The sequence below is a fragment of the Hylobates moloch genome, unplaced genomic scaffold (assembly GCF_009828535.3).
Source record: "Hylobates moloch isolate HMO894 unplaced genomic scaffold, HMol_V3 SCAFFOLD_2, whole genome shotgun sequence".
In the NCBI taxonomy this organism is placed as follows: domain Eukaryota; kingdom Metazoa; phylum Chordata; class Mammalia; order Primates; family Hylobatidae; genus Hylobates; species Hylobates moloch.
In genome coordinates this window covers 100,257,101-100,401,279 of record NW_026652277.1, presented here as the reverse complement: position 1 = coordinate 100,401,279, position 144,179 = coordinate 100,257,101, and the positions used below count along the sequence as shown (strand labels likewise).

The 144,179-nt window shown below is 40.3% G+C and overlaps 2 protein-coding genes and 2 pseudogenes across 3 annotated transcripts; 3 read left to right on the top strand and 1 right to left on the bottom strand.

Moving 5' to 3' along the window:
- Window positions 1-22,629: 22,629 nt before the first annotated feature.
- On the top strand, window positions 22,630-24,346 carry LOC116476687 (elongation factor 1-beta-like; annotated as a pseudogene).
- A 70,086-nt stretch (window positions 24,347-94,432) lies between these two features.
- LOC116476677 (large ribosomal subunit protein eL8-like) lies at window positions 94,433-96,603 on the bottom strand (annotated as a pseudogene).
- Window positions 96,604-118,334: 21,731 nt separating this feature from the next.
- Window positions 118,335-122,583, top strand: LOC131382838 (uncharacterized). The gene is made up of 2 exons (XM_058435361.1): window positions 118,335-118,750; window positions 122,439-122,583. The coding sequence occupies exons 1-2, from the start codon at window positions 118,712-118,714 to the stop codon at window positions 122,532-122,534; spliced, it is 135 nt and encodes a 44-aa protein (XP_058291344.1). The 5' UTR covers window positions 118,335-118,711; the 3' UTR covers window positions 122,535-122,583.
- A 262-nt stretch (window positions 122,584-122,845) lies between these two features.
- Window positions 122,846-129,810, top strand: PTP4A1 (protein tyrosine phosphatase 4A1). 2 transcript variants are annotated; one of them, XM_058435360.1, is made up of 5 exons: window positions 122,846-122,988; window positions 124,870-124,962; window positions 125,331-125,461; window positions 125,695-125,769; window positions 126,495-129,810. In XM_058435360.1, exons 1-5 carry the CDS (start codon window positions 122,884-122,886, stop codon window positions 126,643-126,645), a joined length of 555 nt encoding a protein of 184 aa, XP_058291343.1. In that variant the 5' UTR covers window positions 122,846-122,883; the 3' UTR covers window positions 126,646-129,810. The 2 variants fall into 2 exon arrangements, with proteins under 2 accessions (XP_058291343.1, XP_032010306.1); XM_032154415.2 differs by having other exon boundaries at window positions 126,491-129,810.
- The last annotated feature ends 14,369 nt before the right edge of the window (window positions 129,811-144,179 follow it).

The window sequence follows — 144,179 nt, the reverse complement described above, 5'->3', positions numbered from 1 at the left end:
GAACTTTGGAAGGCTGAGGCAGGCAGATTAGTTGAAGTCAGGAGTCCAAGACCAGCCTGGCCAACGTGGTGAAATCCCATCTCTCCTAAAAATACAAAAAATTAGCCAGGCATGGTAGTGGGTACCTGTAATCCCAGTTACTGAGGAGGCTGAGGCAGGAGAATCGCTTGAAGCCAGGAGGCACAGGTTGCAGTGAGCTAAGACTGCACCACTGCACTCCAGCCTAGGCGACAAAGCGCGACTGCATTTCAAATAAATTAATTAATTAATTAATTAAATTCAAATCAGATTTAACTAATACTTTCACATATTTACCATCTACAAGGCACTAGGTTGGCAACCTTTATTTAATGTCATAGTAGCACAAGGTCAAGCTATTATTTTCACAATTCTTTCTCCAATGATTATCATTTCATTTATTTTTATTTTTATTTATTTATTTATTTATTTATTTATTTATTTATTTATTGAGACAGAATTTCCCTCTTGTTACCCTGGCTGGAGTGCAATGGCACGATCTCAGCTCACTGCAACCTCCACCTCTGGGGTTCAAGCGATTCTCCTGCCTCAGCCTCCCAAGTAGCTGAGATTACAGGCATGTGTCCCCACGCCCGGCTAATTTTGTATTTTTAGTAGAGACGGGGTTTCTCCATGTTAGTCAGGCTGGTCTCGAATTCCCGACCTCAGGTGATCCACCCACCTCGGCCTCCCAAAGTGCTGGAATTGCGGGCATAAGCCACCGCGCCCGGCTATCCTTTCATTTTATAAAGTGACCATATATATTAGCGTTGGAAACATGCTGTGCCTATAATTTTCTAGATTTTTTTCACTTCGGTTTCTACAACTATGACATTTGTTACTGTGTTTATATATACCTTCCTTCAGAACAAAGGGTAAACAGTAATTCTCCACTGTATGTTAAAAAAAGAACTGAGTTGAAAGCCTGAAGATCTCCGTCCTAGGACCCAGCTAAGGTTGGAGGACTGTGTGAAAGTTACCCAGACATTCTTGGTCTTGGTTTCATTGCCTATGACATTAAAAGATTAGACTGGGTTCTCGCTAGGGACCTCTCTAATTCTAGGAGTCTAAAAAGCCTTCAGAGAGAGAATGTACTTTGGAAACCACTAACCAGGTATATGTTTTTCGAAGTGTTAATGATTGCTAGGTTGTGACACAGAAATCAGTAAAACACGAATCAAATATTTACACATACCTTCCATGCAGTGTATTTTCCATCATGGGAAGGTATTGGGCAATGGAAAATTTCTCAAATACTTTTACTGGAAGAGACTAATTAGGCTCAGTTTTTTGTTACCATTATGTAAAGTTTGTAATAATGCTATGTGAAACCCTCTGTTTATTCATAGATGAAAATACCACGTCGAGAATTATTCGGCAAGTTGCTCTCAGACTAAGATGCTTATGACTTGCTTTAGAGCGTTTTCCTTTACATAAGATTTTACCTGAAAGGCCAAGTCCATTGTTGTATTATTAACAATTGTAATTCAAAATGTGAACAATATTTCCATTAATTATAGGCATTGTTCCTTAAAGCTGGCCTAAAATGGAAGTCAGAAATCAGGGCTCATATTCTTAACTCAGACACTAACTTATAAGACAGTAAAATGTCAAACCATTTTGGTTCTTTAACTGAATACCCCAATTGTGTCTATGAACTAGGAGAGACCATATTAATTGTTTTCCATGCATTAATACAAAAAGCTTTGGAAAATACGTCACATGTTTACATGTTTACTGAAGTATATTATAAATTAATTATTGTACTTTTTTGAATTTTAAATTTTCTATTTAAATTTTCAATCTATTCATTATAGGATCTCACTATGTTGACTAAGTTGGTCTTGAACTCCTGCCCTCAAGCAATCCTCCCACCTCGGCCTCCCAAAATGCTAGAATTAAAGGTGTGAGCCACCATACACCCCGCCGCCCCCCACAAATCTATTCATTCTTTCAGGATGAAGTCTATATGTATATTGCCCTTGTTTTGAAGTAGATCTTCCTTTCACTTATTCAGTAATAATCTTTTTGAAGCTTTACTGGAGGCCTTGGTAGGCAGATCACTGGAGGTCAGGAGTTCGAGAACAGCCTGGCCAACATGATGAAACCCTGTCTCTACTAAAAATACAAAAATTAGCCAGGTGCGGTTGTGGGTTCCTGTAATCCCAGCTACTCAGGAGACTGAGGCAGGAGAATCGCTTGAACCCAGGAGGTGCATCGTGCCATTACACTCCAGCCTGGGTGACAAGAGCAAAACTCCATCTCAAAAAATAAAAATAAATTTAAGCTAAATCTAATTTAGAATTTGATGACCAATTCATGGTCCATGTCCACACTTCATGGGCAACAATTTGGTTCATACCCTTCTGGCCTTTTGTATTTTTAGTAGAGACGGGGTTTCAACATGCTGGCCAGCCTGGTCTCAAACTCCTGACCTCGTGATTCATCTGCCTCAGCCTCCCAAAGTCCTGGGATTACAGGCATGAGCCACCACACCCGGCCCCATTCCCTAGCTTTTATTACCCTTCTACTTCTGACCTTCATTCACTTATTTTTAGCTTTATTGTCTTCCTTGAGTGTGATGCCCAAAAACACACCATAGTTTTCTGAGTGAAAGAAACTATGCTTTCTTTCATGAGTCTAATAACTTTCCTAACAGTAGCCAATATTTCAGTTGTCTTGTACTAAATTAATACATTGAAAAAATAACAGAAAATTTCTATCTTTGAATTTAAATTGATATCCTTTACTCCTTTACCTTGAAATCATACTTTCTATCATTCATAACTGGATGCTGACCACTGCATTTGCCCGTGCTGAATATTATTTGCCACTTCCTTGTTCATTTCTATTATTAGGAGGAATTTTCTTAGTTCCTTCCCTCCTACTATTACTTAAGTGAAAACTGTGTTTCCCAGAACAAACTAGCCCAAGGGGAAAAAAATAATAATCACAATGACAATCAGGCTTGCAGATTTTTCCTGTTCTGCCCCAGCATGCCCGGTGGAAAACAGAACCTCCCAAAAATTAGGAGTGTGTTCTTCTGAATATTCTTTTGGCTGTTCTCTTCTGTTCTAGTTCACTAAGGTGATGACTCCTGTTGCCCTTGACACCCAACGCAGTAGCCAACAGACAACATCTACTGAGGAAGTCTCCCACATATCAAAATGTGTACAGTACCACAGGCATCAAAGTCTACACTGAATATCTGGCATGAGGGTGCCAAGCGTCCGTCAGGAGGGCTTCGATCTTCTGTAGCTACTGGGGCCACTGCCATGCCATCCTGTATCGTAAATGTCTCTGCTGCTGGGTTGTTTTTTCTTCCCCCCAAGATGGAGTCTCACTCTGTCACCCGGGCTGGAGTACAGTGGTACAGTGGCGCAAGCTCGGCTCACTGCAACCTCCACCTCCCGGGTTCAAGCCTCCCGAGTAGCTGGGATTACAAGCGTGCATTACCATACTGGGCTAATTTTTGTATTATTAGGAGAGATGGGGGTTTCACCATGTTGGCCATGCTGGTCTCGAACTCCTGATCTCAAGTGATCCACCCACCTCAGCCTTCCACAGTGCTGGGATTACAGGCATGAGCCATCGTGCCCAGCCTTGTCTATGCTCTTTTGGTTTCCTTTTGCTCTCCATTTATACTCCCTCATCCTGAGATTTAGTCCTGAATCCAAGGAGCCTGAGCTAAAGGATAATTTCTCCCTCAAACACTGGCTGACTGTCTTCAGACCAAGCCCTTGCACATCAACATTGTGAACTTTTTCTTCCCACATGACAAGTTATTTCCTGTGAAGTTTCTTGTTTCCAGAGTGTGTTCTACATTTACATGATCTAATTTAATTCTGATGACCACCCCCAGAAGAGATATGCTGCAATTTTACAGATGAAAAAACAAAGGCATCAAGAAATTACATTAACTACTCTACATTGGACAGTTGGCAAAGGACAGATCCCAAATCAATCTGGTCTTCAGACCCCACGGCCCTGAATTATAGCTTCTCTACTTTCTATTAATTTGTATTCCAAATGTGTTGCTTCCTGAACATCGTATTATACTGCATCAATGTCAGGAAACTAGAAGCTTGCTCTAAAAGACATGCCCAGACCTTTTTGAATTCTAGTATAAACACAGTTCTGGCTCCAACTCTAATTCTTATCATCTAAGAATGAACATAGATTCCGCACATACTAGTAGTCTCCTGAGCTTCATTTTTTTTTCTCCTGTATGCAATTGGCTAATAATTATTTTCTAGGGTGGAAAATAATCTGGTACTACTAGGATTTTTCCTTCCTTTCTTCTGCAAGCTTTGGAATTCTTTCTCTTCCAGGTCTTTTCCAAAAGTCATAAATAAGCGTTCTCTGATTCTCTGAGGCGAAGCCTGAACTCTCTTACTCTATAAACTTATCATCTTATAAAAACTTCTCTCAACCCACATATCACACTGCTTTAGAATATTATAGGCCTGTCCTGCCCAGTGGGCTGTGACGTACTTGAGAACAAGGATTGTATCTGATTCAGGTCATATACCTAGTGTCAGGAAATAATAAGAACAGCTAGGAAAACCCATGACTAATACTCACTGTTTACAAGCATATGGCTGGGTGTGGTGGCTCACACCTGTAATCCCAGCACTTTGGGAGGCCGAGGCAGGTGTATCACCGGAAGTCAGGAGTTCGAGACCAGCCTGGGCAACATGGTGAAACCCCATCTCTACTAAAAATACAAAAAAAGTCAGTTGGGCATGGTGATGCATGCCTATAGTCCCAGCTACTTGGGAGGCTGAGGCAGGAGAATCACTTGAAACTGAGACGGAGGTTGCAGTGAGCTGAGATCGCGCCACTGCACAAAACAAATATATTCCTAGATTTTGGTTTTTGTTCTCTAAGCCTTATTACCTAAGAAGTTTATTTCAAACTTTTCATTCACATGTCTCTAACAACCAAGGAGTGTTTCCAGAGTGTCACAAAGCCTACCTCTACACATACTTGCCATAAGTTCAAATTTGATATCTTAATTATTTATCTCAATTTTGCTTCTGTCTACATAATCCAATGTGTCCAAGATCATGGTAGATAGGATAAACTGGAAAAGAATGCTGATAAATACATTTCTTGTTTTAGTAAATATGGATTTATGTTCAGGTGTGTCTTAGGAGAAAATATGACCAGTTGACCAAACTATTGATTTCTTGGATATTTTTTCACAAATAAGAATTATAAGGGGAAAACTTGAATAGCTAGATATTTGGAAAACATTACTGTAATGATTTCTTTCTCTTCTGATAGGAGAGACAGCATGAGTGGTAGAAGCACAGACTGAAGCTAGACACTTGAGTTTAAATTATGGATCCTCCACTGCTAGTTGTGTAACATTGGCAAATATCTTAACCTCTCTGTATCTCTGTTTTCCCATCTTTCAGAGGGACATAACAATTGTGCCTACCTCATAGAGTTGTTGTGAGGATTAAATGAGTGAATATATGTTAAACATCTAGGATAGTACCTGACACGTATAAAGAACTATCTAAGTATAAGCTGATATTATCTTTATTTATTATTATTATTTAAAAGAATGTTTTATATTTATGGCAGAATATAACTGAGGCTCCAGTAAGGTCATCTCATTTTGTCTCATCTGTCACTCTTGTACATTGCTACATATATCTAAGAATGCTAAGATACTCATATTTGAGAAGCAAATTCCTCTAGATTGTTATAAATACATATGATGTTCAAGTTCCTCTTTACTACAACATAAAAGGGATACTTTATTTGTTTACTTTTAATACTTTATGGTCTTGCAAGGCCTTGTATGTTATGTGTGACTGCTGACTCTCTGCAAGAACTCTGGCATATTTATAAGGCATGATATCATTTGGGAAACCACGATGCTGGGAAAAAGCAGGTCGTGCTTGTAGGTACTCAACCAAACTAGGCTTTGATGTAGAGTCTTTAATTGTGTAAATAGCACAATTTAGGTAATGACATATATGTTGAAAACCTGAACTTTAATAGTGCTTTGTAGTATAACAAAGTGTTTTGAATATATCATCTAATTTAATACTTGAACAAACCTAATATATCAATTTTGCAGATGAAAAAACTTTGTCTCAGAACTATTAGTAAGGGACCAACAAACACTAAGCCAAAAATGGACAGTACCAAATTTCCAATAAGAGTGTGCCCTTATCTTATCTTTTACAGATAAATGATCATTTGAATTTCCTTCAAAATAATCTAGTTAGGGAAGGGAGCATAGATGAAAAAAAAAATTGACAATGAACTGATCATTACTGAAGGTGGATTATGGATATTTGTGTTCCATTTTTCTATTCTGTCTACTTTAGTCCATTTTTGAAACTTTCCCTAATTAAAAAAAAAATAAGTTTAAAGAAAAAATGTGAGACTATGAATCTTGGCTGTGTTCTTTATCATGTGTCATTGGGCAGGCCTGTGCCCAGTTTTCTCATCTATAAAATGGTAATAACAATCCCTCCCTCATAGGGAAGTTGTGAGAATTAGATGACCTATTGCACGTAACTGTTGCATGCAGCAATTGCATGGAGTATTTTTCTGATTCCCAATTGTTTGCTTTTTCTATTACAGGCTAATAACTATTTTGAACAAAATATTAATCAACTCATTCATTCCTTCAATAAATAATGTGCAAGTCATGTTCTAAGCATTGACAGTACAGAGATAAACAAAATAAGTAAAATACCTAGCCTCACTTAGCTTAAAATCTAGTATGGAAAAATATATATATATGTATATAATATATTAAATATTAATGGAGAAAATATATCAGGATAGAAGGAATGAAGAGAAATTAAAAGAGGACATTTAATTTATATAGGATTATCAGAGAAGTGGCCAATGGTATGCACACAATCATCACTAAAATTTAAATTACATAAACTTTAAATTTTATAAAAAGAAACATACAAATATTTAAAAGTCCCTGGGCAGGTGCAGTGGCTCATGCCTGTAATCCCAGTACTATGGGAGGCCGACGCGGGTGGATCACTTGAGGTCAGGAGTTTGAGACCAGCCTGGCCAAAATGGTGAAACCCCATCTATTGAAACAACAAAAAAGCAGCTAGGCATGGTGGTGGGTGCCTCTAATCCCAGCTACTGGAGAAGCTGAGGCAGGAGAATTGCTTGAACCTGGGATGCGGAGGTTGCAGTGAGCTAAGATCACACCATTGCATTATAGCCTGGGTGACAAGAGCGAGATTCTGTCTCAAAAAAAAAAAACTTCCTAATTATTTTACTACCTTTTACTGTTACCCACCCCATGCTCTTGTGGTTATTCAAGTCCTATCTATCTGTATGGTGGAAATACTATGTAATGGTGTGCTACTACTGCACATCTATTTCCTTTTTGTAGTTGTTCTTTGTTTGTCTTGAGACGGAGTTTCGCTCTTGTTGCCCAAGCCAGAGTGCAGAGTGCAATGGCTCCATCTCAGCTCGCTGCAACCTCTGCCTCCCACGTTCAAGCAATTCTCCTGCCTCAGCCTCCTGAGTAGCTGGGATTACAAGCGCTTTTTTGTATTTTTATTAGAAACGGGGTTTCACCATGTTAGCCAGGCTGGTCTCGAACTCCTGACCTCAGATGATCCACCTGCCTTGGCCTCCCAAAGTGTTTTGAGTTGGAGTCTTGCTCTGTCACCCAGGCTAGAGTGCAGTGGTATGATCTCCACTCACTGCAACCTCCACCTCCTGGGTTCAAGTGGTTCTCCTGCCTCAGCCTCCTGAGTAGCTGGGATTACAGGCACCCACCACCACACCCAGCTAAATCTTTGTATTTTTAGTAGAGATGGAGTTTCACCATGTTGGCCAGGCTGGTCTCGAACTCCTGACTTCAGGTGATCCACCCAGCCTGGCCTCCCAAAGTGCTGGGATTACAGGCATGAGCCACCATGCTCGGCCTGCACATCTATTTCCAACTCCACCTTCAGTGACATCATTTTAGTAGCTTGAAGGTGGCCATGGTGAGAGTATTTTCTACTAGGAAATTCAGTGAATACAAAAATCAGGCCTTAGTTTATTGTTTACTGATGGTCAGTTTGAACTTAAGGAACTGATGAATAAAATGCCAACAATGGAGATTAAATTTAAGTTTGTGTTACAATGTATATACTAGCATATTTTTTTCAGAGAACCAATTATTAAACTTTCACCAGCATACCACAGGATAAACCTCTTTCATAAAGTTATATTGATTAGTAAACTGAAAAAGAGACTCAAAGGTGAGCGTGAGCTTTGCAGATATTCTGGAGAAGAAGAGATTCTGTTCCACCCAGAAGAAACAGCAAGCAGCAAGCACTCTGGCCAATGTGGCTGGAAACAAGTGAAAAATGAGAAACGATTTGGGTCACAAGCTAGATCATATTGTGCCTATGAATCGTTATCAGGATTGCCTTGTTTGTTTGTTTGTGACAGTGTCTCATTTTGTTGCCCAGACTGGAGTGCCATAGCACCATCATAGTTTACTGCCAACTCAAATTCCTGGGCTTAAGCAATTCTCCCACCTCTGCCTCCCTTGCTAGATTGCCCAGGCTAGTCTTGAACTCCCGGCTGCAAGAGATCCTTCTGCCTTGGCCTCCCAAAGCACTGGAATTACAGGCATTAGCCACCGTGCCCAGCCAAGACTGCCTCTTAATCATCTGAGAGAGATGAGGAAACCCCTAGAGAGTTTGTATTTTTATTTTTACTTTTATTTGTAGAGACAGGGTCTCACTTTGTCACCCAAGCTGGAATGCAGTGGTGCAATCATAACTCACTGTAACTTCCAACACCTGGGTTCAAGTCATCCTCCTGCCTCAGCCTCCCAAGTAGCTAGGACTACAGGTGTATGCCACCATACCTGGGGATTTTGAACAGAAAAGTAATCTGAGTGACTTACATTTTAACGGATGCTCTGGCTACTGTGGACAATAGGCTGCAGGAGAGAAACACAGCACCAGAAAAACCAATTCGTCAGCAATAATCCAAGAGTTGTGATGATAGTGGCTTCCACCTTTGTGGTAAGGAAAATGTTTAAAATTGTCAACTTTTAAGTATATTTTGATGGAAGAGCCAGCAGGGCCTGTTGACAGAGTGGAAATTGGAGATAAGAGAAAGTCAAGTCAAGTATGACTCCAAAGTTTTGGACCCAAGCAACTGGAAGGATAGAGTTAGTATCTACTAAGCTGGAAAAGACCAAGATGGCATTTACCAAGACTATGGGAACAGTAGAATAGGAGAGAAGAATTTGGAGTTCAGACATGAAAAGTATGAGATGTCTATTTGACATCCAATGAGGATATTGAATTGACAGTTGGATATTGGTATGAGGAGTTCAGGGGAAAGGTTTGGGTTTTATATATACATATAAAACTTAAGAACTTAAGAAACTGATGAATAAAATAAAATATAAATCAGCATATATACAACCCGTGCTTAAAGCCATGAGACCGGCTGAGTCTCACTGAGGAGTAAGTTGACATAGAAAAAAATTCAGGTCCGAGGACTGAGCCCTGCAGCACTCCACCATTAAAGGGTCTAGGAAATGAAAGAGACCAGCAAAAACGAGACTGAGGAGATGTGCCTATAAAAGATAAGAATTTGTTAAGTATCAGGAATTCATTTGAATTGTTCTTTATTTCTTTGTAAACTGTTTCTTCCCTACGAAGACTTTGAGGCCGTAAACAATTAAAAAAAAAAAAAAGTAAGTTAATAAAAGTGAAATCCAAAAAAAACTCTGAGTCACAGAAGACTAAAAACATGGGAACTACAAGATCAACATGGTTACTGTAAACTTCATGTTTGCCTCTGGGTTTCCTAGAACTCAGAGCAAAACTAAAACACAACCAATGTATTTGCTAGTGCTACAATAACAAAATACCATGGTCTGGGTGGCTTAAAAAACAAATATATTTTCTCACAGTTCTGGGGGCCAGAATTTCAAGATCAAGGTGTCAGCAGGTTGGGTTTCTCCTAAGGCCTGACCTGTCTCCTTGGCTTACCAATGGGGCACCTTCTCCCTGTGACTGCAAATGGACGTTTCTCTGTGTGAAGAAGCCGGGTGTCTCTTCCTCTTCTTATAAGGACAGCAGGATACTAGTCCTATTGTATTAGGACTCTAACCTTATGGTCTCATTTAATCTTTCTGTTTGTTTGTTTTTGAGATGGAGTCTCGCTCTTGTTGCCCAGGCTGCAGTGCAGTGGCGTGATCTCGGCTCACTGTAACCTCAGCCTCCTGGGTTCAAGTGATCCTCCTGCCTCAGACCCCTGAGTAGCTGGGATTACAGGAACGCACCACCACACCTGGCTAATTTTTGTACTTTTAGTAGAAACGGGGTCTCACCATGTTGGCCAAGCTGGTTTCAGACTCCTGACCTCAAATGATCCACCCACCTCATCCTCACTGAGTGCTGGAATTACAGGCGTGAGGCACCAGGCCCGGTCTTAATTATCTCTTTAATTATCTCTTAATTATCTCCAAGTATATTCACATTGGAGGTTAAGAATTCAATACGTGACTTTTTTGAGAGGACAAAATTCAGTCTGTAACAATCAGTGATACTGTTATTTACTTATTTTTAAATTTTTATTTCTTAATTTATTTGAGACAGAGTTTCACTCTTGTCACCCAGGCTGGAGTGGAATGGTGCATTCTTGGCTTACTGCAACATCCCTCCTTGGTTCAAGCGATTCCCCTGCCTCAGCCTCCTGAGTAGCTGGGATTACAGGCCCCCACCACCACACCCAGCTAATTTTTGTATTTTTAGTGGAGACGGGGTTTCACCATGTTGGCCAGGCTGGTCTCAAACTCCTGACCTCAAGTGATACACCCGCCTTGGCTTCCCATAGTGCTGGGATTACAGGCATGAGCCACTGCGCCCAGCCTATTTATGTATTTATTTTGAGACAGAATCTTGCTCTGTTGCCCAAGCTGGAATGCAGTGGCAAGCTCTCAGTTCACTGCAGCCTCTGCCTCCTGGGTACAAGTGATTCTGTTGCCTCAGCCTCCCAAGTAGCTGGGATTACAGGTGCGTGCCACCACACCTGGCTAATTTTTGTATTTTTAGTAGAGACAGGGTTTCATTATGTTGGTCAGGCTGGTCTCGAACTCCTGACCTCAGGTGATCTACCCACCTCAGCCTCCCAAAGTGCTAGGATTACAGGCATGAGTCACTGCACCCGCCATGTTTTTAGTTAGTTAGTTAGTTAGTTAGTTAGTTAGTTAGTTAGTTAGTTAGTTTTGGGGGGTTTTTTTTAGATGGAATCTCGCTCTATTGCCCAGGCTGGAGTGCAATGGCACGGTCTCGGCTCACTGCAACCTCTGCCTCCTAGGTTCAAGCAATTCTCCTGCCTCAGCCTCCCAAGTAGCTGGGATTACAGGCTTGCGTCACCATGCCTGGCTAATTTTTGTATTTTTAGTAGAGATGGGGTTTCAACATTTGGACAGGCTGGTCTTGAACTCCTGACCTCAAGTGATCCACCCACCTCAGCCTTCCAAAGTGCTGGAATTACAGGGGTGAGCCACTGCACCTGTCATTCATTTTTTAATTCTAAAAAATATCCTCAAGTAAGGCCATATTTTATAAATGGTATATTTACCCTCTTTAAGTCACTGCTATTATAGGGTGTTTGCTTTCCCCCAATATGACTTTTAATGAATTTATTACATGTACATATGGGTCCAGAAGGAATGTTGCTCAGCTGAGCCCAGGAGCCAGAAACTTGGTATGCCTCAATCTGCTATCTTCAGAAGTGCAAATATTCTCTGTAAGAAATAAAGGCTGCTGTTTTTCTATTTTGATTGCTTCTTTATGCTTTGATGCTGAGGAGTAATCAGGCAGGAAATGTTCTGCATAATCCTTTCTAAAAGCCAAGTCAGATATTGGAAGGCAATGCTGTAAGCATCACCATTAAAAATAAAAGTAAAGATTAAAGGCCTAGAAAAATGTCAGTGGACCAGGACCACCGATATTCAAGACATGGTGGGGTGGGGAGTTAAAAGATATTTTAAGAAGATTGCCTATTGAAAATATGACTTAATTATAGTGATAAAAATTTTTGTAAGATCAAATAGAATTACCGCTTTTGTTGGAATTTGTCATACTGGAAAATGTAAAAGTTAACTTAGGGCTCTGATTACACAGTATTTCCTTATATTTGATTTCCAAGCATAAAACAATACTGAAAAAAAAAGTTAAGTTGCATTTTTTTTTTTTTTTTTTTTTATTTGAAACAGAATTTTGATCTTATTGCCCAGGCTGGAGTACAATGGCACAATTTTGGCCTCCGCCTCCCAGGTTCAAGCAATTCTCCTGCCTCAGCCTCCCAAGGAGCTGAGATTACAGGCATGCACCACCACACCTGGCTAATTCTGTATTTTTAGTAGAGGCGGGGTTTCTCCATGTTGGTCAGGCTGGTCTTGAACTCCCAACCTCAGGTGATCCGCCCACCTTCGCCTCCCAAAGTGCTGGGATTACAGGCGTGAGCCACTGCGCCTGGCCACATTTATTGTTTTAAATTATAATTAGTATTTGTAATTTCATCTAATAAAGCATTTGTGGTGAAAGAAAGGAAAGAGAGACAGAGGGAGGGAGAGAGGGAGGAGACAGAGAAAGAGAAGGAAAGAAGGAAGGAAGGAAGGAAGGAAGGAAGGAAGGAAGGCAGGAAGGAAGGCAGGCAGGCCGACTTATGGTCAGGCACGGTGACTCACACCTGTAATCCCAGCATTTTCGGAGGCCAAGGTGGGCAGATCACCTGAGGTCAGGAATTCAAGACCAGCCTGACTAACATGGCGAAACCCCATCTCTACTAAAAAAAAAAAAAAAAAAATACAAAAATTAGCCTGGCATGGTGATGTGCACCTGTAGTCTCAGCTACTCAGGAGGCTGAGGCAGGAGAATTGCTTGAACCCAGGTGGCAGAGGTTGCAGTGAGCAGAGATTGCACTACTGCACTCCAGCCTGGGTGACAGAGCAAGACTCTGCCTCAATTCAAAAAAAAAAAAAAAAAGAAAGAAAGAAAAGAAAATACGACTTATTTATATTCTCTGGGAGATACATAAATATATATATTTTTATTTTAACCTGAAAAAATAAATGTGTAATGATTCTAGAGGCATGTGACTCTTCATGTTTACTAGGGCATTTTTATCCCCACCCATTTCCTTGCTCTGATAAGGAATACACCTTAAAAATTGAAAAGGGGCTTGTTTGTTCTTGGTTGGCGAGCTGCCAGAGATGGATATATAATATAGTCTATGTCTGCTTTGAGGTCATCCTAGTAGGGGCACAAGAAGAACACCAAAGAACATTCCTAAGGGATCTTGTAACTGGTAGCACTTCAAGACAGAAATAACAACAGTGAAGAGAAAATTCTATGGGAAGGGTACTCATCTGAAGTTACTGACTCTGAATACCAAAACCTTAAATGCAGCTCAAATTCAACCTTTCTTCTTTTTTTTTTTTTTTTTTTTTTGAGACAGAGTTTTGCTCCTGTTGCCCAGGCTGCAGTGCAATGGCACAATCTCAGCTCACTGCAACCTCTGCCTCCCGGGTTCAAGTGATTCTCCTACCTCAGCCTCCCAAGTAGCTGCGATTACATGGGATTACAGGCATGTGCCATCATACCCAGCTAATTTTTTTTTTTTGGTTGTTTTTTTTTTTGGTTTTGTTTTGTTTTAGTAGAGACAGGGTTTTGCCATGTTAGTCAAGCTGGTCTCAAACTCCTGACCTCAGGTTATCCACCCACCTCAGTCTCCCAAAGTGCTGAGATTACAAGCATGAGCCACCGTGCCTGGCCCAGATTCAGCCTTTTCAATCCAGGTGGCAATGTACAATAATGGGAAGAGATCTCTACTTAGGAACTGTTGAAGATTACACAATAGTTAGCTAAACATCAGTAAACCAGGCCGGGAGCAGTGGCTCTTGCCTGTAATCTCAGCATTTTGGGAGGCCAAGATGGGTGGATCACTTGAGGTCAGCAGTTCGAGACCAGCCTGGCCAACATGGTGAAACCCTGTGTCTACTAAAAATACAAAAATTAGCCAGGTATGGTGGCAGGTGCCTGTAATCCCAGCTACTTGGGACGCTAGGCAGGAGAATCGATTGAACTGGGGAGGTGGAGGTTGCAGTGAGCTGAGATCACCGCCACTGCACTCCAGCCTGGGTGACAAGAATAAGACTCTGTCAAAAAAAAAAAAATCAGTAAACCAATATAATGGAATGAGGAGTTACATTCATTTTACTACCTGCTATAGATTGAATTATGGCCTCCCAAAATTCATATGTTGAAGCCCTAACCCCCAGTGCAATGGTATTTGGAGTTGGGCATCTGGGGGGTAATTAAGGTGAGATGAGGTCATGAGGGTGGGGACCCTCATGATGGGATTAGCGCCCTTCAAATAAGACAAAAAGAGATCGAAATCACATTCTCTGTCTACCATGTGAGGACTCAGCAAGAAGGTGGCTTTCTACAAGCAGGAAGAGAGCCCTCACCAGAAATCTCACTTCTGTTTTAACCAGGATTACTTTCTTTTTTTCTCTCTAATCCTCACCCTAACTTTATTTCTTGCCTCTGCAGCTACAGATTTAGCAATCTTTCTGATTTGCCTCCTTGTATTTTGTATCTTTAAATTCCTTTGTGTTTTCTGATAGTGCACACACTTGCTGATTCTTGTGTCTAATGAGAAGGCTTATTTTATTTCCCTGCCCAAAGCATCCCCATCCCAAACTCTGGCCCTTCGGCCTACATTTTGTTGAATCGGGACTGGTCCTGTCTTGGTTGAAAGTTTATTCAAAATTAGAAATGGGGTTAAAAGTGGGTGAAGAAATGTTATCAAGATTCCAAATTTCCTTTAAAGGTGGAGAAATAACAAGATAAATAAATAAAGATTCTGAGGTTCTTCAAGACAAAGTGGACTGGATTTTAGTGATTCTTGAAGTGCTTCAACACTGAGTGCCTAGGAAAAGCACTCAAAAGCCACTCTCATGTATGAACAGAATCTACTATCTCTATGAGCTCCCCAGAGACAGTCAATCTCTGGAATAGCTGGGCTTTCTGATACTAGTGCAAGACTACATAGATATCTACAACCACTGTTTTGGGACAATCCTCTTATTCCACCAAACACTGAAGGCAGAAAGACAGCTCCCTCCTTAAAAATTATGCCAAATTTGGGCCGGGCGTGGTGGCTCATGCCTGTAATCCCAGCACTTTGGGAGGCCAAGTTGGGCAGATCACGAGGTCAGGAGATCGAGATCATCCTGGCTAACAGTGAAACCCCGTCTCTACTAAAAATACAAAAAAATTAGCCAGGCGTGGTGGCGGACGCTTGTAGTCCCAGCTACTCAGGAGGCTGAGGCAGGAGAATGGCGTGAACCCGGGAGGCAGAGCTTGCAGTGAGCCGAGATCGCGCCACTGCACTCCAGCCTGGGTGACAGAGCGAGACTCCGTCTCAAAAAAATAAATAAATAAATAAAATAAAATAAAATAAAATTTATGCCCAATTCAAGGCCATATTTTAAAAGTTTTGGCAATTTCTGCAAATTAGGATGGAGTGAAAAATAAGCTCTCCCAGTTCAGCCTGGGCAGAAGTCCACCAATTAGCTGAGCTCAAGGAAAGGAAGTGGTTTGACATACTGTCCTGGACTCAATTCGGGGAAGATCCCAGGAGACAGCTTCATTAAAAAATCTTTCAGTAGGCCAGGCGCAGTGGCTCACACCTGTAATCCCAGCACTTTGGGAGACTGAGGTGGGCTGATTGCCTGAGCTCAGGGGTTCCAGACCAGCCTGGGCAACATGGCAAAATGCCGTATCTACTAAAAACACAAAAAATTAGCCGGGCATGGTGGTGCATGCCTATAATCCCAGCTATTAGGGATGCTGAGGCACTAGAATAGCCTGAACCCAGGAGGCAGAGGTTGCAGTGAGCTGAGATCATGCCACTGCACTCCAGTCTGGGTAACAGAGCGACACTCTGTCTAAAAAAAAAAAAAATCTAGCTCGTGTTTAAATTCAGTTTTTAACCAACGTCTCAGCCACACCAGTCCTGCTCTCCCACCCCTAGTCCACAACCTACACATAAATAATTGTCTGGAGGAAGTATATTTTAATAGATTCTATATCAATTTTTTCTCCTTCATTGTTGCGAAACAGATGAATAACCCTTGGCAGATATACTTGAGAGAAGACTCTGCTCTCTTCCTGACTGGGGTCCAAGTAGTCCTAATCACATTTATCTGCATCTGTATATTCCACACTGGATTTGTCTCACACATGTCCTTCTTGAGATGTTACTTCTGTGTTTGAGCCAAATTCTCTCTCTAGAAAATTGTCCTTGGTTATACCTGCTCAATGTTTGCTATTAATAATGATATACATCATAATCATGTAAAAAGCCCAAAACTATAACAACCCTTTAGATTAAAGATACATGCTCCATTGGCAGCCCTCAAGCCATTTATTGTCACAATGTGCTGAGTTTAACTCACTCATTCATTTATAAATTGACTTGGTTGCCAATATTTGGAATCAGAAGATGTTTATCCCAAATCCAGCTTTCCATGGGAAATCAGATAATGTGGGAGAACTTGGCCCGTATTATGACATTCACACATAGGTAGAACTGGGTGACAATGTCCTTTTTAGAAGCTGCCTGTACTCTTCAGTTCAACCCAGTAACTACCACTTTGTGTTTTTCTCTAACATGCAAACCAAGTATGAATTGCCATTTATCACTATATGTGGACAGCTGACTTTCTTAGAACACAGAAATATTTCTTTGTATTCATGTTTGTGTAGAAAGTGGGAAAATGGGACGGGCGCAGTGGTTCACGCCTGTAATCCCAACACTTTGGGAGGCCAAGGTGGGCAGATCAAGAGGTCAGGAGATCGAGACCATCCTGGCTAACATGGTGAAACCTCGTCTCTACTAAAAATACAAAAAAAATTAGCCAGGTGTGGTGGCAGGTGCCTGTAGTCCCAGCTACTCGGGAGGCTGAGGCAGGAGAATGGCATGAACCTGGGAGATGGAGCTTGCAGTGAGACAAGATCACGCCACTGCGCTCCAGCCTGGGCCACAGAGCAAGACTCCATCTCAAAAAAAAAAAAAGAAAGTGGGAAATTGGGTGGCTCACGCCTGTAATCCCAGCACTTTGGGAGGCTGAGGCAGGAGAATCACCTGAGGTCAGGAGATTGAAACCAACCTGGCCAACATGTGAAATCACGTCTCTACTAAAGATAAAAAAATTAGCTGGGCATGGAGGCGGATGCCTGTAATCCCAGCTACTTGAGAGGTGGAGGCAGGAGAATCGCTTGAACCTGGGAGGCGGAGGTTGCAATGATTTGAGATTGCACTCCAGCCTGGGCGACAGAGTAAGACTCTGTCTCAAAAAAAAAAAAGAAAAGAAAATGAGAAAATGAAAGGTTGACTTCCCCACAGATTTTGTGCAAAATGAGACAATGAATATTTATTTGTGGAAATAATAATTATTCCTACAAGTTTAATATGCAAATGAAGTGTGTCTCCATTGTAGACGTTCAACTAAAAGCATCGTTATAAAACAAACCACTGTAAGAACAATGACCTCTATAAGGACAAAACAAGTGTAAGAGCTGAGGTATCAAAAAGGATTTGTTTTGGGATGCAGAAATGCTGCTATAAAATGCATTTACAAGCTTACTGTCTTCATTCATATACCTCGTCATATACCTGATAGTCCCCACACCCTAACACCCCATGCCAACCCCACTGGCGTGCTGCTGCAGTGACTTTTGAGTTTGCAACTTCTGCTTTAAATCAATAGATCTGCCAAAAAAAAAAAAAGACACCCAATTGCCCTCTATTACCACCCATAGAGACCCAACATACTTGACATCCAAAGATATCATACCAACCCAACATGGTATGTTTCTGGTTAATAGTTATTACAAATCATGGGAAAGTGATATCTGTGTACTTTGAAATGATTAATAAAATTCAGTGACCTAATGGTGAAACAAAGAATGAGGCATTTATACAATTGAATATTTCAAACAGGTTGATATAAATTTTGTCTCTTATCCTAGGCCAGTAAAGAGGTATTCGAAATAAGGCCTGAAATATGCTTCAAACTTCATATAGAGTATACCAGATAGTGGGCAGGGACTCACTGATATACCAAAAACACATTTCTAACATTTGGGCTAATAGTAGTTAACAACTCCAAGCACTAAGTTTAAAAAAGAAGCAGCAGCACATCAACAACAACTGTTGTTGCTAAAGTAAGAAAATGTTTTGGGCAGATCAGAATTTAGTCACACACCAGTTTTGATGCCAGCAGGTCATGCTCAGAACAGTCTGCCCTGGAACCTACTGGGACTGCCGAAATTCTGGCAGGCCCAAGGAGTGCTAAAATCAAAGGCAGCCCTTCAGAGGAAGAGGGAAAAGGCAGGGTGTCTAGTGGCAAAGTTCAAGCAGGCAGAGTACTGACCCCTTCTATCTAACGTCATTCAGATCAAAAGCCGAGTGGAGATAATGGACATTATTATGTAGGTTTTTTGTTTTATTTTGGTTTGGTTTTTGATTTGTTTTGTTTTTCATTTTTTGGTTTTTTTTTACTGACAGATGTAATGAAGCCATAAGAGAGAGGCTTAAGCGGATTCTTCACTAAGCAACAAAATTATCAAAAGTTCACCTTGGTGGGATAGTGCTACCTCATAATTACATGACTTGTTTATTGCAAGTTTTCATATTGTGTTCTCCTATCCTTGCAAATCTAACAGCCTCAGCATACAAAGCTTGATGTGATAGAAGTTGTTAGAGCAGTTGAAAAAAACCAGGACTGTTCGATTAACTCTTGCGGCATAACAAATTACCCCAAATTTTAATAGCTTAAAACAACCATTTCATTTTCCTTACAATGTGAGGTGTTAGTAGTTCAGGAAGAGCTCAATTGAGCAATTCTCCTTAAAGTCCCCCCTACAGTTGCAGTCAGATATTGGCTGGAGCTGCGATTATTTGAAGGCTCAGCTGGACTGGATGTCAAAGATACATGGCAGTCGGTGCTGGCTTTCAGCTGGGAGCTCAACTGGAGCTATTAACTCAAGCACCTACATGCTGTTTCTCCATGTGGCTGGGTCTTCTCACCAAGTAGCTGCTAGACTCCAGAACGTAGTATCTCAAGAGGGGAGAGTCTAAAGAGCACAGGAAGCAAACATTCTAAGAGACCAAGAATAAGCTGCAAGGAGACCCAGCCTTGGAAGTCACTCAGTGATATTGGCACTGAACTTTATTTATCAAGGAAATCGCTATGACTAGCCCAGATTCAATGAAGAGAAATTAGACCCTACTGTCTAGGAAAGAAGTCTTATAAAATTTGCCATTTTTTTTAATTCATCATAAACAATTTTTCATCATTCTTCTGTTAATCCTCTATAACTGCTTCTTCTACCTTTCTTATGTTACTCTTCCCATCTACATTTGGAAATAAGCATCCTTTACTCTGAAGCTATGGCTTTTAATTGAAACCCTTCCTACTAGTCAAGCCTAGACAGATGGAAAATAAGTTCTCTTTTTAAATTTGTTTCTAACATTTGCTCTACTGTTTTTCTGATACCAAAACTGTTGGAAGCAGCATTTCTCATCTACAGTTTGTGATAGGAATGCTATTTTAGAGTTAAAATTTAATATACAGAATTTCAGTTAATCTTCCTTGAAGAAATAATACAAAACAAAGTTTCATAAGCTTACAAGTCAGAAAAGACAGACAATAGACTTTGCTTGTTACATGCTGTTCTAGAACAGTTAGTTTTATGTCATCCATTCTTAGTTAATTATAAATTACCTTTATAAAATAAAACTCATATCACATTTAATCATTCTTACTTTGTTCTGTTTAAAAACATGTATCTGATCTCTTAAACTTTACAAAGTAAAAGGATATTCTTGTATCTCCCAAAATGATGAAATTGCTATATCTTCTTTTCTCGTGGCTAATAAAGCATTTAAAATTCACATATCCAAATCAGATCGTTTATTGAAAGGAAATAGGGTTTAACATAGAAATGGAGAGTTTCTTTGAAATATGCCATGGGGGCCTCGTCCTAGTCTACGAAGCTTCAAAAGTGTTTTTCATCACAGAAATCATGTAAGATCCAGTTTTGGTTTTCATCCTTTTTTTTTTTTTCTTTTTCTTCTTCTTTTTTTTTTTTTTTTTTGTAGAGATGGGGTCTCACTCTGTTGGTCAGACTAGTCTCAAACTCCTGGCCTCAAGAAATCCTCCTTCCTTGGCCTTTCAAAGTGCTGGGATTACAGATTACAGGTGTGAGTCATCACACCCAGCCTTCATCCCTTTTTGTTTGCAGAGGAGGAGAGTAATGTTTCCTAGAATCCAACAGTGGCTGTTTCTTTGGTTTCATCAATAAAATTTTCCTTTCTCTGTGATACTGTCATATTCCTCCTCCTCCCCCTACTCATCTTCTTCTTTTTTCTCCTCATCCTCCTCCTACTTCTCATATTCTTTTTCCTTCTTTAGTATTCTGTATTCTTGAACTGAACTTATATCAAAGGAAAAAACAAAATAAAAGAGGAATAACTGAACATAAAGTTTTATATATCTTATACTGTAAAGATTTATGGAATCAAATACATAGCTATTCACTGAACCTATCTAAATTTGAAGAGTTCCAGTTTAGTTGACAGGCTAAGTTAAACCAAAAAGGCTATTAGAGCAAAGAGGGAGGATTTTAAGAGGCTAGTAAATTATTAAGCCAAAAAATGTTTAAAATATATAAATTGGTAATAGACAAATCCATAGTGACATAAAGTACCTTAGTGGTTGCCAAGGACTGGGGGAAGCACAGTGGGGAGTGACTGCTAATGGACACATGGTTTCTTTTTGGGGGTGATGAAAATATTCTGGTAACTAAGTACAACTCTTCATGTATTGCTTTCCCTAATACTCCTGTGGGCCCTAGGACGTTCTGAAAAAAATTCTAAATTTCCATCATCCACCCTAAATAAGTTGAGTTACATCACCCAGGTGGGGTTGTGAGAGGTAAGCTGGAAAGAAGTATTCTGAGGAACAAAGAGCCAAAAATAATCCCGAGCTGAAAATGCTGCCTCACCACCCCCATGTACGGCTCATTCTAATCATATAGACGATCATCAGTTCTTCCTACTCTAAAGATTCAAGAATTTAAACTTACTTCCTCAAAGAAAACTGCAAAAATCAAAGACAAGCTTGAGTAAACAATTAAGGTGTTTATTGGTTTATGAACTAGAAATTCAAAAGGTAGGGTGTGCTTTAAGGTTGGTTTGATGCAAGAGTTCAGTGATTTTATCAAAGACAATTTTTCCTCTCTCAGCTTTTCCTTCTACAGTGTCAGCTTATTCCAAGGTTTACAACCTTCATGATACCACAGTGGTTACAATGGTTCCAAGCTTACAGAAACATATAAAAGTATACAGACAAGAGAGAACGTGTCTTTCAGTTGTACTGTCAGAAGAGCCAAGAAACGCTTTTCCCAAAAGTCCCTTTATCCATAACTCACTGGTCTGTCTGGAGACAGGAGTCCATTTCTGACAGAGAAATGCTAACTTAACTGGTTAGATGAGGCAACCCAGGCCTCAACCAATCACTGCATCAAGGGAGATGGGCTTGCTGAGATTGGCTTTGGTCAATCACAGTCCATTTCTGGTGATCAACTGCTTTCAAAGCGCATCAGCAAGGGAGACCCAGATGAAAATTTAAGTACTCTTAGGCAGGGGAAAGGAAGTAATAGATGCTGGAAAGACAAACAACATTCACTATAATTTTTCTGGCCTATCAATGAAAATATATCTAGTAAAGTAGATAAAGTGAAGTAGGCGGTACAGAAAAAACTTCTTTTTTTTTTTTTTTTTCTTTTCAGCAATGGAATGTTAGAGCTAAATGAAATCCTAAAATGTACCCAAGGCCGGGTTCAGTGGCTCATGCCTATAATCCCAGCATTTTCAGAGGCCAAGGCTGGCGGATCACGAGGTCAGGAAATCGAGACCATCCTGGCCAATATGGTGAAACCCTGTCTCTACTAAAAATACAAAAAATTAGCTGAGCATGGTGGCAGGTGCCTGTAGTCCCAGCTACTCGGGAGGCTGAGGCGAGAGAATGGCATGAACCCGGGAGATGGAGATTGCAGTGAGTCGAGATCGTGCCACTGTACTCCAGCTTGGGTGACAGAGTGAGACTCCATCTCAAACAAACAAACAAAAAAAGTGCCCAATTTGAACTCCTCATTTTATAGATGAAGAATCCGAGACTCTGGTTAATTGATTTGGCCATATTTACAAAGTCTAAATCACCTATTTCCTAATCATTCAGTCATTTATCAGCAATTGTTTATCAAGCACTTACTATTTGCCAGGTACCTCTCTAGTCACTGGAAATAAAGGAGGGAATAAAACAAAGCAAAACTGTGCCTTCATGAAGTTCAGATTTTAGTGGGGGCCTTTTCCCTAAGGTCATTACTCCCACTCATTCTTTACAACAACCCCAGGCACCCTGTTTCCTCTCTTAGTGCTAGGCATCCACAACCTGTGCTCCTTCCTTTTGCTGCTACCCAGCTCTCAGATGCAGCTGATACCATGGGTTTCAGAGACCTGAAAAGCCCCACTGGCCTCCAGGTGCACAACGGTTACCTGGCTGACCAGAGCTGCAACAAGGGGTATGTGCCATCACAAGCAGATGTGGCAGTAATTGAAGCAGTCTCCAGTCCATTGTCTGGTGATTTGTGTCATGCTCTACATTGGTATAATTACATCAAGTCTTACGAAAAGGAAAAAGCCAGCCTAGCAGGAATGAAGAAAGCTTTGGGCAAGTATGGTCCTGCTAATGTGGAAGATAGTAGAGGAAGTGGAGCTACAGATAGTGAAGATGACAATGACATTTATCTATTTGGATTTGATAAGGGGGAGGAAAGTAAAGAATCAAAGAGGCAAAGGGAAGAACACCCTGCATAGTATGAATCAAAGAAAGCCAAAAAAAAAAACCTGCCCCTGTTGCCATCTTTCATCTCACTAGATGTGAAACCTTGTGATAATGAGACAGATATGGCAAAATTAGAAGAGTGTCATTAAAAAGTCAAAAAGCCATAGATTTTGGCATGGATGTGATGAAAAGGAAACACACATTGCTGGTGGGAATGCAAATAAGTACAACCTCTATGGAAAACAGTACAGAGATTCTTTAAAGAACTGAAAGTAAATTTACCATTTGGTCCAGCAATTCCACCTCTTGGTATCTACCCAAAGGAAAAGAAGTCATTATATGAAAAAAAAAAAAAAAAAAAAAAACTTGCACACATATTTTTATAGCAACACAATTACAATTCACAACTGCAAAGATGTGGAACCAACCTAAGTACCCACTAACTGAGTGGATAAAGAAAATGTGATTTATATATATACACCATGGAATACTACTCCACCATAAAAAGGAATGGATGTCTTTAGCAGCAACTTGGATGAAGCTGGTGGCCATTATTCTAAGTGAAGTAACTCAGGAGTGAAAAACCGAAAAACCATATGTTCTCACTTACAAGTGGAAGCTAAGCTATGAGTATGTGAAAGCATACAAAGTGATATAATGGACTTTGAGACTCAGAAGGGGCGGCGCTAGGAATAAAACTACATGTTAAGTACAATATATGCTACTTGAGTGATGGGTACACTAAAATCTCAGAATTCACAACTATATAATTCATGCATGCAACAAAAAACCACTTGTACCCCAAAAGCTATTTTTTTTTTTTTTTGAGACAGGGTCTCACTCTGTTGCCCAGGCTGGAGTGCAGTGGTGCAGTCTCGGCTCACTGCAACCTCCACCTCCCAGGTTCAAGCGATTCTCCCGCCTCAGCCTCCCGAGTAGCTGGGCTACAGGCGCATGCCACCACGCCCGGCTAATTTTTTGTATTTTTTTAGTAGAGACGGGGTTTCACTGTGTTAGCCAGGATGGTCTCGATCTCCTGACCTCATGATCCGCCCGCCTCAGCCTCCCAAAGTGCTGGGATTACAGACGTGAGCCACCGCACCCGGCCCCAAAAGCGATTAAAATAAAATTTTTTTAAAAAAATTAGAGGAATGAGTCAGAAGAATTCAAGCAGACCGCTTAGTCTGGGGCTCCTCTCAACTAGTTACAGTGGGATATGGAATTTTAAAACTTCAAAGATCATGTTGAAGATGATAAAGTTGGAACAGATATGCGGGAGGAGCAGACCACTGCTTTGAGAACTATATGCAATCCATGGATGTGGCTGCGTTCAACAAGATCTCAAATCCATCCTGGATCGTTGCACTTAAATAAAAGCTTGAAAGATTAATTAGTTAATTTAGTAAAAAAACAACCTCAGGCAAAGAAAGTGAAAGTTTTCATTATCTTCTATTTCTGATTATCTACGAAATCTTTGTCTTCTGGCATGTTTATTCTGAATAATGGTCATTTATTTCCTATAAGATATAGTAATTCAACAGAACTCCATCCTTTAAATTCTCAGCCTTCTTTTCCCCTCACTTTGCCTGTTTACACTTGACATATTATTTCTTTTTTTTAATTAAGTGTATATTTTCTCTCTCTCTCCCACACATACATATACACGTGTCGAATGTAAGCTTCATGAGAACCTGAACTTTTAATTCAAATTTCTATCTTCCCAACACCTAGATCATAGAACAATTCCTAGCACATGGCAGGCAGCCAAAAAATATTTATTGATTAAGTAAATCAAGTCTTCCTTCCACCTTCATTAGAAAAAAATACTCACTGAGTTTAATCTAATAATCTTGTTGCCTAAGGTTGAGGAACTTTAGGTACCATCCAAAAAGGTTTGTGGGCCAGGCACAGTAGCTCACGCCTATAATCCCAAAATTTTGGGAGGCCAAGGCAGGTGGATTGCTTCAGTCCAGGAGTTTGGGATCAGGCTGGGCAGCATAGCAAGACTCCATCTCTACTAAAAATACAAAAATTAACCAGGCATGGTGGTGCACGCCTGTGGTCCCTGCTTCTCAGGAGAAGGCACAAGAATCGCTTGAACCCAGGAGGCAGAGGTTGCAGTGAACCGAAATCACACCACTGCGCTCTAGCCTGGGTGACAGAGAGAGACCCTGTCTCAAAAAATAATAATAATAACTAATAAATATTTTTGAAGAACAAAACAAAAAGATTAATGGACTAGAGTAAAACAAGAATGATAAGTTGTTATTACCTAAGGTATGACCCCTAAACATGACTTACAACACTGGCGGAAGGAACATAAGCAAAGTTATTCTAATCTATGTGGAACCTGCCCTGAGAGCCCCCCAAAGAAAACAAAACATGTCAGTTTTCCAGGGCTGTTGCAACCAGGTACCATAGACTAGGTGGCTTAAACAACAGAAATTGATTTTCTCACAGTTCTGAAGGTATGATCCTTAGTGTCTGATCTAAAATCCATTCACTCTATTCTTTCTCTTTTTTTGGAGACAGGATCTCACTCTGTCGCCCAGGCTGCAGTGCAGTGGCATGATCTTGGCTCACTGCAACTTCCACCTTCCAGGTTCAAGCGACTCTCCTGCCTCAGCCTTCCGAGTAGCTGGGACTATAGGTGCGCACCACTATGCCCTGCTAACTTTTGTATTTTTAGTAGAGACAGGGTTTCGCCATGTTGGCCAGGCTGGTCTCGAACTCCTGGCCTCAAGTGATCTGCCCATGTTGGCCTCCCAAAGTGCCGGGATTACAGGCATGAGCCACCATGCCCGACCTATTCTTTCAACAAATAATCTTTGATCACTTACTGCATGTCAGGCACTGTTCTCAGTACAAAGACTAGAGAGTTAAACAAGCCAGATATGTATCTGTATTGGGAATGCTTTCAGCAGCCGCTAATAGAATAGGCAATTGAAAGTAGCTAAACCATAGAGACATTCAGTGTTTACCTAGCAGAAATTTAGAGAGAGGCAACCCCTAGTTCAGCTTCTCTAAAATGTAACCAAAGGTCCAGATTCTGTCTTCTCTGTGTCCTTAGCATGCTGGCTTGTGTCTTTATTCTTTTCATCTCATTGTTCCATGGCTGTCACAGCTCTAAATACCTCATGGATTTCAAACCAGGGAGAAGTGGAAAGGAAGCTCTTTTTTTTTTTTTTAGACAGAGTCTCACTTTGTCATCCAGGCTGGAGTGCAGTGGCCTGATCTGGGCTCACTGCAACCTCTGCTGCACGGGTTCAAGCAATTCTCCTGCCTCAGCCTCCCGAGTAGCTGGGATTACAGGCGCCCGCCACCACGCCCGGCTAATTTGTGTGTGTGTTTTTAGTAGAGATAGGGTTTCACCATGTGCTGGGATTACAGGCATGAGCCACTGTGCCTGGCCAGAAGCTCTTTTCTTATTGTTTTCTGAATTAATCTTCCAGAGCTGCCATGACAAAATGCCACAGACTGGGTGGCATTCAGCAGGGTTGGTTTATTCCAATGGCTTTCCCATGGCTTATAGATGGCCATCTTCTCCCTATGTCTTCACATGGTCTTCCTTCTGTATCTCTGTCCAAATTTTCTCTTCTTTTTTTCCTTTTTTTCTTTTCTTTTTTTTTTTTCGAGACACAGTTTCACTCTTTTTGCCCAGGCTGGAGTGAAATGGCACGATCTTGGCTCACTGCAACCTCCGCCTCCCGGGTTCAAGCAATTCTCCTGCCTCAGCCTCCCAAGTAGCTGGGATTACAGGCGCCTGCTACCATGCCCAGCTTTTTTTGTATTTTTAGTAGAGATGGGGTTTCACCATGTTGGCCAGGGTGATCTCAATCTCTCGACCTCGTGATCCGCCCACCTTGGCCTCCCAAAGTGCTGGGATTACAGGCGTGAGCCACCGACCCCGGCCTTTTTTTTTTTTTTTTTTTTTAAAGACAGGGTCTCACTCTGTCATCTACTCTGAGAATCTTTAAAGAAGTATCTCCGGTAGTCACATTCTGAGGTACTAGGGGTTAGCACTAATGAATTTGAGGGAGTACAATTCAGCCCATAACACACAATCAACTAGGTTTCCGAGTTAAAAAATGAAACAAAAAATTAGCCAGGCATGTGGGCAGCGCCTGTAGTCCTAGCTACTCAGGAGGCTGAGGTGGGAAGATTGCTCGAGCCCAGGAGTTTGAGGTTACAGTGAGCTATGATGGCACCACTGCATTCCAGCCTAGGCAACAGAGCAAGACCTTGTCTCAAAACAAAACAGAAAAATAATTCACGCACCACCAACCCATCCTAAAATAAATGAGCATCAAAAATCTGGGCAGGCACAATGGCTCAAGCCTGTAGTCCCAGCACTTTGGGATGCCAAAAAGGGCAAATCACCTGAGGTCAGGAGTTCAAGACCAGCCTGACCAACAAGGCAAAACCTGTCAAAACCCTGTCTCTACTAAAAATAAAAAATAATTTAAAAATAGCCGAGTGTGGTGCCACACACATCTATAGTCCCAGCTACTCAGGAGACTGAGGCAGGAGAATCACTTGAACCCGGGAGGTGGAGGTTGCAGTGAGCCAAGATAGCGCCACTACACTCCAGCCTAAGCAACAGAGCCAGACTCCGCCTCAAAAAAAAAAGAAAATAAAAATCCCAGAAGACTACCCAGATGTAAAGACCAATTGACAGCATTTAAGAAAAGATGTAGCAGACAAAAAAACACTAGAGAGCTTTACAAGAGTGCTTTGTCTTTTGCCAGTGGACAGGTTCAATCTAGTTTCAGATTGGCACTGTAGTTCTGCATTCTAGACCAAGGTACATATTAAAAGATGATTTACTGTGCAAGAGAATATACCCAAAGCATTATACTGGCTCTGAGGTAAATAACTTCTGGACCAGTTGTGTCAGTATTACCTACTATTATTGTGAGGAATCAAAGTAGCAAGGTCCTTAGTAAGGAAGCCCTAAATTTGTTTCAGTATGTTAGAACCGAAGCACTAAGTTAATATGTCAGAATGTGGACACCCTGTATCTCCCCATCTTTCTCCCCAGTGAAACCTGCAAGTTTTGAAAGAAAGATTTAGATTTATTCTATGCATTTTATCCACTTTGTCTTGTTACTTAAAGACACTATTCGTTTTTTGTAATTGTGTTTCTTTTTTTTAACTTTTAAGTTCAGGAGTACATGCAGGTTTGTTACATAGGTAAACTTGTGTCATGGGGGGTTGTACAGATTATTTCATCACCCAGGAATTAAGCCTAGTACCCATTAGTTATTTTTCCTGATCCTCTCCCTCCTCCCAACCTCTACCCTCCAATAGGCCCCAGTGTGTGTTGTTCCCCTCTGTGTTCATGCCTTCCTATCATTTAGCTCCCACTTACAAGTGAGAGCATGTGGCATTTGGTTTTCTGTTTCTGCATTAGTTTGCTAAGGATAACGGCCTCTAGCTCCATCCATTTCCCTGCAAAGGACATGATCTCATTCTTTTATATGGCTGCATAGTGTTCCATGGTGATATGTACCACATTATCCAGTCTATCTTTGATGGGCATTTAGATTGATTTCATGTCTTTGCTCTTGTGAATAGCGTTGCAATGAATATATGCGTACATGTGTCTTTATAATACAGCGATTTATATTCCTTTGAGCATATAGTCAGTAGTGGGATTGCTGGGCCAAATGGTATTTCTGGTTCTAGATTCTTGATGAATAGCCTCACTGTCTTCCACAATAGTTGAACTAATTTACACTCCCACAAACAGTATATAAGAATTCCTTTTTCTCCATGACCTCTCAAGTATCTGTTATTTTCAGAATGTGGACAGATTAAAATTGTGTTTCTTTTTCTTTTTTTGAGATGGTGTCTCACTCTGTCACCTAGGCTGGAGTGCAGTGGCATGATCTCGGCTCACTGCAACCTCTGCCTCCCGGGTTCAAGTGATTCTCCTGCCTCAGCCTCCCGAGTAGCTGGGACTACAGGCATGCACCACCACGCCCAGCTAATTTTTTGTATTTTTAGTAGAGATGGGGTTTCACCATGTTGGCCCTGCTGCTCTCAAACTCCTAACCTCAGGTGATCCACCTGTTTCAGCCTCCCAGAGTGCTGGGATTACAGGTGTGAGCCACCACACCCAGCTGAACATTGTTTGTAGAAGTTGATCAGGATCTCCTAATCAAAATAGTAACTTTGGTGATGGGTGGGTGAGAGGGAAGTGCTCCTTAAGATAGCAGGAAGGCAATTGTTGACAAAACTAATAAATTTGTACCTAAGACATTTATGAGTTTTAAAGTACTCATACACACATTAACCTAAATATCATTAATACTTTTACTAATATCTCTCACATGACTATGGACTCTCCCACAAAGTTGAAAGCATAGGTAAGAATGGGAATTTGCCTTTCAGGTAAGGAACTCGTGATCAACATTTTGTTGGAGGTGAACATCCTACCTGTCAAGCAGCCAAACAGATCCTGAACAGCAGTCACACGACAGCTGCTAGGTCAGTTTGCCAAACTTCCACAGATTCAGTCAGTAGGGAGACAACGGGCCCAAATGGATTTGTTCAGTTGATTACACATATTACACATGGCACAGCCAACAGCATGAGCTTCACGTGCACATCGATTCCCTCTTGCCCCCAGGTCCCAGGGCAAAGATGCAGAGGTAGGCCCAGGCAGATGCTGCACACACAGTGGGTTTGTGTAACAGCTAACCCGATCTTTCAGGAGAGCTGCAGTAATATCCACTCATCCACCTCTATAGCTAGAGACATTGGCTTTATTTTCTTTTTCTTCTTCTTCTTTTTTTTTTTTGAGATGGAGTCTCACTCCATTGCCATGGCTGCAGTGCAGTGGTGTGTTTATGGCTCACTGCAGCCTCAACCTCCCCAGGCTCCAGTGATCCTCCCACCTCAGTTTTTGTATGTTTATTTTATTATTATTATTATTATTATTTGAGAAATAATCTTGCTCTGTTACCCAGGCTGGAGTGCAGTGGTGCAATCTTAGCTCACTGTAACCTCCACCTCCCGGGTTCCAGCGATTCTCCTACCTCAGCCTCCTGAGTAGCTGGGACTACAGGCATGAGCCACCACACCTGACTAATTTTTGTGTTTTTAGTAGAGATGGGGTTTCACCATGTTGGCCAGCTGGTCTCAAACTCCTGACTTCAAGTGATCCACCTGTCTCGGCCTCCCATAGTGCTGGGATTACAGGTGTAAGCCACCATGCCTGGCCTGTTTTTGTATTTTTAATAGAGATGGGGTTTTCACCATATAGCCCAGATTGGTCTCAAACTCCTCGGCTCAAGCAGTCCATTTGCCTTGGCCTCCCAAAGTTCTGGGATTACAGGCGTGAGCTACCACACCCGGCCTGTCTTTATTATCTTGATCAGGAAACAAATCTGCCTTCTGACATAGAATGAGATATTATCTTTATCACCTGGACTATCTCCAAGGAGGGAGGGAAACTAGCTTTATTAACCTGGAGTGTAAGTCAGTCTGCTCCCTGCCCTACAGCAGACTTTGCAAATATTCTCTAACAAAGTTGTCAATGCTTTTGCTTGGAAGACATCTAAAAATGCCAAAATTATCTTTCAACACTACTCTTTAATATTTTTGGTTTGATAACTCAGAAGCTAACCTGAATGTTAAGAGAACTCAAACTTGTCTTCTTGCATGGGCTGCAGGAGACAGATCCTTCTATCCAATCCTATGCAATAATGAACACAGATGTCAGAGTTTTTCAGTGGTTAAATCCTCAAAATCCTGCATGGAGCCTCCCAATAAATAAAACAGGGCTGAGCGTGGTTGTGCACGCCTGTAATCCCAACACTTTGGGAGGCCGAGGTGGGTGGATCACCTGAGGCCAGGAGTTTGGGACCAGCCTGGCCAACATGGTGAAACTCCATCTCTACTAAAAATACAAATATTAGCCCGGCGTGGTAGTAGGCACCTGTAATTCCAGCTACTCGGGAGGCTGAGGCAGGAGTATTGCTTGAGCTGAAGAGGTGGAGGTTGCAGTGAGCCGAAACCATGCCACTACACTCCAGCCTGGGCAACAGAGCAAGACTCCATCTCAAAAAAAAAAATCTACTAGCTTTGAAGGCATTTAATTTTATAAACTCTAAACATTTTCATGATCCTAAAATTGTGTGATCAGCTAACCAATACTGCACATCAGAGAAGCTTTTCAATATTAATAATATCCAGCTGCTTTTCTGACAAGATAAACTCACAATCACAGATACCCCAAGCAGAGACTAATTTCTCCTTAGGGAAGGGTCTGGGAGCTTGATGTTGAGAATATACACCTTTTATCACAAATGATACTACCTACTACTGTGTTAAGTGCTCTAGATATATTATGTCATTTAGCTTAATTCTTATAACTGCTTTGTTAGTTAAGTACAATTCTCCCTTTGCAAGTGAGAAAAGAGAAGGTCAGGCTGCTAGGTAATTTGCCCAGCATCCCACAGGTAGTAAGAGGCAGAGCTCAGGTTGATCGATTCCCATTCCTGGACTCCTCAAAACTCTGCTCCATACCTTGATGAGCAGGAAGCCATTGTCATCACCTTTTCCTGACTTCCTTTCAGCTTTTTTCATGAAGGGAAATTCATCTCTTCATTTTCTTTGACCAATAAGCCCCCTACAGCTTTCTTTTCCCAATAATTGTCCGGAAGAATATGAGAATATATGGAATTAGAGGTGTGAATTTTCATTGTTATTACTCAAAAACAGTGTCTTCTGCAATTAAAAAAAGCAACTGATAGCTGGGCGTGGTGGCAGGTGCCTGTAATCCCAGCTACTTGGGAGGCTGAGGCACAAGAATCACTTAAACTGAGGAGGCAGAGGTTGCAGTGAGCCAAGATCATGCCACTGCACTGCAGCCTGGGCGACAAAGCAAGACTCCATCTCAAAGAAAAATAAAATAAAGTTTACCAAAAAAAAAAAAGCAAGTGAATTAATAGAAGAAATTCCAAGAGTATTAAATCTTAACAAAATTTTGTACATACCAAATAATGTTTATCTTAAATTGATCACAGAATCTTTTCAGAAAGTCACTTGAAAATGAATTCTGTCCTCCAATTTTAAACTGGCAATCCATAACAAATAAATATAGCAGACACCAAAGTAGGTAAAATAATATTGAATTTTTGCTAAGGATCATGAAAAAAATTGATATACTACTGAGCAAAAATGCTTAATTTTGTATTCTTTTTAAAATGTAACCATTTTAGATATGGGAAATGGGCCGTAAAAATCGTAGAACACTTTAACTAAGCTAAATGAGTATTTTTGCTGTACAAAATTAGTTTTTCATATAATTTATCCAATAAATACACAATGCTAAAGAGATAAGAGTAGTATTTATTATACAATTTAAATTTCTGCTGGAAGTATATCTAAATAGCCTGGAATAAGATTTCCTTTTAATTCAAAAGCTACTTAAGTCTGTATTTTATTTTATTTATTTATTTATTCTTTGGAGACAGGGTCTCACTCTGTTACCCAGGCTGGAGTGCAGTGGCGCAATCTCAGCTCACCACGACCTTCACCTCCCAGGCTCAAGCAATTCTCATGCCTCAGCCTCCCAAGTAGCTGAAATTACAGGTATGCACCACCACTACCTGGCTGATTTTTGTATTTTTAGAAGAGATGGGTTTTTACCTTGTTGGCCAGGCTGGTCTCAAACTCCTGACCTCAAATGATCCACTCGCCTTGGCCTCTCAAAGTGCTGGGATGGTAGGAGTGAGCCGCCACACCCGGCCTGGATTTTATTTATTCATTTATTTACTTATTTATTTCTTTTTTTATTATTTTAAGATGGAGTCTCACTCTGTCACCCAGGCTGGAGTGCAATGGCACAATCGTGGCTCACTGCAACCTCTGTCTCCTGGGTTCAAGTGATTCTCTTGGCTCTGCCTCCTGAGGAGTAACTGAGATTACAGACGCATGCCACCATGACCAGCTAATTTATGTATTTTTAGTAGACACAGGGTTTTACCATGTTGGCCAGGCTGGTCTCGAACTCCTGACCTCAGGTGATTCACTTGCCTCAGCCTCCCAAAGTGCTGATTACAGATGTGAGCTACTGCACCTGGCGCCTGTATTTTATTTTTAAAATATAGAAATAATTGAGAATATGCTATCTATTTTAAATAAAATAACATTTCATTGAATTTACTCTATTACATAGGAAAAGAAAATAAACGCATATGCAAAAGATTCAATTAAAAGTAAACTATTTGGTTTGAATTCTTTACACTGCTGCCAGAAGGGTACACTGCCTCTGTCGTTCTTCCAGTTGGATAACAATTGTATCTCTTCCTGCCTGTTTTCAGGTCATCTGTGTAAGGTTGAGAATAGATGGGTAACAGCAGAAACATTAAGAGGATTCGTTTCTAAATAAGAATGTATGATACCTACCTCCATAAGTGAGTGGATCCTCTCTTGGAGAGATTGCCAACAGATGATGCCAACCTTAAGATGACCAATCAAGCAAAAAACACAAGGAAATAAATTTCTTCCCTCCAGTCATTGAGCCTAAACTTAACCTTACCCTAACCAGAGTTAGGAACTTTGCCACACGACATGGAGTGCATTAGCCAGAGTTCTCCAAAGAAACAGATCCAAAAGGTATCTATTTTATTTTATTTATTATTTATTATTATTTATTATTGTTTTTAAGACAGAGTCTCATTCTGTGTCCCAGGCTGGAGTGCAGTGGCGCAATTTCAGCTCACTGCAACCTCTGTCTCCCAGGCTGTAGCGATTCTCCTGCTGCCTCAGTCTCCCAAGTAGCTGGGATTACAGGCATGTGCCACCACGCCCGGCTACCAAAAGGGTATCATGCTTATGGAGGCTGAGAAGTCTCATGATCTGTCTGCAAGCTGGATGCACAGGAAAGCTGGTGCTTAAGTCCCATTCCAAGCCCAAAGGCCTGGGACCAACAGGAGCCAATGGTATAAGTCCCAGTTCAAGTATGAAAAAGTGCAGATATCCAAGGGCAGGAAAAGATAGACATCCCACTCAAGAAGAAACAGTGAATTCATCCTTCCTCAACCTGTTTTGTTTTGTTTTGTTTTTTTGATTAGGGCCCTCAATGGGTTGGATGATGCCTGCCCACAGTGGTGAGGATGGATCTTCTTTTTTTTTTTTTTTGAGACAGAGTCTCGCTCTGTCGCCCAGGCTGGAGTGCAGTGGCGTAATCTCGGCTCACTGCAAGCTCCGCCTCCCGGGTTCACGCCATTCTCCTGCCTCAGCCTCCGGAGTAGCTGGGACTACAGGCGCCCGCCACCACGCCCGGCTAATTTTTTTGTATTTTTAGTAGAGACGGGGTTTCACCGTGTTCTCGATCTCCTGACTTCGTGATCCGCCCGCCTCGGCCTCCCAAAGTGCTGGGATTACAAGCGTGAGCTACCGCGCCCGGCCGGATCTTCTTTACTCAGTCTACCGATTCCAGTGCTAAGCTCTTCTGAAACTACCCTCATAGACACATTAAGAAATAATGTTTTACCAACTATCTGGCCCAGGGTAGGGTTAACCAGCACCTTTCTCTTCTCTATGGTGACCATGCTGATGGGGTGTCCCTGATTGAAAGCTGAGAGGTCACCAAGACCCCAGATCTTCCAGCACTTTAACCTGGAGTGTAAGTCAGTCTGCTCCCTGCCCTGCAGCAATGCTTTTTGCTTGGAAGACATCCAAAAATGCCAAAATTGGCATTAATCACCACTTCAGGGCTGGGCACTTATGAGGTCAGCCATCCACTTCTAGCAATTCCTGCGTAAGCTGGGAGACCCTAGGTCTTTTCCTCAAAACACACCAAAGCCGAATTCTAAAGGAGATCCAAAGGTCATCAGTAAAATCCTTGAGAATCCTCCCAAGCTCTCCATGGAAAAACAAACTGGAGAACTATTTCTCTTTTTCAATGAAATTTAGGCCAGTTATAATGAAATATGAATGGGCAGAAGACACAAAAGAAGATTAAAGAGTCTTTTAACATATAATAAATAATCAATAACTTCCTGGGTATGGTACAGGGATGTCTTTCTAATTGCAGTAGATGAGTTTCTGATAAATTGCCTATAAACTGAATTTCTGCAAGTGCCATGTGCTAGTGTGGATTCACTATAAATTCACATATGTGGCCAGGCATGGTGGCTCATGCCTGTAATCCCAGCACTCTGGGAGGCCGAGGCGGGCGGATCACCTGAGGTCAGAAGTTCAAGACCAGCCTGGCCCTGGTGAAACCCCGTCTCTACTAAAAATACAAAAAATTAGCTGGGCGTGGTGGTGCATGCCTGTAATCCCAGCTACTCAGGAGGCTGAGGCAGGAGAATCACCTGAACCCAGGAGGCAGAGGTTGCAGTGAGCCAAGATTACGCCATTGCACTCCAGCCTGGGCAACAAGAGTGAAACTCCGTCTCAAAAAAAAAATTAACGTATATTTTACTGTCATTCTAATTCTACTTCAAATTATACGAGCATCATTTTCACAACTTTTTCCTTCTTCTTCATTCTACTTTATGTTCTTTCTCCTAACCAAGTATGTTCAAACTTCCTAAAACATCTATTTTGTAAATGCAGACATGTGCATAATTCCTTAAATCAGGACACACCTCTCTATGCACTGAGTAGAAAGAGGCTAGTAAGTTCAAAGTGATCTCAATAAATGTGTTGCCAGCCATCCTGTCCTTCCTGCAGCTGTTATATGAGCTTATACTACCTTTAATTTATTAGTCTAGGACAAGTTAATTGCATGGTTTCCACAAAATAGGACATGTTGTTCATAGTAACTATATGCTAATTCCTTTGAAAACATCCGTAATTATACAGTGACTTTGCAACACTTGTGCACCTAACTGTTGTTACATGTTTAAAGCTATGAGTGAATTAAACATCAAGGCAGAGTTCTGACTGGGTTCATGCATAAAAGGACACTTTTCTATCTTAACTGTTTCCTAAGACCTTACCTCTTTATTAAGGCTAGTGGGTGTGCACACGGCCCTGCTGAGTTAGGAGGGATTGCAGCAGCAGCCTTGACATTTAAGGCAACCACACAAAGACAGCAAACCTTTTCCAGGCACAGAACAGCATGTACTCAAGGAAGACAATATCAATGGTTGCCCAGTAAACACACATCTATATAAAGTTCGGTAAACACACAGGTGTAGGTGTAATGGCTTAACTTTTACATCTAAATCCAACTTTAAAATCACACTTCAGGCTGAGTACTTTTGAGAAGTGATTGCACTTTTAAAGATATTCGAAGTTATATGGCTTACAGGATTCTGCCTCATAAAGCTGAGAAGGAAATGTCATTTTTGCCTGAAGTGCTGATTTGGCTTTGAACTTCACATTTTACAAACTATTCTGCTTTGGGTTATGTTTGTAGATGTGAACACCATTGGTACTGTTTATTAACATTTCTCCAATGTCTTATTGCCCCCTCTTTCCTCTCCGCAAACCTCTTCCTCAACCCTTCCAGTTCTGATAAGACAAAATATATTTTGTCATCACATTATTTTTTCCAGAATGTCTGCTTTGGTTAGCTGCTTCAACATGAAGGACTCTATCTGTTAGGAGAATTAGGTCACAAAGACCCCAGGTGGGTTTAAAACAAAATGAAAAGTGCTTTCATTGTAAAACTACAAGGAAGTCAAGGAAATGCAAATGTGTAAAAAGCAATGAATTTGCAGAGCACAAATTTCTTAACAAAATTTAACGAAATGTAATCAGCCATCTGACTCAGCTTATAGGTGACAAAAGTCCATTTTCTTTCCCTTTTCCCAAACTCTTCAGGTCAGATGGAAGAAATGTTCCTTAGATTTCAACTCCAACAGTTTGAGGTTGGCATCTCAGCAGGACTGTCCAGATGTTCAGTTTAAAGAATTTAATTTTCTAGAATTTAATTCAGGTGTGGAAACTTTTAGGCTGTCCTAGGAAACACTGAGTTGTTGTGTCCATCGGATCTTGGGTCTCTCTTGTTGACAAAAGCAAAACCTGCGTGGAAAGGAGATATTCCTCCATTGACCTTCCCAGTACCATGACTATAGACTCCCCAGCCATCTCTTCCTGGCCTGCTTATGTAAAGCCAAATCATGAGCCTATTTGTCTGACACTTCTAAGCCCCATGAATGATCACTCTCTGATTCAGGTATCAGTTCTTTGATGATTCATCCTCAAGCATTCCCTGGGAATGACTTCTGAAGCCTTATAAACTATGACTTTATAAAACCAAAATTGCTTTTCAAAAGTCGATTCAATTTTCAACAATCAAGGAGGTGAATCATTGTATCTCAGGTGCCCTTGGAACAGAAAGAAAGAAGAAATCATTTCTTTTTTTTTTTTTTTTGAGACGGAGTCTTGCTCTGTCACCCAGGCTGGAGTGCAGTGGCTCAATCTTGGCTCACTGCAACCTCTGCCTCCCAGGTTCAAGTGATTCTCCTGCCTCAGCCTCCCAAGTAGCACAGGCATGTGCCACCGCGTCCGGCTAATTTTTGTATTTTTAGGAGAGATGAGTTTTCACCATGTTGGCCAAGCTGGTCTCGAATTCCTGACCTCAGGTGATCCTCCCGCCTCAGCCTCCTAAAGTGCTGAGATTACAGGCATGAGCCACCGCACCCTGCCAGAAGAAATCATTTCTATGGCTCCTTGGATCTCCATATTTACTCCAAAGTAGCAGCCTATAGCAGCTTATCATTATAAGTCTTATGTGTTCACTCTTAATATAAAATATGTAAGCAGAATAGACACATATTATACTTAACGTGTAATATGTATATATACACATATGCAATAGAGGAGTAAGAGTGTCAAAGAAATAAAGATAAATAATGAAACATGAGAAGAATATGTGTCTCTATAATTTTGTGGCTCAAATTTCTGATTTTAATTACAGATTCATATTTGAAGGTCTTTGAGAATTGGCATTGTACCAATTACTGAAATGCACATTATCTAATTTCTAAAGAAGAATAGCATTTGAAAATTTTAAAGCACTCTATTCTACTTCTTTTTATTCTTTTAGACACAAGGACTTGCTCTGTTGCCCAAGCTGGATTCAAACTCTTGAGCTCACACAATCATCCTCCCCCATGAACCAATCCTCCCCCATGAACCCAGCTGTTCTGTTTCTAAAGAAACGATGTGCCATAGGCAAAACTTTTACCTTGCTATATCTCTATTGTATTTTTACAGTCTGTAGATTCTAAGTTTTATTATTTCATTTAGAGTGTGATGACAAATACTTGACGTTCCACTAAATTAGATAATATCAGTAGAACAATATTCTGAAGCAAGATACTTACTGGAAAGACATTGGCTAATATTTTCAGTGTTAATTCCTATATTTATAAGTTTAAATCTCTTGCTTTAGTAAATATTAAAATACCATGCATTTTATGCCTTTGAGGGTGAGGGTAGAAAGTTTTCATTTCTATTAACCTATATAATAACATATTTAATTCACTGTCCACTATTTACACAGCACTGTACTAGATACTCTATAAATTATAGATTTTATAGACTATTATAGATTTTTCACATACCAGAAGTTCTATAAAACACAGTTATTTTTATAATTTATGTTTATTGAGCACTTACAAATGCCAGATTTTGCATAAAGGTTCACATGAATTGTATCATTCAATCCCACATTAACCCAAAAAAGTATTATTTTATCCTCATTTTCTTTTTTTTTTTTATTATACTTTAGGTTTTAGGGTACATGTGCACAATGTGCAGGTTTGTTACATATGTATCCATGTGCCATGTTGATTTCCTGCACCCATTAGCTCATCATTTAGCATTAGGTATATCTCCTAATGCTGTCCCCGCCCCCCCCACCCCCCACCCCACAACAGTACCCGGAATGTGATGTTCCCCTTCCTGTGTCCATGAGTTCTCATTGTTCAGTTCCCACCTATGAGTGAGAACATGCGGTGTTTGGTTTTTTGTCCTTGCGATAGTTTACTGAGAATGATGTTTTCCAGTTTCATCCATGTCCCTACAAAGGACACGAACTCATCATTTTTTATGGCTGCATAGTATTCCATGGTGTATATGTGCCACATTTTCTTAATCCAGTCTATTGTTGTTGGACATTTGGGTTGGTTCCAAGTCTTTGCTATTGTGAATAGTGCCGCAATAAACATACGTGTGCATGTGTCTTTATAGCAGCATGATTTATAGTAGTCCTTTGGGTATATACCCAGTAATGGGATGGCTGGGTCAAATGGTATTTCTAGTTCGAGATCCCTGAGGAATCGCCACACTGACTTCCACAATGGTTGAACTAGTTTACAGTCCCACCAACAGTGTAAAAGTGTTCCTATTTCTCCACATCCTCTCCAGCACCTGTTGTTTCCTGATTTTTTAATGATGGCCATTCTAACTGGTGTGAGATGGTATCTCACTGTGGTTTTGATTTGCATTTCTCTGATGGCGAGTGATGATGAGCATTTCTTCATGTGTTTTCTGGCTGCATAAATGTCTTCTTTTGAGAAGTGTCTGTTCATGTCCTTTGCCCACTTTTTGATGGGGTTGTTTGTTTTTTTCTTGTAAATTTGTTTGAGTTCATTGTAGATTCTGGATATTAGCCCTTTGTCAGATGAGTAGGTTGCAAAAATTTTCTCCCATTCTGTAGGTTGCCTGTTCACTCTGATGGTAGTTTCTTTTGCTGTGCACAAGCTCTTTAGTTTAATGAGATCCCATTTGTCAATTTTGGCTTTTGTTGCCATTGCTTTTGGTGTTTTACACATGAAGTCCTTGCCCACGCCTATGGCCTGAATGGTATTGCCTAGGATTTTAATGGTTTTAGGTCTAACATTTAAGTCTTTAATCCATCTTGAATTAATTTTTGTATAAGGTGTAAGGAAGGGATCCAGTTTCAGCTTTCTACATATGGCTAGCCAGTTTTCCCAGCACCATTTATTAAATAGGGAATCCTTTCCCCATTTCTTGTTTTTGTCAGGTTTGTCAAAGATCAAATAGTTGTAGATATGTGGCATCATTTCTGAGGGCTCTGTTCTGTTCCATTGATCTATATCTCTGTTGTGGTACCAGTACCATGCTGTTTTGGTTACTGTAGCCTTGTAGTATAGTTTGAAGTCAGGTAGCGTGATGCCTCCAGCTTTGTTCTTTTGGCTTAGGATTGACTTGGCAATGCGGGCTCTCTTTTGGTTCCATATGAACTTTAAAGTAGTTTTTTCCAATTCTGTGAAGAAAGTCATTGGTAGCTTGATGGGGATGGCATTGAATCTATAAATTACTTTGGGCAGTATGGCCATTTTCACGGTATTGATTCTTCCAACCCATGAGCATGGAATGTTCTTCCATTTGTTTGTATCCTCTTTGATTTCATTGAGCAGTGGTTTGTAGTTCTCCTTGAAGAGGTCCTTCACATCCCTTGTAAGTTGGATTCCTAGGTATTTTATTCTCTTTGAAGCAATTGTGAATGGGAGTTCACTCATGATTTGGCTCTCTGTTTGTCTGTGATTGGTGTACAAGAATGCTTGTGATTTTTGTACATTGATTTTGTATCCTGAGACTTTGCTGAAGTTGCTAATCAGCTTAAGGAGATTTTGGGCTGAGACAATGGGATTTTCTAGATATACAATCATGTCATCTGCAAACAGGGACAGTTTGACTTCCTATTTTATCCTCATTTTCTAGATGAGGAAATGAGGCTGAGAGAAGCTGAGCAACTTTTCCTCTCACAGTTAGCAAGTAGCAGAGAAGAGCTCCTTCTGCCCCCAGAGCCTATGCATTAACATTCTGCTGTAGATCTAGTCCCTCTTCTCAAAGATACTTAAATCTTTTTTTTTTTTTTTTGAGATGGAGTCTCAGTCTGTAGCACAGGCTGGAGTGCAGTGGTGAGATCTCAGCGCTCCGCCTCCCTGGTTCAAGCAATTCTCCTGCCTCAGCCTCCCTAGTAACTGAGATTACAGGCATGCACCACCATGCCTTGCTAATTTTTGTATTTTTAGTGGAGACGGGATTTTACCATGTTGACCAGGCTGGTCTTGAACTCCTGGCCTCAAGTGATCTGCCCGTCTTGGCCTACCAAAGTGCTGGGATTATAGGCGTGAGCCACCATGCCTGATCTCAAAGATACTTAAATCTAATGAGGGGATTAGTATAAGGATCAAGAGAAAATTTAATAAACACTGCATAAGCCTGGAAAAATGCATACTAATTCTTATAGCAATAAAGGATGACATGCATGTTTGTAAATGGAACACTGACATGTAATGTCTTAGACTCCTTTTGTATTAATTAATTAATTTTTTTTTTTTTTTTAAAAAGACAGTCTCGCTCTATCACTCAGGCTGGAGTGCAGTGGTATGATCTTGGCTTACAGCAACCTCCGCCTCCCGGGTTCAAGCGATTCTCCTCCCTCAGCCTCCCTAGTAGCTGAGATGACAGGTGACTGTCACCACACCCGGCTAATTTTGTATTTTTAGTAAAGATGGGATTTCACATATTGGCCAGGCTGGTCTCGAACTCCTGACCTCAGGTGATCCGCCGCCTGTGTCAGCCTCCCAAAGTGCTGGGATTACAAACGTGAGCCACAGTGTCCAGTCCTCTTGTGTTAATTTATAAGGCTATTTAACTCATATTGTTATGTAGCATTTTCCATGTATATTAGTCCCTTCCTCAGCTAGAGTTTGACCTTACTGATGGCAGACTATATTTTCTATTTTAAGAATTTGCCATAGCCACTAGTACAATGACACATACATAATAAGTGCTTTATAAATATTTGTGGAGTGCATGAATGATGGAGTTACAGGCAATTAAGACAAGGTTGCATATAGCTGTGTGGCATCACTATACACAAGGGAGTGGCAATAACAAGTGAGATAGCAAAGGCCTGGATAAGATAAAAAAACAAATAGATTCAGGAAGTGGGTTATAAAATAGGCAACAGTTATAAAGTGTTTATTATTTGAAGTAACTTTAGAGGTATTAAACCATTTGCTCCTTTTTTTTTTTTGAGACAGTGCAGTGGTGCAATTATAGTTTCCTATAACCTTGAACTTCTGAGCTCAGCCATCCTCCCATCTCAGCCTCCCAAAGTGCTGAGATTACAAGCGTGAGTCACCATGCCCAGACTACTCTTTACAACAGCAATCCTATGAGGTAGGTACTACTATCATCCCTACTTCTTAGATGAAATGCAAATAGATCAACAATTTAACATCACCCAGCCAGGAGGTGGTTGTGTCAAGAGCTCGTGCAGTTTTGTTCTGCCCTTGCCTGTAGAGGATCCAAAGATAGTCTGAGCAACCACATGGATGTTAAGAGTACAAGAGAACAAAGATTTGAAGGTTACAACAGAAATCCTTGATTGAAATACTAGTTTTTATTTTTTAGTGATAGGGTCTCACTCCAGTGTCCTCCCTATTTAATCTCAAACTCCTGGGCTCAAGCAATCCTCCTGCCTCAGCCTCCCAAGTAGCTGGGACTACAGGCACACATCACCACACCTGGTTAATTTTTTTAAAACTTTTTTTGTAGAATGGGGTATTGTTATGTTGCACAGGCTGGTCTCAAACTCCTGGCCTCAAGCGAGGCCTCAGCCTCCCAAAGTGGTGGGATTACAGGTATGATTAAAATATTAGAAAGGGCTGGGTGCAGTAGCTAACGCCTGTAATCCCAGCACTTTGGGAGGCCAAGGCGGGTGGATCACCTGAGGCCAGGAGTTCGAGACCAGCCTGACCAACACGGTGAAACCCCATCTCTACTAAAAATACAAAAATTAGCCAGGCTTGGTGGCAGGCGCCTGTAATCCCAGCTACTCAGGAGGCTGAGGTGGGAGAATCACTTGAACCCACGAGGTGGAGGTTGCAGTGAGCCGAGATCACGCCACTACACTCCAGCCTGGGTGACAGAGTGAGACTCCATCTCACATAAAATAAAAGAAAATAATATTAGAAAGTTATAACATTGCCCAACACTAAGAGAAGGTTGGCATAGGAAAGGCATAGAGGGAAAATAAGTAGTTGCGCTATTTTTTCCACATTCAGCTTGAGTGGCCACGGGAGTCATTTTAGGAAAGCAGGACTACAGAAAACTGACCTGGGGAGAGTTGAATGACAACAATGATCCTTTTATAGCCCTTTATATTTTATGGGAATTATGATTAGTGAGATAGTTGACATAAATTCTATGTTCAATGGCTGACCTAGCATAGTTAATTCTCTTCCCACATACGAAGTTATCTGAGAAATTATTTCCTTGTTCTTCACAGTTCTATAGATTTGTCATGTTTCTTTTTTTTTTTTTTGAGACAGAGTTTTGCTCTTGTTGCCAAGGCCGGAGTGCAATGGCACAACCTCAGCTCACTGCAATCTCCGCCTCCTGGGCTCAAGCAATTCTCTTGCCTCAGTCTCCCAAGTAGCTGGGATTACAGGCATGCGCCACTACACCCGGCTAATTTTGTATTTTTAGTAGAGACGGGTTTCTCCATGCTGTCCAGGCTGATCTCGAACTCCTGACCTCAGGTGGTCCACCCATCTCAGCCTCCCAAAGTGCTGGGATTACAGACGTGAGCCACCGTGCCCCGCCTTGTCATGTTTCTTATTTGAAGAGGAAAACAGAGACTGAAAGTTTTAATGACTTGCCAAAAGTATCTCACCTGATCAGATGTTCAAACAGGTCAAAGCCTGATTTTCTGGCTCCTTGTGAGGCAGATTTCAGTTTTAAAAAAACCTGGTCAGAGCAACCTTGCCTGCCCCAACCCCATTATTCCCTATCTCATCTCTACTGTCATTTGTAACAGAGCACTCATGCCAGGAGCTTCTGTCTACCTTCCATTTTCTATTGGCTCCCATTGGAACATAAGCTTTATGAAAGCAGCATCTGGGATCAGTCTTGTTCTCCGATCTTCACCTACACAATGTCTGGCAAGTAGTAGGCAGTCAGTCAAGGTTTGCTGTAGTCAAGACAGGAACCCAAAACCCAAAGCTTGTCATGTTATCAAAGACAGTGGACACAATGCTTGAACAAGGACAGGACAGTGAAGCAGTGTTTTCAAGTGGTTTCTCCCTGTTACATTGTTCTGTCGGTGAGACAACTGCTCATTTACAGGAGTTCATGTGGGCAGGGAATGAAAGAGAACAGGAATTAATTGAGGAACTTCATGGGAAATTCTTCCCAACAATGAAAAGTGGTATTGGGTTGATTAACGCAGGGAAGACTATAGGGTAACCAAAGAGATGTAGAAGGCAAACCCGATGGTGGAAGTATACCAAAAGGCAATGGCTACCATTTGGGATACCAAGCAAAGTATACCAAAAGCTCAGGTACTTACCTGAGCTTACGTGGAATTTATTAATGTATTATTAGCATCCACCTAAAGCACGTGCTTTTTAAAACTCTACATTAAATTATCATATTGATGGTTTCCCAAATCCTACATTCTTTAGGAATTTAGAAAAATGTCTAAAAGTCAAGTGAATCTGCTTGGTGTATACATTGTTTATGTGATGATTTTTACCAATTCCAAAGTAAATGAGTTCTGGTTTGCTTGCTTGGTTAGTGACCTGTGTAAGCCTTGTATAGCATCTACAATATACAGATTTTTTCATTAAACACTCAAACCTAATCATTTTTACATTAATGTGTGGACATACATGGCCTCCCATTGGAAGAGAACCTTGGAAATTTTGATAAAAGCTGAACAGAGTGCAAGAAAAAGTATAGTACAGTCCATGGTTTCTGTGCCAGCTCTCCTAGTTCTACTACTGAGCAGCTGTGTTACCTCAAATAAGCAACACTGTGCTCAACTCTGTAAAATGGAAAGAGTAATCCCTAGTTCATAGATTGTTATATATTAGATTCCTGAAAAGTTGTCCGGTTGCTATGGGTGGGGCTTTAAGAGTTTTTCAATCCCTTTTATTTCCTTATAGTAGGTTCTTTGGATAATTGAGAAAACCTCTCTTTTTGTAGCATTTGAATAAGAGATAGTTCTTACCTGCTTCAGGTGCATAAAAATCTTCATAACTGCAGCAGCAATTTCCAGTTCAGCACAATCTCCAAATATGGGTTTTTCTCTGTACATCACCTATGGAACACCTGATAATGTCTTTTATGTCGTTAAAAGCCTTCTGCTGTAGGACTCCTTTAGGCTCTATGCGGCCTGACAAATGCAACCCCTCTTGAGCTCAAGAGATGAACAGAGTAGAGTGCAAGGTTGTATTTGGAATTAGCAGCAAGGTGGGATTTGGTTAGGTCTATATGTCCAATTTACATTAAGTCTAGGAGTAGGAACCAAATATCAGAGACTCATGCAACCATATGTCAAATTCCCCAGCCTTCTGAGCTCCTTATTTAACAATCCAGGTAATGATAACTCAAGTTTCCACAATTCCATACATTTCTGAGGGTGCTTCAAGTTCTTAGACATCTCTCTCTCTGAAAGAGGCACATTCCTCAAGCTCACACTGCTGTTATCATCCCCTCAGGTAGCCATCCTGCTCCAATCCCCGCAGCTCACTTTGATAAGCTTCTCCTGGCCAGTATTGTCTGCCTAAATTTTTCTCCTAAGTGTTAACAGAGGCCCCTCCCTTAACTCACAAAGCAGAGCTAAAGCCAAGCTACAGCATTTAACAGAACTTACTGAAAACTTAAGGTTATGAAGGAGAATTATAACGAAAAAAAAAAAAGATTGTAATCTCATAGAGATCACTGCTCCAAAGACGGCAATGGTCAAGAGCACTGGCTTAAGAAGTGGACAGCCGGGGTGAGAATCCTTGCTTCTCTGCTTCATGTCTGAGTGACTTCTGACAGGTTATTTTATTTTTATTTTTAATTAATTTTTTTTTTTTTTTGAGACAGAGTTTCACTCTTGTTGCCCAGGCTGGAGTGCAATGGTGTGATCTCAGCTCACTGCAACCTCCACCTCCTGGGTTCAGGTGATTCTCCTGCCTCAGCCTCCCAAGTAGCTGGGATTACAGGCATGCACCACCATGCCTGGCTAATTTTGTATTTTTAGTAGAGATAGGGTTGCTCCATGTTGGTCAGGCTGGTTTCAAACTCCCGACCTCAGGTGATCCACCTGCCTCGGCCACCCAAAATGCTGGGATTACAGGCATGAGCCATCACACCTGGCAATTATTTTTTTCTTCTTTTTTGAGACAGAGTCTCACTCTGTCACCCAGGCTGGAGTGCAGCGATACAATCTCCACTCACTGCAACCTCTGCTTCCTGGGCTCAAGTGATTCTCCTGCCTTAGCCTATTGAGTAACTGGGATTAGAGGCACATGCCACTAGGCCTGGCTAATTTTCGTATTTTTAGTAGAGACGGGATTTTGCCATGTTGGCCAGGCTGGTCTCAAACTCCTGACCCCAAGTGATCTGGCATACCTCAGCCTCCCAAAGTGTTGGGATTACAGGCATGAGTCACTGTGCATGGCTGACAGGTTATTTCAAATCTGTGAGGGCTTTGCTTTTTTAAAAAAGGAAAAAATGAGAGGAAGACCGGGCCTGGTGGCTCATGCCTATAATCCCAGCACTTTGGGAGGCTGAGGCGGGTGGATCACCTGAGATCAGGAGTTCTAGACTACCCTGGCCAAAATGGTGAAACCCCGTCTCTATTAAAAATACAAAAATTAGCCAGGCGTAGGGTAGTCCCAGCTACTGGGGAGGCTGAGGCAGGGGAATTGCTTGAACCCAGGAGGCAGAGGTTGCAGAGAGCCGAGATTTTGTACCATTGCACTCCAGCCTGGGCGACAAGAACAAAACTTCGTCTCAAAAAAAAAAAAAAAAATTAGAGGAGAAGCCATTGTCACTACCTCTTGCCTTTTCTTGTCTTCACTATAGAAGTGATGCATAGAGCTATGGCATCTATTTTCAGACTATAAAGCAACAAATAAATATGCTATGTATGGCTGAATATAAAAATAAAAACAAACTGCATCCTTGATGAACTTAGAGTCATTAGACAACAGCCCTGAAACCAGCTGCTAATGTGAAAAAAAAAGTGCTTGTTGTTTAAGTAACTGTTGGATTTTTCCATTATTTGCAGCTAAAAGCACTCCTAACAAATATAACAAAGTAGTGACATGACCATATTTTTCAAGGAAATGCTTCTTAAGGGAGATCCTACTGTTCTTGGATCTTTTAAGAAGATCCTAGGGCTATATATAGAATTAGATCAATAACAGAACATTACTGTAAATGTTCTTTCCTTTATAGAGATGGGGTCTCATTCTGCTGCCCAGGCTAGAGTGCAGTGGCATGATCACAGGTAACTGCATCCTCAACCTCCCAGTTTAAGCAATCCTCCCACCTCAGCCTCCCAAGTCGCTGGGACTATAGGCACACACCACCACACCCAGCTATTTTCTTTTTAATTTTATATAGAAGACAGGGTCTTGCTGTGTTGCCCAGGCTGGTCTTGAACTCCTAGGCTCAAGTGATTTTCCCACTTTGGCCTCCCAAAGTGTTGAGGTATGAGTCCCTGTGCCTGGCCCAGTGTAAGTTTTCTATGATGAGTACAGTTTGGGTTGCAAATTCATAATCACACAGATATCAGATTCAGAGGGAGCTTTAACCACCTCAAGATAAGAGGAAATACTTTGGAAATACTTCAGAACCTTTTCTCCTTAGATTGAGTTAACTATATTAGAGAAGTGTTGGCTCTTCTGAGAAAAAGCAGAGGGTGAAGTCTAGGATAATCACATCATAATCCATTCAGTCTTTTCCTTATGCCAACTGCTTACCTGCTAGGGCAAAAATTCTCAAAGTGCTTCTGTAATAAAGGTTATGATACCTGATATACTATGACTCATTCTATTTTACATAATTTCTGTGAGAATGAACAGGGAAAAAATGAGCCTTCATTTTCACCACCAAAAAAACGCATTAAAAAGAAAGTTAATATAATATATTAAGTCTGTTGATAGAGGATTATACCTGATGATCGTTCAGGATAATGATACAGATGGAATGTGACAAGCAATTAGGTCTTCACTTTTTCTTTAATATGATTTATCAAGATATTCTTCCCACATAAAAGTCATCAATGTTGCTGAACCTTCTAAAAGAGAAAAACGAGTAAATCCTGAAATTTGGATCCTATTAAATCTCATCTGACTAAGCTCTCTATACAATTCTCACTTCTGGGAGGATTCGAGTCAAATCAAGTTTCGTAGCTTTGAAATTTCATCCGTCTGCATGCAATACTACAGACTTAGCCAGAAAAGTTCTGTGAGATCTGAATAATAAGGAGCAAGTAGTAATTAGAAAATAATTCCAGCTAGAAGACGATCTATGCTCTACTCTCCTGGGTAAGAATCCATGAATTAATTAATCAATCAATGTCAGATATTTTTTTAATACCTATCACCTAATTTATATTTTTTGCCATAAGAAAATTCTCAAAAATATATTTTCTAATTTTTTTGTTCAATGTTATCTTCTTTTTTTCCAGTTTCCATTTTTCTTCTCTATAAAACTGTTGTATTTATCATGAGTAAATTTTTTTCTGCAGGCTTTAAAAAAATGTTTAAATAATCAACTATGACATTACTTCTACTATGGTCTCATACTGTTTACCTTGTAGCTATGAAGTCCATTTTTCTTCAAACTGCCTAATTTGTAAGATACAACTTATGAATGAGTCAGAGTTCTATAGATACAGACAACAGGAAGAGGCTCTAGTTCATTTATGGAAAGGAAACTTACTGAAATATATCAGACTTCATCGCCTGGAAGTAAGGCTAGAGAACCAGACTTTGAAATGTGCTGATTCAAGGTATTCGCAGTCGTCCAGGATCTGGAGATCACAAGAACGGCTTCACTCTGGCAAAATCCAGGACTCGCCCCTGGAATAGATTACTCCTCTCTTTAATCCTCTACCCAAGATTTAAATTCCAGAGAGTAGGTGTCTCATTGGCCTGGTTTCAACCATATATTCAAACTTTGGCTAAGAAAGTATAGGGTCTGCTGAGTAAAAGTCCACCAGGCTGAATCCAAAATGTAACAAGGCCAGGCACAGCGGCTCATGCCTGTAATCCCAGCACTCTGGGAGGGCAAGGCTGGTGGATTGCTTGAGCCCAGGAGTTTGAGACCAGCCTGGGCAATATGGTGAAACCCCGCCTCTAGTAAAAATACAAAAAATCAGCTGGGGACAGTGGCACCTGCCTCTAGTCTCAGCTACTCAGGAGGGTGAGGTGGGAGAATCACCAGAGCCTGAGGGGTCAAGGCTACAGTGAGCCGAGATCACCCCATTGCACTCCAGCCTGGACAACCAGAGTGAGACCCTGTCTCAAAAAAACCAAAACAACAACAACAGTGACAAATATATAAAAATATATATGCAAATAGTAACAACAATAATAATAAAATTATAATTCCCTCTAAAAGAAATGTAGTGTTATTAGGAAAGAGAAATGAATGCTGAATAGTCACACATTAAAGATGCTCAATACACCATCCTTAACCATCTTTTTATAAATACCTCACCTATTTTCAACCCATGATTTAATAAAAATAAAAATCTTTTTTTTGTGTGTGTGTGAAACAGAGTTTTGCTGTTGTCGCTCAGGCTAGAATGCAGTGGCGATCTCGCCTCACTGAAGCCTCTTCCTCCCTGGTTCAAGCGATTCTTTTGTTTGTTTGTTTTTTGCGACAGAGTCTCGCTCTGTTGCCCAGGCTGGAGTGCAGTGGTGCGATCTCGGCTCACTGCAAGCTCTGCCTCCCAGGTTCACGCCATTCTCCTGCCTCAGCCTCCCGAGTAACTGGGACTACAGGTGCCCACCACCATGCCCAGCTAATTTTTTGTATTTTTAGTAGAGATGGGATTTCACTGTGTTAGCCAGGCTGGTCTCAAACTCCTGACCTCGTGATTCACCAGCCTTGGCCTCCCAAAGTTCTGGGATTACAGGCATGAGCCACCACACCCGGCCTCAAGTGATTCTTGTGCCTCAGCCTCCCGAGTAGCTGGGGTTGCAGGCATGCACCACCATGCCCATCTAATTTTTTGAATTTTTAGTAGAGACAGGGTTTCGCCACGTTGCTGAGGCTGACCTCAAATTCCTGGCCTCAAGTGATCCACCCACCTCGGTGTCCCAAAGTGCTGGGATTACAGGTGTGAGCCACCACACTCAGCTGAAAATCATTTTTTACGACCATTCTGAAAACCCAAGAAGCTCCTTATCAATGCTTGATAATTGCAGTCACTGAAATACAGAAAGGACTAAGTGGATTTTATTCAAGCTCAGAGTTCAGAGTAGTGAAAAGAAAAAGTAGTGGTTCTTTAAGAATTTTCTCCCCACTTCTGAGTGGCAACACCATCAGCTGGTCTGATGAGAAAGTGGTTTGTCACATGTTCTTTTGAGTCATAGTGAAAGGCATGGATGGTGTCACCTAAAATTATTAGATCAGCTATGCTTCATTTCTCATCTACATCAGGAACTGGTAAGGTTATCACCATGACCATGGCATTCCTTTTCTTCTTTATTGTCCTATATTGGCTAGAAAGCCCACCTCATCCTACATTTTGACCTTCCCGCTGCTTCCTCATTCCTCTAAGTAACTTGCTTTTTTTTTTTATCGTTATTGTTATCTCCTCATCCACCTCCATTTTCTATCAAGCATTATAAAGTGAGGCCGAGGAATTATATGCTTTTCCTCATCTCTTTAGTTAAGAAATTCTAAAGTAAAGCCGGGTGTAGTGTCTCACACCTGTAATCCCAGCACTTTGGGAGGCTGAGGTGGGTGGATCACCTTGAGGTCAGGAGTTCAAGACCAGCCTGGTCAACATAGTGAAACCCCGTCTCTACTAAAAATACAAAAATCAGCCAGGTGTGGTGGCACATACCTGTTGTCCCAGCTATTCGGGAGGCTGAGGCAGGAAAATTGCTTGAACCCAGGAGGTGGAGGTTGCAGTGAGCCGAGAGCAGGACAGAGCAAGACTCTGTCTCAAAAAAAAAAAGAGAGAGAGAGAGAGAAAGAAAGAAAGAAGAAAGAAAGAAAGAAAGAAAGAAAGAAAGAAAGAAAGAAAGAAAGAAGAAAGAAAGAAAGAAAGAAAGAAAGAAAGAAAGAAAGAAAGAAAGAGAAAGAAAGAAGAAAGAAAGAAAGAAGGAAAGAAAAAGAAAATTCTGGCATTCTTTTTTGTTTTGTTTTGTTTTGTTTTTTGTTTCGCTCTGTCGCCCAGGCCAAAGTGCAATGGCACAGTCTCAGCTCACTGCAACCTCCGCCTTCCGGGTTCAAGCAATTCTTCTGTCTCAGCCTCCCAAGTAGCTGGGACTACAGGTGTGCACCACTATGCCCAGCTAATTTTTGTATTTTTAGTCGAGACGGGGTTTCACCATATTGGCCAGGCTGTTCTCAAACTCCTGACCTAGTGATCGGTCCACCTCAGCCTCCCAAAGTGCTGGGATTACAGGCATGAGCCACCGTGCCCAGCCGTCATATTTTATTTGTAGTGGGACACAGGGTATCTTCAAAGTCCTTAAAAAGAGAGGTGCCAAATGTTAAACTGAGGGTGGCAGTTTTCAGTTTAACTTTAGACTCATCAGGAGTAGAGTGGAAGAAATATTTTGAAAGTTATTTACATTCTTTGCTTAGGTTTTTGACATAGTGAATGGTATCTAGAAAAAGTCAAATTCAACCTTTTGGGTAGTTTTAAATAAAATAAAAATTTTGATTACATATTGATTTTTCTCATGGAAAGGAGATAAGTTCTTGTTGTTGTTGTTGTTGTTGTTGTTGTTGTCGTCGTCGTCATTGTTGTTTGAGACAAAGTCTCACACTGTCACCCACGCTGGAGTGCAATGGTGGGATCTCGGCTCTCTGAAACCTCCACCTCCCAGGTTCAAGCGATTCTCCTGCCTCAGCCTCCCAAGTAGCTGGGATTACAGGTGCCTGCCACCACGCCTGGCTAATTTTTTGTGTTTTTAGTAGAGATGAGGTTTCACTGTGTTGGCCAGGCTGGTCTCGAACTCCTGACCTTGTGATCCGCCCTCCTTGGCCTCCCAAAGTGCTGGGATTAGAGGCATAAGCCACCGCGCCCAGCTCTTCCTGTTTTGTTGATGACACAATTTCCTTACTCATGCTGTTCACAAACAGGTTTCTATCTCTGATTGCTAACCCAGTTATTTTATAAATGGTTAACCTAGTAGAAAGATTTTAAGAGACAGGGCGTACTTGAAAGTTATCAAAAATAATTTGAACAAGCTTCTCTTCATTTTCTTCCCAAAATAAGAAAAATGGTCATAAAAACAGCTTGAGCTACCACTGAACATACATCGTTGCTCTGGTAAAGCATGTGTAATTTGGTCAGGGAGTCTGGTTTGCCCACAAATACCTCACTGAACATCTCAGAGAAGTTGATTTCCCTCAAAACAGAGCCTGAGACAATAGTTCACGTGACACTATCTTACTAGTATCCCTGCAATCCCAGGGAAGCAGGAGCGAGGGAGTAGAAGAATGAGGAAGGGAAGACGGGAGAGCAAATACGAGGATGCCTTACCCCTGACAAACCAGCCAAGACATTCCCACCTTCCCCAGGGTCCCCATGTATCTATACAAAGTACATTTCTCTCTCCATACCAAGTGAATGACCATTCACACTACTCATAACATTGCCTGCCTGGATAGAGTATTTCTTTTCACAACTGTCCCTCCGTCCTTGAGTGGAGCTATAATGTGGTGGCAATTTACTTTCCACTATCACTAATGTACTGTGAGAATTCATGTGTAAACTGGGCCAAGTTATTTCTTATTCCATCTCTTAGTCAGAAGGGGGCACTTACTCCCCTCCCTTCATGAGGCCCAAGTGTGAGTTAAGGGAGGGTTATTGGTGCAACAGAGACAGATGACCTGAAAGTTTGAGATACATGTGCATATAATTCATTGATGCCTTTTGAATATGGTCAAGCTGGATGCATATGTTTCATTTATATCATAAGTCTAATGGTACACCCATCCAAACTTATCACTTACTGTATCTGATAATATCCTGATGAGTAGATCTAGTTGCATAGTCACCTGGTGTTCCACAATCAGGAACAGTTTCTATTAGAATCTAGTAAAATATCCAAAGCCAGTATTCATATGAGACCATTCTTGTTATCAGCAGTTCCTGGACCTCATAAGTTGTATTGGCTCTGTTCATTTCAAAGCCTGATTCTTCATCCTTTCTGCCAAACAATGAGTACCTGAATTCTCCCAGTAAATTCCCTTTATTTAGGTTAAGCAGAGCCTGTTTTTGTTTCTTACAGCCAAAGAACCCTGCTTCATAAAAATGGTATACTGTTCAGACAGGTTAATGGTAGTTCTGTCATTAATGCAAACTGAATTATGCATTTTTGTATAACATGTTATCTTCATGACATTATTGATCTACTAGAGCAAAAACATAAGAAACTGTTGAGTTTTCCATCATGCCCAAGAGACAAAAAAAAGTAACTTGGGTCTCTCAGCTCCATAGTTAAGCAAAGTAAAATACCACCGCACTATCTATACCTAATTGGATCCTAATTTTCCTTCTTTGGTTATTTCACAACCAATTCATGGTAACTGTTTAATGTTACACATTTAACTAGTTCAAGAGTAAAATCACATATCTTACTCCAGAAATTATGCCAACTTCATATAAAAGAAAAATCAACGTTTTGAATGCTTTTCTAAGAATTATATTTTTGTATCTACTTAGGAGGTTAGTTTAGGACATTAAATTTGAACAAATATCAATACCATTCTTGCCGGGCGCGGTGGCTCACGCCTGTAATCCCAGCACTTTGGGAGGCCGAGGCGGGTGGATCACGACGTCAGGAGATCGAGACCATCCTGGCTAACATGGTGAAACCCCGTCTCTACTAAAAATACAAAAAAAAATTAGTCGGGCGTGGTGGCGGGCGCCTGTAGTCCCAGCTACTCGGGAGGCTGAGGCAGGAGAATGGCGTGAACCCGGGAGGCGGAGCTTGCAGTGAGCCGAGATCGCGCCACTGCACTCCAGCCTGGGCGGCAGCGATACTCCGTCTCAAAAAAAAAAAAAAAAAAAAAATACCATTCTTAGGCTCATTTTCCTCAAAAACAACTTCCTAAAAACTGGTTATAGAGATAGCCAGATGGTTGGAGGACAAAGTAGTAGTAAGACTTTTGATTGCCTTCCCTTTTGAACATTTAAAATTTTGCATTATGTAAACAGATACCTAGTCAAAAAATAAAATTTTTAAAAACCACCAAAAAAATCTAAAAAGTTGTAGTTGTATGAATTCATGTATCTTTATATAGTAGAATAATAAACATACATTAAAAATTATACTCTTAGGAAACACTAAATGATAATGTATGGGGATGCACACAGCATAGCAAAACTAGAAAGAAAAATAAATGATTAAAAGTCATTAGGGCAACTCACTTCAGTAGGGAGGGAGATGGTTATGTTATAAGAGTATTTCTGGCCGGGCACAGTGGCTCACGCCTGTAATCCCAGCACTTTGGGAGGCCGAGGCAGGTGGATCACGTGAGGTCAGGAGTTCGAGACCAGCCTGACCAACATGGCGAAATCTTGCCTCTATTGAAAAAACAAAAAAATTAGACAGGTGTGGTGGTGCATGCCTGTAATCCCAGCTATTCGGGAGGCTGAGGCAGGAGAATCGCTTGAACCCAGGAGATGGAGGTTGCAGTGAGCCAAGATTGGGCCATTGCACTCCAGCCTGGGCAACAAGAGCAAAACTCTGTCTCAAAAAAAAAAGAGTATTTCTGGGGTGACTGAGTGAGGTGATAGTTACAAGTGTTCACCTTATAATAATTATTTATATAGTTTATTCGTATTCATACTATATTTAACAATATAAAATTTTGTAATAAAGGAAAAAAATTCTCTTTTTTTTTTTTTTTGAGGCAGTCTCACTCTGTTGCCCAGGCTGGAGTACACTGGCACGATCTCAGCTCAATGCAACCTCCACCGCCTAGGTTCAAGTGATTCTTGAGGTTCAGCCTCCTGAGTAGCTGGGATTACAGGCGCACACCACCACTTCTGGCTAATTTTTGCAGTTTTAGTAGAGACAGGATTTCACCATGTTGGCCAGGCTGGTCTCGAACTCCTGACCTCAGGTGATCCGCCTGCCTTGGCCTCTCAAAGTGCTAGGATTACAGGCATGAGCCACCACGCCTAGCCAAAAATACTATTTTTTAAGGATTTTTTTAATAAAATGGGAAAATGTTCACAATACAAAATTCAATGAAATCAAGGATACAAAGCTCTCTATGCAGTATAATCCCAATTAGGTGTATGCATGTTGTATATTTGTAGAAATCAACATTACAATAAATATATCAAATATTAATTATGCCTTTTAGTTTTTGTAGTATTTTATATAGCTGTCATAGTTTCTTAAATGTATGATATAATAATGTGTAAGATGAAAATTTTGTTATAAAGGATGAAGTGATAAACCTAGCTTATAGAGTAAATATTAACTCTTAACCAGTTTCAGTTCCTATAAACATAGGCATTTAATATGTTATAAGAGTAAAATTTTAGAGCTAGGGGAAATCATAAGAGATTGTCTTCACACACGCCTCTGTTTTACAAATGCAGAACTAAACAGTAGATAGGCTGACCTGGCCAAGGCCCCGGGTTAGTTGCAGACCTGGGATGGGGCCAGGTTTAGCACAGTGTTTTGCCCTTCCTCCCACGCTGATAGTGCCTTGTATGGAGGTAGAACAGAAAGCCCTGCTCTTTAGGGAAAGTTTCACTAACGTTTCAAAACATGAGTATGTGATAATTATAATTAAAGACCATCACAAATGAAGTGTAAATTTGGAAATGTAACCATCTAATAAAGCTTCGGTTAAAATTAATATTGGGGCAAGTTTATTTTTGAATTTTTTAAAGAGAGAAAGAAACAACAAACCTTGAGTTTCCAGAAGAACTGCCTGTATTCATTCATTTAACATACTAAAAGCAGCTTGTGACTGCCATAAAGTATGTCATTGCCGCCTTCAGTACTAAAAAAGTGGTCCAGTATATGAGGCAACTGCTCTAAATCACGCTTGTTTGGACAGGCTGTTTCTTAGTTCCACCTCATCTGCACTTTGGCCCCACTCTGTGCTGTGTAGACCCAAGTGATTTGCACAAACACCACATGATCCCAAAGGTACTTTCCCAGGGAGAAGGAAAAAAAACATAAAAGTTAAACTAACCCTTGTAAGTTGTAGTTACCACTTAATCTTTCTATGGTTTGACTACCTTTCTTTTTTTTTTTTTTTTTTTTTGTTTTTTAAACACTTCAAGTCATAACTCCTCAGTATTTAATATTTAGATTTTTTTCCCCCTATTCTACTCCCCCAAAGATAATCTCTTCTCCCCACTTTCATTCAATATCTATTATGTGCCAGGCACCATCTTAGGCAAAACATTTCTTCTTTCATGAAGGATTTTTTTTTTTTAGTCTCACTCTGTCACCCAGGCTGGAGGGCAGTGACACAATCTCGGCTCACTGTAACCTCTGCCTCCTGGGTTCAAGTGATTCTCCTGCCTCAGCCTCCTGAGTAGCTGGGACTACAGGCACATGTCACCATACCTGGCTAATTTTTGTATTTTAGTAGAGACAGGATTTCACTATGTTGGCCAGGGCTGGTCTTAAACTCTCGACCTCAGGTGATCATCCTGCCTCGGCCTCTCAAAGTGCTGGGATTACAGGCATGAGCCACCGCTCCCAGTCCAGATGCAAATTATTTAGAGGAACAGCTAGACAGATAAGCTAATGATGGCAATAAAATGTGCTTGGTAGAATAAGGAGATCAATGGTGCTGTGCTCATGGCACCTATTACTCTAGGAGTAACAATCAGGGGCACTTAACACAAGTGCCTGGTTCTACATTCCCACCTCTTCCTGCAACACGCTATATCTATAAGATGATAAGATGAGCCCAATAGAAGCCCTACAAATCCTGATCCCTACTCCAGGTCAAGCTTATACAAGCAAATAGTTTTTTTTTTTTTTTTTTTTTTTGAGATGGAGTTTCACTCTTGCAGCCCAGGCTGAAGAGCAGTGGTGCAATCTCAGCTCACTGAAACCTCCACCTCCCAGGTTCAAGCCATTCTTCTGCCTCAGCCTCCCGAGTAGCTGGGATTACAGGCATGCGCCACCACGCCCAGCTAATTTCTGTACTTCGTTAGTAGAGACAGGGTTTCACCCTGCTGGTTAGGCTGGTCTTGAACTCCTGACCTCAGGTGATCCACCCGCCTTGGCCTCCCAAAGTGCTGGGATTACAGGCATGAGCCACCACACCCAGCCTTAAGTGAATTCTTAAAATGTAGCTTTGAGAATTTGAAATCATTACCTGGGCATTTTTAAAATTTTGACAGTTTGTAGTTTACCTAATGTTTCAGATTATAGACCCCCAAATCTAACGTATTAAAATTTTTTCTGAAACAGAGCTTATTATTCTATGGTTTTGAATTGCCCCTCAGAATCAAAATTGGAAAATATTTTTACTATGTAATTTTTCTTATGCTTCTTACTGAGAAAATGACTCTCCAAATCTGAAGATGATGAAAAATACACATTGGGATTTGTTACTACTTATGTGTACACATTCGAAAGACAGTTTAAGTCCACATACTATTTATGATGTTCTTGGCTGCAAGTAATTAAAAAAATTAATAATTCCCTAGCAAGCAGATGCAGGTTGAAAAAATTAAAAGTGGTGAAACTGTAAGGATACCTATTTTATTATATGGCAAGAAGTATGGAGGTAGTTCTGCTCCTGGACTGGCTCAGTCGTCATTAAGGACTCAAGTTCTTTCCCTCGCTCCATGCTCTTTTTTTTTTTTTTTTCTTTTCTTTTTGAGACAAAGTCTTGCTCTGTTGCCCAGGCTGGAGTGCAGTGGCATGATCTCGGCTCACTGCAACCTCCGCCTCCTGGGTTCAAGCGATTCTCCTGCTTCAGCCTCCTGAGTAGCTGGGATTACAGGCATGAGCCACAGCTCCCAGCTAATTTTTGTATTTTTATTAGAGGCAGGGTTTCGCCATGTTGACCAGGCTGGTCTGGAACTCCTGGCCTTAAGTGATCCACCTGCCTCGGCCTCCCAAAGTGCTGGGATTACAGGCACGAGCCATGGCTCCAGCCTCATGCTCTCATTCTTTGCATGGTGGCTTAGTCCTCAAGCCTTATCTTTCATTGCTGCAAAGTGGCTGCTGCATATCCTGACATCACATGAAGACCTAGAATCATTATCTTCCATGCACCACTTTTTATATAATGGGGAATATTGTTCCTGAAGTCCCCACAGAATTAGCCCCATTGGCCACAGTTGCCTCTCATACCCAGGCATAAGTCATTCATTGTGCACAGGGTATGAGACTACCATGATTAGCTTAGATCAATTAAGATAGGCTTTTCTGAGACGCAGAGGGGCCTGTCTTCCCTCAGATAACATGTTGAAGGATAAACAAATCTGAGATTTTGTTAGTATAGAAAAAGCAGTGTAAGGCAAATAGTTTCAGGGAAATTATACTCAAACTAAAAATTCAGTGTAAAATAAATACAACAACTTTACTACTCACAAGTTTTGGTATGATGCGTAGAATCTGATCTAAAATCCACTCACTCTATTCTTTCAGCAAACATTCTTTAATCACTTATTACATGTTGGGCACTGTTCTCTGTACTAAAGCAGAGAACAAGACAGATATGTATTTGTATTGGGAATGCTTTCAGCAGCAACTGACAGAATAGGAAATTAAAAGTAGCCAAACCATAGGGACATTCAGTGTTTACCCAGAGAAATTTAGAGGGAGGCAATCCCTAGTCCAGCTCCTCTGAAATATAACCAAGAGTCCAGGTTCTTTCTTCTCTGTGTCCTTAGCATGCTGACTTTTGTATTTATACTTTTCACCTCATTGTTCCATAGCTGCCATAGCTCTAAATACCTCAACTACTTTCAAATGAGAAAGAAATGGAAAAGGACACTTTGTTCTTATTATCGTCCCTTTTGTAAAGATTTAAAAACCTCCAGAAGCCTCCTATGCAGATTGCCATGAAATCTCTTTCGCAGGATTGTGTGCCACACTAGTCTCCTCAAAAGCAAAGGAGTCTAGGAAGGTAATTATCCAACAAAGTGTTATGGAGCCGCACACACTGCTGCCCCAGATAAAATGGGGATTTTTTTTTATAAGGGGAGCCATGGATAATGGTTACCCAATTACAATGTTTTCCGTAGTCCCCTTTTCCTGGAATTAATTCTCTGGCCACTTCATGGAAAGGTAATAATAAATTAGGAGTACTTTTCATACTCTAGTTTTAAAATGATGTGTGAGTAATTTGTAGTGGTTCTTAATGTTGTTTTTGCACACTCAACTAGAAAAGCAATTTGCTGGGTGTGGTAGCTCACACCTGTAATCCCAGCACTTTGGGAGGCCGAGGCAGGTGGATCATCTGAGGTCAGGAATTGGAGACCGGCCTGACCAAGATGGTGAAACCCTGTCTTTACTAAAAATACAAAAATTAGCTGGGTGTGGAGGCGGGTGCCTGTAATCCCAGCTGCTCACGGGGCTGAGGCAGGAGAATAGCTTAAACCCAGGAGGCGGAGGTGTCCATGAGCCGAGATCCCACCATTGCACTCCAGCCTGGGCGACAGAGCGAGACTTCGTCTCAAAAAAATAAAATAAAAAAAAAACACTGGAAAACAGACATTTTTGCCTTTATTCCAATGGGGCTTTAGAATTTTTCATAAGGAATATGTATTAAGATATTACTTGTATAAATACAAATGAATAATATATAAAATAATTAGTGAAAAATCTGTTAAAGACTAATCATCTGTGTTCTTTTGCCCACATCATTTGGTCCCTGGTCCTGTTGTTGCTCAATGTTTGCAAAGAACCAAAGGCATACTACAAATAAGTAGAAATCTCTGTTGTGCTCTGACCCTTGATCTGTTCTGTGATCACTGTTCCCTTTGACTTTTTTTTTTTTTTTTGAGACGCAGACTCACTTTGTCACTCAGGCTGGAATACAGTGGCACAATCTTGGCTCACTGCAACCTCTGCCTCCTGGGTTCAAGTGATCCTCCTGCCTTAGATCACTGAACAGCTGGGATTACAGGCATGCACCACCATGCCCAGCTAATTTTTGTATTTTTAGTAGAGATGGGGTTTCACCATGTTGGTCAGGCTGGTCTTGAACTCCTGACCCCAAGTGACTGCCCTCCTCGGCCTCCCGAAGTGCTGGAATTACGGGCATGAGCCACCGCACCCGGCCCTCTTTGACCTTTTATCATATATTTTTTCATTTGGAAGTGACTTTTCTGTAAGTTGTTACAACAATGAAATGTTTATTGACTTCTAAGCAAACCCTCAAATCATTAAACCTTGTCATTAACCATTCTATGTCCCCAGTGTTGTTGTGGTTTGTTAAGTAAAGAACTTCTGTTGAACAACTGCTTTTGTTTATTTGTTTGTTTGTTTGTTCGTTTGTGTCTTGCTCCATCACCTAGAGTACAGTGGTGCGATCACAGTTCACTGCAGCCTCAACCTCCTGGGCTCCAGTGATCCTCCCACTTCAGCCTTCCTGGTAGCTGGTACCCCAGGCACCAGCCACCACACCAAGCTAATTTTTTTTATTTTATATAGTGACAGGGTCTCACCATGTTGCCCAGGCTGGTCTCAAACTCCTGGATGAAAGGGTACCTGCTACCTTGACCTCCCAAAGTGCTAGGATTACAGGCATGAGCCACTGTGCCGAGCCTTGCTTGTTTGTTTTTTGAGACAAGGTATTACTCTGTCACCAAGGCTGGAGTACAGTGGCATGATCATAGCTTACTGCAACCTTGAACTCCTGGCCTCAAACCATCCTCCTGCCTCAGCCTCCTGAGTAGCTGGCGCTACAGGCAAGCATCACTATGCCTGGCTTGGGCAACTGATATATATCATTTATCTTAATCACCTTTCTAAAAAGTGTTTGTTTGCTTGTTTGTTTGTTTGTTTTGAGACAGAGTTTGGCTCTGTCACCCAGGCTAGCGTGCAATGGCGAGATCTCAGCTCACTGCAACCTCTGCCTCCCAGGCTCAAGCAATTCTCCTGCCTCAGCTTCCCGTGTAGCTGGGATTATAGGCACCCCCCACCATGTCCAACTAATTTTGTATTTTTAGTAGAGATGGGATTTCACCATGTTGGCCAGATTGGTCTCAAACTCCTGACCTCAGGTGACCTGCCTGCCTCAGCTTCCCAAAGTGCTGAGATTACAGGCGTGAGCCACCCCATCTGGCCTCTAAAAAGTATTGATAAATTTACATAAGTTATTTAAAATGTTGAAAATTGTAAGCAACATAGCAATCTTGAGTTGACATGTATAAAGCATGGTATTTACTTTTTTATTGATTTATTAATTCATATTCTCATTTTCTCCCTTAGTGCTAGAAAGCAAAGAGCTAGTCAGGCATGAGAATGATTAAAAACCCTTGTGAGCTAGGAAGACAGAAGAATCTAAACAAAAACGAACCTAAGGAAAAGAATAACAAATTAGGCTTTGTGAAATGGAAGGAAGAAAGGAAAGGGAAAGGAAGGGAGGCCTAGTTCATAATGTGTTATATGATTTAGATTTTTACACAAGTACCATATTAAACAATCACAAGTTAACCATCTAAATGTAATACTTTCCAAATAACTTAGAAGTAACATAGTCTGATTTATTCTAAGATGTGCTATAATTTATCTTGAAAAATTTTTAGTAGAAAAATAATCATAATTTACTGTGATTTTTCCTACAGTAAATCATTCCTTTTTATTTATTCTTACTGGCTCTACTGAAAACTTTGTCCCTTTATTACCTTGTTGAAAATCTAAACCATCAATAAAACAGCAAAGCATATTTTAATGAAGTTAAAACCTGTTTCAACCCTAAGCAAGTAGAAGATTGAAAATAAGACTTTAATCTGTACACCAGGCAATTTTCTAAACCTGTCACTAAATTTTTTGAATCCACCTATCCAAAAGGTCAGCAAAAGTAAAGGCTTCATTGCACAAGTTGATACCAGTACTGTGCCCTTTGCCAAGAATGCTTGGTAAAATAAAGGATTCCATTGTTTCAATAGATTGACCTAGCAACTTAGTCCAGAAATGTTTTCTTTAGACTAATTTAGCAGAAGAGATGAATAAAGTCAAACAACTGTTTTACGGTAGAAGCACTTCAAAGTAGTGCTTGAGAGCTCTGAAGTTTGAATGACCTAGCTTTGAATCTTGACTCCACCAGCTGTGAGCTCTTAGTAAGTCCATTTAACTTCTTACGACTCAATTTTTCCATTTGTAAGCTGGGCATGAGAGCACTCAAACATAGCATACTGCTGGCTGTCTCTTAATACTCATTCTTCTCAGCTTCCAAAGCAACAGAATCTTAGTTCTTAGCAGGACACACAGGTGAGTGGAAAAAAATCTCTTTTACAACTAGGTGTGGCCATCTGAGTTTTGGGATATATGTGGCAATGGCATGTGCTACTTCTGGGAAGTATTCTCAAAGAAAGGGGTAGGACTTCCCCTTCCTTCTTCCTACAGCTAGAACATGGACATGAAGGCAGAAGCTCCAACAGTCTCCTCTGTGGGTGAGGTAACCTTGGAATTGGAAGCTATATGTGCCAGAGGTATTAGAAAGAGACTGAGTCTCTGCCACCGTATCAAATTAACCCCGAACTGACTCTTCTGGATTTCTTGAACAGGAAAGAGAAATAAACCATTGACTGAAGCCATTGTTTTGGGATATCTATTTCTCTGTCTGCCAAACCTAATTCTAATTAATAATACTACCACAAAGAAAGGTTTCTAGAATTAAATGAGATTATGTGCTAGCTACATAGTAAGTGTGCAATACATCATGCTTATTATTACTATTATAATATTATTAAACAAGGATAATATTATGGTCTAAATGTTCAGAAAAATAAGATATATCTGGAAAGTCTTACCTTTCAGACCAGTGGCATTAAAGAACTATAAAGGTGCCTATCAAAGAATAGAGTTTCTCCTGAGAAGCAATTTTTGATGTATTAGAATAAATTACCTGCAATAAAGAAAAGAGGTCAAACAGACCTGGAATAGCTCCTAATCCCCATGGTAACCACATATTTTCTTACACCAAGTGTTGCCTAATGTTCTTAGTCTGAAGGACTCTGAATTTTAAAAAGAAATTTAAAATGGAAAATAAAGGTATGCACACATGATGTCCTGTAAAGTGAAACCATTTAAATGGTGAAAGATCTCCTGATGATAACCTCAATTAACAACAATAGCACTATGAACAAAAGAGACAATTCTGTAAAGGGAAATACACTCTAAAAACTCAAAACAAGGACCACTACTATCTATCAACACACACGCACATGCACACACACAATCATATACACACACATATTTATGACTTTTATATCAGAAATTGCCAATAATGATCTATAATTCCACAATATGTATCACAGACACTGATGGAGAATTAAAAATTAAGGAGCAGCCTTCTTCTATCTTCAAACACAGACTATGTCCAAAATCATGTCATAAAAGGTCTCTACTAGTGCAACCCAATAGTTTTTAAAATAATCCATTGACACTTATAAAATCTCAGTAGGGCCAAGGGCGGTGGCTCACGCCTGTAATCCCAACACTCTGGGAGGCCGGGCAAGTGGATCACCTGAGGTCAGGAGTTCGAGACCAGCCTGGCCAGCATGGTGAAACCCCATCTCTACTAAAAATACAAAATTAGCCGGGTGTGGTGGCAGGCACCTGTAATCCCAGCTACTCAGGAAGCTGAGGCAAGAGAATTGCTTGAACCTGGGAGGCGGAGGTTGCTGTGAGTCCAGATAGCACCATATTGCACTCCGGCCTGGGCAACAGATCATGACTCCGTCTCAAAAAAAAAAAAAAAATTTCAGTAAGTTTCTAGACTATCCCTTTACTATGGAAAATATTTGTGCCACCTTTTCCATAACTTTATTGCTGCCAGAGCACATCTTAGATTGCTATTTTACTTTCCCTGATAAGCATAACATCAATTCTCTTGCTTGTATTTACTTTTCTTGTTACTTGTACCTAAACTAACAGCTTAGGTATCTTGAGGTCCTGGCAGAAAAGGCAAGAATAAATTTTATAATTGGTTAACTAAAAAATTAGCATTTTGGACATCCCCGGGGCAAAGAAAGGAGTAGCAGTGGAATCCAACACAGGTAAAGGATAACAACCATAGTCCACCTAACCAGAATTCCTTCTCTGAGGTTGAGACTGAAAAACAGGGTGGGGGCAATGTAGGTATCAGTCAGTATTTTACAGAAAAAGAAATGTAATGCCCAGAGATGTTAAATAGGTTGTCCAAGGTCACACAGCTTATGAGCAGCCCAACCAGGATTTAACTCTAGGTCTCTTTACAGCTAAGGTTCTTTCTAGCAAGCCATTCAGCCTTCACAGTGTACTAACAACAGAGAGGACAAAAGCAGGATTTTGCCTTTAATACTTGCAATAATAATGCAATAATCATAAATGCACCTGGGAAGTTGCTGAAAAGATAGAAAATGACTCAGTATTGAAAAATGCACATTAGGAGATTTATATTCAAAGAAAAGATACTCTTGAAGACTGTTTTGGAAGTCAGTATCTTACAGATTTTAGAAAAAAAAGCAGGATACGTATGCCCTATATTATACTTTCAGCAGGATCTGGGCAGCACCCTCTTAACCGTATTAATATCTCTGTAGCAAAGCGTGTGCGTATTCACACTCAGTGAGATAGATAAAGACTCCAGGCCAGGCGCGGTGGCTCAGGCCTGTAATCCCAACACTCTGGGAGGCCAAGGCAGGCAGATCACCTGAAGTTCAAGACCAGCCTGGCCAACATGGTGAAACCCCATCTCTACTAAAATACAAAAAGTAGCTGGGCATGATGGCGGCTTCCTGTAATCCCAGCTACTCAGAAGGCTGTGGCGGGAGAATCACTGAAACCTGGGAGGTGGAGGTTGTAGTAAGCCGAGATCACAGCATTGCACTCCAGCCTGGGTGACAAAAGCGAAATTCTGTCTCAAAAAAAAAAAAACTACAAAGGTGCATATCAGTTCAGTACAGTTTCAGTGCTAAATGAGTTCAGGTCAAGTCAGGTCAGGTTTTGAATTTTGAAAACACTTCCTCTTTTCATAGCTTTTTGGATTTCATAATTGCAGGTAAGGGATGTGAAACTGTACTATGTCCTGTCTTACCAGGTGAGGGAAATACTAATGATAAACTGACAGATTGATTTACCAGAACTGACTTTCCACTAAGAGTAAAGACAGCACATATGCCAAGTTTGTCCCGTATACTTGGCACAAGCTTATTTCCTGTTTTGTGACTCAGTTACAGCCCTTTATGTGACTCAATTGAATTAAAAAGTAGGACATGAAAATGAAATACAGGTCAGTCTACTAAAATCCAAAAAAGGTATTAAGCAATTCATGTGTGACAGTTCTAATTCAATGTTAAACTATAGTTAACTTCCTACTATTACACTTGACTTGCAAATAAACCAATGAGAAAATTAGAAAGCAATATAGATTTTTAGCTCCTGAAATTCAATCATCAATTTATCAATAAAAACCATTCTGTTCAGATTAAAGACATTTGCTACCACACTTTATTTTGACAAATGGACTTGAAATAGACATTCAACACATTAAAATTCAGTAGATAATCATTTCTACCCTGTAACTGTATAAACCTGTAGACTGATTTAATGTATCATCTACCTATAATTTTTCGAGGAGCCTCAATGTCTGAATCCAACATATTTTAAAACTACACATAAATTTGCAAGAACATAATTATCAAACAAAAACTAACCACTGGATCTCTTGCATATTACACACTGCTATTGCATTGATACTTTTCTCTCCTCTGTATGCATTCTTTTTTTATCTTCATTGATTCTACAATTGGGAATATTTTCCCATTAGACATTTATGTGATTCTTATCTTTAAGTGCTTGGCCTTCAGGAGATTTATCAATTAACATTGCTAATGAATAGGGAAATAGTAAAACACTAAAAATGAAAATAGGCTGGGCGCAGTGGCTCATGCCTGTAATCCCAGCACTTTGGGAGGCTGAGGCGGGCAGATCACTTGCCTGGAGTTAAAGACCAGCCTGGCCAATGTGGCAAAACCCCATCTGTATCAAAAATACAAAAATTAGCCAGGCGTGATAGCACGTGCCTGTAATCCCAGCTACTTGGGAGGCTGAGGTAGGAGAATCACTTGAACCAGGGAGGCAGACAGAGGTTGCAGTGAGCCAAGATCATGCCACTTCACTCCAGCCTGGGTGACAGAGTGAGACTCCATCTCAAATAAATAAATTAATTAAATTAAATGAAAATAGATATCTGAAAAAAAGACCTTGGCACAATTGTTCACCTTATAAATCTGTGGTTTGTGTTTATTATTTCCTTGTCAATATGATTAGTGTCAGAGTTACTATTCTTTTTAATTTTTTGCCTTGTAAACAGGTGGTAAAGAGATCATTTAATTAGACCATGTGCTATAGGGAGTGCACTACATGAACAATCAGTTTATACACGCCATGGAATACTATGCAGCCATAAAAAAGAATGAGTTCATGTCCTTTGCAGGGACATGGATGAAGCTAGAAACCATCATCCTCAGCAAACTAACACAGGAACAGGAAACCAAACACCGCATGGTCTCACTCATAAGTGGGAGTTGAACATTGAGAACACATGGACACAGGGAGGTGAACATCATATACTGGGGCCTGTCACGGGGTTGGGGAAAAGGGGAGGGAGAGCATGAAGGGCTTAAAACCTAGATTAGGGGTTGATAGGTGCAACAAACCACCATGGCACATGTATGCCTATGTGACAAACCTGAGCATTCAGCACATGTAGCCCAAAACTTAAAGTAAAATAAAAGAAAAAAAATAAAATAAAAATAAAACTGAGCAAGAAAAGAAAAAAACAGCAAATAATTTTTTAATGTTGTACAGAAAATAATATCTGGCTTGTCATATTCTAGCATAAAGTGAGTCAACATCATTGTTTAAAAGTCAGACAGATTTCAGTTCAGCGTTTTTCTCCCCAATCTAATTATTTCAGAAGCTCAGGTAGGATCAGAAAGAGGCAGTATCCTTCCATGTAGGAATACACCAAAGGAGCTAATTACATAAAAACAGAAAATACATAAACAACACATGTAAAGAGGGTAAATGACAGATGGTTAAATGCCATAACTAAGTTTTATTATATTACAATTAACCACCAAAATTATGCATTTCCTAAAGGAGCATAGTTTGGAAACAAATAGCATATATTTTAGAAACTGTCCCCCTGAACTGTATAAATTGCAAAATAAACAGATATATTACCCTTTCTCTGCCTCCCCTACAGTAACTCATTAACAGATAGACTTAAGATCCTGCACTTTCTGACCCTCCCAGGACTTGAGTTGCCTTCTCTGGTATCCTTATGCAGAATGAACTGAAATAATCATCGATCTGAAAAGCTAGTCTTAAACAGGTAATTCTAACTTACCTACTTGTATATTTTATGGAACACCTAGGGACAGACTGTTAAAACAATGGGAATCTTATGAAAATGTATTAATCTAATTCTCTCATTTTACAAATGGAATAATTCATACAGCGTTCTGATCTGTTCAAGGGCACACACTCATTTAGTGGCAGAGCCCAGACTAGAACCCAAGTAATCTGTCTCCCTCTCTAGTGCTTTTACCCACAGGTTTCGCCAGATACTGTTTCATGTCTTGGATTACATTGGTAGAACCTTTTGTTAATACGTAGGTGAATCCTTGTCTTCCAGATTGGGCTCTTGAATTTCCTTATCCCAACTCTATATTTATGTTTTCTGATTTTATGGAATGTCATATTCCTTTTTCTCCAAAGCATTTTAAGGGCTACAATATATGGCAAATTTTAACTGTTGTTTCTGTTACTTATTTGAATTTAGATGAATTATTTGTATAAAGTTAAGATGTCCAGAAACCATATTCATGATATAAATGAGATCACTTTGTATATGCTAAAAACATTCTACTTCAAAAGAAGATAAACAATAAATAAGTAGTCCCTGCAGGAGATAATTTCATCAGGGTACCCTAGTTACAATTCAGGTGAAACACACCAAATGCCAGTCTTTATCACTCTCACCAAGACTGTATCCATGACAAGCTTTAGTAAGCAAAGAGAGCAATAGGAAGCACTTTCTTTTTGAGGTAGAAAAGGGCTCTATAAGTTGAATATTCCCCAAATTACGTTATCTGTATTAGTTAAAAGAACACAATAGTGTAGCAGCCAGAAAACAAATATTTGCTCATAAGTTTTTACCATTTTTTTCCAACTGGACCTGGGGACTCCTATTGCTCATATGTTTACTCACAGCTGATATTCTTTCAACAATAGGGGAAATACCATATTACTGTTTTCTACCATGGAAGATTCAGTGCAATGGGTTCATTTTAATTACCATGTAAAGTGACTCAGACTTTGAGGTCATGAAATGATCCCCTTTATAAGACTGAATTTTTTTTTTTTTTTTTTTGAGACAGAGTCTCACTCTGTCAACCAGGCTGGAGTGCAGTGGCACGATCTCAGCTCACTGCAACCTCTGCCTCCCAGGTTCAAGTGATTCTCCTGCCACAGCCTCCGGAGTAGCTGGGACTACCGGCATGTACCACCACACTGATCTAATTTTTGTATTTTTAGCAGACATGGGGTTTCACCATTTTTGGCCAGGCTGGTCTCAAACTCCTGACCTCAAGTGACCTGCCCGCCTCGGCCTCCTAAAGTGTCGAAATTACAGGCATGAGCCATAGTACCCGGCCGAATCACTCTTTTATTTTTTTTTTGCATCGCTCTTACGAGTCATCAAAAACAACTATAAAGTAAGTGTCTAGGATGTTTATTTCACTATTACGTACTTTCTCAGGCACCATACACAATATGATGTCTATAAATGAAGGCGGGCAGATCACTTGAGGTCAGGAGTTCAAGACTAGCCTGGCCAACATGGCAAAACCCTGTCTCTACTAAAAAACACAAAAATTAGCCAGGCATGATGTGGCATGCCTGTAGACCCAGCTACTCGGGAGGCTGAGGCACAAGAATTGCTTGAACCTGGGAGGCTTGAAGCTGGAAGGTTGCAGTGAGCCATGATCGTGCCACTGCACTCCAGCCTGGGCAACAGAGTGAGACTCCATCTCGAAAATAAATACATAAATAATAAATAAATAATTCTGCAAGGTGGTAAGTTATTGCAGAAAAATAAAACCAGTTCCATGTCAATCTGCTATAAGCACACTCAGAACTAAGACATCTTATTTTCCTAGAGCAAGCTTATCCATGCATGCGGCCCAGGACACTTTGAATATGGCCCAACACAAATTCATAAACTGTCTTAAAATTATAAGACTTTTTTGCAATTTTTTTTAAGCTCATCAGCTATCATTAGTGTTAGTGTATTTCATGTGTGGCCCAGACAATTCTTCTTTCAGTGGGGCCCGGAGAAGCCAAAAGATTGGACACCCCTGGCCTATAGCATTCTGTGTCTGAATTTTTAACAGATTGCCTACTCCTAGCATAATAATGTTTTACTGTCATTCTCAAGTTTCTAAGGTATGACTATATAAACGGTAGAAATAAATTAAATATTAAAAGGTAGAATTGTATCAATAGGCATTTTTTTTTTCCTTTGGAGACAGTCTTGCTCTGTCGCCCAGGCTGGAGTGAAATGGTGCCATCTTGGCTCACTGCAACCTTTGCCTCCCAGGTTCAAGTGATCCTCCCCATGTCTCAGCCTTCTAAGTAGCTGGGACTACACGCCCACACCACCACACCTGGTTAATTTTTGTGTTTTGAGTAGAGATGGAGTTTTGCCATCTTGTCCAGGCTGGTCTCAAACTCTTGGCCTCAAATAATCCGACTGCCTTGGCCTCCCAAATTGCTGGGATTACAGACGTGAGCCCCCATGCCCAGCACTCAATAGGCTTTTAATCTAGCTTATAAAGTGTAAAGAGTCGTAGAGGATATATTAATGACACATATTTGTATGAAAAAATTATTTCATATTGAAGACCAGTACCTTCTCAAAACTGCCACAGCAGATGAATTTCTTCTAAAAGGACATCAATTTGGGCCTTTATTATACCTTGAGTTTAATAAGTGAGAAGTTCACGGTAGTATATGTAAAAGCGTTTTGAAAAATATGTATAATTTTAATTCCTATATGAATTTATTGTTCAATATGTTTCAAGAAAACTCACAGTTTTTAAAAATGTAAAAATAAAATTATCCAAACAGAAGCTTTGGATGAGATTCTACTGAATGACTCTGAGCTTCCTGGCAGCCAAAGCAAAAGAGAAATGCAAAGTGTTGTTTCTTTTCTTTTCTTTTGACGACAAAAAAATACAAGTTCATGTGAAAAACCTATCTTTTCACATGAAATTGTATATATTATCTCATTCAAAGTTTCTATTTTAATCATTTTCTTTTTATATGTTTTAGAATTATAAACATTATATGTGAATGTGAGATGTTGCATACCGCAATGGACAAATCTTTAAATTGCAGTTTTTGAAGATACCTCAGAGGCATTCTTCATATAAGCATTTTTTATGAAAAAACTCAAGAAAGTAAAATTAATTATTGAGTTTAACTCCTAAATTAGTGAAGTTGAGCACGTCACCAACACTTGTTCTAACTTGATTCAGGGATTTAGCTTAGACAGACTAGAGCAGCATTTCGGAAAGGGTGTTTAGAAGATGTCCTGCATCAAATCATTCAAGGCTGTTTCAAAGGTGAAGATTTCTAAGCCCCACTCTAAAACTACTGAATCAGAACTCCGGTATAGATTTCAAAATTCTCAATTGTAAATAAGTTATTCTGGTGAATTGTGTGTCTGTAGTGCTAGTTATTAGTACTCTTTCAGGATCAAACCCGCTCTTCCGTATTTGGCCTTGTGATGCTGAAGCCGGTTGCGGGTAACCACCAGTGTCATTTTTGCCATCCAGCTTCTGGTTAGGTTCTGCCAATGGGGGAGCTAGAGAGAGAACAGATGGGAGGAAGGAGGTGGAACACACTCCTTCCCGTTTGCTTGCTGTTCTTGTCAGTATCACCTAGCTGTGGTTCTTCACCCCAGCAGTTCTAGCTTTTTCTAGTAGCAGTTGGTTCCAGTTTCCACTATTTCCCCATCTCCCAGAACCCAGTTCATGGCACTCTCTCAGAGCATCTTCTGAAATCTGGGTTCCAGCTCCACTGGACTCTCCTCTGCGTTCTGAAGCCCCAGTGCCATCCAGGCAGCTTCCTCACCTCAGAGGTCTGGATTCCAGCTCCCACCTTCTCCAAGCTTGTAGTTTCCAACAACCCCAACCTTTCACCTTTCCTCCCAGGCCTAGTGGTAGCAGGTGCTTTCTGCAATTACTTTCCCTGTGTATTTGTTCCTTTTTCCCCTGTCAGTCCTCCAACATCTATGTAACTAAATTTCCCTGTGTAAATTCTCTCTTAAAATAATTGGTGTGGTTTCTTTTTTCCTGACTAAACCCTGACTGATACAAATGTTAGTATTTGAGTTCTAGTGAGCTGGGACATTAGGGAGACAACATATCTCTAAGACAGTCTCTTCCAATTGTCAATTGTTTAAACCCCTCTTTTGGTACCAGTATACAAAAGAGTGATGCCAGGAGTTTCAACCACTATATTTTATTGCCTTAAGAAATTTCCAGGCCAGGTGCAGTGGCTCATGCCTGTAATCCCAACATTTTAGGAGGCCAAGGCGGGCAGATCACCTGAGGTCAGGAGTTCAAGACCAGCCTGGCCAACATGGTGAAATCCCATCTCCACTAAAAATACAAAAATTAGCTGGGCATGGTGGTGGATGCCTGTAGTCCCAGCTACTCAGGAGGCTGAGTCGGGGAATCACTCAAACAGGGGAGGCAGAGGTTGCAGTGAACCAAGATCTCACCACTGCACTCCAGGCTGGGAGACAGAGCAAGAATCCACCTCAAAATAAATAAATAAATAAAAGAAATTTCCAGAAGCTTTGGGTTCTAGAATAGCTGATAACAAAGTTGAAATTCTATTATCAAAAATGAAGAATTCTTACATAATCTTTCACAGAATCAGAGCCAATCCTGTTCAACAGAGAGGAAGACCACGTATGATAAATCCGCAAGCAGAACAAAAATAGTTTTTTTAAAAGATTTTTAGGCCAGGCGCAGTGGCTCATGCCTGTAATCCCAGCACTTTGGGAGGCCAAGGCAGGCGGATCACAAGGTCAGGAGATCGAGACCATCCTGGCCACCATGGTGAAACCCTGTCTCTACTAAAAATACAAAAATTAGCTGGATGTGGTGGCGTGCACCTGTAGTCCCAGCTACTCCAGAGGCTGAAGCAGGAGAATTTCTTGAATCTGGGAGGCAGAGGCTGCAATGAGTCGAGATCACACCACTGCACTCCAGCCTGGCGACAGATTCAAGCTCTTTTTCTGCTTCAGCCTCTGGAGTAGTTGGGACTACAGGTGCACGCCACCACATCCAGTAAGGGCTTCCATAGGATGCATTACTTGCACTATCTACAGGACAAAAGACCAAATGTTGGGTTTATATGTAAGGGAATCCATGATGTTATGCACTTCTTCAAAATGATTTCAAGTTTATCTTTCTTTGTTAGAGCACTGCTTCCACATGAGCTCATTGTTGTTCCCTGCTGCACCTTATATATGTATTTCTACCTTCATGTCTTGACTCAGGCAGTTTCTTTTATCTGAGAGTCCTTATTGAATATACAAATACCTGAACAGTCCTCATAATGGATACTCAACACATGTTGGAACTGGCTGGGATTGCCTTTCTTCTACAGTGAGTCTTCCTCAGAATTAGTCTGCTTTGAAGTGCTATAGCAGTTACTTTATGTGCACATTTTAAACAGAGCACATGTTCTCTTCTGAATTGCTTGTGTCTGTGTTCAATCTTTCCTCCTAGATTTATAAACTCTTTAAAGACACGCCATATATCTTACAGATTCTCATATCACCACAGTAACCCACAGACCTTGCATAGAATATTGACCAATAAGTGCTGAGTGAATAATGACCTAACAAATAGTCATCTACTATGTGATGAGTCTTTCCTTTCTCCTCTACTTATATTGTAGATATCTCAAAAACTTTTCAAAATGTAGAGGGTATAAATAATATCTAATGTGCTTTATACTGTGTCCACAGCATTATAAAATAATATTTTCACTTTTCTAGATCTGCATGATACTTCCCATACATTAACTATTTAAGTTTCGGTGACAACTCTTCCATTTTAACCAAGAAAACTGAGGCTCTGAGAACTTAAGTAACCATGTCCAAGGTCACGTAATGAGACAGTGATGTTTCTGGAATTCGAAAAGGGCTCTTTCACATACATTGCATGGTCTCTTGGGAAGTTAGAGCTTAGACAGTGACGATAACAGTGATGAGCTCACCTGACAGATTGCTCTTTTTCCTCTGCAGAGACTTGCTTCAACACCAGGAAGAACATGAAAGGGTGACTCATAATTCCCAGCAGCAGCGCCAGTTCATGTGCTGGGATTCTGACCACAAGTCTAACAATCAGGTCAGGGAGTCAGATTTCTGCTGGATTTAGAAAAGCATCTATGTGTTTATGAAAGAAACCCAATGGATTTTTAATAGTTCTGCAGCTCTTGGAGGCTCTACATCTACCCTTTCTCCCCAGCCAAGAGCATGGCTATGGGAGAAGGAAGGCAGGCAGCAGGCAGGTAAGTGTGACTTCCTCACTTCCCCTACCTTCTCATCTTAAAGCCATAGAGTGGTTGCTGGGTAACCCACTCCTACATATATTGGTTCATTAAGCCTAGTGAGCCACTGAAATTCTTACTGATCCACAAAATTTCAAACACACTAGTAACACAGAGGTCCATGGTGTAGATGACTTGAGCAAACAAGTATATTTTCTGTTCCCATTGGGCTGTTTGAAGAATAGCATTGGCTGGGCACAGTGGTGTCGACCTGTAGTCCCAGCTACTCTGGAGGCTGAGGTGGGAGAATCACTTGAGCCCAGCAATATAGAGATCAGCCTGGGAGACACAGTGCATCTCTGTCTTTTTTTTTTTTTTTTAAGGCCGAGTACAGTGGTTCATGCCTATAATCCTAATATTTTGGGAGGCCAAGGTGGACAGATTGCCTGAGCCCAGGTGTTCAAGGCCAGCCTGGGCAACATGGTGAAACCTCGTCTCTACAAAAAATATAACAAAAAAAAAAAAAATTAGCCAGCCATGAAAAACTAGCCAGGCATGGTGGCATGCATGGTGGTGTGTGCCTGTCGTCCCAGCTACTCAGGAGGCTGAAGTGGGAGGATTACCTGAGCACAGGGTAGGTCAAGGCTGCAGTGAGCCGAGATTGCACCACTGCACTCCAGCATGGGCGACAGAGTGAGACTCTGTCTCAAAAAAAAGCAAGGTTTAATATCACCTTTGGTGGTACCCTCCACAGAGTATTTATACTATAGAATATGTTTTATAAAAATATTTGTTTGGGAGGCCGAGGCCGAGGCCGGTGGATTACCTGAGGTCAGGAGTGCGAGACCAGCCTGACTAACATGGTGAAACCCCACCTCTACTAAAAATACAAAAATTAGCTGGGCGTCGTCGCACATGCCTATAATCCCAGCTACTTGGGAGGCTGAGGCAAGAGAATCACTTGAACCTGGGAGGCAGAGGTTGCAGTGAGCCGAGATTGCACCACTGCACTCCAGCCTGGGCAACAAGAGTGAAACTCCGTCTCCAAATATATATATGGATATATATATATATATTTGCTAATAACTTTACAGAACTTTCATATAATTTAGACAGGTGTCTAGGTTCTCTGGAGTCTCAAAAAAAATCTACTCTTTCTCTGCATAACATTTGATACATAAGATGGTCTTATTGCAAGACAAATACTAGAACAAAGATCAAACTGCTTAATTTCCTACATCAATTCAAGCAGATATCTCTTAAACTTTTAGGCAAAATAATTGACCAGATTACTTTGCTTCTCTCACTCCTCCTCCTCCTCCTTCACCCCTCCCTTGCCTCTCTTGCCTCTTTTTCTAACAACCTAGCCTTCCCTTTCTACCTCTCTCCCTTTTAATTCTCACCCCTTTCTTTATTTTTGTAGAGGAGGGGCTTAACCTTTTAAGAAATTGCTTTGTTTGTTGTACTCTCTCAAAAGCTTGGTTTGAGCAGCCAACCCTGTTTGCGTAAAATAAAAGTTAGAAAACTAAAAGTTTTGTGAACCAAGGGTGGAGGAAAAGGTTATGCATTTTATCACACAGTTCATCATCCTATCAGCCAAGAATGAGGTTCCGTTTTTCTGAGTAATCCCTCATCTACCTACATCCTATATTGGCAAAATATGTGCGTAAGAGGAATTGGCAGGAGCTATCAGAGAACTAAAAATTATCAATTAGGTGTAAAAATATGTCTGCAGTTACCATTAAGTTAGTGTTTTCACTATTAAAGAAATAGGATATTTTGCCATTACAAATGGTTATGTAATTTGCCTTTTCACCATTATTTAGGTACCTTTATAGAGTTATGAGTAATATTTCATTTTTTGACAAAAAGAAAATTAGAATCATGAAGATTAACTGTTTCTCGAGATAGGGCAAGGATAATAACAGTATAGATTTCTGAAAATGAGCAGATAGAAAATCAATCCAAACAAACTGACAGAAGGAATTCAAATTGGAACCATCCAAAATGATATAACAATGAAATGTGATCATTAAAACAGCCATGAGGTTAATTTGCTTAACACTTTTTTTCATCCACTGGAGTCAGCAGATTATTCCAAGGTGAAGAAAAGGCATAGATGTAACCTTGTAAGAGGAGAGCTGTGAGACACAGCTACAGACAAAGCCAGCCTGAGAAAAAGGCACAAAGGCTGAATATTAAATTTATATGGTGGTACCGGAATGCAGCCAGGAGAGGTTTGCCCTGCCTTTTATTCCCAAATCTGTAGTTGGGATGGTACCATAAGATGTTCTAGGTAAACATGAAGGCTCAGACGCCCAGATGTAAATGGCTGCCTCATACAGTCACACAGGCTATTTACTGCACAACTGCAGTGGATGCCGTTCACATAGGCTACAATGTGAAAAAAGCCCCCTGAATTTGTGAACATGCAGGCCTTTCTGTGCTAAACCACTAGGGTCATAGGGAATAATAGAAAAAAGGGAGAAGACAAAATTGTATTAAACTGTGATAAAGATTTTTTTCAAATAAAATATATACATAGAAAAATGATCAGAAGGAAGTACATCAAAATAAAATTTCTAGAGGTATACATGAATTCATTTTTTCTTATTCCTAGTCTTCTGTATTTTCACATTGAATAAATCAGCAGTTTTAAAATAAATTAACATTTAATAAAGTAGTACCTTAAAACATCCAAATTGATACTTTCTTATAGCTTCAATGCTATAAACTATCAGAGATGTAATGATTAGAATGGTTTCTATACCAATGGAAAATCCTTTAGAAAAATGAGCACTATTTTTCTACATTTGTTTGCATTTTAACCTAGCTTTACAATTTCAACTATTCAACTAAATATAAGAATGAGCTTTGCTTGTGAAAATTCTGATATTATAAATACTGGAGAACTTCTATATTGTGTGTCCAAAGATAGATCAGGTTTCAAGCACAGTTGCCTCAGTCTCCAAAGTCCTCTCAGTTCTGCCTGCCTCTTGAGTTGGTGTCCATCAATATAACTGCAAGCAATGAGGGCTACCTGCTTCCTGGTTTACAGCCAATGGGCAGAGACTGTCCACCTCTAAACTAATCACAGACTAAGAAGAGGATTGGTTTAACTAGTGGGGAATAGATGGAATCAAGGGCAAATACCGATTTGTGAGGCCTGGAACATATTCAGTCTGGGGGTTCTCTTTAACTAAAACAATAAAAAATTTATTCCAAAATGAACATTTATTTGGAAAGAAAAAAACATAACAAATTATAATTTTTAATGCAAAATGCCTACATAGACATCACAAAATCCAGAAGAGATAATGTAATATTTGTATTAAGTTCCTGACCCATATCTATTATGCTTTTTTTTTTTTTTTTTTTTGTAATGTGGTGGAGCCATCTTAGCTCACTGCAGCCTCAACCTCCTGGACTCAAGCAATCTTCCTGTCTCATCCTCCTGAGTAGCTGGGACTATAGGCATGAGCCACCATGCCTGATCAATTTTCCTACTCTTTTGTAGGGATGGGGTTTTACCATGTTACCCAGGCTGGTCTTAACTACTGGACTCAAGTGACCCGCCTGTCTTGGCCTCCCAAAGTGCTGTGATTACAGGCATGAACCACCATGTCCAGCCTCGCATAACACTTTTATCTGCATGTTTATGGCCACATACTGTTTTTTTTTTTTTTGAGACACAGTCTCGCTCTATCACCCAGGCTCACTGCAACCTTGTCTCCTGGGTTCAAGCAATTCTCTGCCTCAGCCTCCCAAGTAGCTGGGATTACAGGCACCCGCCACCATGGCTGGCTAATTTTTGTATTTTTAGTAGAGATGGGGTTTCACCGTCTTGGTCAGGCTGGTCTTGAACTCTTGACCGTGTGATCCACCCACCTTGGCCTCCCAAAGTGCTGGGATTACAGGCGTCAGCCACCACGCCCGGTCAACCACATACTCTTTGACTGCCTCTTCTTATGACAACTTTACAGTAGTTAATAAAGCAAAAGAAAGAAACACAATTCAATCTTTCCTCTCACATATATAATTGAAATTGTTATTGAAATTTTGAAAACTTTCTTCTAGTGCCACAATTTATTATGAGTGAAGTCATACAAATTTTCAGGAATGTTGTCAAATTTTGGTAAACCTCTATTAAGTTGTTTTTTGATCTTTTCCTATAAGATTTTCCACAGTTTAGCTTCTGGATTCATACCTCTCAAATCTTGAATTTCCTCTATGCCCACATACTACCAGTACCAGGCACCACAGGACCTGTTCACGGCTGCATACAGCCTATGTATGGGTCAGCACAGCGCAGTGGATGGTAGGAACATTTCTGGAAGCCTTTTCTATACCAAGGCAGCTAGCTGTACATGGAGGTAGGTGCAAACCAGGTAAATAAATGCCACTAAATCCACACACAAAAAATCTCCCCATTCACTATCCCCTTACTTAAATCTCAAAAATGTCCTATGCCACTGTACACCTTTCAACTGAAGAGCAAGTGTGATGGAGGGGAGGAAGTTGGAGAGTGAAACAAAAATCAATCATATTATAACTGTGAGAGTTAAAATATTTTATTGTTACAAATTTGCCAGAAACATATGAGCATGTTCAATCAGTATCTAGCCCCGAAAGATTGAATTCTATTTGGGAATAAGCTACCAAAAAATATTGTCGGGAAAAAAAAAATAATGCACAATATATTTTTTATTACACTGATCAAATTATATCTGCTTTTTAGCTAATCCATTAATAATTAATGTATTGCACTAAGGTATTACATACCCTATGTGAGCCTTCATCCTATGGCATGGGAAGGAGGGGTTAGTCACAGAAATATTATCACCAGACACTGCCTTTGAAGAGCTACTGACCTGACAGAGGCATCAAAATCTATAAGCATTCATTTTCTCCTTTAAGAGACTTGATAGATTAAAAGAAAACAGTAAGGCTGGGCGAGATGGCTCACACCTATGATCCCAGCACTTTGGGAGGCTCAGGCAGGCGGATCACTTGAGGTCACGAGTTCAACACAAGCCTGGCCAACATGGTTAAACCTGGTATCTACTAAAAATACAAAAATTAGCCAGAAGTGGTGGTGCACACCTGTTTTCTCAGCTACTTGGGAGGACGAGGCATGAGAATCACTTGAACCTGGGAGGCAGAGGTTACAGTGAGCCAAGATTATGACACTGCACTTCAGCCTGGGCCACAGAGCAAGACTCTTTCTCAAAAAAGAAAACAATAAGATGAATATATCTTGTTATTAAAAATACTTTAATTTTGTATTACACACAATGATTACGTGAAAAAATAAAGGCTACAGTAGAGCTCTTTAAAAAAATAGTTTGGTTGGAGATTCACAGTGAGTTTGCTCAAGAAATAATGCTTACCAAACTATAGTATGCATTATTTAATCTTGAATACAAAGCTATTTAACTTTTGCATCAGTTTTATGGTTGAGGGACTAGAGCACATGATTAAATTTACAGATAATAGCAAATTAGAATAAATGGTTATTACTTGGGAGGACAGGATTAGAATTCTAAATGACTTCGTAAAGCTGCGGAAGGAGGCATATAGACTAATGAGCAATAGCATTGAGAAATGTATGGGGAAGTATACTTAGGATTTTTTTTAAGGCTACACAAACAAAATACAGCAAATTCCTGAGCAAACTTTTTTTTAATTAATTAATTAATTTTTGAAGTAGGGTCTCACTCTGTCATCCAAGCTGGAGTGCAGTGGTGTGATCTCGGCTCATTGCAACCTCTGCCTCCTGGGTTCAAGTGATTCTCGTGCCTCAGCCTCCCGAGTAGCTGGAATAACAGGTGCACACCACCACGCCTGGCTAATCTCTGTATTTTTAGGAGAGACACAGTTTCGCCATTTTGGCAGGCTAGTCTAGAACTTCTGGCCTCAAGTGATCTGCCCACCTTGACCTATCAAAGTACTGGGATTACAGGCATGAGCCACAGTGCCCAACTGAACAAACTTTTTTTAATGTGGAAACGCCATTCATCACAAATTGAACACACATCAGAATGTATGGCAATTACGTTTAAAAAAAAAGTTTTACTTTGGACATGGTTTAACAGTGTAGTTGGAAGGAAACAGAAAGCAATATGTTTTTCTCCTACATCTGGTGCCACGCAATCTCTCTGGGATCCAGGTTCACTCTAAGTTAGGAGCAATGGTTCTCTGAGGACATCTGAATACAGAACTAGTATACCTGATACATTTCTCCACTGAGTGAAAGTAATGACACAGAAGCCATCACCACACACACAGACACACACACACACACACACACACACACACATCTCTAAAACTGGGGTCTAAGTCAGAACATTTATGCTGGGTGCAGTGGCTCAAGTCTATAATCGCAGCTACTCAGGAGGCTGAGGCTAGAGGACTGCTTGAGCCCAAGAGTTAGCCCAGACAACATAGCAAGACACCATGTCTATAAAAAATAATAATAAAAATTGTCACCAGGCATGGTGGCTCATGCTTGTAACCCCAGCACTTTGGGAGGCCGAGGCAGGTGGATCATCTGAGGTCAGGAGTTCGAGACCAGCCTGGCCAACATGGTGAAACCCCGTCTTTACTAAAAATACAAAAACTAGCTGGGTATGGTGGCACACATCTGTAATCCCAGCTACTCTGGAGGCTGAGGCAGGAGAATTGCTTGAACCCAGGAGGCGGAGGTTGCAGTGAGCCAAGATCACATCATTGCACTCCAGCCTGGGCAACAAGAGTGAAACTCCTTCACAAAATAATAATAATAATGACTGTAAGAATATTTACATATAGAGCATTGCACCAAGTACAGTATTTTAGGTAATAAAATACATAGGGTGTGGTCCCTGTGGATGAAGAAAGATTTAGAAGGATTAAAAACACAGTAATAGGACAGGCACAGTGGCTCATGCCTGTAATTCCAGCATTTTGGGAGGCCAAGGAGGGCAAATCACTTGAGGCCAGGAGTTTGAGACTAGCCTGGCCAACATGATGAAACTCTGTTTCTACTAAAAATACAAAAAATTAGCCAGGCATAGTGGCATGCTTGTAATCCCAGCTACTCGACTTGGGTGCCTGAGGCATGAGAATCACTTGAACAGAGGCAGAGGTTGCAGTGACCTGAGATTGCACCACTGCACTCCAGCCTAGGCAACAGAGCGAGACTCTGTCTTAAAAGAAAAAAAAAAAGCAATAATATGCATTTCTCTCCTTAATTAAATGGTGAGTAAACTTCATTTATTCTATAACTAAAATTAGTGGCATTTGCCAGTTGTACATATGTATCATATGATTCTTTCAGGGATAATATGAGGTATTGAATGTTAATAAATGTAGAAATATTTATAAAAATCAATGTAATACTTAGAGCAACATCACAAACACATTTATAGTAGTTTTGATGAGTTAGTCACAAGGATTGTGCCTTTGTGATATCAAAGGATCACAAAGCTGACAGCCTTCTGGAAGATTATGGCTAGTTAAAAATCAATAGCTATATTTAGGCCGGCCACGGTGGCTCATGACTTTAAGTCCAGCACTTTTTTATTTTTTGAGACAGAGTCTCGCTCTTGTCAACCAGACTGCGATTCTCCTGCCTCAGCCTCCGAGTAGCTGGGATTACAGGTGTGCGCCACCATGCACAGCTAATTTCTGTATTTTTTGTAGAGACGGTGTTTCACTATGTTGGCCAGGGTGGCCTCGAACTTGTGACATCAGGTGATCCACCCACCTCGGCCTCCCAAAGTACTGGGCTTACAGGCGTGAGCCACCACTCCTGGTCTGTAATCCCAGCACTTTGGGAGGCCGAGGCTGGTGCATCACCTGAGGCCAACAGTTCCAGACCAGCCTGGCCAACAAGATGAAACCACATCTCTACCAAAAATACAAAACTTAGCTGGGCGTGGTGGCGGGCGCCTGTAGTCCCAGCTACTCAGAGGCTGAGGCAGGAGAATCGCTTGAACCCAGGAGGTGGAGGTTGCAGTGAGCTGAAATCCTGCCACTGCACTCTAGCCTGGGCAACAAGAGCTAGATTCTGTCTCAAAAAAAAGGAAAAGGAAAAAGAAAAATCAATAGCTATATTTAATTTTGGCACAGGTCATTTTATCACTCTGCTTTACTGGTATTTGAAAAGCAATCACAAAAGTTTAAGGATATCCCATTAATTTCCCTGAGAGAGTGAATTATATAACAAGATTAGATTAAAACAGTGGTATTCAAAAATGTCTGAACTCAGGAATTTTCATGGGAAACAAATCACCATTTATATTTTATCCATATAATTTTATCGTGTTTTAAAATTGATGTATGACTTTACAATATTTTTCCACTGTAACATTTGTGTCAGTTGTGATAACTGTGTTTTATCTGCAAGGATAATAAATACTCTAAAGAATTTATTTATAGTATTTCCTACTTTATAGAAAATAAGTATCACTACAAGAAAAAGCCGTCTTAATTTTTATTTATTAGAAAAGGTTTTATGATATTATTTATGTAAATAATGATAAATACAACATTTAAAGTATAACATATTTGATAGTCTTAGCAGCATAGAGTCTTTTTGTAACATAAGGGTCCCCCTAAAGCATTCCAATTTAAAATTTTCCTCAAGGCCAAAAGCTCTATGACTTAATTCTGAGGATTGGCACTTCAACTGGGTAACATGTCAAATGAATTAGAGAAAGTGGGAAAAGACAGAATAAGAGTAGTGATTGGGAATTAAGGTTAAATATTTTTAAAATTAAAATTAAATATTTGTTAAATTAAAATTAAATTAAATATTTTTTAAAACTAAAATGAAAGCGGCTTCCATGGATTCATGATGATAAAGTGAATGAATTAAAGAGAATAATGTTCTTAACCATTCTTAAGTTTACAAGTATTTTTAAGAGGGTGGGGAGAGTAGAAGTATTTCCTGGTCGAGGCAAAACTCATCTAACCATGGTTTTCAAGTTTTCACTAGAGCAGTGATTCTCAAAATGTGGTCCCCGGACCAACAGCATCAACGTCCCCTGGGAATTGTTAGACTGCAAATCATCAGGCCCTATTCCAGACCTAGTGAACCAGAAACTGTGCAGTGGAGCCAGGAATCCTGATTTAACAAGCTCTACAGGTGATTCCAAAGCAGGATAAAGATGAAGAACCATATTAGTAACACCTGGGAGATTTCAACACTACCAATGCCCAGTCCCAGGCTCAGACCAATTAAATCAGAATTTCTGGAAACAAGGTTTTGGCCTCAATATAGTTCTCAACGCTCCCAGTTGAGAACCATTGCCTTAGAGAGTACCTTTTCACCCCAGAGAAAAAAGCCAACTGGCTGAGTGCCAAAACTAACCCTCGCTCAATGGATTAGCTGAATTCTGCATTTGTTTGTTTTACTTCTTTTTACAATGAAAGTTTTTCCTAAAAGAAGCGTGAAACCACAAGCTGAGTACAATCAGTCAAGGTTGATTAATTCCACTTAAACCATTAACACCCTTGTCAGCAGATCAGAACCCTGAGGAAATAGGGACCCTACAGTTTAATATGTGTTTACATGACAAGGGGGAAGGAGGGTGACTATTCTAACCCATAGGGCACTATGAGGACACCTCAACCGCCAAGAATCTGGAGAAAGGGCCACGGCCCTCGTGAGAGAGAAGTTAGGGAGAATCCTACCAATGGAATACAGGCAGGCCCAGACAGGAGTTTAAAAGAACAAAAAAGCGGATGTGGTGTCACAGACAAATTTCACTTGCGTCAGTCAGAGTTTACCTGAGGCCAGTCTTGTATAGCCAAATGGAGATTAGTAAGAAAGAAAGATAAATTATCTCTGAAATTATTTTGCAAAATAGTGGGAAAATTTTTTAAATTTGCTGACATTAACTGTACATGCAAATTTTTAGAGGTTTATCTTAGCAAGGTTGTGCCTAATCACCACCATGGAAACTTCTTTGGAATATGAACCTTGTTGTTTACCAGTAGGGAAATGACAGGTTGTTCAAAAGGAAATGTTTCCCAAGTTCTGGTTGGAAGCTGGCATCAGAGAAAGAGGGAAATCTAGAACTGTTCTTAGTTTCTCTAGCAACAAGATTTCAAAAAATTGTACTGAAAGTTCAGTGAACATTGTTACAGAGATTTCCATTCTTCATAAAAAGAATAAACTTGCAAAAACTGAGACTGAATGATTTAGCAATTGAATTATAAAAGATCAATGTTGGATATTCTGTGTTTTAAAACATAATAAAAATTAGATTAATTTGAATTCAAGACACTTAGTGATAAAGTTACACGTTCAGTATTTGAAGCTGTAGTTTTGCATAAGCAATAAATAATTAATAGGATTTTGAAACATGGTCCAAGCATATAAAATAGTGCAAATACCAAGAAATAGCATGCAAAAAGAAAAACAGAAGTTGAAATTGCAAAAGAGATTTTCTTATTTTTTAAGATGGCATGAAAATGTGCTTTAGTTTTTCCCTACAATAGTTCAAAACATTTAGCTGTCCCAGAATCACATGGAAGGCTTGTTAAAACACAGATTGATGGGCCCCACCTCCAGAGTTCTGATTCCAGAGGTCTGAAGTCCAAGCCAGTTTTGCATTTCTAACAAGTTCTCTGGTGATGCTGATGATACTAAGTGTGGGAACCGCATTTTGAGAAGTAATAATTTTTATTTATTTTTATGTTTATTTTTATTTTTATTTTTATTTTTGAGATGGAGTCTCACTCTGTCACCCAGGCTGCAGTGCAGTGGTGCAATCTCAGCTTGCTGTAACCTCCTCCTCTTTGGTTGAAGCAATTCTCCTGCCTCAGCCTCCCACATAGCTGGGATTACAGGTGTGTGCCACCATACCCGGCTAATTTGTGTTTTTTTAGTAGAGTTGAGGTTTCGCCATGTTGGCCATGCTGATCTTGAACTCCTGACCTAAGGTGGTCCACCCACCTTGGCCTCTCAAAGTACTGGGATTACAGTCATGAGCCACCGTGCCTGGCCTGAAAAGTACTGATTTAGAATAATGAATAAATTCTAACCTGTAGAATTTGTTTAAAATTACGTAACATGTAATATTAACAAAGAGATAAAGAGTAATTCAGTAAGTATACTTGACCTACCACCTAACCTGAAGGATTAAACATTACAATGCAGTTAAAATCCTCTGTATCTCCCTCCAGGATTCCATCCCACTTCCAACCTCAACCATAGGGGTAATCACTACCCTTCATGTTTAATCATTATTCTTTATGGTTTGCAAATCAACAAGGAACAGGAAATCTAAAAGAAAATAAGCAAAGGATGGCCAGGTGTGTTGGCTCACTCCTGTAATCCCAGCACTTTGGGAGGCTGAGGGCAGATCACGAGGTTAGGAGTTCGAGACCATCCTGGCCAACATGGTGAAACCCCCGTTTCTACTAAAATACAAAAAATATTAGCCAGGCTGTGCCTGTAGTCCCATCTACTCTGGAGGCTGAGGCAGGGGAATTGCTTGAACCTGGGAGAGGGAGGTTGCAGTGAGCTGAGATCATACCACTGCACTCCAGCCTGGCAACAGAGTGAGACTCTGTCTCAAAAAAAAAAAAAAAAATTGGAAAAGGATATGAATAGGCAATCTTCAGAAAAAAACTCAAAAGTTCAGCAAATGTATGAAGATATGTTTAAACTTAATAATCAGAGGTATACACATTTTTAAAAAATAATACTATGACATAACCCTTTAGATCCATTGATGGACAAACATTGGAAAGTTGGATAACGCCAAGTGTTGGAGAGTTTGGGGGTGGGGGTAATAGGAATGTTCATGACTGTTGGTGGACACTGATACAGCCTTCCAGAAGACAATCTAGAGTTTCTTGGTCAAATCAATATAGCTATGCACCATGCCCCTGCACTTTAGCTCCCTAAGGCATTTTGAACATCCAAAGGGAGACATGTTTGAGGATGATGATGGAATCTGGTGTACATGATTGGGGAGTGAATAAACAATGTGGTAGATGCACTTACTCCTTGAACAACCTACCATCCAGCCATTAGAAAAAGCAGGAGCCCAGATGTGTACAGAATCATAGATGGATCTTAAAATCCAGTCCTTAAAATCCAGATGTGTATAGAATCATAGATAGATCTTAAAATCCAGGCACGATGGCTCACACCTGTAATCCCAGCACTTTGGGAGGCTGAGGCAGGCAGATTGCTTGAGGTCAAGAGTTTGAGACCAGCCTGACCAATGGTGAAACCCCATATCTGCTGAAAGTACAAAAATTAGCCAGGCGTGGTGGTGCATGCCTGTAATCCCAGCTACTCAAGAGGCTGAGGCAGGAGAATCGCTTGAACCCAGGAGGCGGAGGTTGCAGTAAGCCAAGATTGCTCCACTCACTGCACTTCAGCCTGAGTGACAGATAAAGAGCCTGTCTCTCACAAATGAAAAAAGAAAAGAAAAAAGAAAAAATTTAGATGCAAATGAGATTTCTATCACAATACCATTTATGTAAGTTAAAATGCATGCACACAAAACAGGACGCACATTAAACACATCAGAATGGTTATGAGGGTGGTGGGGAGACGTAGAAATAGCAAATAGGACCCCGTCTCTACTAGGACCAAAATGGTGAAACCCCATCTCTACTAAAAATACAAAAAAAATAGCCAATATTGGTGGCGGTCACCTATAATCCCAACTACTCGGGAGGCTGAGGTAGGAGAATCGCTAGAACCCTGGGGGCGGAGGTTGCAGTGAGCCAAGATCGTGCCAGTGCACTCCAGCCTGGGTGACAGAGCAAGACTCTGTCAAAAAAAAGGAAGGAAGGAAGGAAGGAAGGAAGGAAGGAAGGAAGGAAGGAAGGAAGGAAGGAAGGAAGGAAAGAAAGAAAGAAATCCTTACAGGATGAATAGTGTGCCATAAACTAAGGAGTATAATTAACTCAACCTTAGTTCTATATAGTTTAAAAGAAATCTGCATCTCATCCTAGAAGAGAGAAAACAATCAAAGCAGGTTTTCTTCTTCCATTACTAGTATCCGTATCTCCCATTGCCTCCCTCTTAGCCTCCCTCTTAGCCAGGTATCTTAGCTAGATTCCTATTCTCTTTGGATAATTTTGCTAAGGAAAGGTTTGGGACGCGAAGGCGGATGGATCATGAGGTCAGGAGTTCAAGACCAGCCTGGCCAACATAGTGAAACCCCTCTCTACTAAAAATACAAAAAAATAGCCAGGCATAGTGGCAGGTGCCTGTAATCCCAGCTACTCGGGAGGCTGAGACAGGAAAATCGCTTGAACCCGGGAGGCAGAGGTTGCAGTGAGCCAAGATCTCGCCATTGCACTCCAGCCTGGGCGACCTTGTCTCAAGAAAAACAATTTAAGTCTGAAAGGAATCTAGCACTAATAAAGGAATATCAGATTTTAGGACTGATATTTCCAACCTCTTTGCATTCATATATCACCCCTTGATTGATGAACTTACCATATATTTCACCGAGAAATTAGAAGCAATCAGAAGGGCAAGCCCCTGCTGTCTCCATCCAACTCCATCAAAAAAGATGCATTTATTAATAGATTTATCATCTCTTCCTGCTACTGTGAAATGTCACTACTGCCTTCTGAAAGCCAACTTCCTTGCACCCTTAATGGCTTCACCCCTGTTTCTCTTTCACATCATCAATATTTCCCTCTGTACTATGTCATTTCCATCAGCTTACAACCATTTCCTAGTGTCTCCCATCTTTTTTTGCCATTTTAAAATATACTGGTAAATACACATAAATTTTTTACATAGAATTTCTTCCATGTTTTAAAAACTCTCATTTGGTGGATAAAGAAACTGTGGTGTGTATGTGTGTGTGTGTGTGTGTATACACACACAATGGAATACTACTCCGCCATAAAAAGGAATGAATTAATGGCACTCACAGCAACCTGGATGACATTGGAGAATATTATTCTAAGTGAAGTAACTCAGGAACGGAAAACCAAACATCGTATGTTCTCACTCGTAAGTGGGAGCTAAGCTATGAGGATGCAAAGGCATAGGAATGACACAAGGGACTTTGGGGGACTCAGGGGGAAAGGTTGGGAAGAGGGTGATGGATGAAAGACTCAAATTGAGTGCAGTGTATACTACTCGGGTGATGGGCGCACCAAAATCTCACAAATCACCACTAAAGAACTTACTCGTGTAACCAAACACCACCTGTTCCCCAATAACCTATGGAAATAAAAAAAAAACCTCTCCTTTGAACTCAAAAACTACTAAATCTGACTTAATAATCTACCCCCTTTCCAAGTCACAGTAAAACTTTTCAAGAGTCCAACCTCTCTGTATTCCTTCTTCCCATGTTGCCTCTCTCCAATCTCTCCTCAGTTCAGTTTTTGCCCCAAGACTCAATGATCTAACCTTATTCCATTTCATTTCTCCTTGGCGCTTCACATGGTTGACCAGTTTTCTCCTTGACTCAGTTTTCACTGACCCGACACTCGCTGGTTTGTCTTCCTTCATCGACTGCTTTTTTGAAATCTCCTTTGCCAACCTCTCCGCTGACCTCTACCTATTAAATCCACACTTCTTCACAAATCCTACATCCTTTCCATTGCTCTATATACAAAATACATCCCATATTATCACAACCTCCACCCCTACCTGATTCATCCAAGCCATGATCACGTCTCCTAAACTACTGCTCTGGCCTCTTATCTCTTGTTCCTAACCCTTGCAAACCATTCTCCATAAAACAGCCAGAAGCGCCGGGCGCGGTGGCTCACGCTTGTAATCCCAGCACTTTGGGAGGCCGAGGCGGGCGGATCACGAGGTCAGGAGATCGAGACCATGGTGAAACCCCGTCTCTACTAAAAATACAAAAAATTAGCCGGGCATGGTGGCGGGTGCCTGTAGTCCCAGCTACTTGGAGAGGCTGAGGCAGGAGAATGGCGTGAACCCGGGAGGCGGAGCTTGCAGTGAGCCGAGATTGCGCCACTGCACTCCAGCCTGGGGGACAGAGCGAGACTCCGTCTCAAAAAAAAAAAAAAAAAACAGCCAGAAGCATCCTTTTATTTTTATCTTCTTGAACTTTCAAACTACAAATTTAGAATAGTATAATGAGTTCCACTACCCATCACAACATTAATTAACATATGGCCAATCTTTTTTCAACTACATCCCCCACTGTACCTTCTCCTGGCTGGATTATTTTAAAACAAAGCTGTGACATCATTTCATTCACAAATTAGAGTGCTCCTTTGAAGCATAAGCCAGTCATGTGCTAGGGTGTCTCATGTCTCAGTTTGCCAGACTCATCCCTGTTTTAAAACTGAAAGTTCCTTATCCCAGGAAACCCTTCAGTCCCAGGCATTTTGTGATCATTCAGATGTCAATTAAATGAACCCTCCTCAGGGAAGATCTGAAAACTTATTTTTCCTTCTTTCCATTATATCTTCCTGCAGGTTTCCTTCTGGGCACCTTTCAAAAGTAGCAATAGACATATTGAAATATTTGGGTCTTGTTTACTGTCTAATCCTCCCACTAAAGTGTAAATATAAGCTCTTTATGAAAAGGGATCTTATCTAACTTATTCATCATTTTGTCTTGTACTGAGAACAGTATCTGACAGGAAGACTAATAATTGTCCATTGAATAAATGCATCTATGTATTCATAAGGCAGAGTGTTGATGATTGAATGTGAGGAAGGATATATCACATGAACATGGAAAGAAGATTGTGACCCACACACTGTGCCCATTCATCCAATTTGTTCCCCAGTCAAGAGCCCAATATTTGAGAAATAAGCCCTAATCTTTACTGAAAGACCTGGGGCAAATCATGTAATGCCTTCTGAGTCAAGTGAAACTTATAATGACATTCTCCTACCTCTCTGCCTCTAGCTTAATTTCTAGCAACTTTCTACCCAGCTCACAGTGTAATAAGAGTTTCTTTTAGATACCCAAACAAAGTAGATTTCATTTTACTCTTCGTGTTTATTTGTACACAAAAGCATTGATAGTCCCTTGTTATTCTGTTTTTAAGAGTTGTTTATAAACTTTTTTACAAATATAAAGAAATAGAGTAGTCCAGAGTTTAATGAACTTTCAGATTTCAACGATTCATTTCCTTCCCCACGTTGTAATTCTCTGCCCCCAAGAAAAGGAGTTTCCTTTTCTTCCTATGAGCTGGTATGCCCTAATTCTACTTACAATGGTGGGGAGTAAAGACCACCAGACACTGTGTCTCAGTTGTCCAGAGGGCTTTACCACAAATCATCTTAGTTTTCTAAACATTCTTTGATGTAATTTGAGATATGAAGAAAAGATGCAAGAAAAATATAAAGAATTCCCGCATACTTTTCACTCAGATTCCCTGAATTTTAACATCTTGCCAACGTTTCATCACCCTCTCTCTATGTAGGTATACACATTATTTCTTTCTCTATACTGTTTGCAAGTAAGTTGCAGACATGATATCCTTAACACTTTAGTGTCCTAAAACCCCAGGGTCCAAAAACAGGAATATATATTCTCTTATATAACTGCAGCACAATTATCAAAATCAGGCAACTAGCATCCATACAATAGTCTTAGCTCATCCACACTAGCTAGAATTTATCTAGTTGTCAAAGTAATATCCTTTATAGTAAAATAAAAACCTGGGTCACAGACTGGCTAGAGTTGTCGTGTCATGTTTGCTTTGATCTTAATAGTGGGTCAGTTATTATTTATCTTCTATATGACCTTGACGTTTCTGATTAGTACAAGCCAATTATACCAAGAATGTTTCTCAGTTTGGGTTTTTCTGATGTTTCCTCATGATTAGATTCACATGTTTGGCAGGAATATCTCTGAAGTGATGTTGTTTTCTTCTCCACGTATCCTATCAGGAAATGCTTGATGTTAATTTCTCCCATTACTGAAGATATTAACTTTGGTCACTTGGTCACGGTGATGACTACCAGATTTCTAAAATAACTACTTTTCCCTTTACAATTAATGTCTCCGAAGAGATACTTTAAAATTATATAAATACTATATTACATATCAAACTTTCATCCACTAGTTTTATCATCCACTGATGATTCGATCCCAAATTATTACCATCATAATTTCCAAATGGTGATTTCTAATTCTGCCATTTCTTCAACATGTACCAATTGGCATTCTACTGTAAGGAGGTTTCCCTTCTTGCTCAAATACTTATTTAAGTATGTACTCATTGATTCTCCTTTTATTCAGTGAGTTATAATCTGTTTCTATCTTTTCTTATTTTGATACTCAAATCGTCCCAGATTTGGGGCAACTGGAAGTCTCTTCAAGCAGATTGTGGTGTCCTTTTCATGTCTTTTTCTTCTTCTGCCTTCGAGTACTTCCTTAATCTCTGGCTCAAGAAATTTCTGGGCGTGGAAATTTCTTAGGCCGGGTGTGGTGGCTCATGCCTGTAATCCCAGCACTTTGGGAGGCCGAGGCAGGTGGATGACCTGAGGTCAGGAGTTCAAGACCAGGCTGGCCAACAGGGTGAAACCTTGTCTCTACTAAAAATACAAAAAATTAGCTGGGCGTGGTGGCACACGCCTGTAATCCCAGCTACTTGGGAGGCTGAGGCAGGGGAATTGCTTGAACCTGGGAGGCAGAGGTTGCAGTGAGCCGAGATCGTGCCATTGCACTCCAGCCTGGGCAATAGAGCAAGACTCTGTCTCAAAAAGAAAGAAAGAAAGAAATTTCCAGTCTTACCCTGTACTTTTCCTGCCCCAGCCCTGGAACCAGTCGTTTCTCAATAAGGCCTGTTTCCTTTTAGAGGAAAACAGTATTTAGGAACCAAAATCTGAATATTATTAGACATGCTCAAAATTCAATCCAATGAATCCAAGATTCATTCTAGCTTTCCCATGTTCCATATTTGCATCTACTTTTCTCTAGCAGTGAGAAACCTTGTTCTAAGAAGAAAGAAAAAAAAAGAAAAGAAAGAAAAATAAAAATAAACCTGGTTCTGTTGTTCAAAATATATTTACTCATTCGCTTAAAACAAGAATATCTAGAAAGTAGTTTCAGAGTTTTAAAAATATTAAAAATAGAACTATTATATGATCCAGCAATCCCACTTCTGGGTATATATCCAAAGGATATGAAATCAGTAGGTTGAAGAGACATCTACACCCCCTTGATCCTTGCAGCATCATTCACAATAGCCAACAAACAAAGAAAATGTAGATTTTAAAATGTGGATAAAGAAAATCATATACATAACATGTATGTACAGTATATACACACACGGGAGTACAATTTAGCCTTAAAAAAGAAGGAAATACTGTCCTTTGCTGTGACATGAATGAACCTGGAGGACATTTTGCTAAGTGAAGTAAAACAGGCACAGAAAGACACATACTCTATGATCTCACATGTGAAATCTAAAAAAGTCAAAATCATGGAAGCAGAGAGTAGAATGGTGGTTGCCAGGGGCTGAGGGTTGGGGGAAAATCAGGAGATGTTGTTTAAAGAGCACAACATTTGGCTGGGCGCGGTGGCTCACGCATGTAATCCCAGCACTTTGGGTAGCCAAGGCAGGTGGATCACTTGAGGCAAGGAGCTGGAGACCAGCCTGACCAATATGGTGAAACCCCATCTCTACTAAATACATAAAAATTAGCAGAACATGGTGGTGCATGCCTGTAATCCCAGCTACTTGGGAGGCTGAGGCAGAAGAATCGCTCAAACCGGGGAGGCGAAGGTTGCGGTGAGCCGAGATCGTGCCATTGCACTCCAGCCTGGGCAATGACAGCAAAACTCCATCTCAAAAAAAAAAAAAAATAGAGTACAACCTTTCAGTTAGGATGAATAAGTTCTGGAGATCTATTACCCAGCACAGTGACTATAGTTAATAATAATGTGTTACACACATGAAAATTTTGACTAGATTAGATCTTAAATTTTCTCATCTCAAAAAAAATATGTAAAGTGATGGATATGTTAAATAGCTTTATTTGTATTTAATTTTTGTCAATTACTCTTTAAACCTTAATAAAGTTGAGAAAACATTCTTTTTTAAAAAGTTTTGGATTAAAGTAGTGATAGATGGTTTTAACTTATTTCCCATCAAAAGTTTGTTTGAGCATTCTCCTTTCACAGGCACCATTTTGGCTCTGCCCTACTCGGATATAATAAGATTAATCACACTCAAGAGAATGCCTTTCAGGAGTTCAGAACTTTACAGGCTAGCAGGGTTTTTTGGTTTTTTTTTTTTTTTTTTTTTTTGAGATGGAGTCTTGTTGTGTCACCGAGACTGGAGTGCAATGGTACGATCTCAGCTAACTGCAACCTGCACCTCCCAGGTTCAAGTGATTCTCCTGTCTCAGCCTCCCGAGTAGCTGGGACTACAGGCATGTGCCACCATGCCTAGCTAATTTTTGTATTTTTAGTAGAGATAGGATTTCACCATGTTGGCCAGGCTGGTCTTGAACTCCTGACCTCAAGTGATCAATCTGCCTCTGCCTCCCAAAGTGCTGGGATTACAGGCGTCTGCCACCTTGCCCAGCCAGGGGGGAGTTTTTTTGGTTTTTTTTGGTTTTTTTGTTTTTTTGAGATGGAGTCTCGCTCTGTTGCCCAGGCTGGAGTGCAGTGGTACAATCTCGGCTCACTGCAAACTCTGCCTCCCGGGTTCACAACATTCTCCTGCCTCAGCCTCCCGAGTAGCTGGGACTACAGGTGCCCGCCACCACGCCTGGCTAATTTTTGTATTTTTTTTTTTTTTTTAGTAGAGACGGGGTTTCACCGTGTTAGCCAGGATGGTCTTGATCTCCTGACCTCGTGATCCGCCCACCTCGGCCTCCCAAAGTGCTGGGATTAAAGGTGTGAGCCACCACGCCTGGCCCAGGGGGGGATTTGTTAATGCCACACAGACCCCAGATTTATTTCTCCACCTTTGTTCTTGCTCTCTCCAACACTTATTTATTTAAAAACCACAAATTTGATTTAAGGCTTTCTTGCTTGAAACACTTAAAGTTCCCCATTATCTCACCATTTCATATTCCCTAGTATGGAATATAAATTCTTTCACAATCAAGAACTTGTTTAATTCCCTCTAGGGATTCCCTGTTTCTTTTCTGCCCACATCCCCCGTATTCCAAAACCCACTACTCTTCCACAACTCAGCTCTGAGGTCATAAACTCTTCATGAAAGCCTTTTTTGAATCCTAGGTCTCAGTTAGACGACCCTCTCTGATTTCCCTTAGTACTTTTTATTTTCCCTACTATAGCACTTTCTGCATTACTGTTATTTATCTGTTATAATCTGAAGCCAGGCTTTGAATCCAGATTCAAATTATTTGCTGTGTGACATAACTTTTCTGTATCTCAGTTTCCTCATCTGCAGTGTAAAGAAAATCACAATATCTACGTCATGGGTTTGTTGTGAGGATAAAATGAATTTATACGTAGAACAGGCTTCAAATGGCACCAGGCAAGCACTTTAAAGTGTTCGCTACTCACAGCAGTATTTATATGTCCTTATGCCACATTCCTACATAGGTGCTCTCAGTTTTCTTGTTTGTCTCCATCGTAGCAGCCTGTGAGCTATGTAGAGCCTGTGACCATGTCCTGTTTTTCCTTCTATTCCTCTCTCCAAGCACAGCCCAGGGTACCATGGTAGAAGTTCAGAAAAGGTTTATTGAGTTAATGTAAACACAACTCTGATTTAATTTTTTAAGGAAAATTTGTATTATTTTAATTATTTTTACGTACAGAAAACTCAACAGTGTACATTTAACCCAGCTTAGTGGCAAGTTCTTGAGCGTTTGCCTTTTCAAGCTTGCCGGTGCAAGCCACAGACTTGGGACCCAGGACATTGCCTCCCCAGTGACGGCGGATCTCATTGTATCTGTCGTTGTAATCAGTCCTGATAGCTCCCACTGGCTTAGCCAAAGCGCCTTTGTCTTCCGAGTTAACCTGTGTGAAGGCGACAGTGGTGCAGGTCTTCCTGTGGACTAGAAGTCCCAGTCTTCCCTCCCCCTTGATAATGCAGTAAGGGACCCGCATTTTACGACACAGGGCAGGCAAGAAGACAACCAGCTCGATGGGATCCACGTCCTGTGCAATCACACCGGCTGAGCTTTCTTGTTCTCTAGCAAGGTGGTGATGGTGTTAACTCCTGCCCGAAGGACAGGTGGTCTCTTAGTGGGGATGTCCCCTTTGCCAGCAGCTTTCTTTTTGGCCAGGGCCAACAGCCTGTGTTTCTTCTCTTGCTTAGTCTCTGATCTGTACTTGTGGGCCAGCTGAAGTAGCAGAGCAGCTGTTTGGTGGTCCAGGGCCTGCGTGAACTGGTTACTCTCAGGAGGCACTTTCAGCTACTTACAGAGGACGGCTCTCTGCCCCAAATAGTGGGGCTATTTCACAAAGCTGGTTAGGTCTCTTTCGGGCTGAATGTCCTGTCCAATGTCAAAATCCTCAGGCTGTTTCTCAAACAGGGGATTCACCACTTTCTTAACCTCCTGCTTCTTCATGACAGCAGGGCCGGAGCCACCTTCTTCCCCTTGGCCTTCTTTCCTTTCGGCAGGAGGAGACAGCCTGATTTAATTATTTTTAAAGGTGATAAATTAAATGTTGACAAGATTTGAAGTTTTGTTTTTTTTTTAAAGAAAACCTTTATGAGATATATATATACACAATGGAATACTATTTATCCATACAAAAATGGAATCCTGTCATTGGCAGTAACATGGATAGAACTGGAGGACATTATGTTAAGTGAAATAAGGCAGGAACCGAAAGTTAAACACAGATTGTTCTCACTCATATGTGGAAGCTAAAAAAAAAAAAAGTTGATCTTATAGAAGTAAAAAGTAGAACAGGGTATACTAGAGGCTTGGAAGGGTAGAGGGAAGAGGAAAATAGGGAGAGATTTGTTAAAGAATACAAAATTGCAACTACATAGGAATAAATTATAGTGTTCTGTAGCATTGTAAGATGCCTATAGTTAACAATAATATTCAGTTTCAAATTGCTAGAAGGAGGATATTGAATGTTCACAACATAAAGAAGTGATAAATGTTTGAGATAATGAATACACTAATTACTCTGATCTAATTAATCACTGTATGTTATACGTGTCATATCACTATGTACTCCATAATATGTGCAATTTTTTTTTTTTTTTTTTTTTGAGACGGAGTCTCGCTCTGTCACCCAGGCTGGAGTGCAGTGGCGCAATCTCGGCTCACTGCAAGCTCCACCTCCCGGGTTCACGCCATTCTCCTGCCTCAGCCTCTCCGAGTAGCTGGGACTACAGGTGCCCACCACCACGCCCGGCTAACTTTTTTTTGTATTTTTAGTAGAGACGGGGTTTCACCGTGGTCTCGATCTCCTGACCTCGTAATCTGCCCGCCTCGGCCTCCCAAAGTGCTGGGATTATAAGCGTGAGCCACCGCGCCCGGCCTTATGTGCAATTATTATGTGTCAACTTGAAAAGTTTAAACAAATAAAAACTTTTAAAAGAAAAACTTTAAAATTGAGAAATGTGAGCGGAACTAGATAACCCTCAGTGATTGGTTTTTTAATCTACATAATAGATCCAAAACAAAATGCTTCATGAGCCCCTCACTGGATTGCAATTGATGGCAGTGTGCAAAAAAGATTATGTGATTAATCAGAGATAATGTAATCAACCAGGGCGGTGTGCCCGCCCTCTTTCTGGAGTATAAAAGGAGTTGTGAGCGGCTTGGGTCACCATTTGGTGAGCTGAGGGTGAAGCTACCAAGGTTGAAGCGTTCGTTCTTCAGACGACTCTACCTGAGGAGGGTGAAGCTACAGAAGTTGAAGCGTTCTTCAGATAACTCTACCTGAAGGAAGAACACTGCTACAGAGAGGGGTGAGTAGACCACACCAACTTTCATGGTAAAGGGCCTGTAAGAGCTCCTCGAGCCTTGGTTGGGGTGCATATGTGAATAGGAGGTTTGTTTTTAAACATTTCTAGAGTGTTATTTGTTTTGGGTTGGTTAGTTTGTTTGTTTTTGAATCGAGATAGGGTCTCCCTCTGTTGCCCAGGCTGGAGTGCAGTGGCGTGATCTCAGCTCACTGCAGGCTTCACCTCCTGGGTTCAAGCAATTCTCCCAGACCCAGCCTCTGAGTAGCTGGGATTACAGGCATCTGCCACCATGCCCGTCTCATTTTTGTGCTTTTAGTAAAGACAGGGATTTCACCATGTTGGCCAGGCCGGTCTCAAACTACTGACCTAAGGGGTGATCCGCCTGCCTCGGCCTCCCCAAGTGTTTGGATTACATGCATGAGCCACCGTGCCCAGCCCCAAAAATTTTTTTTAAATAACCTTTATTTTTGCTTTGAGAATTTAATTGTACATACTTGACCACAATTACCTGGACCTCTTGGAAAATGTTGATAGTTTTTTCTTTATTTATGAAAGTATTGCAAGCCACTGTGGGTAATTTGTTGTTGTTTTGAGATGGAGTCTCCCTCTGTTGCCCAGGCTGGAGCACAGTTGCTCAATCTCTGTTCACTGCAACCTCTGCTTTCCAGGTTCAAGTGATTCTCCTGCCTCAGCCTCCCAAATAGCTGGGACTACAGGTGCGTGCCACCACACCTGGCTAGTTTTTGTATTTTTAGTAGAGACAGAGTTTCACCATGTAGGCCAGGCTGGTCTCGAATTCCTGACCTCAGGCGATCTGCCTGTCTCGGCCTCCTAAAGTGCTGGGATTACAGGCATGAGCCACTGCACCCAGCCGCTGTGGGTAATTTGGACAACAACAAAAAATAGAAAATAGAAAATAAAACGTCCACAATTCATACTGATTCACAAATAGTCACTATATGCATTTTCACTTACTTCTTTCCAGGCTTTTTTCCCATGTACAAATATTTTGTCTCAAAACTAGGACTCTGTCATGTTAAGTTCATTTTTTTTTATTTTTTTATTATACTTTAAGTTCTAGAGTACATGTGCACAATGTGCAGGTTTGTTACATATGTATCCATGTGCCATGTTGGTGTGCTGCACCCATTAACTTGTTATTTACATTAGGTATATCTCCTAATGCTGTCCCTCCCCGCTCCCCCACCCCACAACAGGTCCCGGTGTGTGATGTTCTCCTTCCTGTGTCCAAGTGTTCTCATTGTTCAATTCCCAATTCCCACCTATGAATGAGAACATGTGGTGTTTGGTTTTTGTCTTTGTGATAGTTTGCTGAGAATGATGGTTTCCAGCTTCATCCATGTCCCTACAAAGGACATGAACTCATCATTTTTCATGGCTGCATAGTATTCTATGGTGTATGTGTGCCACATTTTCTTAATCCAGTCTATCATTGTTGGACATGTGGGTTGGTTCCAAGTCTTTGCTATTGTGAATAGTGCCGCAATAAACATACGTGTGCATGTGTCTTTATAGCAGCATGATTTATAATCCTTTGGGTATATACCCCGTAATGGGATTGCTGGGTCAAATGGTATTTCTAGTTCTAGATCCCTGAGGAATTGCCACACTGACTTCCACAATGGTTGAACTAGTTTACAGTCCCACCAACAGTGTAAAAAGTGTTCCTATTTCTCCACATCCTCTCCAGCACCTGTTATTTCCTGACTTTTTAATGATTGGCATTCTAACTGGTGTGAGATGGTATCTCATTGTGGTTTTGATTTGCACTTCTCTGATGGCCAGTGATGATGAGCATTTTTTCATGTGTCTGTTGTCTGCATAAATGTCTTCTTTTGAGAAGTGTCTGTTCGTATCCTTTGCTCACTTTTTGATGGGGTTGTTTATTTCTTGTAAATTTGTTTGAGTTCTTTGTAGATTCTGGATATTAGCCCCTTGTCAGATGAGTAGGTTGCAAAATTTTTCTCCCATTCTATAGGTTGCCTGTTCACTCTGATGGTAGTTTCTTTTGCCATGCAGAAGCTCTTTAGTTTAATTAGATCCCATTTGTCAATTTTGGCTTTTGTTGCCATTGCTTTTGGTGTTTTAGACATGAAGTCTTTGCCCATGCCGATGTCCTGAATGGTATTGCCTAGGTTTTCTTCTAGGATTTTTATGGTTTTAGGTCTAACATGTAAGTCTTTAATCCATCTTGAATTAATTTTTGTATAAGGTGTAAGGAAGGGATCCAGTTTCAGCTTTCTACATATGGCTAGCCAGTTTTCCCAGCACCATTAAATAGGGAATCCTTTCCCCATTTCTTGTTTTTGTCAGGTTTGTCAAAGACCAGATGGTTGTAGATGTGTGGTATTATTTCTGAAGGCTCTGTTCTGTTCCATTGGTCTGTATCTCTGTTTTGGTACCAGTACCATGCTGTTTTGGTTACTGTAGCCTTGTAGTATAGTTTGAAGTCAGTTCATTATTTTTAACATTGTTTTATGATCATAACCTTTTTTTAATTAATATTCTTGGGAACTATGATGTAGGTATTTGCACAAGAGTCTTCACACAGATGTACCAGAACTGTATTTAACTTGTCACCAGTTGCAAATTAGTACAGAGAATGTATATCTGTGTATATTGATTATATTCAAACCATTTTTTCCTCCAAAGTATACAATTCAAATCTGAACTACAAATTTTGCCTCATCAAATAAGTCCTCAGTAATTGTGTGATACAGCTTAGTTTAACGTAATCTGTTGATGATGTCAAAGCTCTGCTTTTAACACAAGGCTGAAATTTTGTACCCAAAACCATGCTTCAGGACCATGAAGTAACAGGATGCTGTTAGTGACTCGGGTTCACATAGAATCTCCTGTGGTCACTGAACGATTTTCACACATAATTTTGGTCTCCATGACTGTGTGTTCAGTAGTGAAAGCCAAAGGTCAATGTGCTTCCTCCTTATAAATAACCAGTTACATGGGTGGCCTAAAAATAAAGAAGTTCTTGGCCAAGACAGGTTAATGAAGGCCAGTTTGGTATCCTGTCGTGCAGTATGGCTATTTTAGTGTCTCAGTGTAGCTAATTTGTCAGCCTTCCCTGGACATTAGCACATATTTAGATCCTGATGTTCTAACTAATGAATGACAGCTAAGGAATGCGTAACTTCCTGGTAAAGAATTGATTGCATTATCACTGATTAGGTTGGGGGAATTGGAATTTAGTATCTTTGTGTATAGGAGCAGGAAAGGTAAATTATGATTTAAAATTCACTGAAGGATTGTAGGAGAAGAGAAAGGAAGAGGAAATTGTGGCAGGAACATAACCAAACTAAACAAAACCATTGCCCAGCCTGGGATTATAATTGTAATGGAGTACAATTAACGTATTTGAGTCAGGTTATTCAAAAGGTTATGGCCACAGTAGTTTAATACAGAAAATACGAAAGAAAAATAGCAGGGCATCAAAGTTAGTGATATCAGTTGGCCTTATTTTAAGAGGCTTATAACCACACCTGAAAATTTCCAATTACCAGTCTAGAAATTTCCACAGCCATTGACTGTATCTGAGGAGGGGAGGAGTAATTCAGTGCTTTAATTTAAATTTAAAAACATTCAGAAGACTGAAAGCACAAATATTCAAAGTAACAGATGGTAGCCTCCTCTCAGAGGCAATAAAAAGACTTTACAATCCTCACCAGAAGTGTATTTAGTTATAATTTAGTTTTGCAGTTTCTTTTTAAGTATATTCCATTACAGTAGGAATTTTCTCTATTCTTGTCAAGCTTCTGGTCTCTCTTAAAGCTCAAAGCATATGAAAAGCATTCTATTCATGTTCTTTTATCATAATACTGGGAGCATCTTGTCCAGAACTTGACCAGAAATTCTTATACACTTTCTTCTAGACTGTAGTCCCAAATCCTTAGAAGACTGTTTCAAGGGCTTTACCTCCACTCCCACATTACAACCTTCCAGGCTGAATTAGGTATCTCTTCTCAGCCTTCCCACAGCACACAATAAGGAACATCTATTATATAATTTAGGCCGGGTGCGGTGGCTCACGCCTGTAATCCCAGCACTTTGGGAGGCCAAGGTGGGTAGATCACTTGAGGTCAGGAGTTCAAGACCAGCCTGGCCAACATGGTGAAACCCGTCTCTACTAAAAATACAAAATTTAGACACGGTGGCCTGTAGTCCCAGCTACTGGAGAGGCTGAGGCACAAGAGTTCCTTGAACCAGGGAGGCAGAGGTTGCAGTGAGCTGAAATCTCACCACTACACTCTAGCCCGGGTGACAGAGTGAAAGTTTGTCTCAAAAAAAAGGAACAATTTATCAAGCTGTATTGTCACTGTTTACATATGGGTCCATTTTGGGGACAATCTTACTCTTATTTATGTTTGTATATCCACCTCTTAGGCAATGCTGGTGTATAGCAGATTTTCACAGAAATTATGTCAGAATCATACGAAGAGACAATTGTGTTTTTAGTAGCAATGTCGGAAGTTCTGAAGCACATGGTATGGTTTCTGTTAACATGTGGTTGATATCAGAACACAGCCAAGCAAAGCAGCAATTATTCCATGTATTCCTGGAAGACTCACACCTCCATTTCTTTTCATCTTTCCACTCCCAAAACAATTATTGTTCATTTCTGGTAATATAAGAACAGTGCTAACTGATCCTTTCTTCTTCAAAGAAGATCTAGTTGGCTCAGCAAAGAAAATGAGTTCTGTAGATCTTTAGAGGCTGCCCTGAGTAGAGGTACATGACTCTCCAGGGCAAACATTTCCACCATTAGAGGATTAAGTCAGATTTTTAGAATGAAACAAGGACCTTTGGAGAGTTCCCTGGAAAGTAGAATATTTAATAATTCAATATTGTTGTCACAGTCATTAGATTAGATCTAGATTAATAGGAAGGAAAATCCTTGAAATTGCTGATGGCCAAAAAGTATCTCCCTTTCTCCAGCGTCTTCGGTTATCCATTTGTATAAATGGCAGGAGGCCTGGGTTACCAGAAGTATTACTACTGCCAGTGTAGCTGCTGCTGCAATCATAATTCTTGGCACCACAAAAAATCTCTGTGCCTATTGTAGTAGTTATGGAGGATTTTGTCTCCCTGAATGACATATCAACTTTCTATTACCAAAGGCATACATCCACTCTGTCTAGCAATGGTGAGTCAACAGAAAGTATACAATTCACTTCCCAATTAAACTTTTTTTTTTTTTTTTTTTTTTTGAGACGGAGTCTCGCTCTGTCACCCAGGCTGGAGTGCACTGGCATGATCCCGGCTCACTGCAACTTCTGCCTCCCCAGTTCAAGCGATTCTCCTGCCTCAGCCTCCTAAGTAGCTGGAATTACAGGTGTGTACCAGAATACCCAGCTAATTTTTGCATTTTTAGTAGAGACAAGGTTTCGCTATGTTGGCCAGGCTGACGAACTCCCGGCCTCAAGTGATCTGCCTGCCTCAGCCTCCCAAAGTGCTGGGATTACAGGAGTGAGCCACCATACCTGGCCTCAATTAAACTTTAATATTATTCAGCCTTTCTTTGGTATAACACAATAAAGACAATAGAAATATTTTCCCTGAATTTCCAAAAAAATTACTCCAGTTTTCAAGTTCACATTTTGCAAATCTAAAAATCTAATCACCCTAATACAAGAAAACAGTTTATTTTCTTAATTTAAAGATTTTTTTACTGTGATCTATTTATTTTGAGACAGGCTCTTGCTTTGTTGCCCAGACTGGAGTGCAGTGCCACAATCACAGCTCACTGCAGCTCTTCGTCCGAGCCTCAAGGGTTCCTCCTGCCTCAGCCTCCAGAGTAGCTAGGAATACAGGTGTATAACACCAAACTTGGTTTTTTTTTTCTTGCCTTTTTTTTTTTTTCTTTTTTTGTAGAGACGAGGTCTCACTATGTTGCTCAGGCTGGTCTCAAGCTCCTGGTCTCAAATGATCCTTCCATCTTGGCCTCCCAAAGTGCTGGGATTACAGGCATGAGCCACTATGCCCTGCCTAATAAAACAACTTAAGATATTATGGCAAACTTGCCCTAGGTGTGCCTTGTTAGGTATTTTCTCAGGGCGTGGTTTCTGTATGCCTCATAATGCATAATGGGAGGATGATACCACAGGGGAAGTTAAGTCTAAAATTCTCTGAGCAAAGGCTTTGCCAAAAAGATCAGCATGTCACTATCACTTTGGGTGAATCTGTACTACATCAATAATTTATTCCTGAGTCACTGATACTGCTTGTCAGTTCTTGTTAATCATTTCAAAGAATAAAAAGTATGATTATTCTAAACAGTAACATAAAAGTGAGTTGTTAATCGACTTTTACAAGAAATGCCCAAATATAACAAGCAGAAATTAGTAAACAATCTGTAGCACTTAGGTGATACTATCCAAGATAAACCCATCTAATATCATAATCACTTCTTGATTTCATCCTCTAATCTCATTGTCTGCTACCAGATCCTATTTCTCGGGGCTTCTGTTTTCTACCAAACACTGGCGCAGTCATCCAAACATCCTGAAATCAAGCATGAAACAATAATAGCATGAAATATGCTAGTTTCTTATTAAATACTTATTATGTGCCAAGTACTGTGTTAAGCACAGGGAAATTAATAGAACACAGCCTTTGCCTTGGAATTCTTCAAAGGGTATGAGGGAGATAGATGACATTTAAAAAATGATTATCATCATGGGATGAATGCTGCAATAGAGGTATTTGCAAGGTACAATGGAAGTACAGGGAATGGAATATCTGTGTTGATGAGGAAGTCAGGAAAATTTAATTTAAAAATTAATATTAGGTGTGGGCATGGCGGCTCATGCCTGTAATCCCAGAACTTTGGGAAGCCAATGCGGGTGGATCACCTGAGGTCAGGAGTTTGAGACCAGCCTGGCCAACACGGTGAAACCCTGTCTGTACTAAAAATACAAAAATTATCTGGTGTAGTGTGCGTGCCTGTAATCCCAGCTACTCAGGAGGCTGAGGCATGAGAACCACTCCATATATATATATATGGAGGTTGCAGTGAGTCAAGATCACACCACTACACTCCAGCCTGGGCTACAGAGTGAAACTCCGTTTCATAAAAATAAAAATATAAATTAATATTAGGTTTTAGGGGAAGTAGCAAGAGAACATTCCAGGTAAAAGGAATTGCAGATACAAAGCCATGGAGGTCTGAGAAAGTGTGGCATCTATGTTAGAAATCACAGTTGGTTTCAAACATCTGGAAAGCGTAATGGAGTGGAGCAGGAGGCAGGGCTATAAGGCAGTCATGATCTTCTTGAAGTCTCTTAAATATCTTGCGAAAGAGTTTGGACTTTATCTAAAAGTCAGTGTACGATCATTGGAGGATTTTGAGAAAGAGGATAGCAAGATCAGATATGCATTTTTTAAAATGATACTGAACATACGCTTTTTTTATTTTGAGATGGAGTCTTGCTCTGTCACCCAGGCTGGAGTGCAGGGGTGCGATCTCGGCTCACTGCAACCTCTGCCTCCTGGGTTCAAGCAATTCTCCTGCTGGGACTACAGGCACCCGCCACCATGCCTGGCTAATTTTTGTATTTTTAGTAGAGATGGGGTTTCACCATATTGGCCAGGCTGGTCTCGAGCTCCTGACCTTGTGATCCACCCGCCTCGGCCTCCCAAAGTGCTGGGATTACAGGCGTGAGCCACCACGCCTGGCCACATATGCATTTTTTAAATGCAGGGTGGATTAGATGGGACAAGACAAGTCATTGAATTAAGTTATTGCAATACAACTTAGAAAATATTGTGGAAGGAAGTAAAAGGGGGAAGGAGGGAGGGATGGAGGAGAGAAGGAAGCAGGGAAGGAAAGAAGGAACAAATGAACAAATAAGGCTTTTGACAGTAAAAAATTAGAAGGAGGGGGACAATCTCTGAGCCACTGCTCTCCAGACTCAATAGAATGTGGTAGCCAGTAAGACAGAAAAGAAGAAAAGGGAGGAGTCTAGTAAGACTGCCACATCTGTGGCTTGAGCACCTGAGGGACAAAGGTTCCAGTCACTGTCTCATGATAACAGTAAAATGAATAGGTCTCATGGGGGAAGAGAGATTATTGGCTCAGCCTAAGCCATGTTGAATATGAGATGCCTCAGTTCATCCCATGGAAATATAAATACATCCAGAGCTCAGAAGAGAAGACTTTACTGGAAGCACATCTTAGAGTCATCTTTGAATGTTTGGAAGTTGAGACCAAAGAAGTACTCTAAGTAAGTCTGAAATTGTAAAGTGTATAAGAATGGCAGAGAAAGAATAGGAAATATTCTTTAAAATACCAACACCTATAGGGCAGGGAGGCAGAGGAAGGCAAGCCATCCCAGGGGCCCCCATAAGAGAGTTTCAAGAAAGAAATAAAGATATGGAATGAATTTCCTCATCTGTCAAGTAGGATTGTTGTAAGAGTTAGATAATGCTCCTAAAGTGTCTATTACAATGCCTGCACATAGTAAGCACTGAATAAATGTTGAAGGGTGATTAGCTTTAAACAGGACATATCGAAGGCCATAAGGATGGCTTGACTGTATGGAGGCATGAAGGATAGATCATTTTGCTCACTCTGCTCCCCTTATCAGTCAACAGAACACTGGAGAGATGAATCACTGATGTTCACCATGTCCATTAGCGGGAAATTAACAAGTTTGACTTCACCAAAATCAGTTCATATTTACAAATAACACGCTAATGAGGAAAAATATCTTATAAATACTCCCTTGTAACAAAGATTATTAAAGCTGTTCTACATTAATTAAAAGGATCATAATATAATGATACTTGTAAACAGCAGGGACCTCTTAAGTGGAGTTATTTGGGGGAAGTGATAGTGTATGAAGCTATTTGACAGTTTCATTTCCATCCTTACTTGTAAAAACAGCAAATTTACTTTTCACAATGAACACCAAATAAAAGAAAAATGGCTTAAACGCAGCAAAAAAAAAAAATCATTTGGTTTAAAAAATGAATTTCACGGCCAGGTGCGGTGGCTCACACCTGTAATCCCAGCACTTTGGGAGGCCAAGGTGGGCAGATCATGAGGTCAGGAGATGGAGACCATCCTGGCCAACATGGTGAAACCCTGTCTTTACTAAAAATACAAAAATTAGCCAGGCATGGTGGTGTATGCCTGTAATCCCAGCTACTCAGGAGGCTGAGGCAGGAGAATCACTGGAACCCAGGAAGCAGAGGTTGCAGTGAGCCAAGATCGCGCCACTGCACTCCAGCCAGGGTGACAGAATGAGACTCTGTCTCAAAAGAGAAAAAAAAAAATGAATTTCACAGCCAGGCATGGTTGCTCATGCGTATAATACTAGGACTTTGGGAGTCTGAGGCAGGTTTGCCCAGGCTGGTTTCGAACTCCTGGGCTCGAGCAATCCTCCTGCCTCAGCCTCCCAAAGTGCTGGAATTACAGGGGTGATCCACCGTGCCTGGCCAGAATGGTGTTTTTTCTTGACAACAGCAACCCAGGATGGACATGCCAGGAATATATAATATTGTGGAAGATCACGAAATGGCCTCATTCATGAAAGACTAAGGAAGGTACCCTATGGGAACGCATTTTTTCATAACATATCTAACCAATTTCCATAGTTTTCATCATTTACAATAGTGCCTCTCAATAAAAATGAATTACTTGAAAAGTGAAAAGTACCAGCCTGGCAAATATGGGGAACCCCGTCTCTACTAAAATACAAAAATTAGCAGGGTGTGGTGGCAAGCGCCTATAATCCCAGCTACTTGGGAGGCTGAGGCAGGAGAATCACTTGAACCCAGGCAGCAGAGGTTAAAGTGAGCTGAGATCACGCCATTGCACTCCAGCCTGGGTGACAAGAGCAAGACTCCGTCTCAAAAAAAAAAAGAAAGAAAGAAAAGAAAAGTGAAAAGTAAAAAACAAAATACAAAGCCTTTTTTTTTTTTTCTTGAGACAGAGTCTCATTCTGTTGCCCAGGCTGGAAGGCAGTGCACATGATCTAGACTCACTGCAACCTCTGCCTCCCGAGTTCAAATGATTCTCCTGCCTCAGCCACCCTAGCTGGCATTACAGGCGTGTGCCACCATGGCCCACTAATTTGTGTATTTTTTTTAAGTAAAGATGGGTTTTTGCCACGTTGGCCAGGCTGGTCTCGAACTCCTGACCTCAGGTGATCTGCCCACCTCAGCCTCCCAAAGTGCTGGGTTTACAGGTGTGAGCCACCGTGCCCAGCCACAAAGCCTAATTTTTGAAATTAAGTTCAATAGAAATAAAGTTACCCTGTCAAATCGCTGTAAAGGTTTTTAAATGCTTGCTCTCAGTTTCTATGCTTATCTCCTCTCAGACCAGTAACAGTTCGTAGATTGGCACCAGTTCACAGACTACACTTAGAGTAGCATTAGTCTAGGGAAAAACTGCTCTTGAAGTAGCCATCAGAATGAAAAGGAAGGGCAGATTTTCAGTAAAGTATTGCATAATCATATTTTATGATTCACTTTTACTAAACTCATGGAAGGATGAAATACAAGCCCAAATGCCAGTGCATTTGTAATGGAATAATTCCTTTACAGGATCAGAACATGTAGGAAGCCAAATTAATAATTGAAAGCTTGTTTGTTTAGCAAAGAACCAGAGCATAAGAAAGTAAATAACCTTAAGGGATATTTCAAGGCCATGAGTACAGCCTAACAGAGTGATGGAAGCAGGGACTCTTGCAGTTAAGCCACTGGGATTTGAATTCCAGCTGCATCACATAATACTTGTATGACCCTAAGCTTTCTGAGGCTGCATGTCCTGAGTTTTACAATGGGAGTAATATCAATCTGGAGAGATTTATGAAAAGATTAATATAGTGCTTAATACAATACCCAACACATAGTAAGCACTCAATAAATGTCAGTCAATGTTATTAATACTATCCTATAATAAGGTATGTTTCTACAACAACCAGCATGTTCAGTACAGATTCAATGCCTCTTCCCTAGACAGTGCCTGATAAACACTGACAACCTTCATAACTTCAGACCTTTCTATTCTGTGTACCCAGCCATCATCTTCCTTCTGTTCTCACAATCTTCCTCTGGGCAGATAAAATAAAATTGATTTTGTTTCCGCTTACACATTCCAGGGCAGCTTCCCTTAGGTTATACCCAAGTCACCTTGAGTTTTAGATGTTTCCAAATGTTTAGAGGCGATTTCTTGGTTTATAGCCACAAACATGATATATAAACAACTTTAATTTCCCAGGGAGCTTCTCACTGGTTGGGCATTCTATTCTCACATTTGATGGCAAATAAATACACATTGAAAGTAAATTATAATCAGATTAACTATCCAAGAACATGGAATCAGAATGAAAGTGATTATAAAGTTTTTGACAGCTGCTGTCAGGTTAGGATAACCTGGTGCCTCTATCTCTGCTGCAGAGAGTACAATAAGGCTACAGACCTATCGGTGCAACCTCTTTGAGCATTTATCCGAAATGATTTTTCCCCAACTGCAAGAGTATCATTTTTGGGAAAAAAATACAAAATATAGGAAGTTATAAATAAAAAATTGTTTATCATCACATCACCCAGTGACACCCATAAAGTATTTAAATGTCAGTTATTACCTGTTAACATTTTAGTTTATTTCTTTCTATTTTTATAGCATTTCTTTTTATTTAACATTACAATTATTTAATTATGTTAAAGACATTAAGGTATTTTCTTTCTCTTTTTTTTTTTTTTTTTTTTTGAGACAGAGTTTCGCTCTTGTTTTCCAGGCTGGAGTGCAATGGCGCGGTCTCGGCTCACCACAACCTCCGCCTCCCGGGTTCAAGTGACTCTTCTGCCTCAGCCTCCCGAGTAGCTGGGATTACAGGTGCCTGCCACCACCCCCAGCTAATTTTTTATTTTTAGTAGAGACAGCATTTCTCCATGTTGGTCAGGCTGGTCTCGAACTCCTGACCTCAAGTGATCCGACCGTCTTGGCCTCCCAAAGTGCTGGGATTACAGGCGTGAGCCACTGTGCCCGGCAAGATGCTTTTAATATCCGAAAAGTATTTCATTATATAGATACTTCAAGTGATATCACCCACTATGAGTTGATTTTTTAACTAATTTCTATCTCAGACTCTGAGTATTCTAACAAATTCAACAAAACAGTGCAAATATGTGTTTAGCACATAGCTTGGAAAACAATAAGAGCACAATAAATTTTAGCTGTTCTTGCTGTTATTGTAATCTATCAAGAGTTTAATTGTTCTCTTAATACCTAAATATACAATTTTTAGGAGTCCCGCTGCTATATTCTCAAAACCCTCAGAAATAGTGTCTTTCTCTAAGCATACTTTGAGTGCCTTTATTTATTTTAAGTTTCTGGTTTATTCCTTACAAACATATTGCTAATGAAAATATTAAATTATGGAACTTTTCATCAGTGTGCCTATACATTCAGCACCATAGCATAAAATAGGCTCAGAACCATGGCCTTATATCTCTGTTTGGCCTTTGACAATTTTTGGAGGCAGTGTGGCATTTTGTGATGTAAATCTTCTCCATTTTATTTCCATATTTCTAATCTCTCCACCTTTCTCTGCCTCCACTGTCCTGATCATAGTCAACACCAACATTGTCTTCCATTTGACAAGGCAGGAAATCTCAAGTGTTTCACCCTGTTAAAATAATTCTACTCTAGGGCCTTCTCCAGTCCATTCTCCACAGAACAGAAAAACAATTTTCTTAAAACACATTTCCTGATATGTGGTGTGATTCACTGTCAGCAAAATAAATCCAAATTCTTTCCATGGCCTACAAGGTCCTGCGTGATCCAGTCCCTGCTAGATGTCCAGGCTTATTTCCTTCTCTTGTATTGCTGCAGTCCCTCAGGTCTTCCAACTTAAGTACCAACCAAACTCCCACCTGAAATCCTGTGTTGTCATTTCCTCCACCAAAAATATCTCTCTTCCTCCCCCTCTTTTTGTGATTCATTCTCATCATTTAGATCTGGATCTCCTGGGAGACACCACCCCTGACTTCACTGTCTAAAGTAAGTCACCCCAGCCATTCTGTTGACCTCCTTCACAGCACAGATTATAAATATATTCTATGCTTATTTAGTTGTTATTTTCTCTCTTTTCTCACCTGTATATAAATTTCACTGGGGCAGAAAACATGTTTATGTTGTTCATAAGATAGCAGAGTGCCTGGCATATGCTAGGCATTTAACACATATGTGTTGGGGGAGGAGGGAAGGTTGACAGCCACAGCTACAGATATAGGTGAAAACCCCAAGGAAAGTGGAAAGTGAGTCCAGGAGGCCCTAGGACAAAACTCCACTGAACACCATTGTTAACGGGATTGAGAGACTAGGAACCCTGCAAAGAAAACTTAGAAAAACTGGGAATAGGATGCCCTAATAGAATTTTATGTGGGAAAGTAATATGATAGTATCCAAATAAATAGTGGTTGAGTATTTACTATGTGCATTAATATGTCTAAGGATTAAAGAAATACATTATAGGACAACTATATTTAATGGTGGCTCACACCTGTAATCCCAGCACTTTGGGAGGCCAAGGCAGGCAGATCATTTGAGATCAGGAGTTCGAGACCAGCCTGGCCAACATGGAGAAACCCCATCTCTACTAAAAATACAAAAATTAGCCGGGTGTGGTGGCAGGTGCCTGGTGATCCTAGCTGCTTGGGAGGCTGAGGCAGGAGAATCACTTGAACCCGGGAGACGGAGGTTGCAGTTAGCCAAGATTGCGCCACTGCACTCCAGCCTGGGTGACAGAGAGAGACTCTGTCTCAAAAAAAAAAAAAAAAAAAGAGAGAAATTTCAAAAGGCTTCTATACTCATTTTCTCTTATGTTCAGTATCTTCCAACCATGAATGGAACTATAGAAATACACGAAGATAGCAATGTTTGTTGAACATCCCTAGTTAAAAAGCAACTGTGTTAGGATAAGAAAAAAGCATGACTATTGTAGCTTTTGTTAAATAAATGTTGTTATGCTTGCAGGAAATTGTTCAACAACATTTCTCCTTATGTAAGGCCTGCCCCAGTAATGCTGCTTAGGTCAGTGTCTGTCTGGATTATCTGCAGCCTAAATGCCAACTCTGTAAATTAAACCTGTCAAGTGACAGCTTTGCCATAGCATGCATATCCAACCTTTAAAATTTATTTATACTCCATTCCCTTTCTCTAGCCAGATTAAATTCTCCTTTCCTAAGCTATTTTTGCCTCAGTTCAGACTGTGGCATAATTCAACATGTTCTAAACAACCACATGGAGACTGTGGCCTTCCTGATTTTCAATTCCCAAATGATTTTTATTCAGGCTATAGAATAGCAACAGAAATTTCACCAAATTTACTAAAATAAGAAGAGTCTTCTCAAACTAGATTCCTCCAGGTACCAGTAGGCAAAGCAGTCATGAGTTATTGATAGATTCATAATAAGTCCTTTATTCAGTCCCCCAAGGAAATGGTGCCTTTCAGCATGCAAATGAAAAGTATTCTCTTACTAATCAATCTGTCCATCATTTCTTTTTTGTTTTTCCTTGAGAGAGAGTGTCTTTGGTCTGTTGCCCCAGATGGAGTGCCGTGGCATGATCACAGCTCACTGCAGCTCTAAACTCCTGGGCTCAAGCAATCCTCCCGCCTCAATCTCCCAGGGAGCTACAACTACAGGAATGCACCATCATGCCCAGATATTTTTTTTTTTTTTTTTTTTTGTACAGACAGGGTCTGCCTGTGTTGCCCAGGCTGTGTCTGTCACATCTTAATATGCACACTATGCTCCTACGAAGTAAATACTACATTAAGCGGCAGAATTACTAATGTGAATACACATTCTCATTTGATTTGGAGACTACCTAGGCAACTTTCAGGTTTATATTTAAATTGATTACGCTTAGACATGAAAAATAAAGAGACAGAGAATGGGCATAATAGAGATTGATTCAAGAGAATTGTTTCTTAAAATAGACTTTAAAAAAAAGTTGTTCAAAACTGCCTTGATCAATTTTACAGAGAAAATATTACCTCAAATGGTTTGATTTGATGACTTGATGTTACTTCTGATCCAGCAGGATTCATTTATTAATATAAATATTTACATCTGTAGTACCCTCCTAGGTGGGTGACTGTTTCTATATGTCTGACTCAACAAAACACAGTAGCCCACAGGCAGCTACTTGCCTTTGGACTTTGTCCTTAGGCCAGATTCCTTAAAAGGCTTGTCGGGACAAGCTTATTTGCTCATTGGAAATTTCTGTGTCTAAATTTCCCACAGAAATTAGGATGTAGCACTGCTACAGCATTTTGATTATTCATCAAAACTTATTCAAAAGACTTTTCTTAAAACTTTAAATCAATGTCTTAAGGAAGAAAATTAAGTCACTTTTTAACATAGAGCATGTTTTAGTTTTGAACAATATTTAAGCACTGCAAATTATATATTCATAGAGATTTAAGCATAGGCATACCTTGGAGATATTGCAAGTTCAGCTCCAGACCACCACAATAAAACAAATGCTACAATAAAGGAAGCCACATGCATTTTTTGGTTCCTATTTACACTATATTATTGTCTGTTAAGTGTGCATAGCACTATGTCTAAACAATGTACATACCTGTTTTGTCCCACTGAACCCATAACTGGAGTTGCCTTAAAAGCAGCAGCAGGAGAATTCCTACAAGAGAGTACCCCAAACCATTTGGAGACAGGGCTGGTTTGAGATTTCAAAGAAAGAAGCTCTAAATGCCAGAGTGATCAGTCCAAAACATTTATTAAAGGAACTTGCAGGGTGTTGCAATGTATCATTGTGATGGACAGCAAGAGAAAAGGGATGTTTTACCCACATAAGTCTGTAGCCAGGGGGTGAGGGGATGGAGTTTACATGAAAATTTAAGGAATTCGGCTCAGGGTCGGGGTCAGTTTCTTTCCAGTAAACCAAGACACTATTATCAGTGCCTGGGAATGTTCAAGCTGGTTTGGGTTCAAGCCAGCTGAGGAGAACCTATGGCTACGGCTGGCTGGGTCACTGTGATTTTGGTCAGGACACAGAAAGTAAGTGGGGAAAACGGGTACCCTAGAATACCTTAATTTAGAAATACTTTTGCTAAAAAATGCCAACAATCATCCGAGCCTTCAGCAAGTCATAATCTTTGCTGCTGGAGAATCCTGCCTCAATGATGATGGCAGCTGACTGATCAGGGAGGTAGTTGCTGAAGGTTAAAGTGGCTGTGGCAATTTCTTAAAATAAGACAATGGAGTTTGCTGCATTGATGACTCCACAAAAATTTTCTCTGTAGCAGGCAGTGCTGTTTGATAGTATTTTATACACAAGAGAACTCCTTTCAAAGTTGTAGCCCACTGCTTTATCAGCTAAGTTTATGTGATATTCTGAATCCTTTATCATTTCAACAATGCTCACAGCATCTTCACCAGCAGTAGATTCTATCTCAAGAAACCACTCTCCTTTCTCCTTCATAAGAAGCAACTCCTCATTCATTCAAGTTTGATCCTAAGATTGCAGCGATTTAGTCAACTCTTCAGACTCTGTTTCTAACTCAAATTATCTTGCTATTTTCACCATATCTGTAGTGATTTCCTCCACTGAAGTCTTGAATGCCCTCAAGGTCATCCATGAGAGTTGGAGTTAACTTCTTTCAAACTCCTGTTCATGCTGATACTTTTACCTCCTCTCATGAATGTTCTTAATGGCATCTGGAATCCTTTCCAGAAGGTTTTTGGTTTACTTTGCTTAGATCCATCAGAGGAATCACCATCTACGGCAACTTATAACCTTATGAAATGTACTTCTTAAATATTAAAATCTGAAAGTCAAAATTATTCCTTGATCCATGGGTTGCAGAATGGATGCTGTGTTAGAAGGCATGAAAACAATATTAATCTCCTTGTACATCTCCATCAGAGCCTTTCAGTGACCATGTGCATTGTCAAAATCTGTTATTTAGTGTAGCCACCTTCATCAATGTTCTCGGCTAAATCTTCTCAATAACTTGCTGCAGCTTCTCCATCAGCACTTACTGCTTCACCTTTCATTTTTATGTTAGGGAGAGGGCTTCTACTCTTAAACCTCATGAATCCACCTCTGCTGTCTTCAAACTTTTCTTCTACAACTTCCTCACCTCTCTCGGCCTTCATAAAAATGAAGAGAGTTAAGGCCTTGCTCTGAATTAGGCTTTGACTTAAGAGAATGCTGTGGCTGATTTTCTATCCAGAACTCTAAAACTTTCTCCCTATCAACAATGAGGCTGTTTCACTTTCTTATCATTCCTGTGTTCACTGGAGTGGCACTTTTAATTTCCTTCAAGAGCTTTTCCTTGGCATTCACAACTTGACTGTTTTGGGTATGAGGCCTAGTTTTCGGCCTGTCTCTGCTTTCAACTTGCCTTACTCAGCTTAATCATTTTTAGCTTTGATTTAAAGTGAGAGATTAATGACTCTTCCTTTCACTTGAACACTTAGAGGCCATTGTAGGGTTATTAATTGGCCTAATTTCAGTATTGCGGCGTCTCACTGAGGGATTGGCCGATGAGCGGAGCAGTCAGAATATATACAACATTTATCGAATAAGTTTGCCATCTTAAATGGGTACAGTTTGTGGTGGCCCAAAACAATTCCAATAGCAACATCGAAGATCACTGTTCACAAATTGCCATAACGAATGCAATAATAATTTAAAAGTTTGAAATATTGGGAGAATTACCAAGATGTAACACAGAGACATGAAATGAGCACATGCTGTTAGAAAAATGGCTCTGATAGACTTGCTTGACAAAAAGCTGTCACAAACCATCATTTTGTTAAAAAAAAAAAAAAGTATTTGCAAAGCACAATAAATGAAGGTATGCCTGTATACTACATATTTATCTTTAATAATCGTACAAGAAAATTAATTGGATATAAAATAGGCTGTTCTAAAACAGCAAGAGGGAAATAAACTTTTAACAATGCTGACAGGAGCCATGGCATACTTGAATTTTTAGGACTCTTTTTTTTTTTTTTTTTTTTTTTGAGACAGAGTCTCACTGTCGCCCAGGCTGGAGTGCAGTGGCGCAATCTCGGCTCACTGCAAGCTCCGCCTCCCGGGTTCACGCCATTCTCCTGCCTCAGCCTCTCCGAGTAGCTGGGACTACAGGCACCCACCACCACGCCCGGCTAATTTTTTTTGTATTTTTAGTAGAGACGGGGTTTCACTATGGTCTCGATCTCCTGACCTCGTGATCTGCCCGCCTCGGCCTCCCAAAGTGCTGGGATTACAAGCGTGAGCCACCGCGCCCGGCCAAATTTTTAGGACTCTCGTTAAATATGGGTATGGGAACTTACCCTCTGCACTAGTATCCAGACACTTACTAGATTATGGTCCATTGGGGTATTTGCCTCTATTAAGTATATTTGCTAGACTGTCATTATACCTTGCAATCCAGTGTCTTTTTCTAGGTTGATATTGTCACATTTAATCTATTATTGCAATGATATTACTCTTGCTATGTTAAATGTTTTTATCAGACTTCCTTGTAAGCCCCAACCAATCTGAGAAGATTGAAAATCAAGGAATCCTTCACTCCTTTTGTAAACTTGGTATAAATGGAATCAATGTTTACTAGATCTGCTGTTCTTGTGAAGATTTCTCTGTTCTTCTTCATCAAGATTTGCCAATCTTCCTCTGCACTCTTGCCTTCTGCAGTCTTTCATCTTCCATAAAAATATCGCTTATAATATTCTTTTTTTGAAATGAAGTCTCATTCTGTCTCCCAGGCTGGAGTGCGGTGCCACGATCTCGGCTCACTGCAGCCTCTGCCTCCCGGCTTTCCAGTGATTCTCCTTCCTTAGCCTCCCAAGTAACTGGGATTCGAGGTGCTTGCCACCACGCCCAGCTAATTTTTTGTATTTTTAGTAGAGATGGGTTTCACCATGTTGACCAGGCTGGTCTTGAACTCCTAACTCCCAACCTCGAGTGATCCACCCACCTTGGTCTCCCAAAGTGCAGGGATTACAGGCATGAGCCTGTATGCCGCCACGCTCAACCTCCTTATAATATTCTTCTAGTCTTATTTCCCAACTGCTGGCTTTTATATTTTGAATTGTCAGTAGAAAGCCCTGCCTATCGTGATGAGGTCAAGGACACATGTTTTGCTGAGAGAAGTAACTTCCAGCTGAGAATCTTGTTTAGCAGGAGGGAAAATCCTCTATTTTAGAGCTTCTCCTGGAGCTTAGAGTAAGCATTGGCTTTTAGAGGTGTTTTCTCACTTTTTGATGTCTGGAAGCACTATTTTCAAGTCTGTTAGAGACCCGCTTTAAATAAGTACAGGTGCTAATGCTCTGAGTGCAAGTCTGTAAGGGTTAGTGAGTCCTCAAATCACAGGAGTCTCCTGACCAATACTGGGATGTTCTACTGTTCTCCAAGAATCTGCAGCTTAAAAGTATTAAACTAAATACAGCAGACACCCTCAGCATAGCAGTGAACCACAATGGCAGCAGACAAAGAAGCAGGAACATTTAATGGATTGGTCAGCATGACCACACTTATATCTTGTTTAAAATGTGTCCTTTCCTTTGGGAGGCTGAGGCAGGCAGATCTCTTGAGGTCAGGAGTTCAAAACCAGCCTAGTCAACATGGGGTTTTCTAAACGTACAAACAAATTAGCCAGGTGTGGTGGCAGGTGGCTGTAATTCCAGCTACTTGGGAGGCTGAGGCAGGAGAATCGCTGGAACCCAGGAGGCTGAGGTTGCAGTGAGCCAAGATTGCAGCACTGTACTCCAACCTGGGCAACAGAGCAAGACTCCATCTCAAATAAATACATAAAATAAAATGCATCATTTCTCTCAACAGCAAAAGCCTTATTTTTTCATCCTTTAAATATGTTACTTTCATAGTAGAATAAGATGGTACCTTGTCTGAGAGGCTAAGACCCCCAGGCCACTTGAGAATTTGAGAGCTTTTAGAACTTGATGAGCATAGCTGACGGGATACTTCATGTCAGCACTGCTTGTGGTAATTACAGGATCTGCGGATCACAAGGCTCACAACTTGTATCACAAGTTCTACAAGAAAATTGGCTAACACATATTTGGCTCTGTTAATCATTTGCTGAGTTTATATCTTGTCCCACCAAATGGATTTTTTGAAATGCCATTACATGAAAAAGTTTCACTATTCCAATTATCTGTGTTTACCAACTTTTGGAGTAAGAGTGGCTGATTGAATATGTGCTTTTTAACTACACTATTATATACATTGGCCAAGCTTTTTATATTAACCCTACCCATGAAGTTTCACCAATATTTCCCACAGTGTGAAACTGACATTTGTCAAAAGCCTTTTGCCACATAAAAGTTTTTAGTTCTTATATATGAAATCTGTACCTTTTTTTGGCTTGAGTTCCCCAGCCTGCTTAGCTTTGCCCCTACCACCCAAGATTTTTAAGCTTTCTATATTTTCTTAGAATTTAAGATTTTAAAGTCTTTACTTTTTTAAATCATTTATTTGTAAAGGGACATATTTCTCAAGTGTGCTAGTTTTCCTTGATTTTAATGGATTAAAATGTGTCGTAGGTGAGCCATTTTCTTCAAAATGACGATGAATTTTTGTTCCTTTGAAAGTCTGGCCCAGGATTTTGTTTGTTTTTGTTTTTTGGAAGTTCTTATTTTACTTACAGAGTTAAGAAAGTTGAATAACTATACAACCAGTCTCTAAATAGAAGTTCTAATAAATCCTAAGATGCCGCAGGGCACTGAAAGAGGACAAAATTTGATCCCTAAAGCCCTCTTCAATCTCATACTCGGTGAAAATAACAAACAAAAGGCTTCAGTGTTAGTGGAAAACTGAGTTCTTAAAAAGCAGGTAAAGGTCCTGTTTACTCCTTCCCCAGAGCTGAGGAGAAAGGGTTTTCAGATTATAAATAATAGAGTTGCCCTTGTATGGCACAGAATTGCGATAAGACTTTACTTCTTAGGGGCTTAAATAATGAAGTCAGTAAAAGAGGACTGAAAACGAACATAAAGAAGAGCTTTAGCTTTGACGCAAAGAATTACATCAGTGCTTGACAAAACCGAAGATTCTTAATTTCTAAAAACGCTTTCTTTAAGCACTTCCTAACCTTTCATTATCTGAGACAACATATCAAGTGAGCAGCAGTACAAAGGATGCATGTGATTTCGAAATGCCACAACTGAGCCAACTGCAGTTGCACGCGTACGTAGTATAGAGAAGCGTGATCAAAAAAAGAATATAGGGAGCATAGGGCTTCGTCTGCATCAAAAGATACTCTCCCCATCTTCTACAGCCTTAAGTTTTGCGAAGGTAAGTTTCTCCCCGCTTGAAAGAGCCCCCAGGGACAAGAATTCATCTTGACCAAGCCTAAGGCCGTGGCATGCAAGGTGTTGAGTCACCGGGTACAGCGGTCTTGCGACATAAATATTGTTTGATGACGAAGGTACTCGGGGCCCAGGTGCCAAGGTAAACCACTGGCAAAGATGACCGTGGTTAAGGCAGTAGAAAGCAGGGTCGACACTGAGACGCGGTTCTAGCCCTGGAAGGATTACATTTTACGATTCAGGCAAACTTCGAGTCTCCTCATGTGACATGTGTGCACTCCTGGATGGTTTTAATTATGAGAAACGTGGTTTGCAGCATGATTCCTTCCAGTCGATAGATCGGAATCTCTCTCGCTCCCACCCCTTCTTAACCTCAGGCTTCCTGCATCCCGGAGCCCCCACCCCCGCCCCGGCAGCTCCTTCCCTCCCCCGCCGCGGGGATGCTCCGGCTCGGCGCTTAGCCATTCATCAACCGGTTCACACCGGCGGCGGCCGCCGCGGAGTGACGTCCGCAGGGGGCGGGCCTCCGCCCCCGCCTGTCGTCTCCTGGCCCGCCGTTCCAGGCCGCGATTGGTGGCTGGAGGGTTGCACGTCGCGCCGGCTATAAAGGGGAGGGCTTGTGACGCAAGGGCGCCTCGGCGCGTGTATTGGCTCCTTCGGCTGCGGGCCGGCTCGGCTACGCGCTCTCCTCGGAGCCGCTCACTGCATGGTAGAGTCTGGTGCCCCCGCCGCCGCCTGCATCGCCGCTACCGCCGCTCCGCCACGACCACCGCCGCCTCCTGCCCTGCAGCCACCGCCACCGCCTGTGTCGCCGCCGCCTCGGGACCGGCTGTATGATTAGGCCACAATCTTCAATGAGTAAACATATTCCTGTGAGTAGCCGTCGCATCGTCGCCTCTCGGGCTGGGAATTCACGACCTGCCCCCCTATACCCGCTGTCGCCTTTGTTCGCAGCCCGGCGTCTCCTTCAGGTTGCCCCGGGTTGCGGTTCCGGTGGGTCCCGCGTGGGAGCGGGCGGGTTATGGCCCTGTGGCCGGCCGATTGCGGCCGGCTGTGCGGAGGCAGATGCCGGGCCCCTCGGGGCTGCAGGGTGGCGGTTGGCCGCCGGAGGCACCGGCTTTTGAGTCCCTCCCGAGCCTGGAGCGACGGGGGCGGCGCGGTCAGGCTTGTGCGGCGGCCGGGGGCAGTTTCGGCTTCCGCAGCGGGCCGGGTGGGTGGCACAAAAGCCGCTTTGTGACCGCCGCCTCCGCCCTTGGCCCTTTGGTCTGGCGCGACCCGTCCGGGCATGGCAGGCTCCGCGGCGTCCCGGGGCCTCTTTGTTCGGCCGGAGGAGAGTGGCTGCACTGGGAGCGGGAGACGTGGCCCGGGGTGGGGCGAGGGCTGCGCGTGTCACTGCGGAGCCGGATACGGGGAGGGCGCGGCGGTGGCGGGTTCGCCTCCAGATCCGGGCGGGCGTGGGATAGGCGGGACAGCCAGGCACGGGTGGTAACGATCTGGTTCCAGAGCTTCTCGGAGCTCCGAGGTGGGCGCGGGACAGCCACTGGGTGCAGCTACACTCTTGTGCTCGACGGCCGGGACCCGAGCCTCAGACAAAATGGCCTCGGCGCCCGCGCCTGACTGAAGGCGCGGCGCGAACCCGTGATTGCGGCGCGGAGAGGGGGCGCAGCGGGCGTGCTCGGGCGCACACAGCCGTGTGCGCGGGGCGGCGGCCCTCGGGGTCATTCCGCGAGCTGCACCCCTGCCCGGGCCAGAGTGGGGTTCTGCTAGGTGAGAACTTCGGCCCTCCGCCCCGCCCTCCTCCCAGGCTCCACCTGGTAATTCGAGCTGTTCCGGATTTATCGCCCCACCTCGGGCTCGTGATAATGGGAACAAGTCTAGTCTTGTCCTTTCTCTGGGCCAGTCGTCGAGAAATGGCCTGGGTCGGAGCGTGTTGGAAACTGACAGGGCTACTGTTAGTTACACTGACGCGAAGGACTTCCCCTCCGGGCACCAGCATACATTTCCCCTGCCAATTTTGGAAGGGCCCTGGATGGCGCCTTTTAATCGGGGACCGTTTAGAACTATTCCTGAACTCTGTGGTGTAATATGTTGTTGCCTCCTGTTGGTTTGTGGCAGCAGTAGCCAACCAGAGCCAGAATTCTGAGGGTTTTTTATCTTGTCCGCGGAGCCCCCTACCAGTCCACGAGTATTAAGTTATTTACACTACGATTGGAACTGTTGACCTGCTCGACATCCAGATCCTGAGGCAGTGCTTCCTGTTAGTTGAAAACTAGAAAACTAGATCATTCCCAAGAGTGAGCAGCATTTTACATATGCTTTCTTAGGTGCCCTAAGACCTCATAGATGTGGAACAGACTATACAACGAATTATTTGACAAAGGAGTTACACACATTAATTGGCTTGACTCTGCAGTATAATAATGATTTAAGCTTCTGCACAGAGATTACTCTTTCCTCCTCTCCCCTCTTGTATATGATTGTGATTCTAATGCAACTGATACGTGGGAGGGGAAAAAAAAATCTCCATTATGGATAGTTTTTCCTGTGGGTAGGAGATTGGGAATGGAGGAGTGTCTTGGGCGGAACAGAAAGCTATCGGTGGTCACCACTGCTTTAACAGACGAGTCCCCCCAGCCACTAGGTGGCTCCACTCAGTAAAAATAACCAGTTCAGGAAAGGAATTCTTAATATAGTGCTTTCTCTGCTTCCTGATGAAAGTGCTTACTTACAACGAAGGGATACGGCCAGACTAGGTTGTAGCCGACAGGAGTTTTAGCTATTAAATATGGAAATAGTGGTGTGAAATACTGTCTCAAATTAGCTTTTAATTGAAAAAAAAGTAATACCTAGAAATTAGAATACTGTGATGAGTCATTATAAAGCTTTTAGAGATCATTCTATATCATTGGGAAAGTGTCAGAATACACTTTTTATTCTACGGAGGTAGTTTTTAGAATTTGGGGTGAAAGTATAATGAAATTATTTTTAGATTACTACAATCTCTATTCAGTGTAACTGTGATGTCTTTGTAATTTAGACACTTAATTTCTTCACCCAGCTGACCAACTAGGTGAAGTAACCTCTGAGGGCTTGTTTGAACAAACTTGTGATAATGAAAGTTACCTTTCTTATGGGACCTTTTGATAAATAACTGTTAATGCTAGTTCTGTGTTTTACCAGAAAAGTAGACTGGGTTTTTGACTTGATTGTTTTCTGCAGTAATCATCATAAGAATTATTCTCCAAAATTTAGCAAAGTTCTAGAAACTATAACTAGCATGGGACTATTTAAAGGTGTAAAATGGAAATGGGAGCAGATCGTTTGAATTTTAAGACTTGAAATGCTTAAATTTAAGCATGGAAACTAATGACACCTTTTGTTAAAACATTTTTGGTAATGAGTGTACACATGAAGTGCTTGAGGCAGTGGCTATGAATTACTGCTCTTGTTAACCTGTTAATACTTTCCTTAGTGCCCTCTTTACTCCCAAGTACACAGGTACCTTATAAACTATTTGGAAGAAGACTAATTATTAACATCAGTGTTTTCCATGTACATATTTTAAAAGTATGCTGTGACTATTGGTTTAATGTTTGATATTGGCATAAAAATGGTTTAGTTCTTAAGGGGGATCTTAGAGAAAATATAAATACATTCATATTTGTTTATATTTATTGGTTACAGTAGTTACCTTGCTTTTGAGACCTACCACTTCCACCTTCAACATCCCTTTGTCTGCCTTCTCTGAGCTGGATTTCAGTTTTGAGTTGTATATGTGAAATTTTGGTTTTAAAATACAAAAGAACATTATTAAAATTATGAATATTTTCTTTACAGTTATAAATGAGAGTTCTTTCCTTTTTAGATTCATAAGCATACATTCTTATGATATTTCATGTAACAAGTTGATTTTCAGAGACTCATTTTCCTCGTCTTCAGTTTAATGGGAATGTTAACAGATTGTTAAGGATAAAATGAGATTCTAAATATAGAAGGACTTAAATCAGTCTAAGAAAAGGATATAAAAGAAAGGAACTTAGATGTTTCAGTTTATGAGTTAGTAAGTTATGCAAGACTAATAACTTCAGAGTTATCTGGAGTTTGTATTAATGTGTAAAAATGTTCTTGTTATTTGGAAAAATCAACATAAAGTGTATGTAATTACAGTGTAAACTATCGAAAGGAATAATTAATAGAATCATATAATTATATATTATATATAGATAGTATATATAGAGAGAATATAACTATATAGATAGGATATATATGAATATGTATATGAATTTCACAAAAATGTAACAATGGGTTTGGTTTTTTTTCTGAGGAATCTTGGTAATAGATCATGGATTTCAGTTTAATCTGTCTGACTGCTTGTTTTATGCTGATTGATTTAATCTGCGCTCACCCCTTGAGTTTTGCAATTCAATTAAAAGTTGATGAAGTGGCTCAGGCCCTGCTTTAGAAAGATAGTTGTGTACTTAAATAGTGTAAAACCCTAATATATTTCGTTTGAATTGGAAAATAACTTATTCTCTCTTTCTTTCTTTTTCTTTTAAACAGCAATTCTGTGGTGTTCTTGGTCACACATTTATGGAGTTTCTGAAGGGCAGTGGAGATTACTGCCAGGCACAGCACGACCTCTATGCAGACAAGTGAACTGTAGAAACTGATTACTGCTCCACCAAGAAGCCCCCATAAGAGTGGTTATCCTGGACACAGAAGTGTTGAATTGAAATCCACAGAGCATTTTACAAGAGTTCTGACCTGGATGGGGTAAACCTCAGTGCACTTCTTTTCTGTTGGCCTCAGTATTACTGGATTGAAGAATTGCTGCTTCTTGTTAGGAGGTTCATTTCATTTATCATTACTTACAACTTCATACTCAAAGCACTGAGAATTTCAAGTGGAGTGTATTGAAGTAGACTTCAGTTTCTTTGCATCGTTTCTGTATTCAATTTTTTTAATTATTTCATAACCCTATTGAGTGTTTTTTAACTAAATTACCATGGCTCGAATGAACCGCCCAGCTCCTGTGGAAGTCACATACAAGAACATGAGATTTCTTATTACACACAATCCAACCAATGCGACCTTAAACAAATTTATAGAGGTAAGATTTGATATGTTTTAGTAGCTTAAATTGATTGCAATGTAATAGTGGGACTTACAGCTAACAAAATAAATACTACTTTGGAAAAAATGAGATGGTATACCTACAATTCCAGTTCCCAGAAATAAATGTCAATGTCTTCTATAGGTTAGAGGTATATTTATACATTTTGAGAAGGGCATGTGCTTGAGTTAATAGTTCTTGCACCTGAGTTTGCTTAAATTGATATGTGGACAGTAAAACAGTATAGCTCTTACTTATCTTGTAAGAAATTTACATGGGAAAGGTTGCCATTTATGGATTTTTTATATATCTGCTTAACCTAATGACTAATGCCATAAACCAAAGTTGGTTTGTCTTGGACCTCATTTGATGCTTAGGATCCAATTTTCAACTACAAATTAATTCTGTTCCTTCCTGATGGTAGCTATGTAGCCAAAACTGTACCTGCCTCTTCTTACTAGGAGAAGGGAATTGAATGCTGAATAATATAGCGGGATGTGCACATGTTTTATTTTATAAATACCTGCAGTTGTTAAGAAATAGCAAATAGGCCTCTCAAAACATATGGAAATACTTTTTTTTTCTTTTTTTTGAGACGGAGTCTTGTTCTGTCACTCAGGGTGGAGTGCAGTGGCATGATCGCGGCCCACTGCAACCTCTGCCTCCCTGGTTCAAGCAATTCTCCTGCCTCAGCCTCCTGAGGTGTACTACAGGTGTACGCCACCTTGCCCGGCTAATTTTTGTATTTTTAGATGGAATTTCACCATATTGGCCAGGCTGGTCTCGAACTCCTGACCTCGGGTGATCCACCCACCTCATCCTCTCAAAAGTGCTGGGATTACAGGCGTGAGCCACCACGCCTGGCTGGGAAATACTTTAATGGTACTTTAATTTTTATTACTATATATTATATTACTATATATTATATTACTATATATAATATATATTACTGTATATAATATATAGTAATATTAGTATATATTATATATTACTATATATAATATATACAGTAATAGTATATATATTATATGTAGTGTATAATATATTAGTATATACTATTAGTATATAATAGTGTGTATATATAATATATATTTATATACTAATATATATTCTATGTAATATATATCAATATATATTAATAGATACTATTATATATACTATATATAATATATACTAATATATAGTATATATACCATTATATATATACTAATATATAATATATACTAATATATAGTATATATACCATTATATATACTAATATATAGTATATATAAATTATATAAAATATATAATTTTTATTACCATATATATAAAAATATATATAAAAAATGAATGTCAGGAGAGTTATAATTAGTAATAAATGCATTTTGAAGCCTGTAGTTTTAAATGGTATGTGGGCTTTTTTTTACTGTATTTAAGACTTCATTCGATGTACTTTAAATGAGTAAAGTTTAAAGAGTGAGTATAATTGAGTGAAGTCAGATTACCCGATTAGTTATAAATAATGCCTTTAGTTATATTTATCTTTGTCTGCATTGCTACTAGCCCCTTTTGGTTAATGTTTCATCCCAATCCGGTATTACCATGACTGTAAACAACTTCAGTGTATGAAGGGGGCACACGATTTTAAAAAAAAGAAAGAAAACTCTTCCGGTTTATTAAAAATATGTATGATATTTAATATTCACTTTTTATATTCTAGCATTGTCATTTAAAACAAAATTTGCTTTTGTGTTAAACATAAATAGATTCTAGCATTCTTTAAATGATTTTCTGTTAACCAGCATACTTACTGATCAGAGATGATCAGAATATAAAATGTTGAGTTATAGTGATGTGGTTAAACATTAAGATTTTTTTAATGTGCGTTTTCTCCAGGAACTTAAGAAGTATGGAGTTACCACAATAGTGAGAGTATGTGAAGCAACTTACGACACTGCTCTCGTGGAGAAAGAAGGTATCCATGTTCTCGTAAGTATTTAACAGTTCTTACGTGTTTATGGTGCTATGCTACAAAAGTTTATTCAAATAGTAAATTCAAATAAATATCTATTTAAGTCATAAATAGACCTCAAAAAGCTAAAAACAAATTTTATATTATTGTGCAGAATCTTAGTTTCTAAATAAAGGTGAAAAGCTAAGCAAGGATTTGAAGTTGTCAAACATTTTTGTAAAGATTGAGCATTTAGTCACATTCCGTAGACAACAGGGTTTAATAAGATGTGATTAAACATTAAAATGGGAATGCTTTTGAAAACATTTGCATGTTAGAAATTTAGAATTATTACTACAGTGTTTATATTAATGATCTAAAATGTTTAAATATTCTTTTGACTTAGGATTGGCCTTTTGATGATGGTGCACCACCATCCAACCAGATTGTTGATGACTGGTTAAGTCTTGTGAAAATTAAGTTTCGTGAAGAACCTGGTTGTTGTATTGCTGTTCATTGCGTTGCAGGCCTTGGGAGGTAAATGAATTTATCAGTTTGATTCTAGGTAAAATCTGTGTTGATAATGAAAATACAGAAACTTGAAAAATTCTTATAAATTTTTTAATATAAAGTCAACTTTTGTCATAGGTATTACTTAAATAGGAAGGGTGGTAGATAATGATACTTCTGAGTTGGGGAATGTTTGGGGAAATAAAGTTACGAAGATCTAATTTTGAAAAAACTATTTATCAAAATTCTTACCTTACCAGAGCTCCAGTACTTGTTGCCCTAGCATTAATTGAAGGTGGAATGAAATATGAAGATGCAGTACAATTCATAAGACAGTAAGTAATGGATTCTCTTTTCATTTGCACTCTTTCATTTCCTTGTTGAATGTCAGTGAGTTTAATAGCCTAATAGCCCATCTAATCATTACGATTATTTTTTGAGATAGTATTAAAACCAGGAAATCAAGATCTTACATTCTTTTTTGCATTTCATGCAGATGCTCATATTACTAAGATTCTAATCCAACAAGAGTTTTTGAATTATTGTTTTGCTTTAAATACATGATTGAATATGTTGGTTATTTAGTATTTTTATTGAGGTATAATTAAGATACATTTAAAGATACAATAAAATGCACAGGTCTCCAAAGGAGACCAGTTGACAATAACAGCCAAATTAACCATCCAGTACAACACATAGAATATTTTGAGTGCTGTAGAATATGCCTTTGTGGCTTTTGTAGTCATCTTCCCTGCTACCAGAGGCAACTTCTGACTTCACTATAAATTAGTTTTGTCTTTTCTTGGACTTACATATAAATGGATTTGTGAGTCGACGTTGAAACCAATATTCAAACGAAGATATATAGAAAATTAACTTTTTATGATTTTTTCCATTTGCACTAATGTGCCTGTTCATATTCCTTTCTGCATCAGTCACAGCCTAATTAATCAAAAGATAAATTGCCACAAGAGAGGTGATGGTTGTCTATAAGACACTAAATATTACTGTAGGGGGCTTTTGCCTTGTTTCATTTTTTTTTTTTTTTCCTCCCAGAAAGCGGCGTGGAGCTTTTAACAGCAAGCAACTTTTGTATTTGGAGAAGTACCGTCCTAAAATGCGGCTGCGTTTCAAAGATTCCAACGGTCATAGAAACAACTGTTGCATTCAATAAAATTGGGGTGCCTAATGCTATTGGAAGTGGAACTTGAGATAGGGCCTAATTTGTTATACATATTAGCCAACATGTTGGCTTAGTGAGTAAGTCTAATGAAGCTTCCATAGGAGTATTGAAAGGCAGTTTTACCAGGCCACAAGCTAGACAGATATGGCAACCTCTATATTTGGGTTACAGTAAACCTATTTGGATACTTGGCAAAAGATTCTTGCTGTCAGCATATAAAATGTGCTTGTCATTTGTATCAATTGACCTTTCCCCAAATCATGCAGTATTGAGTTATGACTTGTTTAAATCTATTCCCATGCCAGAATCTTATCAGTACATAAGGAATTTAGGAAGATTAGGTGCCAAAATAGCCAGCACAATACTTGTATATTTTTAGTACCATACAGAACTAAAATCACAGGAACTATGAACACTAGACCTTACATGGTTTATTCCTTCGGTCATTTCAAACATTGAAAGTAGGGCCTACATGGTTATTTGCCTGCTCACTTTATGTTTACATCTCCCACATTCATACCAGTATATGTCAGGTTTGCTTAACCATTGATTTTTTTTTTTTTTTTTTTTTACCAAGTCTTACAGTGATTATTTAATGTGTTTCCACAAATCTCACTTTGTGCTGTTATTAAAAAAACCTCCATTTTGAAAATCTACATCGTACAGAAGCACATGTCTTTAATGTCTTCAGACAAAAAAGCCTTACATTAATTTAATGCTTGCACTCTGAGGTGCAACTTAACAGGGAGGGCCTGAGAAAAGAATGGGAGGGGGCTATTAATTATTTTTAGCAAAATGTTGCCTTTGTCTTGTGCAGAACATGTAGAATATGCTCTTTAATTTAGTAAAATATTTTTTTAAAAGGTAGAGATGCTTTGTTATTGTAATCATAAACTTCCTGAAATTCTTGTAATTATTTTCCCATACTTATCAGAAGTGTGTTTACCAACTTATTTTTGTTTGAAAGTGTGATTTTTTTTTTCCTTCCCAACCTCTCTTGCAAAAAAAGAAGTGGGTTTCTGCTAATGAATTGAGCAGACATCTAATATTTTATATGCCTTTTGAGCTGTGTAACTTAATATTTGGATACTTGACAATTTGTTTTATTATGTAATTGATAAAATGGTGATGTGTATTAATGTTAGTTCAACCATATATTTATACTGTCTGGGGATGTGTGGTTATAGTTCTGTGGGAGAAATAATTTTGTCAGTGTTCACCAGCTTGTAAAAACTTAGTGCGAGAGCTGAAACATCTAAATAAATAATGACATGCATTTATCATCATTGAGATTGTTTTGCTTAAAATTAACTTACTTTGTAGAAAACACAATGAATTGCACTTCACTTAATGTGTGTCCTCATCTTTTTACAAATAAATGAAGGATTATAAATGATGTCAGCATTTTAATAAAGTTTTAGACAAAATTTGTTAGGGTCATTCATGAAAACTTTAATACTAAAAGCACTTTCCATTATATACTTTTTAAAGGTTTAGATAATTTTGAACCAATTTATTGTGTACTGAGGAGAAATAATATATAGTAGAGGACAGCCTTTGTTTGTAAAGCTCAGTTCCACTAGTTCATGGTTTTGTGCAACTTCTGAGCCTCAGTTTTCTCCTTTGCAAATTAATAATTACATACCTTTATAGATGTTGAAATTTAAATATTAGTATTTGGTACATGAAGGCTTAATGTTGTTTAAAGATCCACAATAATCCCTTTGATAATTCATGTTAATCTAAATCTAGATGTCTTTGTCTAATTTTTTTTGAATAGCAGTTATAAATGTAAAGGACTGTAAGTAAAAAGTGATACTCCACCTTGTGTTTCAAAGAATTTAGTTCCACCTCTTCATACCAGTTTAACGCTTAATATATTCCATTGGATTTTAGACAGGGCAAAAGGAAGAACAGGGGCCTCTGGAGGCCCTTAGTTATTTAAATCTTGGATTATTTTTGTGGTAATAATCACAAATTTTTTGGCTGATAGTTCAACCTGAGCTGTTTTTTTTTTTTTTTTTTTTTTAAGGAAATACAGCCTAGTCCTGAGAACATAATTTTATATAATCAATTACTAAATGTTAAACTATTACCACACAGCCCATAAAACAGCATTTGCGTTTATTGAGAGGATGTGCCATCATGATTAATGAAAAATATCTTTTGAGTTTGAAAAGAAATTAATTTGCAGTGTTTGGATTGTATATATGGTGCTAAAAATAAATTAATTTACTTTATAAACCTTATCTGTACATTATACAATGTGATGAAATTTGCTTTTTATCCAAATATTTTGTATCTTGTAAATATGGCTAATTATAGGAATGCCTATAATACATCTTCGATTCCTTATATCTAATAAGAGTTCAAAGAGTTATGAGTTGAAGTCTTGAATGCAAGAAACTATCTGATGGTGTTCTAAAACTTGGTTACTTGGGTTTGGATACCCTTAATGGGATGATGTAAATAGAGACTAGTTACCTAGGCTTGTCTATAGAAACCATAATGTTGATGTAAGTAATGCAGTTGCTGAATCATAAGAAAATGCCATCTCTTTTTAGTTGAAGGAAACTCTGGAAGTAGGTGCCATTAGTCATTCTGCAGTGCACTGCAACCATTGTTTCCCCTAGTGCCCTCTTTTCCCTAGGGCATTGCTCTCCTATTCTCATGCCTTAACACAGCTCTATACCTAGAAGCAGCCAGCCCAGGCATGCAGTCACATTTAATCACATCCCCCTTCTAGAGTGCTTCAAAATGATGTAGTCCCTCAACTTGGCTAAAGAATCTCAATCTCTTGAAATTTATTTTTTTAATGTCATATTCATCTGGTAAGTATCTACTGTTTGCCAGGCATTTAAGAGTATGGCAAAGAACATAAAAGACGGTGTCACCAGATTTTGGTCACCAATGAGTACCTGACCCGTTGCCATGATTAAGAGAGAATGCTTTCTATTAGAGTTTCAGGAAATATAATTTGAGAATAAAGGGAAGTGGAAGTACAAGTGAATGATATTTTTCTTTTACATGTAAACAATGAAGTTATTTCAAAGTAAGTTTTAAACAAAACACATGAAGTAGTGTCTGCCATACATGTTAATATTCTACATTCTTGCTTCCTTAAATTAATATGTTTGTGTGTATATATGTGCCTCACACCTGAATTGAAAATTAAAGACTGGTTTAAAAGTGACATTTAATGTTTCTCCATTACGTTTGGGGTAACCAGCCTAAGTGGAATCTTGGAAGGAAAGTAAGGGAAAACTTGTATTTGCCTTCAATGAATTAAACCAGTGATATGTGTTACCGTATGAATGAAAGGATTGATGGTGATTTTATAATTATATATTGCCACAGTAACCAGTTAATGTACTTAAATTGATAGCTACCATTTATTAATGATTTTATTTTCAGGTAATTTTTATAATTTGATTTCTTTCCAACAGTCTTGTCCCAATTTTATAGTAAGGGATTTGAGCCTCCAGATAGGGGACTTAGCTAGTAAGTGGTAGAAGTCAGGGATTCAAACCTGTGTTTGAGCCGGTCCACTACACCACACAGTTATGTAAATAAATATGCATGACTTTTTTTGTTTTTTGTTTTGAGATGGAGTTTTGCTCTTGTTTCCCAGGCTGGAGTGCAATGGCCTGATCTTGGCTCACCACAACCTCCACCTCCTGGGTTCAAGTGATTCTCCTGCCTCAGACTCCCAAGTAGCTGGGATTACAGGCATGTGCTACCACATGGCCAATTTTGTATTGTTAATACAAGAATTTTGTATTTTTAGGAGAAACCTATCTGTGACAGAAGGCAAAAAGGGATTTAGAGTGTCTCATGGTGGTTAAACGCTTGACTGAGAAATCATACATGTCACTTAACTCAGCAATGCAATTCTATCACGTGCTGAAAGGCCAGAACTACGAAGAATTAATCACCTCCACCTCAGGGTTTAAAAGAGTACATCCACAGCAACATTTTACATAACTGAAATGCCCAACATAAGGGGTTAAAGTTTCCAGGCAGCCAAAATTGATGTCATGAAATTCAGGCACTAAAGTTGAGAAGCACATGGGTAGCAGTTAAGATACACTTGTAAGCCTGATACCGAGACAAGTTTGGAATCATAAAAACTAAATATAAAAAATACAGCCACTTGAGACAAGTCAATGCTATGACTAATAGCTTTAAGCTTATATACCTCAATTGACCATAAGGAAATCGATATTTCATACACAACATAGAACAATTAGATGCTTACAATGATTGACAATAGTCATCAAGAATATAAACCATTAAGTTTGTGTGTGTGTGTGTGTGTGTGTGTGTGTGTGTGTGTGTGTGTGTTTAGGTTAATACTGCATTTACTTTTTTTCTTTTTTGAGATTTTCTTTTTTTTTTTGAGACAGGGTCTCACTTGTCACCCAGGCTGGAGTGAAGTGGTACAATCTTGGCTCACTGCAGCTTCAACCACCTGGTTCAAGCGATACTACTACCTCAGCCTCCTGAGTAGCTGGGACTACAGGTGTGCACCACCACACCTGGCTAGCTTTTGTATTTGTAGTAGAAAAGGGGTTAACGCCATGTTGCCCACGCTGGTCTCAAATTCCTTAGCTCAAGTGATCTGCCTGCCTTGGCCTCCCAAAGCGCTACAATTACAGGAGTGAGCCACTGCGCTCGGCCAAGTTTGGTTTTGTGGGGATTTTTTGTTGTTTTTTAATAGAGACGGGGTTTCAACGTGTTAGCCAGGGTGGTCTCGATCTCCTGACCTCATGATCCACCTGCCTTGGCCTCCCAAAGTGCTGGGATTACAGGCGTGAGCCACCGTGCCCGGCCAGTTTTGTGGTTTTTAAAGCAAGAAATTTTATAATCAAATATTTTCAAGGGATAGTCTTAGATATATTAGAGAAATGGTCTCATGAATGAGTTTGGCAAACACTGGGCTAATTTAGACATTATTTACTGCAATATTAGAACCTTTAATATGCTGGTGTGAATTTTTAAACTTTCCAAGAGAACAATATTGTATTTATCCATTGTATCAGTGTGCCAGAAGAAGACAGATTGTTCACTCACAGTGGATAATTAAGCATTTAACAGAGAAACAAGGAAAAAAATTTCAGGCCAATATCCCTGACGAACATTGATGTAAAAATCCTCAATAAAATACTGGCAAACTGAATCCAGCAGCACATCAAAAAGCTTATCCTTAAAAAAAAAGTTTATCCTCCACGATGTAGTTGGCTTTATCTCTGGGACGCAAGGCTGGTTTAACATATGCAAATCAATAAATGTATTATAATGCATCACATAAAGAGAACCAAAGACAAAAACCACACGATTATCTCAATAGATGCAGAAAAGGCCTTTGATAAAATTCAATATCCCATCATATTAAAAACTCAATAAACTAGGTATTAATGGAACATACCTCAAAACAGTAAGAGCCATTTATGCCAACTCCTAGCCAATATACCGAATGGGCAAAAACCAGAACCATTCCCTTTGAAAACTGGCACAAGACAAGGATGGCCTCCCTCACCACTCCTATTCGACATAGTATTGGAAGTTCTGGCCAGGGCAATGAGGCAAGAGAAAGAAATAAAGCATAATCAAATAGGAAGAGAGCAAATCAAACTGTCTCTCTTTGCAGATGATGTGATCCTATATCTAGAAAACCCCATCATCTGAGCCCAAAAGTTTCTTAAGCTGATAAGCAACTTCAGCAAAGTCTCAGGATACAAAGTCAATGTGCAAAAAGCACAAGCATTCCTACACACTAACAATAGACAAGCTGAGAGCCAAATCATGAGTGAACTCCCATTCACAACTGCTACAAAGAGAAAAAAATAACTAGCAAAACAACTAACAAGGGATGTGAAGGACTTCTTCAAGGAGAACTACAAACCACTGCTCAAGGAAATCAGAGGACACAAGCAAATGGGAAAACATTCCATCCTCGTGGATAGGAAGAATCAATATCGTGAAAATGGCCGTACTGCCCCAAGTAATTTATAGATTCAATGCTATTCTCATTAAACTGCCACTGATATTTTTCATAGAAATAGAAAAAACTACTTTAAAATTCATATGGAATCAAAAAAGAGAGCTTCTAAAGCCAAGACAACCCTAAGCAAAACGAAGGAAGATGGAGGCATCACACTACCTGACTTCAAACTATACTACAAGGCTACCAAAACAGCATGGTGCTGGTACAAAAACAGACACACAGACCAATGGAACAGAATAGAGACCTCAGAAATAAGACCACACATCTACAACCATCTGATCTTTGACAAACCTGGCAAAAGCAATGGGGAAAGGATTCCCTATTTAATAAATGGCATTGGGAAAACTGGCTAGCCATATGCAGAAAATTGAAACTAGACCCCTTCCCTATACAAAAATTAAGTCAAGGTGGATTAAAAACTTAAGTGTAAAACCCAAAACTATAAAAACCCTAGAAGAAAATCTAGGCAATACCATTCAGGACATAGGCACAGGCAAATATTTCATAATGAAAATGTCAAAAGCGATTGTAACAAAAGCAAACATTGACAAATGGGATCTAATTAAAGAGTTTCTGCATAGCAAAAGAAACTATCATCAGAGTGAACAAACAACCTACAGAATGGGAGGAAATTTTTGCAGTCTATCCATCTGACAAAGGTCTAATATCCAGAATCTACAAGGAACTTAAACACATTTACAAGAAAAAACACAACCCCATCAAAAAGTGGGCAAGGGACATGAATGGACACTCTGAAAAGATGACATTTATGCAGCCAACAAACATGAAAAAATGCTCATCATCACTGGTCATTAGAGAAATGCAAATCAAAACCACAAAGAGATACCATCTCACACCAGTCAGAATGAAAATTATTAAAAATCAAGAAACAACAGTTGTTGGCAAAGCTGTGGAGAAATAGGAACACTTTTACACTGTTGGTGGGAATGTAAATTAGTTCACTGTGGAAGACAGTGTGGCAATTCCTCAAAGACCTAGAACCAGAAATACCATTTGACCCAGCAATCTCATTACTGGGTATATACCCAAAGGAACATAAATCATTCTATGACAAAGATATATGCATGCATATGTTCATTGCAGCACTATTCACAATGGCAAAGACATGGTATCAACCCAAATGCCCATCAATGATAGACTGGATAAAGAAAATGTGGTACATATACACCATGGGATACTATGTGGCCATAAAAAGGAATAAGCTCATGTCCTTTGCAGGGACATGGATGAAGCTGGAAGCCATTATTCTCAGCAAACTAACACAAGAACGGAAAACCAAACACTGCATCTTCTCATAAGTGGGTGGGAACTAAACAATGAGAGCACATGGACACAGGGAGGGGAACAGCACACCCTAGGGCCTGTTGGGGGGCGTGGGGGAAGGAGCGTATCAGGATAGATAGCTAATGCATACTGGGCTTAATACCTAGGTGATGAGTTAATAGGCAGCAAACCACCATGGCACATGTTTACCTATGTAACAAACCTGCACATTCTGCACATGTATCCCAGAACTTAAAATAAAATTTATAAAAAGGAAAAAAGCATTTATTTATTTATTTATTGAGATGGAGTCTTGCTGTGTCACCAGGCTGGAATGCAGTGGCACTATCTCAGCTCACCGCAACCTCTGCCTCCTGGGTTTAAGTGATTCTCCTGCCTCAGCCTCCCAGGTCACTGGGATTACAGGCATGCGCCACCACACCCAGCAAATTTTGTTTTTTAGTAGAGACAGGGTTTCACCATTTTGGTCAGGCTTGCTCAAACTCCTGACTTCAGGTGATCCACCCGCCTCGGCCTCCCAAAGTGCTGGGATTATAGGCGAGAGCCACCGCGCCTGGCAACTAAGAAGCATTTAATAAAGGGAAGCCAACAGGAATGTTGTGATACAGTTGCCACCTCCCAGCCTAAAGAGGCAAGGGAGGGGGACCAGTTACTGGTACTGAAGAGAAGAGCTAAATGGATAGGACTTCCTCAAAGAAACTGTGACCTTAGTTGGAAGATACAGCCAACTAACAGCAATCCAGGTGGAGACCGATAAAAGACCGAGAGATATTCAGCCTCATTTCTGCATCCCCTTTGATGTCCTACTATTCTCTCTTTTCCCCCTCTCTCCTCAGGCAGAGGGCAAAGGAACCTGCAGTCTATACAGATCAGCCTTTTGGGGACAGAGCAAAATAGAGAATAGCGTGTGGGAAACAGGAAACATCCTGTACCACTGCAGATGCCTTTTTTTTCAGATGACTGCTTGTGATTAGCGTTCTACAGAACACACTGGGAAAAGTTGACATTATTCATTTTTTAAAGATATCCAAACTGACACACACATATACACACATGTTCCGTTTTTTTAGAGGTGGCAATACACACATTTTTTGGAAGTGATAGTATAATGGAGGTATCTACAGTAATATGAAATAGCTCATTCATTCAATTTCAATTTAATTATTTTATTTTATTATTTTTTTTTGAGATGGATTCTCGCTCTGTCACCCAGGCTGAAGTGCAATGGTGTGATCATGGCTCACTGCAACCTCTGCCTCCTGGGTTCAAGCAACTCTCCTGCCTCAGCCTCCTGAGTAGCTGGGACTACAGGCATACGCCACCACGCCCAGCTAATTTTTTTTTTTTTTTTTTTTTTTTTAGTAGAAACGAGGTTTCACCATGTTGGCCAGGCTGGTCTTGAACTCCTGATCTCAGGTGATCCTCCCGCCTTGGCCTCCCAAACTGCTGGGATTACTTTTAAAGAGCTTCTGCACAGCAAAAGAAACTATCATCAGAGTGAACAAACAACCTACAGAATGGGAGGAAATTTTTGCAGTCTATCCATCTGACAAAGGTCTAATACCCAGAATCTACAACGAACTTAAACATATTTACAAGAAAAAACACAACCCCCTCAAAAAGTGGGCAAGGGACATGAACAGACACTCTCAAAAGATGACATTTGGCCAGGCGCGGTGGCTCATGCCTGTAATCCCAGCACTTCGGGAGGCCGAGGCTGGCGGATCACGAGGTCAGGAGATCGAGACCATCCTGGCTAACACGGTGAAACCCCGTCTCTACTAAAAATATAAAAAATTAGCCAGGAGTGGTGGTGGGCGCTTGTGGTCCCAGCTACTCAGGAAGCTGAGGCAGGAGAATGGCGTGAACGCGGGAGGCGGAGCTTGCAGTGAGCCGAGATTGCGCCACTGCACTCCAGCCTGGGAGACAGAGCAAGACTCCGTCTCAAAAAAAAAAAAAAAAAAAAAAAAAAAAAGATGATATTTACGCAGCCACAGCGCCTGGCCATTACTTTCCAATCATGAAAAAAAAAAATTAAGATTTTATAGTGAAATGATAAAAAGAACTGCCCTTGGGACCTTCTTTAGTTACAGGCATGAGCCACCGCACCCGGCTGTCAAGTGTTGATTTTTGGGGGAGTGACAATATAATGTCCATTTCGCTTCTGACTTGCAGAATATGATCACAAACTTGGTCATTTTTTGCAAAAATATTTCAGGACTTTAATTTTTCCAAAGGCCAGACTTAGCCAGTTATTATTTAGATAATTTTGTCTTGAAGCATCTAATACAGCATTCATATAAATTTTCATTTGTTTCCATTTTTAATTAACAACTCTGCCAGATCCTTATCTGACAATAACTTTTGTTATTTGAGCAGTTCTCAAACATCACTTTCATTGACTTTGTCAGTCTAAAGAGCAGAGAGAGGCTCTCTAAAAGAAAAGGTACTTATTTGGGAATAGGGCATTGCAGTGGGATTATTCATGCCAGAGTAAACTATGTGCATATTCAGAGAGGTAAAGGAATACAAAGGTTTTTAAGAAAAGAATGAGGATGACATAATTGTTTTCAAATAATTATCTTTGGCTGCAAAGATCAATAACAAGGGTGACGTCAGTCCAGGATTGGATAGGCAGTTGCTGGGCAGATGTCCTTGCAAAAGAATTTGTTGTGTAAGGTTGCAATGGCCGTTGTGCAAGGTTGGTTTTGTAGAGTCTTTGTGATAGTCTTTGTTATCAAGCACACAAGCATGAGAACCCTCTCTTCACGGCCTTTCCTGGCTCTAGAGTTTTGTTGTTGTTGTTGTTTTAACATTAATGATTGCATTTTGATTCTGACAACTTTCACAACTTCATAAAATTCAGCAACTTAAATTCCAGTTTCACTTGTTTACATTGTGTTATTAGCTACATTCATTGACAAGAAGACCAATAAATAGGTTTGGATGTACTGGACACTACCAGTGCTAAAATAAAGACCTATTTTACAAGTGGACGTTCACTAGAACTTCATTAACATAGGAACTCAAAACAATGAATATACGGCTAAAAGCCCCTACATTGAAGGAATAAGCAACAGAGTTCAACTAGATCAAATGGGACTTGGGTAGGTGTGATTCATTATAATTCTTTTATTCAGTTACCTGTTTATTAGAGACCTGCCCACACTAGAGGCCAACAAATAGTGTTGATAAGATGATGCCACAGAACTTCACCAGTAACTTCCATTTCTTGTCAATGAAGAATCCAGCCTGAGAGAACTAACTCAACAGCAGGTTTCTTTAATTATCATAATAATGCAAAATCTGTAACATGATAAAATCTGCAACCAGGCTTGCCCCCAGTTTCAGCATACAGTATCTAAATATCTGTTTCTTTTGCAAGGAAACTGTTTCAGAAAAATCTCTACTGAGGTATTTCCCCTAACTTGAATGCAATCACAAGAAAAACAGACAGTTGGCCAGGCGCAGTGGCCCATGCCTGTAACCCCAGCACTTTGGGAGGCTGAGACAGGTGGATCACCTGAGGTCAGAAGTTCGAGACCAGCCTGGCCAACATGGTGAAACCCCATCTCTACTAAAAATACAAAAATTGGCCAGGTGTGGTAGCACATGCCTGTAGTCCCAGCTACTCAGGAGGCTGAGGCAGAAGAATCACTTGAAGCTGGGAGGCAGAGGCTGCAGTGAGCCAAGATCACACCACTGTACTCCAGCCTGGGTGAGACAGAGCAAGACTCCATCTCAAAAAAAAGAAAATCAGTTACCAGGCGCGATGGCTCATGCCTGTAATCCCAGCACTTTGGGAAGCTGAGGCAGGCAGATCACGATGTCAGGAGATCGAGGCCATCCTGGCTAACATGGTGAAACTCCGCCTCTACTAAAAATACAAAAAAAAAATAATAATAACCAGGCATGGTGGCACGTGCCTGTAGTCCTAGCTACTCGGGAGGCTGAGGCAGGAAAATTGCTTGAACCCGGGAGGCGGAGGTTTCAGTGAGCCGAGGTCATGCCACTGCACTTCAGAGCAAGACTCCATCGCAGAAGAAAAAAAAAAAAGAAAAAACAAAATCGGACAGAATGCTAAGAAAACAGCTCTGTAAATGTTTGCTTTTCCGTTTTTATTAGTTAGTGTTTTACATCTATGACTTAATTTTTATCATGTATGCTAGGATATTAAATTTTCAGTCTTGAGGGAGCTATTCAGTTTTTCAACTTGCTAGAATCCAGAAATCATGCATTAATTCCATAGACACTCATTGCATGAACATTACATCCTATGTATCAGGCAATGAAGACAAAGTGGTGAGGACAAACCCGGTCATTGCCTTCGTGGAATTTAGACTAGCAGGTCGAAATTTAAACATGAACAACTGGCTATAGTATAATAAAAACAAGTAATCTAAACCAAAACAACTTCTCCTTAAAGGTTCTGGATTGCAAAAGAAACACATTAAAATGCCCCTGCTGCAAAAGTATATTCAAATAATTTTCATGTGTAGCTAACTATTAGCTGGATGCTATTAAGACACAGATTTAAAGAAAGCAAATATTGGCCAGGCATAGTGGCTCATGCCTGTAATCCCACCACTTTGGGAGGCCGACAGAGGTGGATCAGCTGAGGGTCAGGAGTTTGAGAACAGCCTGGCCAATATAGTGAAACCTGTCTCTACTAAAAATACAAAAATTTGCCGGGCATGGTGGCAGGCACCTGTAATTCCAGCTACTTGGGAGGCTGAGGCAGGAGAATCGCTTGAACCCAGGAGTCAGAGGTTGCAGTAAGCCAAGTCCTCACCATTGCACTCCAGCCTGGGGCAACAAGAGTGAAACTCCATCTCAAAAAAAGAAAAGAAAAACAAAGCAAATATTTAGACATTAATTAAATAATACTTGTAGTTATGCTAGTTAAATATGCTATGTATAAAAATAAATACAGCCAGGTTTGATAGTGCTCGTTGGTGCATCTGAATATTCAAACCCATCACAGAAATGCAGCTCAAAAAGTAAAAACTTGACAAGATAAACTTCCAAATATAAATATTGGCATTAAGTTGCTTGCCTGGCTGCACATATAAATCAGGCTGTTCCTTGTAGAAGAAGATCTAAAATTTACCAACAATTTCTATTTGAAAAATGAAACCAAAGACTAGAAATACTACTATGGTCCACCAGTCAGGTTTGGGTTTATGGTCAGGGGAAGGATGAAGGCTTGACCTAAGTCCATAAAACATTGGATCAATGTGGTAGCTAGTTCCTAAGATGGCCCCTAACGGTCCTTGCCTCGTTGTATTTATACCCATCAGTGGTCCCTTTTCCATGTTGTATCAGAGTTAGTCTGTGTGACCATCAGAATATGGCAGAAGCGATGGTGTGTCTTTGCTGAGATTAGGTTATAAAAGACTGAAGCTTCTATCTTAGGCTCTCATTTTGCGGGAAGCTGGCTGCCACATCTTGCTGTTAACTCAGCAGCCTATGGAAAGGCCCGTGTGGAAAGAAAATGAGATTTGTGGCCGGGCGCGGTGGCTCACGCTTGTAATCCCAGCACTTTGGGAGGCCGAGGCGGGTGGATCACGAGGTCAGGAGATCAAGACCACAGCGAAACCCCGTCTCTACTAAAAATACAAAAAATTAGCCGGGCGTGGTGGCGGGCGCCTGTAGTCCCAGCTACTTGGAGAGGCTGAGGCAGGAGAATGGTGTGAAACCCAGGAGGTGGAGCTTGCAGTGAGCCGAGATTGAGCCACTGCACTCCAGCCTGGGCGACAGAGCGAGACCCTGTCTCAAAAAAAAAAAAAAAAAAAAAGAAAAAAAAAGAAAATGAGATTTGTAGCTTCAGCCAGTTAGGAATGAGCTCAGCCAAACACCGAGTAAACTTGGAAGCAGACCCTCTAGACTTCAGATAATTGCAGCGACCTTCAGCCGGAAACATGCAACTAAGCTGCTTCTGGATTCCTGATCCACAGAAACTTTTTTTTTTTTTTTGAGGCAGGGTCTCGCCCTATGGCCCAGGCTAGAGCGCAGTGGTGCGATCTCAGCTCACTGCAAACTCCACCCCGAGTTCAAACAGTTAATTCCAGGCCCACGCCACCATGCTAGGCTAATCATTTTTGTACTTTTAGCAGAGACAGGGTTTCACCATGTTGGCCAGGTTGGTCTCAAACTCCTGAACTCAAGTGATCCACCCGCCTCAGCCTCCCAAAGTGTTGGGATTACAGGCGTGAGCCACGGCTCCAGGCCTGGATTCCTGATGCACAGAAACTTTGAGACAAATGTTTGTTGTTTTAAGTTGCAAAATGTAGGAGTAATTTGTTATGCAGCAATAGATACCTAATACAACACCCCCCACCATACTAGACTATTTGAAGCAAACCCCAGAAGCAATATCATTTCATCTGAATACATTTCATTGTGGATTTCTAAAAAATAATTTCTTTTTTCTAAACATACCATCATATTATCACACTTAGAAATGAACAATAACTGCTTAATATAATCAAGTGTCCAATGTATCTAATCACTGCTCAAGTTTCTTTATCTCATTTTTTTTAAGTTTGTTCAATTTAGGATTCAAATAAGTTCCATACATTGCAACTGGTTGGTATATTTCTTTTACAGGTTCTTTCTCAATTTTTTTTGCAATTTATTTGTTGAAAAAATTGGGTTGTTTGTCTTACAGATACCCCATATTCTAGATTTTGCTGACTGCATTCACAGGGTGCGTTTTTTATATGTATATTTTTAAAAACTTTTTTCTCAAATAGATTCCGACAGTTCAATGGTGCTATTGAACATGCTCCTCTCTCTTGTATTTTCTGTAAATTGGTAATGACAGAGACTTGTTCAGATTAAGAGTTTTTTATCTGCTTGATAATATTGCATTGTAGGTGGCACTTTTATTAGGAGGCACATAGTGTTAGATAGCTCCTTTTTGGGAATTTTTCTTTTCCAAGACGGAGTTTTGCTCTTGTTGCCCAGGTTGGAGTGCAATGGTGCAATCTCAGCTCACTGCAACCTCTGCCTCCCAGATTCAAGTGATTTTCCTGTCTCAGCCTCCCGAGTAGCTGGGATTACAGGTGCCCACCACCACGCCCGGCTAATTTTGTATTTTTAGTGGGGGTTTCATCATATTGGTCAGGCTGGTCTTGAACTCCTGACCTCAGGTGATCCACCCGCCTCGGCCTCCCAAAATGCTGGGATTACAGGCATGAGCCACCACGCCTGGCTTCCCCTCATTATCTGTATGCATACAAGAAGGGCAGAATAAATGTATGATATGTGTTCTTTATCAGATTTCAAAATAATGAGTTGGTTTCCTCCTGTGCTCTGAAGATGATCAACAGGGTTTTAAAAAGCATCATTATGAATTTATGACTTTAAACATATTTGTTGCACTTTAATCTATTGTAATAGATTAATCCATTATTCATATTAGTGGTCAAATCATCCTGTCTTTGAACAGTGACAGCTTCTTCAAGTTGGCACCATGTGTTTTTGATATGATCCCAGTAGAATTGATCATTTCTTTGCTTTTTATTATGACATGATGTTTTAGCCTCATCATATATATTTTCTGGTCCATATCTAGAATCAGCCATTCCTCCAAGAAGCATCAATTCCATTTATTTGGAAATGGTATTTATAACACAGTCTGCATAATAGGTGTTATTTTTACTGGGTTGGTCATTATCTCCAGGTCTTTTCAGTGGACAAAGGTAAAAAAAAATACTTTTTTAAAAGAATCATAACCACAAAAAAGAATGAAATCATATCCTTTGCAGCAACGTGGGTGGAGCTGGAGGTCATTATCATAAGTGAACTAACTCAGAAACAGAAAACAAAACACTACATGTTCTCACATATAAGTGGGAGTTAAACAATGGGTACATATGGACATAAAGATGAAAATTATAGACACTGAGGACTCCAGAAGAGGGGAGGGTGGGAAAGGAGCAAGGGCTGAAAAATTACCTTTTGGGTACAACGTTCACTATTTGGGTAATGGGTAAACTAGAAGCCCAATATCCACCAATATACCCATGTAGCAAGCATGCACCATATCCTCTGAATCTAAATTACAATTTTTTTTTTTTTTTGAAACAGAGTCTTGCTCTTGTTGCCCAGGTTGGAGTGCAATGGCGTGATCTCGGCTCACTGCAACTTCTGCCCCCCGGGTTCAAGCAATTCTCTGCCTCAGCCTACCGAGTAGCTGGGATTATGGGCATGCGCCACCATGCCTGGCTAATTTTGTATTTTTAGTAGAGATGGGGTTTCTCCATGTTGGTCAGGCTGGTCTTGAACTCCTGACCTCAGGTGATCCACCCACCTTGGCCTCCCAAAGTGCTGGGATTACAGGCGTGAGCCACCTCACCCGGCCAATAAAATGCAATTTTAAAAAAGAAAACTACATTTTGTATGACTTTATCTATATGAAATGTCCAGAACAGACAAATCTATGGACACAAAAAGTAGATGGTGTTTGCCTAGGAATGGTGAAAGTGAAGGGACATGGAAGAGGGCGGCCGTGATGGCTAAGGGATGCAGAATTTCTTTTTGGAGTGATGAAAATGTTCTAATATTGATTGTGGTGGTGGTTACACAACTTTGTGAATATTGTGGGAGACATTGAGTTGTACACTGTAAATGGATGAACCATACAGTATGTGAATTATATCTCAGTAAAGTTGTTTTAAAAATTCCAATGGCAGAATCAAGATAATTTTTTAAATTATCTATTTTGGATGTACATACTCCACATGATCTGAATATTTCTATGCTTTTACCATAATTTTAAATGAAAGGAGAATGAAGGAAATGCCTAACTTTTCAAATAGTTTGTAAATTAACCTAACACATTTGCATTTTAGAGAACAGCATAATGACATTTCTGTACAAGTTAATCTGAAATTCATGAAATAGACAACAAATTCTGTATCCATTCACCAAAGTGAAGATAAGAAATAAGACGATTTTCAGGAATATTCCCTTAAACATTCTCCTCTGATTTAACCTGGCTTGCCTTACTATGGCAATAGAGAAATCACTCAAAAATGCTGTTTAACAGGAAAAAAGTCTCTCAGTTTCTGTGAGGAGTGATGTATGATTTTGATCTCTCCTAAGGGTAAATATTATAATATTATATCAAAAAATTATGTAATTATAAGCAAAAGTGGCAGAAAGAACGTCAGAGTTTAAGAAGTAAGTGCATTATACTGGCCAGGCATGGTGGCTCACTCCTGTAATCCCAGCACTTTGGGGGACTGATGCAGACTGATGGCTTGAGACTAGGAGTTCAAGACCAGCCTGGGCAACATGGCAAAACCCCTCTCTACAAAAATACAAAACTTAGGTGGGCATGGTGGTCTGCGCCTATAGTCCCAGCTATTATGGAGGCTAAAGTGGGAAGATAGCTTGAGCCTGGGAGGCAGAAGTTGCAGTGAGCCGAGATTGCGCCACTGCACTCCAGGCTGGGCGATAGAGGGAGACCCAGTCTCAAAAAATAAATGGAAAAAAATAAGTGCGTTATAAAGATAATTAAATTGTAGTATAAAATTAACTATACTGAGGCTGGGTGCTGTGGCTCATGCCTGTAATCCCAACAATTTGGAGGTCAAGGCAGGCAGATCACTTGAGGTCAGGAGTTCGAGACCAGCCTGGCCAACATGATAAAACCCCATCTCTACTAAAAACACAAAAATTAGCTGAGCATGGGGGAGCTCTGTGAGCAAGGACCCCAGGTAACATTTTGGCGACCACGAAGGGACCTCCAAAGCGATGCAGAGTCTCACTGTGTTGCGTAGACTGATCTCAAATTCCTGACCTCAAGTGATCTTCCTTCCTGGGCCTCGAAGTGCTGGGATTACAGGCATGGGCCACTGCGTTCAGCCTTTAAATTCTGTTAAAGACAGCGTTTATGAGATGGGTGGAGCCAAGATGGCCGAATAGGAACAGCTCCGGTCTCCAGCTCCCAGCCCCAGCGACACAGAAGACGGATGATTTCTGCATTTCTGCTTGAGGTACCGGTTTCATCTCACTAGGGGGTTCCTAACAGTGGGTGCAGGACAGTCGGTGAAGCGCACTGTGCGCGAGCCGAAGCAGGGCGAGGCATTACCTCACTCGGGAAGCGCAAGGGGTCAGGGAGTTCCCTTTCCTAGTCAAAGAAAGGGGAAACAGACGGCACCTGGAATATCGGGTCAGTCCCACCCCAATACTGCGCTTTTCCAACGGACCTGGAAAACGGCACACTAGGAGATAGTGTC

Coding starts and splice junctions, on each gene's coding strand:
- LOC131382838 (XM_058435361.1), top strand. CDS start 118,712: ATGATTAGGCCACAATCTTCAATGAGTAAACATATTCCT. Junction 118,751..122,438: donor CAATGAGTAAACATATTCCT/GTGAGTAGCCGT, acceptor TCTTTTAAACAG/CAATTCTGTGGTGTTCTTGG.
- PTP4A1 (XM_058435360.1), top strand. CDS start 122,884: ATGGCTCGAATGAACCGCCCAGCTCCTGTGGAAGTCACATACAAGAAC. Junction 122,989..124,869: donor CCTTAAACAAATTTATAGAG/GTAAGATTTGAT, acceptor CGTTTTCTCCAG/GAACTTAAGAAGTATGGAGT. Junction 125,770..126,494: donor GCAGTACAATTCATAAGACA/GTAAGTAATGGA, acceptor CCTCCCAGAAAG/CGGCGTGGAGCTTTTAACAG.